The 144179-nt window shown below is 37.5% G+C and overlaps 1 protein-coding gene across 5 annotated transcripts; it reads left to right on the top strand.

Moving 5' to 3' along the window:
- Positions 1–67282: 67282 nt before the first annotated feature.
- Positions 67283–143964, top strand: SYNE3 (spectrin repeat containing nuclear envelope family member 3). Of its 5 annotated transcripts, none has more exons than XM_039356188.1 (18): positions 67283–67884; positions 85074–85231; positions 89491–89663; positions 91265–91574; positions 95116–95277; positions 98837–99181; positions 101839–101975; positions 105820–105994; positions 108046–108228; positions 108499–108642; positions 110619–110753; positions 113237–113386; positions 114412–114575; positions 116759–116840; positions 120710–120862; positions 122544–122693; positions 123903–123941; positions 137441–143964. In XM_039356188.1, exons 2-18 carry the CDS (start codon positions 85088–85090, stop codon positions 137636–137638), a joined length of 2844 nt encoding a protein of 947 aa, XP_039212122.1. In that variant the 5' UTR covers positions 67283–67884; positions 85074–85087; the 3' UTR covers positions 137639–143964. The 5 variants fall into 5 exon arrangements, 4 of the variants coding, with proteins under 4 accessions (XP_039212122.1, XP_039212120.1, XP_039212123.1 ...); XM_039356186.1 differs by lacking the exon at positions 67283–67884 and adding an exon at positions 67934–68429; XM_039356189.1 differs by lacking the exon at positions 67283–67884 and adding an exon at positions 69184–69457.
- Positions 143965–144179: the final 215 nt, after the last annotated feature.

The following is a 144179-nucleotide window of genomic DNA, read 5'->3' as shown; positions in this document are numbered from 1 at the left end:
GCAGGCTGTGCAGTATATCAGTTCTTCTTAGTTAGCCACATCTTTTGCACCTTTGTTTTTAGGAAAAAGAGCCAGGAAAAGGCATTAACAGAATAATCAGATTGAAAGAGCAATCTTTTCTGTAATTAATAGCATAGGTGGAGGAATCTTCACAGGTAGTGGAACAACACCTTCCAAAAATCTTCTGTCCTGTCCACTTAATAAACATTTGGGAAACCTTTATATCTGGTCATCAAAATTATAAACAATAACAATAATTGTAAATTACTATATCCCATAACAGATATAATTATGAGTAGTTGATTTCAGTTTGTTCCTCAGAAACATTGTCTGAGTTCTAAATTGTGGGGAAACTGGGTGCCTGGGCTACCACAACAGCACGAGAACATCATCTATTTCAATTAATTTCCCAGGTTAAATAGGCCATTTATAGCAAAAGCTCTTCAAGTAGCATACAATAATATCCTGCTTAAATTTACTTCCAAAAACCTGGTAAAGCAATCATTTAAAGCTATCAATTAAGGCAACTGCTCAAACATCAAGGATAACATTAATCAAAAGATAACCTGTAGCACAAGGGAAATAAATAAATAAAGTAGGTACAACCTGTTTCTTTCTGGAGAGGTATCCCAAAGTTTAAGGGTAGCAATTGAGCACCCCAAAAGCCTCTTAGAGATGATCTTATAATTTGGATATCCACAGACAGGAAGACACAATAGGCAGAAGCAATTGGAAGAGTATGTGAACTTTTCTATACACACATGAACTGTCATCTGTCTCTGTTGAACATTGGATAAAAAGGAAAGACATATTCAAGGTCAGATATATGTGCCCCCCCCCTTAAAATGCAATTCAGCTCTGGAAAGATATATGAGAAAAAGAAGACAAGTCTGCAGTGCAAATAAATAATTGCTGGGTAAGCATATGCATCCAGCAGTGCCAAGAAATTGCCTTTATACTAGGCAGAGGAAGTTCACACATTACGTTAATCACAAGGGTAATTGCAAGTAATTGCTTGAGTATGTGAAATTCCTTGCCTAAATTACTACACAGTGAATCATCACAGATTATCACTTCTTATTACATTTGGCAAATACCTTATTACCCCATTCACACAATCACTTAAACTCAGGAATAGTTCAAAACATCCTGTGTTTTGTGTTTTTCAGTAGTCTCAGTTGTTGAACATTTTTGCTGAACAAACACTGGCCCCATGCAAGTGGCACTGGCACAAAGTTTAACTTTTACCTGTTTCATTCCCCCAAACTAATTTCCAGTCCAAGGTCCTGCAGTTTGCATGCAATAGGTATATGCAGACCATACATTTTGTTGGTACATCTGAAAAATTTGCTTTATTTTGGAGCAATGCAGAAGAAAGTTCATTCAACTCAATTTTCCAAATTCCAATGTTAAAAATTTGAATATTCATATCTAGTATATCAAATCTAGACTGTAGAAATCCAAAGGATCACTAGATATCTAACATAACATTAGATAAATAGATAACATTTCTCCTTTCTCATGAACTTTAATTTATTTTGAACACATGTGATATATTTTTATCTGAATTTTTAAGTTGAGTGTTTCTTATTTCAATATGAATCAATCTGTTTTTTTTAAATAAAAAACTGATTTTTCTGATCCAAATAATTCAAGTCTTTCCTTCACCTTTTGAAAATTCTGTTTTACCTTGTCTACCATGGTTTTTATCTAAAACAACCATAATTTCTTTCTGTGCTATTTCTTTTGTGGGTCAGGAATACATTCAACTCTCAGCTGTTCTTTAGTTCTGGGAAGTCTCTTCCCTGAGGTGAGGAGAGAGGCCAGCCTAGTTTTCTTTGCCCTCTTATAAGATTCATAATTTATCCCAAACAGCAGTTTTAAAGGAAAAAAAGGCAAAAGTTTTCCCCTACCAATTAAGCAATAAAAGCATCAAAAATAAGGATAGGTTAACCTATGTTTGTGGGAAAAGAACATAAATTTATATCTCCATATCAAACAGAAAGGTCTCAACTTCAGTATAGAGAAAATAAATCTATACCAAGTACTTTCAAAATCAGTAAGATCAAAGGTTGTAAAGCATGTTTTTGAAGGACATCCGAATATTTTATTTATATACCATATACTCCACAAAAATCACAAACCAATAACAGATAGAAGGATGAAATATAAGAACAAAAATTAACAAAATAATTTGAAAATGTTATCATGCATCAGATTCAACCACTCAGAGGACCCTGCTGAGACTTTCTTTCCTAGAGTTTTTCTTCATTTCTCTATTTATAAAAGCTTAGTCCTATTCCTATTATATTTATGAGGTGCCTCTTCAGCTACGCAAGTACAACCATTTTCACAATTCAAATACCTGAAGTAGATGGCAAGATATCAAGAGGACAGGGTCAGTTTCCTAAAACCTAGTTATTTGGACACCTTTGAGGTAAAATCAAGCCATACTTTTTCCTCTTAAAACTTGACAAGCATTGATCTTCCTAAAAAAATGTGTGGAGTAGTCTGCAAAGCAACTCTATATTACCAATAAAGGAGACTATTTATAGCTCAGGGTTGAAATGAGGGACTCTTGGTGCTCTCTGATATGTGTCATTAAGAAAAGGCTGGCAACAAAAGGAGACTGTTTGAGAGGTACTTCCTCCTCCTCCTCCTCCTCCTCCTCCTCTTCCTCCTCCTCCTCCTCCTCCTCCTCCTCCTCAACCTTGCTAGATTGTTGCTGCTCATATAATTTTGAGTTGAGGGGTCCTTCGTGCCCTCTGAGCTTGGTTGTTTTCTTGCAGAAGTTTCATTGTCAAAACTGGGTAATATCATCAATGTATCATCAGCACTGTTACCTAGATGTTACCTAGTTTGGGTAATGAAACATCTGCAAGAAAATAACCAAGCTCAGAGGGTACCAAGGACTCCTCAACTCAGAATTATATGAGCAGCAACAATCTAGCAAGGCTGAGGAGGAAGAGGAAATACCTCTCAAACAATCTTCTTTTGTTGCCACCTTTTCTTAATGACAGATATCAGAACAGAAGTCTTGTCATCAGGAATTTGAATGGCAGGAGAAGCCTTTTATTTTTTTCATAGAAAGACACTATAAATAGCAGGTCAGGAAGTGACAAACGAAACTCGATGACTCAGAGGGTGGGAAAACAGGCTTTTAAATTAATGATCTCTTTTTGCTGATACCTTTTCCTTTCCTGACATCAATTCTTTTTTGACCAAGAGAATGAGGCTGATCTTGCCACCCACAATCCTCTTGCAAATGTATTCTCCCCTCTCTTCCCCCCCACCTTCCTGTTAGAATGTCAGCTTTTAGCTAAAGATTAATGACAAAGAGATGAACCTATCATTTAAAAAGTTAGGAATAATAAAGGTCCTTTCTTTCCAGCTGGTTTAGGAGTTGGCTTTGTGGCCTTGTAAGTGTTATTGGATGAGAAAACATGACAGATACAAACAGAAAATTTGATTTAAAAAAACAAATGAAAGTTAGATGGTGGGGGTAAAGTGAATTTAGATTCATCTAGTCTATCCCTATTCTGAGAATAGTAGCTGTTTCTTTCTTAATTGAAATAATAAATCAGTGGTTAAAAAGCTGTTTGCATCTGGTATCAAAGGCACCTGAACATTCTTGAGGAAAAATTAATAGAAGGTGTCTTCTCTCACATTTTCTTTTGTAAGTCCCATGGTACTTTAGACCTACTTTATACCTGTTATTTAACCTGTGTCCCAACACTCACATGAACAGCTGAAATTGCAGGAAACTACATATTTAAATCTTTCTCAAGCCCCAGGATGAGCCACATTTTCTCTCCATTTCTTATTTTCCCAATCTGAAGTTTCTTCCACCCAGTTCCCAAATCAAGCTGTGGCTTCTTTTTTAAGTCTACCACAGTTATATGACCGTTTTGTACATTTCTTTTAGAGTCCTAATATGCCCATGAAACATTACTTACCATAAGCATTTTTGCAAACAAGGTTTTCATGTTCACTATAAATAAATATACATCACTTAAATTTTGTCTTCTCTAAGGACGGGAAGAAATATAATCTAAGTCAAAGGATATTTTTTCCCATGTGCTATAAAAGTGGGTTAACCATGCCATAGATAGGCCCTGGCAGTATCTTTTTTCTATTTTTGCCTGACTTGCTCTTAACCACAGCCCATGAATAGTCTTTAATTGTGTTATTGTTTTTCTCCTTATTTCAATACTTAAGTCTATAGATTGTGTTGGACTTTGTCCCTTTGGAAGGCCTTAGCTGACTGCTGTGATTGGGAACAGAGAAAATGAGACAGAGAGAAAGTATAGCAAATTTCAGGTTGATATATATTTTGGGCAACATGAGGATGAGAGATAGTAAGTCAATTCAGCTGAGGGGAAAAATCCAAAGCTGTTTTCAAATGGAAAGAATTCCTTCTGGCAAATTTGTGCAGACAAACCAGGAAATACAAAGAGATAAATCTAATACTAACAGAAAGCAATTCAGGTACAACATCTAACTTAAACTTGTAAAAAGTTGTAGTGTAACAAGAAGAAACATTCTCTATGGGAGGGAGGGAGGGAGGGAGGGAGGGAGGGAGGGAGGGAGGGAGGGAGGGAGGGAGGAAGGGAGAGAGAGGGGGGGGGCAGAAAAGATATAATTATTTTGCAGCACACTTCTAGTTGCACCAAACTGCTGATATTCCTTGTTAAATAAGGAGACAATATAATTTAATTCCTGTGCCAAAGTCATTATCACCTATAGATAGGTAGGCAGAGAGTCATGAGGGAATAGTGGCAGTAAAAGATACTCCTTTTCTGTACACATGTAAGCTCCACTCATCACCAGACCCCTGAGGTGACCCCTCCAGCCCCCAGTACATACGAACTGTTTAAAGTGGCCTTGTAAGAAAACATTCACAGCAAGATGAATTGACCCTAAGTAACAATTACTTAGTTACTCTAGTTTTATAGAGTAAATTGTGTGTGTGCGCGCACACACACACACACACACACACACACACACACACATACACACACAAGGGATTTGGAACATTTATGTAATATTTTTAATCAAACTTCCCCAAACTTGCCTCTTCCATATGTACTTTACAATTCATAGAATTCTTACCTAACATAGTTAATAATTATAGTTTTGTGACTGTATTCATCGTGTATCAGAAAAGTTTATAGGAGCTTCTCAGTAATAGTAACATGGTATGTAGTCTAAAGCATTTGATAGCGGGATTAAGTGTATGCCATCTTTGCCCTTTCATACTGATGGATGTACTCTTGTTATCCAGGTGAGATTTTCTTAAATACTTGATCCAGCACTGAGGTATCATAAAACAGAGACATACTGGGAAATGAGACACCAAGTGTCTCATTTTTCATTCCCCACTTTGGCAAGCAAGCACCAGACATATTGTGAATTTAACAATCCTACCTGTCACTAAACAAAGCTTAGGTGATAGGGGGTGGAAGCTTGAGGAAGAGGACAAAAGCCAAAACTCAGCTGTTGAGGGAACTGCTTGTAAGGTCTCAGCAGTTGCATAAAAATTACTTGCACCATTGAGCTGAAAAAGTTCATTCCACAACAGGAAAAATCTGCTCCCAAATAAGTCATGGTCACACATATGGCTAAAATTATTCACAGGTTTAGCATGCAAATCTTCTGTTTAACTCTTGCAAATAAAATGATTCCAAATGATGGTACTATACAAAAGAGACTACTAAAAATACCTGGATGTATGATACAGGACTCCTCACTACCTTTATTTAGCTGTGTTATTTTTAACCTTTCTTATGAGTAGGGATCAAAATTACTAAGACTGAGATGGGATTTCAAGCATCCAGTTTATTTCTGTAGAGCAGAATGATCTGGGACTAAACCTCGCTCCAATCCTTTTGTTCACCTTGACTAACAATAGCTCTGAAAGAGCTGAGGCTTTTCCTACCCTGACACCTATATTCCCCCTTATTTGAAAGGGAAATGGAATGTAGGATCCCAAAAGAACATTAAAGAACTTTGCCTTCTTAAACTATCCACAGAGCTGCTATTGAGGAAAAGTGCTCTGATCTTTGCCGAAAACATAACAGAATGGGGTGAAGCTCATGAACAGAATCCATGCTTTTCAACTGGAATGTCCCAAGTTCAATCTTGAGGAACTCGAGGTAGTACTGAGAAAACTCTTGCTGAAATCCCAGGAAATACCCCAAGAGTATTTCTAGGCCACACAGCTAGTAGTAGCATCAAGCCAACTTGGCTGAGGTTGAAAAGGCTAAACAGGATTCAGCTTGGTTAATATTTGAAGAGAGCACCAGAAAATTATGGAGAAGACAGATACTCCTGCACTTATTTAATTATGAATCAGTAGTGAAAGGTGGGTATAAGTAACCCATCTCTTATTATGCAACTTATTTTCTACCTTATACTTTAATTATCTACCAAGAAAAAACATCATAAAGGAAATTCTCCCATTGAATTTTTCTTGATTGAAAAGAATAGGTAGGTAGAGAAAGTTAAGACTGATGGAATATGAATAACAGAAAACAATAAAAAAAAGCCACTGTCCTTTACCTTCAGAAGTGAAGTAAACCATTCAAGAGAATTTCAAAATAAATTCTTAAGCATTCCAGAAATAAGGCCCAAAAAGAAAAAAGAGGACTCTCGGAGAAGAAGAAAATATGAGAAATTGCAAAGCAGATTTCAGGGCATTATTGTGAAAAAGATTTTTTTTATAAAAAACCAAAATCATGTAATGTGGAAGATAATGAAAAGAACAAACTGAACCTGACTTAATGCTCTTCATTATATGATCATAGACATGGAAAAGAGAAATCTTGGTGATAAGGAAAGTTTAGCACTAAGCCAAAATATATAACCCAGATTTTAATGGGATATCTTTTATGAGTAAAGGCAATGTCCTATCCTTTCCCCTGAAAATTGTATCATTCTGCAAAATACGTCAAAATGAATGAAATATTGGGAGAATAGAGGTCTCTAAAAATATAATTTCAAAAAAAGAAATGTGTGTATGTGTGTGAGAGAGAGATAGAGAGAGAGAAATCATTTTAAAATTCTTCCTACAATTTATACTGTTCCCATCCATTGTCAGCTTGCAATAAATTCCTTCCTTCAGAACCAATATAGTCTTCAGTAAATACCAAAAATCCAGGCAGACATCAGTACACTCAATATAAAGCACAGTTTAATCATTAAACTTCGATTTACTCCCAAATCCTCTGATTTCATTTTCACTGTGACTTTTTCCATTTATATAGATTTGTATTTTACCATCATTTTACATAACAGATTTATAATGTTACTTGGAATTCAGTGCCATCATCTGAATTTTCTTTCAACTATATAAATTTTAGTTGCTCAGAATCAAGAACTAGAAACTGGAATCCCTAAGTCTGGGTCAGTAGTAAATAAAGCCAGAAAAAGTAATTCTGTATTATTTCCTAACTGTTTGATTCTATTTTTAAGAGGGAAATGCCCCTGAATTACTTTTTCAAAGAAGATTAAAATATGTGGACTTTTGATGGGTGAATTGTGTTCTACATTTACAAGGTAAAAATAAGTGTGAGTGAATGTCCTATCCTGTGGGTCAGTGTACAGATTCCTTGGCTCCTTGCCTTCAATTAAATCCTAAGAATGGCACTATGTAGTGATGGGGTGCTCAAAAATCACTGTGACCCTGCAGAAGATCACCAAAGCTCAAAGCATTTGTCACTGGGCTATTAAAATCTTACAAGTTCTTGTTGAACTTTCACAAGATACTACAACATTGAGATATTTCAAAGATTTCTTGGAGGAGGGCTTCCAGCAAATATCCTGATAGATATGGATGCCATCCCACCAACTACTAAGTTGTGATTAAAAGGAGCCCTGGCTTAATTCTGTACAGATACATACAGATACATACATGGAGGATACATACATGGAGGATGGAGCAGGAAAAGGAGGGAGAGAAAATGGACATTGTCAGATTTGTTCAGCACAAACCAGTATTGTAAAATATAACACATCTATAGAAAAATACTAACTCAAACCTTGGCTTTTCAGACTTGAATGCTGAGTCCAATCCTGTGATCCAAAAGGTTGCCTAGTCTTAGTATACATTCTGTAAAACTACACAGAACAATAGTTACTATGTATAAAGCAAATTTGAGTGATCCTAATCTCATTTTTGATTAAAATCTAATAGCATAAGAGCAGTATAAAAGAAATAAGGAGAAGCCCAGAAAGAGGAAGGAAATAGATGTGGGGAAAAATGCATGTGCAGCAAACTGCTGTGATTCCCCCCCCCCCAAACCTCATAACCTTTTGATACTCTTTGTCCTAGTGAAGCAGCCAGAAGGTCATACCCTTTTGACTTAATGCCTCACCTACCTAAACAGATAATATGCTTAGTTCCTTCTCCTATCTTTTTCTGCCTTTGTTAGTTCCTTCTCCTGCTTGATCTTTACCTGGTCTTTGATCATGTAATGTGTTACTAGAAAATAGTTGCTTACATGAAGACATTTTCCAATGAAGAAACCTTTGTTAGCATCTAATGGTTAAGCTAGTGTATGTAACAAGTATATAAAAAGCAATAAACTCAGAGCTTGTCAAGCTGTGTCCTGCAGCTTCAAACCTCTGCTCAAGACATGCCTGAGTCTTTCTCTTAGTGTCTTACATATGGCGCCTGAACAGGGACAGCCCCCCCCCCCATGGAGCAACTGGGACAGCCCTCCTTTCCAATCCCATCCCAAAAATGTTTTATCTTTTATCCAGGCTGTTGCTGAAATAATAACCTTAGGACACAATCGAGCTTGTTGTCAAAATGGGATTGACTTAATTAATATTGTTGTTCCTATCCCAAAATCTGATTTTCAATTTTATTTTCAGAATAACTTATCTCTTCAGTGATCTTTAACTGACTATATAGGCTGTATTTCATATCATCTGCCTACACTGCAGTACAATCCTCACTACAACGCTCAGAATTATCTGCTGCTATTTTAGCTTTCCACACCTTTTCTCAACAGACTTTTAACTTAATCTCTGACTCTCATTATATGTGCCAATTTATTTTTAATCTTCCAGGTGCTTACATCATGCCCAGGATCGACCCCAATCTTATGGCTTTGTTATTAATTTTACAGCAACTATTACAAGGCCAAAAGCATTTATACTTTGTTTCTCACATACGCATCGGTCCTTTAAAGACTGCCTTTACAATCAAATAAAAAAGGAGGGATTAAGGGTACCTAATTTGGCATGGATAACTCGTCAAGTTAATAAAGTCCTAATAACTTTAAATCAGCTGAATATTTCTCTTCAAAAATCTACTGCCTACCAGCATCACTTTCAGCAGAAAACTGTGCTCCTAATCCATTGGTATGTTATTGGCAATTGCCTGATAAAACCTGGTTAGGTCCAATTCCCTTACTAACTTGGGGGTGAGGCTATGCTGCTGTGCTTGCTCCTACAGGCCCTCTCTGGATTCCAGCCCGGTGTGTGCGACCAGCCAAAGATATCATGGCATCAAATCCAGAAGCCAATACCGGAAATGAAGCAGGTGACTCTTCACACAGCACAACCTCCCTTTCGCTCTCATCATCACAATCGACCAACGACCTGGGGAAATGTGAAGAACCTAACATCCAAAGTGCAGGAGGTTCTGTGGCAGCAGGGAAAAGAACCTACACCAGAGAATTTACGCGCTGCCATTTTTGCGGTTTTGACTGCAAATTCCTTAGTCATTCTTTGCCTCTCTTTCCTTCTTAATTGCTGTATGGAGGCTCAAGCTCTTCCACCTCATCCTTTAAAATCACGGATGAAATATAATATTTGGGTGCAATTAGCTAATGTCACACAAGTGACAGAATTTTGTCTTTCTGAATCATGATATGGAAAATCTACTCTCTACCTGTCTTATACCTGTGTGTGTTCCAGCTTCAGTTTTAAAAAAATTATACTGGTTTAAGCAATTTTCTATCAGACAATGAATTTCATTATGCAACTATGTCAAACTGTGGTCCTGCTTCTTACATGTTACCCCTTGATGCTATTGTTTTACATACACCAATTGTAGCTATTCCTACAAATCTTACTTGTGCAAAAATTGTCAATTGTACTCTACTTCACCTAAAAAATCTCATTGTATACATGTCAGTCAAGGAATTTTAAATTGTACCTCCTTTCAAGAGGTATCCTTTAATTATGCACATATATGGCTTTTTTTCCTCTACTTTCAATTCTCCATACTAAACTACCATTAACTTACCTCAGGAACAAGTTATGTTTTGTATAAACAAATGCAAAGTTATATGTACCCTGACTAAGACCCACTAACTACTCCAGCTTAGGATAATGTCCTCACTAATAAAATAGAGAAGAGTGAGATGTGGGGAAAAATGCACGCGCAGCAAACTGCCATGGTTTCCCTCCCCCCCCCCCACAAACCTCATAACCTTTTGATACTCTTTGTCCCAGTGAAGCAGCCAGAAGGTCATACCCTTTTGACTTAATGCCTCACCTACCTAAACAGATAATATGCTTAGTTCCTTCTCCTATCTTTTCCTGCCTTTGTTAGTTCCTTCTCCTGTTTGCTCTTTACCTGGTCTTTGATCATGTAATGTGTTACTAGGAAATAGTTGCTTACATGAAGACATTTTCCAATGAAGAAACCTTTGTCAGCATCTAATGGTTAAGCTAGTGTATGTAACAAGTATATAAAAGCAATAAACTCAGAGTTTGTCAAACTGTGTCCTGCAACTTCAAACCTCTGCTCAAGACATGCCTGAGTCTTTTTCTTAGCGTCTTACAAATAGACAAAAATTATCTTGAACAGCAAGTTGCCTTAGAAACATGAGAAACGCTTTCACAAATAATTACACAGATATTTTGTCCAAGCTACAGTGTTCTTTTTAATATTTTGACTGAATCTTTAAGAGTGTGGTATCTAAAACAAATCTATCTTGGAGCTTATCAAATTGCTTCCATTTTGGTGTCAAAACATCCCAAGAGAAAACTAAACTTGGAATAAGCATTGGTCAATTTATTAAATTATCTATCTCATGTATTAATTAATTTATCTACTTATATTTAATAGGATTTCCAAGGGCTTACTAAACTTAAGTTATAATTGTAATGTATTGTAATCTTAACAAATTAGATAAGTGAAGTGACTTTAAAAAAATAACACAGAAGGATTTAATGAAAATTGGAGGTATGTATATCCAAACCATTGACAGAACATGAGAAAGCCATGTGCAAAGTATTAATGTCTGCACCATCAGAGACAATATTAGTTTCAGAAACTGAAATCTGAAATTAAAAGGATCCCAAAAACACATAATTTACTAAAAGACAGTAAAAGGAGAAGAATACAGAAGGAATATGGTTTCTAAAACATGTTATTTTCTTTACTGATGTCTCTCATCATCCATTTTGCAAGATTTTTTCTATATATTTTACACTGGGATTTACAGTGGGTTGCTGAAATATTTATAACCCTGAGTAGTATGAGACAGATTAGTATTTTTATGAGAAAGTGCTACAATTTGCAGATTTTAATGAAAACATTCAAAAATTCATCTTTTCTCTCATAAAGACAGAAAGACCTTGACATTTTAAACAAGTGGAAATAAAAAAAATAAAATGACCCCCATTTTGCAGAGGAGTGTGAAACTTTAGCATACTGGGGATCAAGACTGCATTTATTTAGGAGTATATCTGAGGTGCTGAACATGGTCCATTCATCTCTTTTTTCTTCCAGCTCTTCTCTTCCTGACAGGCCTTTACATGGATACTGTATAGGGCAAGCACGTAAGATATCGTTTGTTTAATGTTCAGGATTTCATCCAGTGAATCATTTTATTTTGATTTATATTTATTGTACCAACATTCAGGAACTTATTCACACAAAGTCCAAAATTAAATTATAATTCTTTTAAAATGTGGAAAAAAGTGAACCAACAGATCTGTAACAGTAAAGATTTAGCACAAGATATGATGGTAGTCATTTAGATCTGATGGGTTTACAGCAGGATTCATCGGTATCATAGTGAATAGCTCTGTAGATGGAGTTAATGACCATTAGTTGGCCATAGCTGAAGGGAATTCTGGCAGTTATAGGCCAATATATTTGGATAGTGTCAGACTGGAATATGCTGCCAAAAATCAGCACTTCCAAGGAAAAATGAGAACTGAAGGTGCTTCTGCTGAGGGCAGAATGGACAAGCACAGTGGAATGAAGTGCCATTGAGCAGACTGCTTTTTCATACTTTCTCTCTGGACAAGGAGAAAATCAAGATTCACCCACAAGTGCTCCTGTTCAGGAGACTTCAATACAATGATCTCCAGTGGATTTAGAGCTCTGGGAGATAAGGGAAAAACCATATTTGCCAAACCACCATTGACACCATTATGGGCACATACTTCCTTCACTAACCCCTTTTGGAAATGCTTATAATTGCTTTTACAGGTATTAGGAACCTTTGGAATGACAAGTTTTGCAGAGTCTCCTTCAATCCTTTGCGAAAGAAATTTTAAATACAGGTTTAAGGCCTTTAAAGCTTTCTTTATTTGGAATAAACAGCAAAAGGGTGATTAGAATACTGATTTTGGGAAGTTACAAATGGTCCAGATGGATTTGAAATAAGATTTTGAAATTGGTGATAAGAATCTTTAAGAATCTTTCTTGTTAGAAAAAGCTGCTGTTTTGAATTCAATCATGAACTGAAAATAAGACAGATGACATTTAGAAGGTTGGATACTAGAGGAAACCAGAAGGAACTAAACTAAAGATTATAGTTAAATGAGAAGAACACTTATAGTTGACTTACTAATACAAATGGAGCAAACTACTTTGGGGTATATGTGAACAATGTACACAGAAATTAATTTTAAGAGTGTTTGCTATTAGGGACAGTGTACAAGAAAAAAGATGTTATGTGTGTGTGCTTGTATTTGTGTGAATGAATGAATGAATGAATGAAACGAAACTGCAGATATCTAAATAATTAAGAGGGGTATACAACTAACAAGCCAAAAGAGTGAACTGGACAACTTTTTATATTGGATTTACAAAAAGACTTGTTAAATTTTTGAAGAATTGTGTAAGAAAGAATATGTAGAAAAAATGAAAAGAAATCAAGCTGAAAGGATTAAAGAACAAGAGAGTGAAAAATAAAAAGGGGAAAAAGTTGGTTTATTTCAGGGGTTCCCAACCGGGGTGCTTGCACCCCCTAGAGGTGCGAGATGATATTCCAGGGGGTGCAAAAACTTGGATTTTCAAAATTATAGTGTATATGCATAATTTGTTGCCATTATTTTGAACTTTTGTAAGGGGTGCAAGAATATATCGGAAGCGTTCTAGGGGTGCAGGGTATAGAAAAGGTTGGGAGCCACTGTTTTATTTGATCAAGGTTAAAATAGATATATTATTTCTTGTAATCCTTGATGGACTTTTACTGACTAGGACTGAACAACAAGGTTTTATGGATTTGTTTATAGGTAAGAGATGAGATATGGGAAGAAGAAATCATTCATTATATTTTAATAAAAGGTGATAAGTTACCAAAAATGTTTATATTTATTAGGATGAAGAGGAAAGTATTTCTTTATATATTTATTTTTGTTTTTTAATATATCATTTCCTTTCTTTTCTATTTTTCCTTTTCTATTTTACACTTCTTTATTCTTTTATTTTTCTTTGATTGTATTAGTTTTATCTTTTTAAATTTAAAGTTTAATAAAATTACAATTAAAAAAGAATGCTGCTGAGAATCTTGCCATGCCACTTGGTGGATATATTATGATGATGTTAATAAACACATTTTTAAAATATTTGGAGGCTGTAAGAGAGCCACAAATATTCTCTATTTCCCTTTTCTGCCCACACATAGCCTGTATTAGTATACTAAACAACATGCAACATTGATGAACGCCAGCAGCAGCCTTGAGGTTTGTGGAGGATCATTTGCTTAGGTGCTTTCCTCTGTGTCTGTGTTTACAGCTGGTGCATTTTTTAAAAGGTCAGCCTGTGTTTGGGAGATCCCACTGGGACTCTGTTGTAATTACACGGAACATCAAGAATCCACACAGAGATAGCATGTACTGAATTCCAAGTGAAAGGTGATAATAAAAAACAAACTCTTATGGGATTAAATTGACTTGTAGCTGGCCGATATATCAAGGTAGCAGCGCCATCAGGAATAGACTATTAGGTGTAAATATGCACCTCCATAACACAAAAGCCATAGCACCAACACGCCTTTGTTTCTTTTCTTTTTTTAAGAAAAATATGAAGATTCAGATGTCCCCTTTTCTTTTCTTCTACTTTCTGCCCTAGACAAACTCTGGGGAAATTAAAAAACAAATAAAGGTGCCAAAAAAAAAAAGCAGAGACAAAAGTGATGGTGACACATCACACAGAGCAGACCAGCCTAAATCAGCCATGTTTCAAAGAAGGCAGTTTGAGTAGAGCAATGTGAGAACTGATTTAAGAGAGAGAGGGAAAAAAGCAAGCACCCACGAGGAAGCATTGAAATGTTTCACTTGGGGCAGATAGGGATGAAAATAACAGGGATAGTAAACTGTTTAAACATGGTTAAATCTGCCATGTTTCATTTGGATACACTGAAGGGTTTCCATACAAATAGCATTTGCAGTACGCGTTCTGTACCACTTTTAAGGCAGAAGCAGCAGGAATGGGAAACAGGGTATGGTAGTCCTTCAGGTTTAAAGCAGACACTGTTGTGTAGTTCATCTGTGATAAACTTCTGAAGTATGAAATAAAAGTGGGATATAAATATAACAGCAAATAATAATCATAATAATCTGCAAGAAATATCATTTGCCTGCAAGCAAGAATTGGTGAGACCATAAAATAGAGAAAGTCATAGAAAATGAAGATGTTAAATTGCTCTGGGACTTTATGCCACAAAATACCCGAGATGTAACAATTGTCGATAAGAAAGACAAAAAAGGCTGGATTGTGGACATGCCAGTACATGGAGACAGCAGAATGGAAGAAAGAGAACTGGTGAAAATCACAAAATACAAAAAAATGAAAATAGAAGTAGAACAAGTGTGGCAAAAGAAAGCAAAAATTATACCAATAATGATAGGCACCTTGGGGGCAATCCCAATTCCTGAATTCCATCAGCATTGACAAAATCACCGTCAATTGCAAAAGGCAGCTTTACTTAGAACAGCTTAAATCCTGAAATAATACCATCAAATAACATCTGCCTATCATAGATCCTTAGGAATAAAAGGTGAATAAAAATGCCAAATTCAGTCTAAACATCTGGCTGTCTATGCAATGAACCATATTAATAATAAAAAGGTTCTTGGAAGAACTTGATGCATATGAAGATCAACACCAGCTAAAGAACTAGCAGTTGTGATTTTACATTGTTGTGTATATAACTATGACTACTACTTTACTACCTGTTTCCCTGAAATTAAGACCTACCTCAAAAATAAGCCCCAGCTTAAATTTTAGGGGTTGGCCTAATATAAGCTCTACCCCGAAAATAAGCCCTAGTTTTGGGGTAAGGCGCACATCTAAAAATTAAGCTAGGGTGCAGGTAGGGGGATGGAGTTGCCCCACGCAACCTTCACCTGCTTACCTTACAGGTAGGACAGCATAACCAGGCTCCTAGGGCCCAACACTTGTGCTACATGGCTCATCACGCTGTTACTGCTCCTCATGGCAGGAGGCCACATGGTGCCGCCGGTCACAGAAGGATGCCACGTGGCACTTTGGGCCATTGCTGTTCCTTGTGGCAGGAGGGCACATGGTGCTTCAAGCCATTGCTACTGGTCTCAGCAGGACACCACTAGTTTTGGGTGAGGCGCATGTCTAAAAATTAATCTAGGGTGGGGGTAGGGGTGGAGCTGCCCCATACACCCCACACCTGCTTACCTTACAGGTAGAACTGCTGCAAGCAGGCCTCCTATGGCCCGACACTTGTTGTGCTGCATGACTCATCACGCCATTGCCGCTCTTTGTAATAGTAATAATAGTAAAGTTGGAAGGAACCTTGGAGGTCATCTAGTCCAACCCCCTGCTCAGGCAGAAAACCCTACACCATTTCAGACAAATGGCTGTCCAGTCTCTTCTTAAAAACTTCCAGTGTTGGAGCATTTACTGCTTCTAGAGACAGGCTGTTCCACTGATTAATTGTTCTCACTGTCAGGAAGTTTCTCCTTAGCTCTAGGTTGCTTCTCTCCTTGTGGTAGGAGGCCGCATGATGCTTTGGGCCGCTGCCATTGGCCACAGCAGAAGGCTGCGTGGCAATTCGGGCCATTTGCAGGAGTCCTCATGGTGCTTCATGCTGGTGCCTCAGGCTGTGGCAGGATGCTGTGTGACACTTTGGGCCATTGCTACCAGTCACAGCAAGATACCATCTGTGTTTTGGGCCATTGCCACCAAAGCACCATGCAGCCTCTTGCAAACGGCCCAAAGTGCCACACAGCATTCTGCTGCAACCAGTGGCAATGGCCTGAAGGACTATGTGACATCCTGCAAACAGCCCGAAGCACCATGTAGCGCCTTGCTGCAATTGCAGCAATGGCCTGTGGCATTCTGCTATGGCCAGCAGCAACAGCCTGAAGCACCATGCGACCTCCTGCAAATGGCCCAAAGTGCCACGTGGTGTCCTGCCGCAAATGGCAGCACCAATGTGAAGCACCATGTGGCATCCTGCTGTGACCAGAGGCACTGGCACAATGCAACATGTGGCATCCACAATGCATCATGTGGCCACTGAAGAAATAAAGCAGCAACACGACAGGTGTCGGAGTGTGGAAGGCCTGGCTGCAGCGATCCTAAGGTAAGACATTCCCCCCAAAATAAGACCTAGTGCCTCTTTTTGAGGCAAAAATAAATATAAGACCGGGTCTTATTTTGTGGGAAACACAGGTCCTACTACTTACTTGTCTACTTGTTTTTCTGCAATGCCATTTTCTTATTGTTAAGAAAATTGAGCATTCCATAATCATTCAGAAATTCAACATTTGACTTAAGAGTGTTATTGGATTGGTCAGCCTAAGACCCACAAATAAAGATTTGACCTGTATTATCAAAATAGCACAGAAATATAGCATACTTTTAGCACAAGGGGAAACAAAATTAAAACTTATGACTGATCACATTTCAGAAGCCAAGAGCTGAAAAAAACAAATGAAGCCCAAAATAATGTTAGACTTGTCAACCAAAAGAGTTTTGACAGACCTGGTGTTGAATGAGATGATCAGACTCATTGGCCAATTATTCATATCAACATCAGCAAGCTTGTCACATTCCTCTGTCAGGGTTTTCTAGGTATGGAAGTGAAGTTGCAACATTGTACATTGTCTACAACAATCTCAGAAGCAAAGAAAAGCCACTGAGTCACAAAATGCTACAAAAGAGATCCATATTCAAAGCCACTGACTTTTCAGCATTTCATGATCTCCAGCACTTCATGGGAAGTAGGTTGTAAATAGAGGACGATTTAGTCTCTGTTCCTTCTTTGTCTATCACTCTGCCTGCTCTGTTCAATAATTTTGCTATTATTATACCACTTCCTTCATACTTTTTCTTCTACGTATGCTTTATGGGTTCTTTGACTCTTTAATTCTACCAGATGGTGGACTTTGCCTACCTTTTTAATGAATTTCTTGTAACTAAATCTCCCTTCTCTTAGTTGCAAGAGAACTAACCTTTGTTCAGGATAAGTTCTTGCTCTCAGAAATGTTCACATGCACACACAGAACACTTCCAGATCCAGCAAAAGACTATGAATTACTTTGAAATCCCGTGATTTAATTAGCTGCCATGAGGAAACAATTGGTGGATCTGCTTTGATGGTGTTATTCAGTCAAAGCTCCATTGGAAAAGCAACTAAATTCAATGTGTAGGAAAGAATGGTTTTAGAGAGGATGAAGCAAAACAAATCTTAAAAGCAAAAAGAAATGGATGCAGAAAGAATATAAGACAAACAGAAATAAATTATAAGGTTTATATAAGTAGTATGCACCAGCTTTCTTTGAGCAGAAAAACAAAAGCTACCATGGAATTCTTTGTATAGAAAATACTCTAATATGCTTAAGCAAATGGTGCTTAAGCAGATGGTAGCAATGAACAGATTCTGCAGTCATTTGTTGTTGTTTGCTTGAAACATTTGTAAAACAACATTTATTTGGGAAATTTCCATAGAAGAATGAGCCTATACTTGGATACATGATTTGGATAAAATTACTTCCCTGAACTATACACGCGAGGACCAGCTGCATTTAAATTTTACAAATATTAAGAAATGTTGAGTAGAATATAGTTATAAATTTAAATTATTTCTATTGCTAGTTGTGTAATTGTGGTTGTACAGCCAAAGGAAAAACTAAATATAATACTCATCCAGGATTAATTCTGGGAGGCAGGACCAAAACAACAGGTACCAAGCAGACCATATAACCCTTTACCATGTGACCTTTTATTTAGGCCAGAAGGAGTAGCTAGTCACAAGGCAGCCAACACCAGCAAGTTCTTACCTGCAGTAGCCCATGGGCACAGTATTGCATCTTATGTTCTACCCTTTTTATTTTAATCACTAGTCCCACACTTTCATTTCTGATGTATTGTTCTGTAACCATTGTAAAGCAACTGTTTGCACTTTCAAAATCCATTTCTTCCAATGGTTCATCATTTTATATTTCAATCATCATTTCAATAAGTAATCAAATCCTGCCTAAACATGAGACCAGAAGATAGACTTTGATTCTCAGGCTGTGCATTGTTGCCCACCTGACTTCAAATCTCACTGCAAATTATCTATCCACATCCCTAGCAAAAGTTATTTGTCCTCACTCCAGCAGTTTGCTGATGAGGAGCAAATGAGAGTGAGAAAAGATCTAAGAGTAAAAAAAAAGAAAGGTGTAAAAAAAAAGAAATGATATTTAGGCTTTGGTTCTGCCCGTTTTTGATTCTGGTTCACCAACTGCCTAAAATGGCCTAACAATATGATCCCTAAGAAAAATAGCCTCAAAAAGAACAGATTTTCTTATCCCTAGTTTATATAATCCTGACACCACCTTTATTTTTCATCTACAGTGGAAAGGAAAAGCACCTAACAATTCAGTTATATTTATTTAAACTATAGGGATATTAAATCCCCATTTTACAAATTCACATTTGGTTGTTACTTCTGTTGACACCAGTTGGTAGTCTGTTCAGTGGCTTTGGAGATAATAAAATGTATCTATGTACTGTAGATAGACTTAATGCAGTCAGACATGCATGAAATCTTCAAGAAGTAGTTTCAAAACTCCTCAAAACAAAAGAAATTCAGGCATATCATCTTGATTCATCCATTTGTTCTTCTATAGCAAAAAAACAGTCCCCAACCTTTATAAACCCATTATTACTGCAAAGAAAATCTTCATGACATAATTTGCAACACTTTATTTATTCATTTATTTAAGAATTAGGTTATACAATATGAACAACTACAGAAGTTATTGTAGTTAAAATGAAACAGTATTATTTTCAGACAGTCCTGGCCTTAGATCAACTGAATACAAAATCACTTCCCAATTCCATAAAATGCTTAAGCTTTTAGATTTCAGGCTAATATGTGAATCAAAAATATCCACACTTTTAAAATGTTCCTCCACAGTTCTTGACTTTAACTATTTTTAGAGGAAAAACTAGACAACCCATTCATCACTGGTTTCAGACATATTTCCTTAGCTAAACAGAGAAATGACCAATAACAGAAATAATATGGTGGTTGACTACCCATGCATCATCAAAACAGATTTGCAGTACACTAATAAACAATTATGTTCCAAAATAAAGCACCATTATTTTCAATGGGACTTTTTGAACGTAGACCTAATTATTTACAAACACTTTATCTTCACTATACTTGTTTGGTAATTTATCTCTTAAGGAAGAATGACAAGTCTGGGATTAACAGCTGTTTACAATTCTGCAAATCTCCCAGAAGATCTGTAACAGGTGTGTGAAGAACATGGAAATGAACCGATAGGTGGGAAGATATTGGTTTGCAGGATTCAGTAACGGAGATAGGAAAAGAAGAGCTGAACTAAACAGAAACCATCTTGCTGATTGCAGCAGAGATGGGAAAACAGCTTTCACAAAAGCTTAAGGTTGCCTTGCAAATTAATCCCTTGAAACCACTCTTCTCCTTCTGATAAAGGAAACCCAACATGAATTTGTCCTTCTGTGCATTTGGCAAAGCTAAAGCTTTGCACAAGCAGCACACATCTTACAATAGGCTTTTTTCAGTCTGGCCCTGTCAATCAATAAAAACCTTGTTGCTTAATAAATTTCTTAGGGAAATCGGAATCTTGATTTGATCTGTATTATTTTAAAATAATAAGCATGCAAACATCCACTTCCCTCCTCAAACTCCAGACAAATCTGGCACCCAGAATGTATAAGTGTGATGTTCCCTGAAGGGGTGGAAAACCTGAGGTCCAACAGTAACTCTCCACTCTATCTGTCCTTGCACTCTATCCATTTATATGAATTACGATTGCAACTGAAATATCCACAATAGAGGGATGGTTGGTGAGGATGACAGAATTAGTAGAGATGGCAAACTGACTTTTTAATGAGAGAATGGTCAATAACTATATTTATTAGTGAATAGAATACTCTTATGGACTTTTTGCTGAAAAAATGAAAAAAAATGAAAGTGATTTATGGTTTTGATAATTAGAAAAAATAGACTATAGAAAGAAAGAAATTATGTTGTAACCTTAAAGAGAGAGACGTCTATGAAGATTTTCAATTAACCAGGTCGTGGTTGTCCCAAAGATGCTTTTTCGAAAGGCAACTGGACTTTCTTGGGTTTTTTTTTTTCTTGAAAACCAATTGCCTCCTGAAAGAGAGAAAATAAATATAGATATATTTGTAATTTCTGTTAAGAAGACTGGCAGATGCTTCCTATGGTTGCTAAAGGTAAAAATAGAAGTATCCTCTTACATTTCCCCAACCACTGCCAGAGCTGCTTCAGGCACCAACTTATGAAGTGCCAAAATTAAAAAGACTTGCAAAATACGCAATATGAGTATAAAATCTGGTAATCCTTCCTTGTTGCTTTAGAGTTTTGGAAGATATTCATCCACAAAGTTGGTTGAATTCTAATTAACAGCCCACCACTAAACATTACATATAACAAAGAATAAATAATTTAAGAATTAGCAATTTGGTTTAATAAAGGAAAGCAGGAATTCAGATAGTGGCAATAACGAAGGTTATCCAAAGGTTCACAGTGTTTAGCTATAAGGCTGGAAGTGAAACAGTCTTTTGCTATAATAAAGAAAGGAAGACTTTTGGAGGCCTCCCACCAAAGCAAGACAGAAATTTATTAGATGTTCTCTTTGGGAATAATATGATATGGGAAGGAGGGAAGGAAGGAAGGAAGGAAGGAAGGAAGGAAGGAAGGAAGGAAGGAAGGAAGGAAGGAAGGAAGGAAGGAAGGAAGGAAGGAAGGAAGGAAGGAAGGATGGTTCGGCCAGGTAATTGTGCTAGATAATAACTTTTATCCTGGGCTGAACAAAAATGTTGCCCAAAATTGATTATTCTGAAAAGATTTTCCAGAGTCCTTTTAATTAATAACAGAGGTTCCAAGGAAGAGAAATGAGTCACTGAAAAACATATGCCTCATGCGATAACCGGATAGAAAAGAAGTATGATATTGATGTGATTATTATTGGTAGAAATTTCAGAAAAATGTTTATGTTTAATTGTTACATATCAAATTAATAAGAATTGTATTAATTTAAGGTTGCAAAGAGAATATTATTGGAAGAAGAGAAAATCAAGCAAAGCTATTATGTGGACTTTGGAATACAGAAACTGACTGTTAGTGATTACTTTGCTGCTCGAAGCACGAAGCTGAAAACACCAGCCTGAAGATGACGAATGGGACTTCGTCGAAACGTCGCCAAGACACTTCCAATTTTACGCGGGAGAAAACCCGAACAACCAAAGACCTCCATATATATATATATATATATATATATATATATATATATATATATATATATATATATTAGATTGCTAACGAAGAATAAAGAGAGAACTGGAATAGCTATATATAAGAGCTGGCTTGGCAGAATCCTTCTATGGTGATATGACCATGAGGATCAGCTGTTTTTTCGTTTTATTCCTTGACAAGGAGTCTTCGAAGTTGTTAATATGGCTGGATGAAAACGATATTGATCCCACATTTGGATAATCACCCAGGCTGCAAACTGATTGTTGCCAGAGGATCTTACATAGCTTGCTGGCTACATAATGTATCTGCAAAATGCTGCAGAAATCTGAGGTTCAGAGATAGTTGTTTTGGAGATAACCCCTAGTGTTTCTAATGCATTTTGTGGCATCTGCAATACACATCTCTTGAAGTGTGAGATAATCTAACATGGCACACTGAGTTATAAATAGAATGATGAACTCTTGTAAAACCCTGCCTGAAAGGCAAGAGTTCTGTCTCTTTCTCTCTCTCTCTCTCTCTCTCTCTCTCTCTCTCTCTCTCTCTCTCTCTCCCTCTCTCTCAGCCTTTATGACTGAATTCCTCAAGCCTGATTTTGGGGTCCTTGGAAACCCATGTTTCACATTTGTGAACATAAATCCAGACAACACGCTGTTTACCAAATATCAAGGTGTTTATATTAAAATAATCAATAAAATATATTTTTAAAAAAAGAAAAACATATGCCTCATGTTCTGACTAACAATGGAACAGCCCAGGAAGAATTCATTTTCCTAACTACATTACCTTGCGCAGATACCCTTTTTGCTACATGTGTCAATGTTTACCAAGATCCAGCAATCAATGTTCAAATGGAAGAGATGAGGGCTGATGTCTGCACAATCTTACTTTGCAAAATTCACTCTTAGGTCCTTTTTAGTATCATTTTTATTCCCCAGAACTACTGTAGACAGGGTCATGGAAAAGGTTGTGGAAAGTACCTGGCATTCTTCAAACTGAAGTTTTTTCCTGAGACAGAAAAGCTAGCCAGGTCCTTCGTAGTGCATAAGGATACCAGTTTTAACATATAAAGGAGCTGTTCCCTGCAATCAGCACTTACGAATCTTTTCTTGAATAAACCCTGAAATAAATGGGGGGAGGGAGGAGTTGCAATTTAGGTGTCACTTAAAAACTTTTATATTTTTAATAACACCATAGTTTGTGTCTGGAAAGCAAACATTTGGAATGAAGTGAGAGCAAAGATACAAAGGACCTTTTTTAGCTAAGCTAAAAAAAAGGGGGGAAATAAAAGAATTCATGTACCAGCTTCTTGATAAAAATAATAACATGTAACAGAAAAAGTAGACCTACTGAACTCCCTTATTGGCTCAATCTACTCTAATAACAACAGCAAAACAAGTTCCATCAGGGAATTATGAAAATCAGGATGAAGGATGAGGCTTGAGGTTGAAAATTTTGACTCAAGTTTACCCAATCTGGTAACTTCCATATATGTTTTGACATGATAACTGAGAATTGTGGAATTTGGCAACTCCTACTGGATCACATGTTGGGAATTCTGCTCTGCCATTTCCCAATAACTATGAAGTGTTATTTTGTAAACTTATAGTTTGCAAGAGTTTTCTAATTTCCCCCCCCGTCAATTCTTGAGAGTTTCCTCTTTTTTTCACTTACAGTCCCCCCTAATGGTGTGCAGCTGTTCTCAGTTCTGAGGCTTAAATCCTAAATACAAAGAAAAAAACTTTTCTTACTGGGCATTTTCAGATGGGGAAGGATGGGCAACCAGGGATACTTCAAATTGATAGAAAAATACATAATGAAGAAACACAGTAACATCCTACACTATCTCCAACAGTAAAGTGAGTTCAAAAACACCACTAGAGAAATTCAAAAGACATTCTAAAGCATCCCAAGAATGACATTTTAAAAAATGGCAAACCCAGATATTAGCACAGAATTCCCCCCCCCAACACTAAAGATAAGCTCAAGTACTTCCTTGCTCAGTAGAATGCCTGAGGCAGTGAGATCCATTTTCAGAACAAACAATTTTCTGTTTGCCACACAAAGCAACCCTTCATGTGTTTTCATGACTCGACCTCCTGTATCTCATAAACCCATCCAAATAATGAACATCACTGAATGCACTGAAAATTGCCATTCTAATAATAAATATAATGCTTCTGAACTTAAAAAGAAAATAGAACGGTATGTTTACTAACCACTAACATCAGGAAACTCGTCTGGGATAGTCTTTTGCAAAGCAAATATGTGATAAGTGGTATAAAAATAAAGAAATCTCCAAAGGACACAAGAGAAGTTTTCTTTTCATCTATGAAATATTGGAGGAGATGTGGCAGGGAGAGCTAACATGAGAAAATTATATAATTTCTTTCTCCTTCCTTCATTTGTGTTTTTATGGCATTTTTCTTCGCTCCTGGTTACAATGCATAATATATAACTTCTTTTAGGTTTCTATGAATTCTCAATGATTGCAGAGTATTTAAACTGCACAAATTTCCCATAATAGTCTGCTTGGAAAATTTAATGCCTGAAGCATTGTAATAACAACATTTTAAAATAGGAACTCCTGAAAAATTAATCAGACTGTTGATTATTCTTTCACACAGCCACTGTTTATTTTTTTCCCCCTTTTGCCTTCAAATGTTCTTAACTTCAACTGTCTATGCATGGGTAGCTTCAACTATCCATCCATTCACAGAACAATTCATACTTCAGTGAAACCTCTGAGGTTTTGGCTCAGTTTTATTCTTCAGAAATAACTTTCTTATTATCATTTGTGGGCATTTTGGTTCATTTTGTTTTATTGTTTCCTTCCTCCAAAACACATGTTTTATTTGTTATTCTCAAGAGTGCCTTGCAAGGTAAGTAGCTAGGCAAGACTACTAAAGAATTTTCTAGTTAATTAGATACTTAAAGTTCATTTCCCTGGTCCAGGTCTAGTGCTCTGCCCAATCTATGCAGCTTCAATTTTAGCAAGAACCTTAGATTTGTTTTTTTGGATGATTTTGGCTGCTGTTCAAAATGATGTTACTTGATTAAATTTCTGACAAGGAGAATTAAAGCTCAGAAAGGATTGAGGTTGATGAAGGCTGCTAAGAAGTCTTCATTGGCAATTTTTTATTTGTTGCAGTTTTCTCCAGCATTGGGGGCAGATGTTCCATCAGATAAGGGAAGAATGGTGGGGAAGAATGGAAGCTTGAGAATGATAAAAACATGGTGGTCAATACCTTTTTATTTTGAATGAATCCAAATCTCCAGGACCAGATGGATTACATTCCCTAGGTTACTGAAGGTATTTCAAAGGAATTAGACTGATCTTTTAAATATTATTTTTGAAAACTCCTGGAGACAGAAATTGTCTGGGAAAATTCTATGGCAGAATATCAAACACCTTGAAAAAGTTGTAATGATTGCCAAGATCTTTCAAGTACAAATGCTGCAATATGAATCTTATTTCATTTTTACTGAGTAATGTATTTATGTTTTTAAGACATTGGTATATAAATGTCTTATAAATGTCTTAAAAATATACCATTTTTAAGATTGTGGGAATCTAGTAAATATATTTTGAGTTCAGCAAAATATTTGACATATTACTCCGTGACATAGTACTTAGGCAGCTAGTTAATTGTAGGCTAGATGATAACTGGATGTAGGCACATATAGCTTTAAAATTTAACTGAAAAAGGAAATTAGGAAATATGGTTTTTGCATCATGGAAAGGAATCATTCCATGTCATTCTGTCTTGGTGTGATTCCCTCCTTGACCCCAGCTCTGAGCACCATACTGGAATATGTTCTAGTAGTGGTGTAACTCCTGATTTAACACAGAAGGGTTTAAGAAGTTGGCTCCTCTAAGGCTCCCTGTGTGTCCTCTCTATCTTATTTGCAATTTTACTTTAAAAAAAAAAAGCTGGTGCCAAGTTTCTAACCAGCAAGAGGGGCAATTTCACTCCTCCCTCCAAAACATCCAATAAACTCTATCACACCTTTACTTGTGTATAGAGGGGAAAAAAGCTTTACTACTTGCAACAAAGAAACAGTAGCCTTATACAAATGTTACATGCCTGCAAAAACAGCTTTAAACATTAAGGTATTGAATTCCTCTTGCCTTGCAAAGAACCTTGCTGAGAGTTAGCAATTCTTCCATTCTCTCTTCCTCTTGCCAGCCAAGTATATTTCAAAGGCACAGTGCTTATTTAAACAAGTGGATTCTTTTCCCCCAGTTTGCAAACCCCCAAAGCAAGATAGTGATGCACTGTCTCTTCTCCACCTGCTCCTGAATTCACTGTCTTCCACACCCATCCTTCTGGATGTGTTTCTTTCCTTGCTGCTACAAAAAACTTGGTCCTTCTCCAATCAATCAATCCATTCCATAATCTCCTCACTGCTGATATTACCAGTTTCTCTCTCCTCCACTGGCCAAGTATTGCCAACTCAAACTTGGTATTCCTTTGCAGACATGTCACTTGCTGTCTTTTCTCCTGTTAGCTGAAGGGCAAAACCTCAGAAGGGTAGACTGCTGCAGGGAACAAAAGCTCCAATGTTTCCTTCTTTTGATGTCTTGCTTACTCTTTCTTGCTGGTTCTTTGGTAGTTTTAGAAAAGCAACCCTGCTTAATTCACTTTGTTTATCTCTCAGGATGCTGATTTCTTTTACACTTCCCCTTTTTCATTTTTCTTGGTAAGACATCATACCAAACTCTGCTTCCCTCCTTCCCCTAACCCCACCACATCTCCCTCTTGCTTCTGATTCTATAGCTCATGTTTATATCTCTCCTAAAAAGAGCTTTCTGCTGTTCTATTTTTTGAGCCAAGCTCTTTTTTTTACTGGCTCCGAGTTGTTGAACAGCATACACCTTATCTTCCCCTTAAACTTCCCCTCTCTTTGCTCTTTTTCAGAGACTCCTATTCCCCCACCCCGCTATTTTGAATTCTTGATTACCAAATCAGTTCCTTGACAATCAGGTTTTAACTCCCTTTCCTCTCTTGGCAAACTTCTTTCAGTTTATATCAAATTTTCACTCTAATGTAATCATCCTAGACAGCACTTGGTTAGGACTGATTTCATCTGGATTTGTGGATTGGGCAGACAGTTGGGATCAGCAGCTTGCGCAGTCTTTTTTTAATTCTATGATTCCTTATCTGTTGATAAAACTGCTTTCGCGACTGTTTTTTAATTGAATAGTGATATAATGGTGTGGTGTAGGCTACAAAATGTTTTTTCCTTTTCTCATCTTGTACAGGAGATTTAGTTACCAGGAGGTAGTATTTATTTTATCTTCTAGAGCCTTTAAACAACACCGTTTTTTACCAGTTTCTGAATAATCCCAACAATTTTTTTTATTACCATCCCATGGATTATTTTTCAGAATACAATAAATTCAGTAAGTGGCAGCCATGATCTTCAGTCAAACTTTATGAGGTTTAATTTCTGACCCGCTTTCTAATGGATGTAAGCAAGGCAAACCACCCAACTCCAGAAGAATAATGTTTCTGTGTTAAATGTTAATATATACCTCTGTTTTCTCTTCTGGACACAACCATTTGTACTGATCCCACTCATTAGTCCTGGGGTATCTATCTATAGAATACTTTAAAATTACAATGGGTAACTTAATTAATGTAGAAAAACAAAATCATCATCAGTGCTAGAAGGTTATACACTTTGAAGATTTACTTGAATAGATTTGTACAGAGAATGCCGAGGTATTAGCAAGCATCATGCTGTACTAAAATCTCAGCCATGGAAAATGTAACACCATCCAGAGTGTCAAAATCAATAGCAGCATTGTAACTGAAGAGGTCAAAAAGGACTTGTCATTGTGAACAGCTCACCAGGTTGAGGAACAGCTTTCCAAAAACATGTTGATCTGACCAACAATCTTAAATAATTCTGAAAAATACCTGAAGGAACTCTGTAACCTGGTGCAACATTTTCTGTCAGGTGGGCAATTCAATTTGTTAGTCATGACTGGTTATTTTCTGAACATGTCACTTTGGATGACAACTGTTTGAGAAAATAGGTTATAGTCCACTTTAGATGCCATAGTATATGTGTTAGTTTTTTAAGGTGCCATGTTCTCTACTTGACACAGAATGCACTGTAAAGAAATAACCTTAAGTATTTTGAATAAAGGGTAACTGTCAGCCCTTCCAGCTGAACCAAAAAGAAAACATGACTAGATGAACTAATTCTACATTATGTGTAAGACTATATTAACAGAATCTGAAAGTATTAACTTCCCGCTGCCAGATTTAATTGTTTGATCCATTACGGTGAAACCTTCCTAAGTTTCTTTCTCTGACCTTTAAGCTACTGGGGCACCTGTCTCTCTTGTCTGTTTGCTTCATAAACAGCATCTCTTCCTCACATTCCTCAAATTCCCTAATACATTCCATTACAGTAATCCATTTTACTCAGTGTTTATACTGTAAAGCAGACATGTCAAACTCACGATGTCACATGATGTCACGCAACGTATCAGGCCAGTTTTGCCATTGCCGGCAATGGGGTGGGCGTGGCTTCCATATGATGCGTCTGGCTCATGGTCTGGCAGTTTGACACCCCTGCTGTAAAGCAATGAGTTTCAAGCTGTCTCACCTCATAAAAGGACTTGATGACATAGTGATTAGAATGCAGTACTGCAGGCTAATTTTGCTGACTGCTGAACTGATTCTCACCAGCTCAAGGTTGACTCAACCTTCCATCCTTCCAATGTTGGTAAAATGAGGACCTAGATTGTTGGGGGCAATATGCTGACTCTGTAGACCACTTAGAGAGGACTGTAAAGCACTGTGAAGTAGTTTATAAGTCTAAGTGCTATTGCTATTCATATTGCTATTGAGACACGTGTGTGTGTGTGTGTGTGTGTGTGTATCTATAATTTCATTCATTCTCTTTTACTGAAGATAAAGTGCCATGTTTCAGGATGTTCTAGCTTTAGATTACATTCAACAGGTGGTATTTTTTTAGGCTCCATCCTCCTCAAAATATATTTTCAGTTCCTCGTCCACTTAACTGGAACTATATTTTGAACACATTATTTTTAAAGAGCTCTGTTTTCTAAAACATTTCATTTACTCACTCCTCTGTCATAAAGTAATTTAACCAGAATTTATGAAGACCAAGGGGCTTTGTATCATCATCAGATCACAGGTACAAGGTGATCTCATCTTCAGATTTTAGATATCCCGTTGTTGACCTCTCTTTTTATCCATTTTTCCTTGTTATTTGATCTGAGAACAAACTAGAAAACAAAATAAAAAGTTATATGAAAATTTGATTAGCCACATTCAAATTTTCAATTGCAAGTGAACTGAAAAGTGTTTTAAACAGATATGATAAATGGTCATGCCAGGGCACAACTCAATCTGCTGACATTCTTTAGACCTGAAAGTGCCATCTGGTGAAGCTGTCATATCACTAGAAGGAATGTGTTTGAATTTTTGGCACTTCTGTCCATCTTTCTCCTTCTCATCCTTTTTAAATTTTTTGGATTGAGGGGGAGAGGCTATAATGGAAGGAATGGGAGGCCTCCCAGAAACAAGCCATTCCCCTTTTCATGCTTAAAATCTCCCAAAGTAATAACTCCATCTGTTAAAAATCACACTGCCAACATTTAACCATTTTGCCTGTAAATTTTGGCAGCATGAGCTGCCAAATAGAAAGGCTTTATCTTCCTATTTATCTACTGTACTGTGGTTTCATCATAGTTGTTGTTACCGTTTTACATTCATATTTTCATTACGATATAGAAGAAAATGGAGAAATAGAGGTAGAGACAGAAGGAATTATACAGATTTATGGGTAGGGGATGGGAGAGAAAGAAGATTGAATTGTTCGTTTCATAGTTCTGGACACAGGCAATCCAGTTCAGTTTTTTTTTTCCTATTTCAGTCAGCAATTACCTAAGACTTTATCTCATTTATATGGTAATGTCTTATCTCATGTCATCTCAGGAAAGAGCTAGCAAGCTAAGCAAAGTTGCCTTCTCTGACAACCCTCTTGAATATTTTGGCTGGCTGAAACCCTATGCTATTCTTTGATGTAAAGTCTAGATAGGTTGACACTCTTCCCAAAGCACCCATTAGACTTGCCAATGAGACATGCTCAGTGATACTGTGAGACACATAATAAGCTCCGGAATCTATTACTTCTTTGAATTTGACTTAACTCTATGTAACTTTCTGCTTTCTGAACTCAAAAACTTAATTTGAAAGAATAATTGCCCAGATCCTGCCTGGTGCTGTGATAATGTGCTTTTTTTGAAACCTTCACAATCTTTACCTAGCAATTGTGTAATTTATATTTGGATTTCTTAAACACTTTTATCAAAATCTTTCATTTGACATCTAGAATAAATTAAGTTTGCTTCTTCCTCATCCGATCCATCACTGTCTCCAAGCAGACATCAGAATTTCAATAATCTCAGTAGAATGAAAATAAATGGAAATAGGTATTAATAGCAAACTGAAGAAATGCTATCAATGTCCTTGAAAGATTTCTCCTATCATTTTTCATGTCATTATTTAATATAATAATGGGATATTATTTCATGAGGATTAAGAATACACTAATTTCTAAACTTAGTTACTTATACAAGTAAATTCCACAACTGTTTATGGGCAAGGGTCACATTTGTTCTTTGAATTAATTAATTAAAACATTTCCTATAATGCTGTCATGTATTTAATAGTTGTCTGTGTCTGTCATATTAAAGGAATAAAGAGCATATCACCTCTATTCTAAACAATATAGATGTGAAGAGTTGAGAGGTTTTCAGAGTCAATCCTTCCCACTACCGTATTCTGGTAAGACCATCCAAAAGCACACCATGGTCAAGATTATAAAAAGTTGCAGAGAAGACTAGTAGAAGCAAAAGATTCGTATTCATTTCTCAACATGGATAGCCGGATTATGCAACCAAAATGTCTCTGTCCCACCATGAGGCCTAAAAGCAGATTCAAATAAGCAGTTAAATCCTTTCCTCCAGTAAAACATGGAGTTTATTTATTTGTTTTTAAAATTTATTGGCCGCCCATCTTACCACAGGGTAATTTTGGGTGGAGTTCCTATTTCATGTTTAAATATCTTCTCAAATATAAACTATGGACAACTGGCTACCTAAACAGTGAGAGAGATATGATAAAAATTGCTGCAGATAATCCATTTCATCCAGGATCTGAAGACGCCATCCAGCTATCTTTTTTTAGAAAGGGAAGGTGAGAAATTGAACAAAAATTGTCCCAGTAGGGGATATCTAGGGATGGTTTTCAAAGAAGGGAGTGGACCAGCACCTCTTTAAAAGATCCTACAAATGTCCCCCACACACCACTGATAAATTTATCATTGCCTGAATGCATCTGGTGATCACCATCCTGTAGGCTTATACCAGCCAGAAGGGAAAGAGATTTAATGGAAGAGAGCTGCACTGATAGCATTGAGAACCCTGTCCACTTTATAAAATCCAAGAGGATTAACTCTTCCTAAATAACTGAGTAAGATGGCCCCCAGGCATCTCCTGGACCTGCAGCAATTGTTTGAAAAGGAGAAAGAGGCCATAGCCTGCAGAGCTTTTGTCAAGTTTGGCTGGTGTACCATTTACAGCCTCTGTCGGTACCATCATGGCCAGTTCAGGCTCAGAACATGAAGAAGATCATCAGCTTGAGGAGAGTGAGATGCCCCTTAATACTGTACTGTAAATTCAGTTTAAAGTGATCCTGAGGAATGAAGCAGAAAACAGATAAGAAAGTATGGACTTGCATTTCAAGGAAAAGCAGGAAAAACGGATGTCATAATATTAAAAAGAATGCCTCTTTTCTGGTTTAAAAAATGTAGATGAGGGTTGATGACAAAACCAGTTCATACATGCTCAATCTTCTTTCACCTTTAATTTGCATTGCTTTCACTTCTTTCCTGTTTTTCCATGTCTTTTCTCCTTAAGATCAAACCTCAACACTACCAAAAAAGACATCTGTCTCCATTGGATCTAGGACAGCTCACCATGGCCAACTTGTTTCAGCCAACTCATTGCAGCCAACTTGCTGTGGCCAACTTGCTGCAGCACAACTTCTCATGAACAAAGAAGGTACAAAATAAAATGTAAATGACAAAAAATAAAATAATTTTTAATTATTTTAAATAATTAAATTGAATTATTGAATTGTCCTGCAGCAAGTTGGCCATGGTGAGTTGTCCCGTGGTGAGCTGACTATGTCAAGTTGGCAGCAGCAAATTGGACATGGCAAGTTGGCAGGTTGTCCCGTTTTGCTTTCAATTCAGAACTTTTAATCTTTCATTAATTCCTACAATCTTTCATTAATGTCAGATCCAAATAATCAAGGACACAAGGAATTACTTCAGAGTAGTTTCTGTATTGTTGTTCATCAATAAGATAGAAATCTTGCCAGACTAAAGCACTTATCTGCATAACTCTTAGTTGTTATACCCTGTGAACTGCTAAGGAGATCTGTATTTGCCCTCTTCCTGCATACCAAAGATTCTAAGCTACATTGTCTCTTTGCTCTCTGTGAAAAAGTCCCTCCCTCCTGTGACTCTGGACTACATTCCACACATTATGAAAAATAAAATTATTCATGCTTTCCAGTTCCTTTATTTTCCATGTGTACATATGAATAGTCTTCAGTTTAAACTAGATATTTAAAATAAATAGACTTTTTCTGAGCAAAAACTCACCAAATAGTCACACTGAGCCTTGGGTTCCAAATGGCCAAATCACTTTTACTGTTCTCTTGTCTTATTCCCATTTAATCATGTCATCTTTTTCCCCATTGGATCATATTCACTGAAAACGTTGCACATTTTGTCCCAAACCCATCTCCATTACACTGGGTTTTTTTTCTTTTTGATAGATAAATTGATTGGGAAATTATGAGAAAATTACTTTTATGGAAATATTGTTTCACAAACTGAATTTCATGAAAAGGTTAATTATAAAAGATAATCTCTCACTAAGTTTGATTTTCATTTTTGAAACAACCAACCAGAGGATCAAATTAGTTTTGAAGGATGCTCTAATTACTCATGAGCAAACATTGTTTTGGAAATGAAACCTTGCTTACTGTGTAATTGAAATAATTGATTTCTATTTGTAATCTTTTACAGATATTTATGTGTAAGGATGTTAAAGTTTTAATGCTGAAAACTGCCCAGAGTCATTTACCACAAGATGGGTGGTAAATAAACAAACAAACCATATAATTAGTTGGCATACTATGTTTTACTATCTCAAATTCTTAATTTAAAATAGAAGGAAGAAATACAGTTAGTTGAAGAATAATTAACCCTTAACTGATCCTTAGCTATTACTATCCCAAAATAAATAAACTTTTCTCCCATGTCATTATCTCAAAGTGTTTTAAAACTCCTCACTAATGAACAGATGAATGCAAACAGCAAAGGTGAGAGCACACACCAAGCTGCTTTGGACATATAGAACTAATCCCACAGTTTTGGGATCCATATTTACAAAATTAAGACGAGTTTCATATGCTAAAAATGGTTTTGATCCAACAAAATAACTTCACTGGAGTAACTTTGGCACTTTAGACTGAGGTTGTATTTTAGTTGGATCTAAAATGGCAATTTGTTCCATTGCACTCACTTAGTAACATCTCCCTCTCCCATATCCTACTGTATTGCCATCAAATTGGCATATTTATTATGAAATTATTAAGTACACAAGTAGCATCCACTTTTGTTATTTTTATTAATTTTAACTAAGTTTGAATTATACTAAATCAATGTCCTAATGCTTTGTATTATTTAAAATGTAAAATAATCTCTCAACATACTACTGAGCATTTCAAATACTGTGTATGCCTAGTACCTCAGACTGCAACAGAATAATCAGTAAATCATAAAACTACCACATTTTGTTGGAAGTGAATGACTGTTTTTGAGAGCTTGCTACATTTAAGACAAGGGCAACCTTTAATGTCTGTATTTTAAAGTAAGGTTGTCCTATTTCTGCTATATTTTTTGAGCAATTTGTATTAGATAATTGTTCCTAGGTAATGTTTTCCCCTGTCGTAACATTTTCTTGTGTATGAACAGCTTGAAAAAATATCATGCAGAAAAAGGATTCTCACACTTCTTCAGACCATTAGGCAGAATGAAGCAGCTGATCTGAGCAGTTCTTTGGAATTATTATGAAACAGAAGCAGACTATTAATTATTTAACTATTACTAAATGCTATCTGCAAGGAAGCTCAGTTAAAATCCTGCATTTTCTGCTTCAGATGTAAAACATAATAATTTAACCAGCTTTAAATGATACACATTTGCTTGTATGACACAGGCAGCAAAATATTATAGATACACCTGCAGATTCGCAGATGCTGTGGCTCCAATATTATATAGATAGAAAGAAGTTATACACTCTAAAAATGTTCTTGAGAAATACAGTTGACCCTAGTACTAAGTCTTGAAGTGATCATGAATATCACTTAAGTTATGGGGCACACACCTAATATTTTTCTTTCTTTCTACAACTACCATTAGCTTTCACCTGCTTTTATGTTCCTGAAATGTTTGAGAAAAAATAAAAACAAAAGGAGAGAAAGAGATGATATATTTTAAAAAATAAAGTGAACATTCTGTAGCAATGGACATCCTTAACTAGACAATGCTTTATTTTCAAATATGAAGAAAATGCAACTGGAAAGTAATTTTCAACTAGGATAGATCCTGATGTTTTCATGTAAATGTACTACCCTATTATTATTCTATGGAAAATGATTTAGGGCCTTAGGGCCTGGATTTCATTTCTGGGATCCAATTTTTGTTGTGCCACTGGTCCTGATCAGATTTAGATCAACCCAATTCATACACTTCTCTATATCATTTACTTCACTAGAGAGAAAGAAAAGTCACTATCTTTAGCAAAGGGAGAAGAACTTATTCTCTCCATCTCTGCTGATGAATACTTTGGCAGAAGAGCCTCTCATTGGGTACTGCTTCTGTGTTGGTGGATGTTGTGTTGTGTTCCTTGCAAGGACAGCCAGAGCCACAGTGTTTTACAGATCTTAAGCCCACAAGTCCTAGCAGACTGTTAGCATTAACTAAATAAGCCCTCAGCATGAACTGAGGTGGCATTAAGAGTAACAACTTGTCTTCCTAAGAGGAGTTGTTTACCTAACCACAATATATTCCATCCCCATTACTACTGGAGAATGCTGATGTCAAGCTGCTCAGGTGTCATACGTTAGCAGCCTGCCTTTCTTTTAGACATTAATTCCCACTTTGGGATCTGCCACTGAATACTCCAAACTGTCATTCTTGGGAGGACTTTGGTTGTGTAATTAGTCAGAGGGTATCATTAAACAGGAGACAACAGAAGTAAACTTTAAATGAGATGCTAAATGAAGAGAAGGAAAAGAATCCATCAAAGTGTCAGGGTTAATGTTTTCATAAAATCAACCAGGGCCTTAGAACTATTAAACTAAACAAAGAAACAAACTTTTAAATTGTTCGCATAAAGTTTTACCCTAGATAATCAGGAAGTAGCCTGCTGGGTTACATTCTCAAAGTCTTAGATACTCTATCAAGCGGCAGCAATCTTATATCAGGTAGTCATTTGATGTAATGCAGATTCAGAAACACAATGTGATGTGAATCTATGCCACGCTTTGCTTAATAATGTGGTATGCAATTGTCCCATAAGAAAACAAAGTAGAGAAAGCTGGAGGAAGGGAATAATCCTTTTAGTGCTGAAATGGAGATGGCCACAAAGGGACATGATATGTGAATTTTATTAAAGCATGACTTTAAAATACAGAAATTTCAAGAGTGTGTGATGCTTTCTTAAAGTTTTACTCAGAAAATGTATAGTATTCTGTATACACACAAAACTTCCCTTCTCACCTCTATGTGTCTTCCCTAATCTCAGATCCTCTACCAGAGGCCTGGGTGTTCGAGGGTTCTGCGCAGTATCTTAGCTGTATTTAGTACTCTATTCTTCTGGGCAGAAAGCTCTGATATTTTTCCTGGGATCTGTTGGAGCCATCCTCCCAGCTTAGGAGTCACAGCCCCAAGGGCTATATGATATAGCTGTATATACAGTATGAAGAAGGGTCACAGCATTAACACCACAGCTTCCTATAAGATTTCTAGAATTGACTGCAGAAAACCAAGTTACAACTCTGTCTTCTGAATACATTAATGACTCCTTCACCTCTCCTTTTTCCCATCCTCCTGGAAGGAGGAAGAAAGAAAAATGTGGCTTTTCTTCTTTCGATCTACCACACCAGGCCTGTCCAGTCCATATTTCAAAGGCATTGCTAGATAGTTGCCTGTCATCAGCTGCAACTGTCAGGCATAGAGTTGCACTCACAACTCTCTTTTTTCAGACCTTGAAGTGCTACCTCAGAGTACACCCATCACCATTGCAAATAGTTTTGTGTTTTTATGCATTTTTGTACCATTCCTATTTAATATGAAGGGCAATCACTCTTCAGTTCTTTCACAAGAGGAAAAAAAGCAGTGAAAATTAGTGAGAGTGAGCCAAGATATATACACAGTGGTGGGATTCAGATATGTGAACAACCGGTTCTCTGTGTGGATGCTGCTTCCAGAAGTCCATTTTGGGCCTGGGCAACAAAAAATTAGCTACTGGTTCTGCCAAAGTGGTGCGAACTGGCTGAATCCCACAATCCCATATTGTGTCTTTCATTATACAGTTACTTCTTTAGTAAGATGCAACATTCCCAGCTTCCCATGTTTCAGATAAACCCTGAGGGGAAAAATGAAATAATGCTTCCCATGGGTTTGTTGCATCATTAAGCCTGAATAACCACCAAACAATGATAAAGATGTATGACAGATAACAAAAACAAACTTCAGAACTCTCCTGCTATAAATTAAACTCAAAATCACTTCCAAAAGAAGTTGTAAGGAAATTCCAATTGAGAGTGAGCTGCAAAATTAGGAGCCTTATTTGTAAAAGAAGAAATTTCTGGGGATGGTAGATTTCATTGGTCTTAAACTAAACTCATAGAAATCTTCAAGCAGATTTGGGCTCACTTCTTTATCTGTCTTCAAAACTGGCTGGTATCTGTTTCTGGAGGGCAGAAATAAACATAATCTCCTCAGCCTGAAAATAGCCTCCATGCATATTTTTTGCTTTGCTTCAAAAGCACACTTTTCTTCTTTATGTCAGCTCAGATGCAGTTCCATAATAGTGTCAGTTCCATAATAGTGTAAAAAACTGTCCCTGTTTGCCAGCTCCATTAGTCAGTGAATTTTCCTTAATTCTTCTAGTTAGATTTACAATCCCTATAAGAATTGCCTGGTTTTGAGTTTTCCCTCTTATACCGTATAAGCAATAACTCACAGTATCCGGGTACTTTAATACAACCATATCTGGTATTACTGAATTGCTTTCAGTGCATTTATCAACTGATTTATATATGATCTGCTCTGAAATATTGCCAGGCATCAATGTCAAACTGAGGGGTCTTTAATTCCCTGAGGCCTTCTTATTCCTCCTTCTAAAGATAAGAACAACACCCTTCATTTTTTTCAGTCAACCAGCACTTCACCCATTTTCCATTATTCTGCAAAAGCTCAACTTCATATCCCACTTACCATGGTGTAAAGATGCTGTGATAATCATTTTTTAAAAAATGTATCATCTGAATCTTGTCTCCTGTCATTCTCATCTCATTGTGGAGGAGCCTGAAGTTGTACTTAGTTGTTCCATTGTTAAAGCCATATTTTCTCTCTTTCCCACAATTCTTGACATATGAACAATCTACAGTGCTTTGATAACAAAGGTTATGATGCAGTCAGGGTTAGGGATCTGTCCAGGTCCTCTTGGCCAACCCATTCATTAGCTAGGATTATTTTTCTCTTTTGGACTGCAAGAAAGATTGGACACTCAATTTGATCAGTCTTTTTGTTATTGATGTCATGGGAATGACAAACTCCTGGGAGACTGACATTTTCTGAGATGTATTAAATCTGTAAGAGGTGTACAACTTTCCTGCCTTCCTAGCCACAGAGGCAGCATGAATTGAATCAACATACTTTTCGGCCAACTTTAGGATAGGGGGAATGTTTTGTGGTCATAAGGAAGCATCCTTTGTACAATGCATAAAGTTTCAACATGACACTGACAATTCCTAAAGTTGCCTAGGATGAAAGTCACATGAGCCTGCTGACCTAAACTCATTCAGTTTAAATAAGAGACACATAACCTCTTTTTGGAGAAGAGTGGGACATCTACCGTAGGAGTCAAGCTGCTCTGCTTTTCTTTTTCATTTGTTTGCATATTTAGGGATTAAGGCAGGGGTCTTCAAACTTGGCCCTTTTATGACTTGTGGACTTCAACTCCCAGAATTCCTCAGCCAGCATGCCTGGCTGAGGAATTCTGGGAGTTGAAATCCACAAGTCATAAAAGGGCCAAGTTTGAAGACCCCTGGATTAAGGATTGTGAAAAGCTTGATGCTAGCATAGTTTTTATATATAGTTTATTCTCAGCTGCTGGCTTTTTAAATGCTTTCTTTAGATTCCATTTGCTCCTTAATGGATATCTTCACTGCATAACATTCCACAAGCTCATCCTAGTGGACGTTCCTCGATCAGCATAAAATCACTGAAAAATAAATAAATCTCTAAAAAACTCTGGATGGCTTTTGCCTCCAATTGTATTCAGAACCACCCTGATTTAACTAAGTCGTGTGAAATACAGAAGGGGACAAGATAAAGATATCCTTGGTCCCATTTGCTTTTTATTTTAGAGTCTGAAAATACAAAAAGAGACTTATAAATTGAGGGGTTTTGGTGATGACCTAGTTTTGATTTTTCAAGAGCCAAATAATGGCATTGAATACTTAAAAAGAAACTGAAGAACTTTGGTGCATTAGCCAGTTTTAAAATTCATAAACAAAAAGACAAAGATATTGGTAGAATATGACTACAGAAGATGAAGAAGCTTTGATGAAAAAGTCTAGTTTCACAATTGAGAAGAAGGTTAAATACTGTATCTTGGGATTACACTGATAATATGAACTATATATAGTTTCAAAATGACTATGTTAAGACATAGAATGATATGTCAGGGGGAAAATCTATTATAGGCAAGAAACAACACACCAAAAACATCTCACTTTAGAATTCAGAGGTTTTATTGAAAATTTAGAACACAGAGACAATACTTACATTACTCATTGCAATGAGGACCAAGATGTACAATTCGTCACAGAGTGACGGGTTGTGACAAGATGGTCCCCAGTCTCTCCCAGTGCCATCTTTTTATACTTTAAAACCACAAACACATGACTTCTGAGATTTTAACAGTAACTGAATCAGTAACTGAATCAGACACAAATACATCTTTCCATAACACATCTCATTGTTCCACTGCAAAATCAGTTCCTCATTTCCCACAAATTCACTTCTTCAATTCCCAGGAATTTAAGTTTTGTGTTCTAGAGAGAGAGAGAGAGAGAGAGAGAGAGAGAGAGAGAGAGAGAGAGAGAGAGAGAGAGAGAGAGAGAGAGAGAGAGAGAGAGAGAGAGAGAGAGATGCAAGTTTGCAGAAACACCCATAGTTCTGATTACAAATATTGCTATTATATTATGAAAGAGGCCATAGCTCAAACTTTGGTTTAATACTTCCAACAGGCCTAGGCTTTCATTTATTCAATAAGTCTTTTAATACTGAAATCTATCAAGGAGGTATTTGAATCAGATAAAGAAATAGCGATAGATGTTTTTCCTTTCACAGATATTAAAAAGGATTTGTCAAAGTGGGATAAATTACAAATGCCATTAATAGTAGAATTTCAATGATTAAGAAGAATGTTTACCTGCGATGTGATTTTTATTTCAAATAATAAAGATATTGATATCAGATGTACCTTCTAACTGTGGCAAAAGGATATTTCTAAGTTTGTGTGACAAGAGGGAAAAAAACAAGAATCAAATATAAATTGTTGTAAGATGCCAAAGAAAGAGGAAAGTTAGCATTACCCTAAAGTTTAAAATTGTATTTTGCAACTTGCTGTTTGGCATGAACAAAAGACTGGGTGATTTGAAAAACAAGAGGTTGTTAGAGTTGGAGGAATATGATTTGAGATTTGGGTGGCATGACAAATTCTAGGTTAATAGAGATTTTCAAAATCCTTTTGTTAGGCATGACATATTGAAGGTCTGGAATGGATATAAACCAAGACTGACACCTCAAACTCCTTTATGGTTATCACCCCAAGAAAATTTTCACAGAAAAATAGCTAGACAAACTTGGTTGACTTAGGCTGATTTATCTGACCTTTTTTGAAGGAGAATTTAAATTGAAAACAAGGAAAGCACTGGAAAAGGGGTTTTTTACTTGTCAGGGGTTTACTTCTATTCAGTTGTTAGATTTAAATTGGATAAGAAGGATTTTGATTATACAAAAGAGAAAAGTGACTTTGAACTAGATTTGTGTATTAATGATAAACATGTTAATGCCAAGATGTATAGACTTTTATTGAAAATGAATATGCAACATGAATATATTAAAGATACTTAACATATTAAATATTAATGATTTAATGGGCAACACATTTTGGATCTAATATAATGCTGGATCAGTGGGAAAGTAAGTGGGGTAAGAGATTGAAATTGAACAATAATTTGAAAGAGAATATCTGCAAGATGATGTATTATTGGTATTTAACACCTGATAAACTCACAAAGATGTATAATAGTATGTCAAATATATATAGGAAATGTAATCAATCTGAAGGCACCTTGGTAGACATGTAAAAAAGCTAAGAGTTATTTTAAAATAAGTGTACAGCTGAAATCTGATGCTTTTCTTCTAGGTGTGATGAATAAGCAATTGGAGAAAAATACAGGGCTTTTTACATATGATAACAGCAATGAAACCTTCAAATGTACCCAGATGAAAAGACCCATTGATCCTTACAACAAAAGGATAGATGGAGAAATTAATGAAATTGGCTGAGATGGAAAAACATAGTATTTCAATTAAAGAAAAAACTTTGTTGCTATGTAGAAACCACTTCTGGATTTTTACTTGGGACCAAAAGAAGTGCTATACTAATTTTGGGATTTGATAATTAGACTTGTTTATGATTATAGAAATACTGTGTATTATTGAATTTCAGATCAAAAGGTAAATGTATTTTATATTTGTAACTGTATTGAAGAAAGTTGGACGTTATCTTTATCCTTTCACTTTTGCCTCCTTGTTTTTTCTATATTATTATTATTTATTATTAAATAACGAAATTTAATAAAGTATATTTTTAAAAAAAGAACCTAATAATAGCCAAGAAATGGTGGAGCAGGAATTTTATATTAGAATAGAATAGAATAGAATAGAATAGAATAGAATAGAATAGAATAGAATAGAATAGAATAGAATAGAATTCTTTATTGGCCAAGAGGGATTAGACACAAAAGGAGTTTGTCTCTGATGCATAAGCTCTCGGTGTACATACAAGCAACAAGGGATAAATCATGAGTATAATCATAAAATACATTCATCATAAATCATAAGATACAACACTCAGTAATAGTCATAGAATACTAAATAAGCAAACAACATAAATCATACCAGCATACTAAATAAAACAATTAATATAAATTGTAAGATACAAGCAGCATAGTTATAGTCATAACAAGATAAGGAAAGGTAATAGAAAAGATGAGAAGGACAATAGTAACACAGCCCTACTAGGTAGTTTGACAGTGTTGTGGGAATTAGTTGTTTAGCAGAGTGATGGCACAGTGGGAAAATGTCCTAGTGTCTGGTTGTTTTGGCGTGCAATGCTCTATAGCAGGGGTCTCCAAACTTGGCAACTTGAAGACTTGTGGACTTCAACTCCTAGAATTCCTGGCTGGCTGAGGAATTCTGGGAGTTGAAGTCCACAAGTCTTCAAGTTGCCAAGTTTGGAGACTCCTGCCCTATAGCATCATCTTGAGGGAAGAAGTTGAAACAGTTTATGTCCAGGATGTGAGGGGTCTGTAGATATTTTCACAGCCCTCTTTCTAGCTTGTGCAATATACAGGTCCTCAGTGGAAGGCAGGCTTTATGGATTTCTTATGCCAGAAATATGGTTGAACTATTATTTGCTACCATAATATTTTTTAAAATATCCAGTATTTATGAGATGACACTTTTAGAAAGTAAATAAAATATTTTCTGTCCTTACTGGGATATTATATACAAGTTCACTCACCACCAAGCTGGAATAACAGCATCACTAAGACCATGAAAGTTAATGAAAGATAAACTTTGCAGACATTGAAGACATCAACATGCTATGATAATAAGTGATGGGAGAGTGGGAGCAGCACTGATTTCACATTTGGTCTGAATGCACTCCTGCTATTATGAGCTGGAGAGCGCATGCAGTTTACACAGTAATAATGCCCTATGAGATCGAGAATGTGGCAACCTGCAAACATTGGTCTCATTAGCAAAGTTGTCTACTGACAGAGAAAGTCCACACAACTGACTTGCTTTTCTTGTTCAGCTAATTAAGTAAGTTGGAAGAAAGTCAGGTTTTGGGTTGTCAAAGTCATATCTGGAACAATGACTTTTCCAATGAATACCTTTTAGATATGGTAGATAGCAATGGGGCCTTTATACCTAGGTCAGGGGTAGGCAACCTTGGCTCTTTTATGACTCGTGGACTTCAGCTGGCTCAGGAATTCTGGGAGTTGAATTCCACAAGTTATAAAAGAGCCAAGGTTGCCTACCCCTGACCTCGGTGATTAAAAAGCTGATATTTCTGTTCTGCATATAACTTTCATCAAACACAGCCAAAGCAACTATGTTTTCTATATCAGTTTCCCTTTTAACAATTTCCCCCAAACTATGTCTTTTAGAAATATTAAAACTATTTTTATTTTTGCTGTTAGTAATATCTTCAGTATCTTCATCATATAAGGTATTATATAAAATTATAATAAACACATAGAGATTAATAAGGGCATACAGCATTTTGTTTTATCCTCTTCAGGTACAATAGTGAAGCAGATGAGTTTGTTCATAAGAGCGGATAGATAGATATTTAATTAGGTGACACAATTTTGTTTTGTTTTTTAAAACATAGCAAGTGGATCCAAGAGTGGAGGACTGATTCTTCTTTCTATGCAAAGTAACTTTTGCAAGAGGTAGGGAGAATGCAGGAAGGTAGGTATGGGAGCTGAATTTAATTGATTTTACAGTCTTTTCACACAAAATTCATTATTGGTTTCCTAAGCTCCCTTCGTTGCAACAATCAGATTTAGATAGAAGCCATTTTGTGGAGCAAAACACTTATCTGTTGTTTTAAAAGCTGAGAACGAGGAATGTTTGATAGCTCACTATATAATTCTACTTGTAGGTCCTGGAGTTTGTAATATTTTCATTTAAATATGGATTTATTGAGATTTTTAGATCATTGTTCTGTAAGATTGCCAGCGTTCAGGGAAGTGATAAAAATCCCATGAATATTTACAATTAAAAATAAATAAATAACTCTCTCAGCATAACTATTTAAAACGGCCCTGTCTGTTGACACTTGTACTTTCCTGAATGTATCTTCACCTGGTCCAAAAATGCTATGCAGTTTATACCTCGTAAGGTGCTCTGGGAAGGGCAATCCAGAAACTGGATGCCATGTCTAAAAAGGATTACTTTCTGCTTGTCACCTACCTAAATTCAGATGGTTGGAAGAACCTGGCAAGAACCTTAGTCTTTGGTCTGAGAAACTAATGTGTAGAAGAGGCATCTTTAAGTGCCTAGCTCCCATGTACAATAGCTTAAGGCATCTTCTCTTCAGAAGCTGGCAAAAGACAAAAGAATAATTTCACTAAACATAGCTTACTTAATTTCTGTGGACTTCTTGAACTAATTTACCGAACCTGGGTGAAGAAACAGTATTAGTGGGCACTTGCTTGAAAGTTAGTGATGAAGATATTCTGTATCAAATGTACTTGAACTCTTTATAAAAATGTATTAGTCATGCTTGTCTTGAACATAATGAAAAATCATATGGCAACGATCAAATAATTTCCCATTAGATTTCCTGTGAGCACGGCGATTCAGTGCTAGTCTAAGACTCAGCCTTTGGGGTATGGATGGAATGAGCCAGTTCTGCATCTGCAGGCTCCCTCCTCTTTGATTTTGGAGAGTATGTGCAACTTTCTGGTTTTCTCCAGAGCTCCAAGTGATGAACTGAACCAAAATATGGCTAAGCATACATGATGTAAGATTTACCTTGAAGCTCATTATGTATACCTTAATGCATTCAGTTACTGCTATTGCATGACAGTGAAGACAAAGAAAGCTTAGTTTGTGACTTCCGTTACATCCACAAGAAGTCCAGCACAAATTTTAAATGTAGCCAAACTGATAAAATTAATTGCTAAAATAATATTTGTGACCTGACAAAGTGAACAAGAAGCTTGCAGTTGTGCAGCCCATCACAGATTCTCTGGACCTCTGCACATTTTTGCTTATTAAAAGTAATTGAGGGGAAATAATTGTTGCATCTAGGGAGTACTGAACACATCCTTATCTGATGGAGTATTTCCATTGGTATTAATGGAGGCAATGATTTATCCACCTCTGCAGAAACCATCCCTAAATTCAGCTGATTTTGCTAATTATTACCTCATCAGAAATAGTCCTACCAAATCCTAGAGGTGATTGAGTTGCAGATATTCTTTGAGGAGATTAATTATCTCAGTTCCTTTCAAGAGTAATAGTTATCCTTTTCACAACATGGAAAAAAGATCTTTATGTGTTTTTGAACAAGATTTTAAAAAGATCTAAAGAAACATCAAACAAATAAATCCTCATTGGCGTCCTTTGCACCAATTTTGCTGCCACACAGAAATCAGAAAACATGAGATGATGAATTTCAGCACAGGAACTTTACCCAATGACACAAAGCAACTGCAAGGAGTAAGAGTGAGGGCTATAAGTAAGTATCTTCATTTGCTCCGAACAATTGTTTTAAAACAAATGTATTAGCAAACAATTGGCTCTAAAATAATAAAAATACTCTTGTATTAGTGACCTGACCAATATGTTCTTGAAAAATAAAGTTCAGTTGCTAAGTGAGAATAATACTGGTTTTTGGTTAAGGAAGGCTTTTCATTTCTGAGTTAGATTTCTGTCCATTTCTTCTTTTGTGTAAAGACTGGTTGCTTTGCTCTATATCAGTGATGGCGAACCTTTTAGAGACTGAGTGCCCAAAAACTGGCCCCGCCCCATTCCAGCCCCTGCCCCGCCCCTGCTCTGCCCCCCATGCCCTGCCCCGCCTGCCCACCACTCACCACCTCCAGAGTCCTCCGCAGATAGCCCAGGCAGCCCAGTAGTGCTATGGTGGCCACACCCTCTGCCCGCACCCTGCAGCATCAACTGTATGATGGGGTGTGAGGGCAGAGTCTTGTCTATGGTGCCTGGCTGCCATGTCCTTGGCTGCACTGCTCCATGTGGGCCATGCTCGGGGGCAACTCTCCTTCAGGGGGGCTGCTGGAGAGGAGGGGGTTGCAGGGGGAGGCAAGGCTGGGGCAACGGCATGTGTGCCAACAGAGAGGGCTCCGAGTGCCGCCTCTGCCACCCGTGCCATAGGTTCACCACCACTGCTCTATATGGAGACCAACAGGACATTGCTAATACATAGCATATCTCTGTCAGCCCCATAGTCTCATCTGATAGACTAGGAGTCCAAATATCTGCTATCTCAAAAAAACTCTGCAAGAGTTCATGCAAGGCCAACCAAATCAGTCAGGCTTCAGTGTGTTTACATAATATTTCAAAAGATTTTCAGCACGATCAGGCAAGATTTTATGAGATATTACACAAGAGCTCATAAATGTCAATATCTTGCAAGGTTTTGGAGGGTTTAGTATTTTTCAATCCAACAAAATGTTGGAACAAACCAATGTAAGGAAGTTGGGTATATCTATTCTTACTATTTATGCTGCTCCTGTCTTGTGCTCATGCTGGCTTGACTCTAAACCACTAAGCAAATCCTATCAGGACTGTAGAGACCTTCCTGTCCAGCCTATTAACTTTCAATATTCTCTCCCAGCATAGGAAGGGTTTAGGACAGGGATAGGCAACCCTGGCTTTTTTATGACTCGTGGACTTCAACTCCCAGAATTCTGGGAGTTGAAGTCCATGAGTCATAAAAGAGCCAAGGTTGCCTATCCCTGGTTTAGGACAACTTGCCACAGCCAATTCACCACTTGCTGGAGGACAATTCATCGTGGCCAACTCGCCTTAGGACAACTTGCCATGGGACAACTCAGTGCTGTATTAATTGTTTCAGTCAGTATTACTTTTATGATTGGTGACCATGTTTTTGTTGAAATTATTGTAACTCTTGTATTTCTGGATTGACTTTCTTTATTTTATTATTATTGGCCATGGTTCAATCAACATTAATTTAACTTTTGTATTTGTTGAATTGTCCTGTGGCAAGTTGTCCCATGGCAAGTTGGCTGTGGCAAGCTGACTGTGGTGAGTTTGTCTCACAGCAAGTTGACTGTGGCAAGTTTGTCTCACAGCAAGTTGACTGTGGCAAGTTGGCCATGGTGAGTTGTCCCATTCCAGCATAGAAACAACAATTCCAACAGTTGGGACTACATCCCTAAATTAGGAAAAACTCACTGAACAAGATGGAGCCAGAGTTTTACTTACTTTGAGGCTGGTTTTGCTTGTTTTCTTATGGCAGGTATCCAAACTGTTTGATGTTTGTACAGAGAGCAAGAAGGCTTTGATCTTGCATTTCTTGTAGCTAATGTCTTTTCTTCAACATAAAATAAGCTTGGTATCCTCATTAATTTAAATAACTTTTCATAACTCAGCCCCCTCTTTCCTCACTTTCTCTTCACCTGTCACAGACTTTATTCAACATGAAAGAGAAAAATCTTTTTCATCTTTCTTCAAGGAGGGAAGTCAATACCAAGAATTCTTTATTAAGGTAAGACATTGCTTTGGTGTGAAAAACAACTGGAGGTAAGATACATTGTTCCTACAAGGGTTGTATATCCCTATGTTCTCTTTAGGTCCATACTAAATGGGCAAATTGTCAGTGGTCAAAGGTATGTATAATATTTGGAGGGGATGAGTCAAAGAGTAGGTGGAGTCATATAATACATGTAGGCAAGACATTCTTCTCATTTTTTAAAAAAAAATATCCTCCCTCCCTCCTTCCCTTCCCTTCCCTTCCCTTCCCTTCCCTTCCTTCCTTCCTTCCTTCCTTCCTTCCTTCCTTCCTTCCTTCCTTCCTTCCTTCTTTCCTTCTTCAGTGATATTCCTTTTTTAGGGCTTGTGTTATAGCTTTTATGTACAGAACTTGGTGAAAAATTCCAGGAACACTTATTTAAGTTGAGTTTTCTTTAATGAGATTTTTATGTGATTGTATAGTATTTTAGTTTCTTTACAAATATGCAGATTTCTCTCTCTCTTGTCAATCTCTTCACACTTAGAAGTGCAGTATATTAGTTCTCTTGCTCCTCTTCCTAACTTGCAGGGCAAAAAGATTCATGAGCCCCTTGCAATACACTTGTAGCCATCTTGGACCAATTTTGCAATAGATTTTCACGGAATATTTGAAATCATTCAACCCAATCAACTCTTGTGTTTGTATTTTTACCTTCACAAGGAACATGCCAATGACATAATTTAGTGACTCAGCAAATCCTAATAGGGTAAAATTGACGGTTACCCTAAAAAAATTAAAATAAAGGCACAAATAAATTTTAAATAGGAAAGTGGCTGATTTTTTTTATTATTATACTTATGTGTACAATCCTCAGAAGGTGTAGTGAACTCTTTATTAATATTTCTTTCTCTGTTTTCCCCAAAATGTGGTGCAAAGTAAAGCATGTATTTCCACAACAGAGATGTTAGCTATTTCTCTGTGCTTCCTACTTTTATATATGTGAACACATGTCTGCATTGCTGGTGACCCAGTTTGAGTTATTGAACGAAGAGTAATTTCTACAGCCTGAACAACACCTCAAAGGTGCACAAAAACACTAACCTCTTTAGCAGCAAGTGTGATGCTAGATAACAGGAGAATACCAATCAGATTGAGATAAAAATGGGGAAGGAAAAAAGAAATATTATGAGAAAAGTGAAATTATTGCTTTGAGAATGAGAAACCTAATTCAAGTATTAATGGAAAGCTCAACAATGAGAAAAGACTTGTGACAATAAAGTAAAATAGTTTGCTATTAATAAAAATCTTTAGTGTTAATCACATGTGTTTAAAGATGCAGCCAAACTTATATACAATGATATACACTATTGATATGATTATGAATAGATTCCTTGTATATAAATCAATTGAGGAATTGCTAAGTAGTAGAACAAAAGTTTGTAACGGTGTGGAAGAGCAGTTAAATGTTTGATGCTTCCTTCACATTAAAGTAATCCTTGCACATTTCAATGAACATAATGATAATAATTTCATACTTTGAAGGACAACTTTAAAGGATACCTTTGTTTCTTATTGCATAGTGGTATCAGATGAAATTCAGAATGACTTTCAATATGCGCTTGCTTTAAAACAATATTCAGTATCCGACCTTTGTCATCCTGAAATACTTATACTTGCCTATTTGCATGCAAGAGACTGGTAACTCATTGTAACCATGTAGCTTTAGGATTAAATGATTTTTTGTATCAGAATAGACAAGTCACTGTTTTGAGATCTTTGCCATGTTCTCTTTTGTAAGGAAAATCCATTCTTTTGGCTTGTGGAGTCTCTGCTGCTCTCTGAGCTTACTTGTTTTCCTGCAGAGAATTCATAATCAATTAGATAACATCTAACAGCCCTGGTGGTGCAGTGGTTAGCAATTTGGCAGTTCGAATCTCACTGGCTCAAGGTTGACTCATCCTTCCATCCTTCCAGTGTTGATAAAATGAGGACCCAGATTGTTGGGTGCAATATGCTGACTCTATAAACTGCTTAGAGAGTGCTGTAAAGCACTGTGAAGCGGTATATAAATCTAAGTGCTATTGCTATTACTATCTTTAGTGCTAGAGGGGAGTGGGGTTTGCTTTCTGTTCATATACTTTGGCTTGTCCAGTCAATGTTGGTAGGGGGTGTTGTTTTGTCCTTGGTGGTTACTTGATTGGGCAGTTGTTTGCTGCTTGCATGTTTGTTTGAGTTGGTAGTTCCTTGATTAAGGTATTATTTACAATTTGTTTGTCTGGTGTTACTCCTGGTGCTAAATCCCAGTGTGATTGCTGGTCAGGAGTTTTGTTGTTCTGGTCTTCTCATTTTCTTTTTAGCTTTTTTATTGTCTCTTTTGAATGCTGTGTAAATGTGTGTAATCTCTATGTACCTGTTGATGGCTGATTTGTCTAAGTGCCAAGCTTCCAGGAATTTCCTAGCATTTTGGGATTTAGTTTGATCTAAGATGTTCACAGTTTTCCAGTTGAAACTATGGTTAAGTCTATTCATGTATTGTAAAATTAAGGAACTTTGCATTGTGTCTTCCCACTGCCATTTGGTGTTCATGGGTATGCTCTGCTTTTGCCTTCCCCACATATATGTTTTAAATGCCTTCTGTTTTTTTCTTCTGAGGGTACTGGGGCTTTTGGCTTATATAAGATCTTTGAAGAGCATCAGTTGTTGGTTTGTGTACTATAGTGATGCTGTGTGATCATAATAGTCTTGACTGTTTCTGTGTTGTTTTTGACATAAGGGAAGTGTTATCATTTCCATAACTTGTATTGGTTGTGTTGTGGTGAGTTGCACAGTCAGGCATTTTTTGATAAAGTTGTGTGGGTATCCATTTTGTTGGAAGATGTTGTTCAGGTCTGTTCTATCCCAGCCTATTGTCGTCCTTGTTAACTTCACAAGGACAAAACTCCTGCTACTACAATAGGCTGGAGACTTGCAAACAAAAACAAAAACCCCTTTTAATTCTGTTGACAAACCTGTCAAATACAGCAAACTCCAGTCCAAAAGAACACGATGAAAAGCAGGCACGAAGTTACAAGAGAAGTCACAGACCAAGATTCCAAGATGCAGTTTTCAAACAGTTGCCTTCAGCAACCAGCACCACCCACACCTCCTCCCTTTATTTAGCAGTCCTAAGGCGGTGCCTCTCCTTGCCGTTTCTTCTTACTTTGGAAGTGCCTCATTGACCTCTGTTGACTTACTCTTGCTAATTGACGCCATCTGTGTGCGTCAATTAGCAAGTCCATCTGTTGTGATTTTTCCAACTCTGACTCATGCTCCTCACACAGATGAGCTTCATCAGAAACACGACTGGAGGGCCCAGGCTCTGCATCCAACTGTGAGTCCTGTACTTCAGAGCCTCCCTCTGGCTCTGATGACCCTTCAAATGCCTCCTCCACCTCCTCTTCAGATTCCTCCGACTCAGCTGTTGGGAGCACAGGCTGGCACGGAATCACAACAAGGTCATCTGTTTTCTTTTTCTGGTGTTCTGGGTTGCTGCAGTGTGTTTGTGCACGTCTGAATAATGTTTTTACACAATTCCTCTTATGGGAGGTTGGATTACTACTTTGGTAGTGGAGCACTAGTATAGGTAATTTTTACAATATTGTGTTTCTAAGTTGAGCCATTGGTTCTGTTGATGAGAATATCCAGGAAGAGTAGTAGTTATTTAGACCTCAGAAGATCTAATCCACAGGCTTTTATTTAATGAGCCCTTCCAATTCTTTGATTCTAAAGAAGTGTCAAGGACATCAACATTGTTTCACTACATCACAGGCCAAACTTTCCCTAATCATTAGTTTATAATTCAGATTTGACTGCCAGAGTTCAGAAGCAGGACATTCTTTGTATTTGTGACTCATTGTTATTTGAAGTGTTTAGAGTGTTTTCATAGAAAGATTCCAGGCCAAACAGCCAGTGATAGATCAGTCCTGCAAACAATTGGAAATATTTTAAAGTCACAACTTTTTTTTCTTGGACTTTAGTTTAGGACTAGGTAACAGTGTATTGTGTTATGAAAATGCCAGTGTACCAGTATGATGTAAAGGTGTAAATTAACTTTCTTTTCAGCTGCATTGACCCCTAGAGTTTTTCAGCTACACTTTAATACATAAACAAATGGAGTAAATATTTAGAAATATATTAAATTTGAGCCTATAATCATTCTAAAACTACCAAAGGAATACTGACAGAAGAGTCTTAATACATAGCAGGAACAAGGGCTATTTAATCTCATGAGCCAATCTAAATGTAAGTAGAGTGGAACTTTGAGCTCTACTCTTCTAATAAGGCAAATAAATCAATTCTGAGAAACCAATTACCACATAGCTATATAACTGCAGGGATGATAATCTGAGTTCCCAGCAAGTAAACCCCTGGGATTTGATTTTAGGATGTCTAAGGAGAGGTCACTGAGCATAAATGAAACTGACTACATCAGCAAAGCTGAAAACCATCTAAATGATACCAACACCTACCAAATAATCCACAATGATCCAACAAAACAACTAGAAAACAAAATAAAAGACACCCTAAGAAAAATGGAAAAAGAAAAATAGCTAACAACACTAGAGAGAAAGCACATGCAACCACAAGTTTCCTCCACATCCAGGATCTATGGACTCCCCAAAATACACAAGAATGGGATCCCCTTATACCTAATTGTGTCTCTACCTGGAACACCTATGTACAAATTAGCAAAAAGCCTGCAGAGGAAACTCAGATGCTTGGTCAATGACTCAATCCAATTAACCTGACACAAAGCACTCAAACAATAACACACCACACAGCCAACCACCACAAAAAACTAACCCTAGCATACACAAAAGGGGCGTCGGAAATGACAGCCAGAATTCTCCAAATCTCTAGGAATACACAAACCCACAGCCACACTCTGCCAGGAATTCTCCAGAATCAAAGACAAGATACAGAAGAATGAAAGAAACAATGTAATCTACAAAATCAACTGTAACAGTTACAACTAATTCTACGTGGGACAAACATCACATCAGTTAAAACCCAGGATCCATGAATACTGGCTGGCAGTCAAATACCATGATCCCAAATACTTAATCAATGCCCACACTTACACCAAACAGCACCAGTTTGATTGGAGGAACACAAGCTAATCTTTATACTCCAGCTAATGGTGAGAAATACTGGGACCTGTAGTTGAGCAATGTCTAGATCAGAGGTGGGGAACTATGGCTCCTTTATGACTTGTGGACTTCAACTCCCAGAATTCATGAGCCAGCCATGCTGGCTCAGAAATTCTGGGAGTTGAAGTCCACAAATCATCAAAGGGCCCTAGTTCCCCACCCCTGATCTAGACAATAAAACTAGGGCATTCCTAGTTTATATAATAATATTAAGTCACTTGATGTTGACAATGATGATGACTCACCCTGCACTACAAAATACCAACACCAAAACTTTGAGTATCTTATGCAGGACAGCAGAGTCAATGAAGTGAAGGACAGCAGGGTGACCTAAGGAGAGGGGGCAGAGTGCCAGCTGGCAGGGGTGGTTGAGGGCAAGGTGTAGGTGGCAGTGGAGGGCCAAACAGAGGGCATCACAGAGATGGAAGGCAGGACAATCAAAAGGGCAGAGATGGGGAGGAGATAGATGGGAGAGGGGAACTGAGGCACACCCTGCAGTTGTAAATGTGTGCAAGCTGCCAAGCACTCAAATTTGGTCAGGTAACCGGGGAGCACTGTGATAATCATAACTTTGAAGACTGGGCATGTACCAATCGTTCAGTGCTATCATAACTAGGAATGGTCACTGAATGAATAAATGATTGTTAAATAAGAACTAACTACAATATGAAACAGAGATCTTGTGTTAACATCTCCCTTCCCTAAGAGATACTAATGGATTTGATAACCGGTATTAGCTTTCCTGGCTTTTTTCATTTACTGCTCCTTGTTCTTACTGGTGGGAATCGTTGTGTGTATGAACACAGTGCGTGGACTGAATATGGATGTAGAAGAGCAATTCAAAGCCCGATGATAATGAACTGAAAACATGGGATCCAATTTCAACCATCTTGACCACTTGCTTTAAAAATGTCGGGATTCAAGTGATGGGAAAGGGATGCAAATCTATACTCTTCTTTATTTGGAGTGAGATCTTATTGTCTGCCTTAGCTGGGATTCTCCATATCCAGTCCATGTATTTAGAAATAAATAAATCCAAATAAATTTATTTCTGGAAATAAAGCATCCTTACTGTTAAATTTTTCAACTATAAACATATTAGTTCTCCCAGCATTTTCTATTTAAATACCAAAATGCATAGAAAAATCTGAATTGATTTATTTTAAAATTAAATGCACCATATCTAATAGACAAATACAGGTAGTTCTCAACTTACAACCATTTGTTTAGTGACCGTTTGAAATTACAATGGCACTAAAAAAAGTGACTTATGATCATCTTTCACACTTAAAACTGTTGCAACGCCCCTGTGGTCACGTGATCAAAATTTGGATGCTTGAAAACTGGCATGTCACATGATCCCTTTTGCAACCCTCTGACAAGCAAAATCAATGGGGGAGCCAGATTCACTTAACAACCACATTACTAACTTAACAAGTGCACTGCGGCAAGAAAGGTCATAAAATGGGGCAAAGCTTACTTAACGACTGTCTTGCTTGGCAATAGGAATTTGGGGCTCAGTTGTGGTTGTAAGTTGAAGACTACCTGTATGCATGTTTACTAGCTCCGCTTGAGAAAATCCTTCAACTTGTATACAGCAAGTTTTGTGCCAGTTAAAACTAATCTTGTTTCTAGCTCAGCCCTGGTGCATTTGAAAACAATGATAAAGCTTACAACAGCAGCTCTGTGCTGCTTACAAGCAATCTGTTTTTCCATCTTATCTACTAGCATTTCAAGTTTTTCATGGGGAGGGAAGTATGATGTCCATTTATTTTCAGTCAAAAGAGTACTGTGACCATTTTGAGGATGCAGTGGTGCAGAGGCTTAATGATGCTGGATGTACTGAGCAATTGCCGGCACTCTGGTGGTTTGAGTCCAGCTCCATGGAGCAGGGCGAGCTCCCATCTCTTGTCCCTAGCTCCTGCTCACCTAGCAACTCGAAAGCATTGTTTGCGAGTAGATAGATAGGTACTGCCATGTCAGTGATGGGAAACTGCTGACTGCATTCTGCACGGGAAGGTGGAATCGGTGCTGGATCTGGCCTGGATGCGATTGGCAGAGAAGCAGTGAAGGAAAGTCCCAGGTGACCAACTTCCTCTGAGAACGCTGCAGGCCAGACAGGGTGAAACTAGAGCAACAAACAGACTAGCGACTGTCAGCTGCCAGGACTTCTACTGTGGGCATAACATTGTAGCCTCCCTGGCCTTGTATGCCATATAATAAACAAGGAAACAAACAAATAAATAAATAAGAAAGATCTGTTTGCATACATACATATTATATTTGTGCTATTATATAGGGATCAGACTGAGGCAGTATACAGTTTAATAAATGAATATGAAGACCTAATTGGGGTCCAGTAGACCTCTATATGAGTATGTATACTTTACTTTTCATCACATAATGTCTGGCAACAGCTGAGGCTAGGAAATGCTAGCAGGCACCTGGCTCAACAACAGTGACTGTGAGGCCAATCTAGGTGTCCTTGTGGATCACTGCTTAAGTATGGGCCAGCAGCGAGCTGCAGCTGCCAAAAAAGCCAACACAGGGGATAGCATCAAGATCACGGGAAGTGATAGTATTGCTCTATACTGCACTAGCGAGTTCACATTTGGAATATTGCATCCTGTTCTGGTCACCAAAGATGCTGAGGCCCTAGAAAGAGTGCAGAGAAGAGCAACAAAGATGATAAGGGGTCTAGAGGCTAAATCATATAATGAACAGTTAAGGGAACTAAATATGTTTAGTCTAATGGAGACATGAATGCAGTCTTTCAATATTGAAGGGCTGTTACAGGAAAAGGGTGTCAGTTTATTCTCCTAGCACTTGAAGTTCATCAGTGGGAGGTTCAATCCGGAAATAAGGAGGAATTATGACAGTGAGAACAATTAATCAATGGAACAGCTTGACTCCCAGAGTTGTTGGTGCTGCATTGCTGTAGATTTTCAAGAAAAGATTGGATGATCATTTGTCAGGAGAGTATAAGGACTCCTGTCTTGGGCTGGGAGTTGGACTAAAAGACCTCCAAGGTCTTTGCCAGCCCTATAATTCTATGATTCTTTGCTGCCGTTTAAGGATCTCCAGCCTTTTCAGCCCAGATATACAGTAGTAGTCCTAATCATATTATTGTAGATAAATATTGGAGTACAACAGCTTGAATCCTTCAGGTCCTTCACTCTGATCAGCCTTTAGCAGAACAGAAAATGGACACAAGCCTGCTAACAATATCTAGAGAAAGTCCAAAAGAACAAATAAAGCCTACTAAGGAAAGTATCAGCTCTAACACAAAGCTGCCTCTCAGCGATTTCTCTCCTCATGATAGGGTAAAGAAGATGAAAGATACCACTTTATCCTTCTAATAAGAAGACAAGTGAAGGGGAAATCTAAAAAATATCAGTTTTCTAATGAAGGAAAGAAGAAAAACAAAATTCCTGGCTTGTATCTCTATTCTTGTGGTTCCTACTGGATAAAAGATGGAAAGAGTTGATGTTTCTTGAGCTGCAGTTCCAACGATGTTAGTTTTCTGGGGGAGGGGGGGGAGGGCTTAGGAAGAGAACACAGTGGTTTTTCTTAACAGTTGTGCAAGGCAGACTTAAGGTTTATTTTGGAGAAAATGCCTATGGAGTTTTTCTTCATTGAGATATTTTTTCGTTTTCTGGGTTGCCATTGAAACTTGTTTTTGCAGAAGATAAAGGAATTGGCTTCTGCATAGATTTGGCATTGCTTTGGCTAGTAGAGTGCTAAAAATAGTTCGGAGGAAAACACACTGTTCCCTATTCAAATGCACACAACACAGCTTCTCCAGGGCATTCATTTTTCAGCTTAATAGCACCATCTACTGTTGGTCACCAGGTATTACGATTTTAAAAAAATTAAGATTACTGTACAATGAAAAACAGAAACATTTGAATGTGTGTGTTCCATTGTACAAAGATACAAACACTATAATCCTGCTTTGTAATATGGAAGTGAAATATGTGCATGTCAGGGAAAATATAAACGTAATAATGGCTTTGGACAAGATTGAGCGGGTATGGAATAGAACTGAATAGAAATATGAGTGGCCTGTAGGAAAGAAGTGTTCAGAAGGAATTGAATGAAGACTCATGCAACAAATAGATGAAGGAAGAGTGAAAGAGGGCACAGGAAGAAGAAAACCAAAAAATACATTTTTGGATGGAGTTCACATGACCCTCAAAAGAGTCAACTGAGAAGCTTAATTACAGAGGGCAGTGTCTGAATTTCAGTCTGGATCTGGTATAAGCAAATATTATTTGCAAGGATAGAAAAGCATGGAAAGGTATATGTGAATGGTGTGATCTAATTAGACTTCCTTTTATTTTATCTCCAGTCTTTTATATGCTACTTCCTATTCTTTTTCAGCACTGCCATACTGTTGCTTATTCCAAAATAAATTAGCCTGTTAGGGGTGGATATGTATCTACAATATGTATCCATGTAGCACTAGCACTTAGACTTATATACTGCTTCAGAGTGTTTTACAACCCTCTCTAAGCGGTTTACAGAGTCAGCATATTGCCCCCAGCAATCTGGGTCCTCATTTTATCAACCTTGGAAGGATGGAAGGCTGAGTCAACCTTGAACCGGTGAGATTTGAACTGCCGAACAGCAGTCAGCAGAATTAGCCTACGATGCTGCATTCTAATCACTGTGCTGCCACAGCTTAATTTTAGAGGGCTAGTTAATAGCACAGGATTAATTCATACATTGTTGGGAACAAAACATTCCTTTTTCAGTTTAGAAATAAGAATCTTAAGTAGAGATGTTTCTGAAAGGCTGCCTGTCCTCATGGCAGGAAACTTGGAAACCTCACCACAACCTTGAGAGAACATCTAAACTAGTGTGTCTGTCATCTCAGTACATGCCTATTCCTAAGAAGCAACATCACATAAGCAATGAGTATGTGATTAAATTTGTAGAACAATTATGTTTAACTTCATATCACAATGCGGTTGTTGCAATTCCCATTCATTTTGGAATGAATTGAAATATAATGTCAAGATTCCGACTAATGAACGTGCCGATGAAACGATCCAATCTCTTTATGCAAAACTTTATTGAGTACATCATTTTGGCATGATTAAAAGCAAAACCAGCTCTGCCCAAACTGCTATAATTAAAACATACAATTCTCCCTCCCCCTATTAGTGCATATCACCTTTTCCAATCAAGTGTCAAACGTTTGTTATGAGAAAGTGTCTCTGTGGGTTGGTAAACACCTGTTGAAATGTCCTTGGTTCACATTGTTGGATTTCTTGTTTGCATTCCATTTTCCCCCTCCCTTCCCCCTGGGGCGTTGGAAAGCTAAGAAGCAAGGGTGGAAACATGTGCAGGCACTTCAAACTTGACACATACAGTTTCACCAGGAGTCCTTAAACTTTTGCATTCAGTTGTATAATGCCTTCTGTGCATTCCTCTTCACTTGGTGATAATCAGCTAATTTGTACATACACGGTTTTGCAGCCATTGTTATTTTCTTCTAGACAATAAGAATATGTTTGAAGACAAATACTGTAGAATGCATTTGCTCTTCCCTTAAATCAAGTTCTATCATAAATCTACAATAAAACATAAATTCAGAGGGATTGGTTAATATATTATATAGGGTGGATTCCTTCAAAACACTAATCCATAAACAGTGATTTATAAAGCACCATGTCTGGATTTGCATTATATGCTATGCTTTTCTTTAATAGCAAATTGCTACACTCTGCTGGCACCCTGTTCACAAGAATAAAATAAGTTGTGATAGTGATGGCAGTAAATCAAATTCTTTTCTGGCTCTCTTGAAAAGTCATGTTTAGAGCTGATACTTTACATTATTACAATGACAAGATTGATCTGGTTATTGACTAAAATAAACTGACAGTTACAAAAAAGAATAAATAGTTATCAAAAGCAAATAAGAAGCAAAACTGAAAATAATCGATTTCTGCAATTACCTTAGTTCTAAAATTTTATTATTTTAATATGAAAAAACCAAGTTGTACAAACTGGTAAATGGATTAATAGGTTATGCAACATTAAAATTATAAGAGAAAAGGAACATAAATAACCGTTTTCATAAATCCTAGCACAGGGGTGAGATTTTTCTGAATCCAGCCAATTATGTTTTATTCAAAAAATGATAACTAGGCAAACTTTATTTTACTGTAACAAATGAACCAGATTGCTGCCAAGGTACCTCATGTAAACTATCAGAGTAATGATATATGATATGAACAAATGAATTAATAGCAGTCTTCCAGTATTTGGGGATGTGTCACAGAGAAGAGGGCATCAACTTATTCTCCAAAGCATCTAAGGGCAGGACAAGAAGTAACCGGTGGAAGATCATTAAAGAGAGGTCCAACCTAAAACTGGGAGAAGAAATTTCCTGACAGTGGGAACTATTAATCAGGGAAACGACCTGCCTCCAGGAGTTGTAAGTGCTTTGTCACTGGAGGTTTTGAAGAGGAGACTGGACAGCCACTTGTCTGGAATAGTATAGGATTTCCTGCCATGGGCAGGAAGTTGGACTCGAAGACCTCCAAGGTCCCTTCCAGCCCTATTATTCTATGTTTTATGATGGAGAAAGGGAAGAACACAATGCTAAATAGATAACTTGATGTTGTTGGTGTAGCCGCCAGGGGGTGCTGCAATCCAGGACAATTAGAACATCCATAAGACAGCAATTCTTCGAGTCCTGTCTTCTTAATGGAGAGAGGAACAGAATGAAGAAATTGTTTGGCTGTTGAATTCTAGGAATTAGAAGCTTTGGGAAAGCCTCTGTAAAGCTATTTGCTTTTTTATGTTTTTGTTTACAGTATCCAACACCACTTGATAGCAACTCCTCTGCATAATATACAGACAAAACAAAGAATCATAAAATGTAAACAGATACAATGAAATATAAACCTAAAAGCATAGGAAAACAGCATCAGAATTAAAACAACAAAAAACAATGTTGAGGGTCTAAAGTATGCTAAGACACATTTTATAAAATTATTATAATGTTTATGGTTTTTTCCACCATTGTCAAGCCTTGAACATCTAAAATCTAAATCTTAGAATTTTAGAATTCATTCTTGCAATGTATTTGCACAGATCCTGCTTTCCTTTGTGAATAAGAGTTTCACCAGATTAACAATATGTCTTGGTTTTACTTTAAGTTTAATTATAGTAGTACATAGCGTTTGAATGCCTCAACATCCTACATGCAAATCCCACATTAATTTTTAAATTTTAGTTTATCTTGGCTGATCTTTCCAAGATTTATTTTCTTTCTTTCTTCCTTCCTTCCTTCCTTCCTTCCTTCCTTCCTTCCTTCCTTCCTTCCTTCAATTATTAACTAAAAGAAACATAGTTATTAACAAAATAATATAATCAAAATAACAAGAATCTCTGAAAAAAGAAGACACAAAAAATAAAAGGGTTGGAAAAATATTTCAAAAACAAATATGCCTAGGAATTTTTACCAGTTTTCTCCAAAGGTCCTCTTGCTTGTTCCTGTACTGTAAAATACTAATTCAGATACTGACAAGCCACACAGCCTCATCATTTCCATCCAATCCAGCATCTGAAAATAGGATGCTGTACTTCTGGCAGCTGTTGCTTCATAAATATCTGTTACAAGCAATTATGACATCTTGACATTATCATAGAAATGAAGTTACTTCAATAAATAATAGGCATTTTGGTTACCAGTCTCATTCTGGGACTAGGTTCATTACAATAGTTAATAAAAATATTAACTTCAACTCCTATTAATTCCTTGTGTGCGAGTGCCTATGAATATATTACCTTAACCTTTATCATTACTAGTGAATTTTCCTCATCATTTTCAGTTTTAGATTTGAAGTTGTAGGCTGAACTCCCAGCTATTGTGCAGAAGGGAGAGTGTGTGAGTAAAAGAGAACAAGAGGAAGGAAGAGTGAAGAATGAAGGGAGTGAAGAAGGGACAGAATGTCTTGTTGGTGTAAAGTCTTGTTAACTTATAAAAGTTATATCTGAAGATAGATTAAAAACATAATAAAAAGTGTCTGTTTTAAAGACTACTGTCCTGCTTCTAAATATTACATTGTACCCAAACAACTCCTACATTTGTCTGCCAGCTATTGTTCAGTCATTTTTACCACTCTCTTGGGTGTCTTATCACAGGAAATGCATGAAATTGTTCCAGAGAAGCTGCCAGTGGAAGATGAGAACACGTCCACCAGCAGGTCCACAAAGATATAACAAAGAATGCAAAATATACTGCAGTTTTTCATTCTTCCCTTAATTGTAAACCTAAGGCATGAAATCTGGTGAGGCTCTAAATAATTGGTTAAGTTCTGTCTCATGTACCATTTCACTTATAAGTTGGTCAGTAGATTGATTACTCAGTTGAATAATGAAACCTATTAAAATTAAATCTGATGTGCAGATTTATTTGTTTATTTAATTAACTAATTTCTAGCCCACACAGCTCTAAAGCAAGACTGGACAGCTTCGTTAAAATAAAAGAATAAGACTGCATATAAATAGCAATATACATAAAACAACAACCCCTCTGAGGGAACAGAGCCATCCTTCAACATCTCCCTCCAACTTAAAGAGGCCCACCCAACCATCCTGACCAAAGACCCAGCCTTTGCTTTTTCCTATAAGAATGCTTAAAGGCAGGCCTAGTATGGGGGAGGAGGGGTGACCTCCAGGGGATTCTGTTCCAAGGGTAGGTGCAGTGATCAAGAGGACCCATTGCCTGGATCCTGTTATGTGACATTAATTGATGGGATCTAAAGCAACTTCTTCTTGTTGGAGTATACAGGATGGGCAGGCAGGCAGAGAGATAGAGCAGTCCTCCAAATAGCTGTGTCCTATGCTGTACATGGCGGTATAGGTGACAAATGCACCTGAAACTATCCCCAAAAGACAGTCAGTTCAGCTCACATAGCAGGAGTGTTATGTAGATATAGCAAGGCTTACCCAACACTCTTCATACTGCTGTGTTCTGGACCAGCTGTAACTTCTTAATAGTTTCAGGAACAGTCCCATACAGTATGTGTTGTAATAGTCCACATGGAGGGGAATGAAACATAAAAGATCATAGAAAGGGCCTTGAGCCAGGAATAGATGCAACTGGTGCATAAACTAAAACTGTCTGGTAAATCCTGAGTCTAAACTGACATATGATACCTCCCCCTCACCCCTGAAGTGTCATGTAGATAAGCAGGACAGAAGAGATTGTCCAGTCCTGATGTGCTTCAGAGATCAGGAGTTCCAGGTGTGACCTCTCTCTTCCACCAAGGTCAACTAGAACCAGCTACAGAGAAAGCAGAACCATATAACATTGTGCCCGACTCCCACTTCCTACAGCTAGTCCAGAAAGATACCATAGTCAATAGTATCAAAAGCTATTGAAAAATCAAGGAAAACCAGGTTAGTAGTATCATCTCTATTCCAGGTCCATCATAGATCATTAATTGCCATGATTAATGCCCTATTCATACTATTTCCATACTTGAAATCTGACTGGAAAGGGTGTGACTGCAACCTGACCATCTTCTCATCAAACATGCCTATAAAGAGATCACTGAAAACTGGGTGAAAATTGTGCAGGATGGTTGTGCTCCATGATGGCCTTTTGAGGACAGGATGTATCATTGCCTCCTTCAAGTTTGGCAGAACCACCCCATCTCTCAGAAAGGCCAGCCCTACCCATCCACGTACCAATTCCTGAGTTGCAATGAAGGATAACCATCTAACAAACCGGAAATGAAATTAACGGTTCCAAGTATTCTCCACACTTCCTCCTAAAATTTATTTTGAATTCCAGTGCCAGCTTAATTTACCCATCTCTTGTTGGAAAAAAAGAGAAGCAGAAATCATCCATCTGATTTTATTGGATAAATTTTCGAATTGCCTTACATTTAATTGATACATTAATTTCATGAGGCTAATTAAAGTTCCATTGATTTCAGTGAATTCATTTATATAAGACGCATAAGGAAGCATTTACCAGATTGTGTTTGTGCTGCCTTGAGTACATAAGGATTGGAGCAGAGGTGAGGATTTGAGATATATGAGGATTAGCACACAGATCAGAACAAGGAAATAAAGAAATAAACAGTGAAAAAAATGAAAGTTGAAAGGACATCATTGAATGGGACAGATAAAATTTTGTGGCTGGGAAATGCACAATCATATAAAAGATATCCAGAAGCTGCTGAAGGAGTAGTCAGTGACAGAATAATATCAGAAAAGGGGCAAGGCTTGTTTTTTTTCTTTTTTCTTTTCTTTTCTTTCTTTCTTTCTTTCTTTCTTTCTTTTTTTTTCTTTCTTTCTTTCTTTCTTTCTTTTTCTTTGTTTCTTCCTTTCCTTTCCTTTTCTTTCTCATTCATATGACATAAATAACATAAAAACATAAAAGTTATTCTGGCAGCATGCTAACATTAAAAAAACAACTACAACCAATATCCAATTATCTCAAAGGTAAAAATAATAAACCCCAATCATGAAAACTACAACAATAGCAGGGTTGGCTTAACTTCCTGTCCCAGACACCTGTGGAAATAGATAGCCAAGTCTTCAAAGCCTTTTTATCTTCCTTGTTGTCACTAAGGCTTTAGGCAGCTAGAGAAATGTCATGATTTATATAGAGATCTAGATGGCTCTCACCCCAATGACATCCAAGAAGATATTAAAGACCTGGCTTTTAAGGTTATCTGTTGTTTTTGAGCTCCTTTTTTGTTTTCTGTACTTTTTTTTTTTAAAAAAAATATTTTTTAATTGTAAGCTGTCCAGAATCATTGGAGTAATGCAATGTACAAATTGTATGTAAGGCAAAGGTTTATCTTTTCCAGTAGTGTCTGACTCTAGGGGAGATTGCTCATCTCCATTTCTTAGTCAAGGAGGCTGACATTGTTGAGGACACTTCTGTGGTCATGTGGCCAGTGTGACTATACCCTGAGGCATACGAAATGCTGTTACCTTCCCACTGACGCAGTACTATTTATCTACTTGCATTTGCATGCTTTTGAATTCTAAGTGGGTAGGAGCTTAGGCAAGTTCACCCCATTGCACAGTGCTCAGGTCTCAAACCTGGGCTGTCAGCTTTCTAGCTGACAAGCTCAGAGTCTTAAGCCACTGAGCCATCGTGCCCCATACAAATTGTATGTATAAACATACATACATACATACATACATACATACATACATAAATACATACACACACACACATATATATATTGAAGGCAAGGCTATAAAATGGCCAGTCTCTGAATTTCAGGAACCTCCTTAGATGACTAGCTCACAGTCTCTCAGCATACCTTGCAACCCTACGGTTAAATTAAAATTAGCTTGGGACACTTGAAACACACAGCAGGATCAAACTGTTTGCTTCTTTAAAAGATATGGGTTATGGAATTATGTGTTGAAAAGCAATGGAGTATTTTATTTATGTGTAACTATCAAACTATTTAAGGGGCAGGCAGCTGCTACACGGGATTAAAATTGGCTGATAGTAGACAAAGGGGAGTCCTATGGAACGTCTGACAGTATGTGTCCTGTAATGCAGTGGTTCTTAACCTTTTTGAACGAATCGCCCCCCTTGAGCCAATGAGGAAGTTGTCATCGCCCCCTCCCCCAACATAACCTCTCAATCACAACATAGGAAATAATTCTTCAATTTATGCAAACACTTGCTTTGTTTTCTTTAAAATTATCATCAGGACATATCAATGCAAATAATTTATTTCCAGTCTTTTCCCCATATCTCAACTGTGTGAAAAATTTTGGTGCCACCGGTCACTTTATTCCCAAACTTCATGATACATGTATTTCATTATTATCTTATCTATTCAAGACACTTAAATGTAATGACCACTGAAAACAAAATTCAATTGCAAGAAAGTGAAATGCCCGAAAAGAAAAACAGTAATATTTAATGATTGAATTACAAGTGAAATTTAAAACGCAAAAAGAAATATAAAAAGGGTAGAGGCTGCTGTGCAACACGCATGAAGATAAGCAATGCACATTCACATATGTATGGTGTTCTGTACTGAAGCTAGCTGGAGGAACATTTAGCGAGCGATCTGATGTTTTGGTACGACAGATATACAGCGATTCACTGTACGAAAAAGTCTCAAAAGTATCTCCAAAACTTCTCGCTCCATCGCTCCTATATCGCCCCCTCTTCATTCCTTTGCCCCCACGTCGCCCCTTTTTGTTCCATAGCCCCCCTGAAAAAATGAAATCGCCCCCTGGGGGGCGATATCGCCCAGGTTAAGAACCACTGCTGTAATGCTTGTGACACATTTCCCTTGGACAGTGTTTCTCCGTTTTGGCAACTTTAAAATGCATGGACTTCAACTCCCAGAACTGAAGTGGCTGAGGAATTCTGGGAGTTGAAGTCCATATATCTTAAAGTTGCCAAGGTTGGGAAACACAGCCCTAGAGCAGGGGTCCCCAACCGTGGCAACTTTAAGATTTGTGGACTTCAACTCCCAGCTATGCTGGCTGGGGAATTCTGGGAGTTGAAGTCCACAGGTCTTAAAATTGCCATGGTTGGGGACCCCTAGCCTAGGGTCTGCATCTTGTGTTTATCTCCCATTGGGCAAATTAGATGCTATTTTACTCCCTCTCGTTGAAAGAAATGGGACTTACAGTGCCAAAACTTCCTTTTAACAATTTCCTTCCTTGAGCTGTCTCCTTTTACAAATTCCATGGAACTGCTTCATCCAAACTTCTTTATCATATAATGGTAGAAACAGCAGAGGGAAAAGCAATAGAGATGATTTGCTTATATCCCAGACAGTGTGCATTTTCTTTCGACTGTTGATGAGGCAAAAACCTAAATACCAAATTCATTTTTCAAAATGATCATGAAGAGCTTAAACACAACAAAAGCATGGGGTACCTCAATGTTGAGAAGCCTACTGAAGCATTATTTGAAAACTTTAATGTGGGCTAGGATGCATATAATAACTGGGGTTTTACATCAACAGTCACACCCATTAAAAACTAACTGTATTACTTTAATTGTATAGAATGTTGTGAATATATAACTTTAGTTGCTCTTCTCCTAAGATTCTGGAAAAGTGGGGGCTTATTAAATTCACTGAATTAAATTCATTGTTTCCTTAATCACACCTTCAATCAGACTGAAGCTAGATGAAAAAACCCAAAAAGAATCTCTTCACAAATATCCTTTCTTCTTGTTCACCCCATAATGAGAGAAAGAATAAACATGAATCATGAAAACACTGAAAATTTAATTTGAATTATTGATTTGACAGTACAGTGTTTGCTACATGAGGGAACCAAGGTACAGTCTTATATTTTGTATACCTGTGCATTTCAGCCAGATAGTATTTTGATTCAGAGATGAGAATCCAAAATACCCTCAGAAAAAAATGCTTTGGTGCATGAGTGCATCTGCAACTGTCAGCAACTCTTGAACCAAACGCATCTTTTCCAGGAATTGCACTGCAGCTGCAGAGAGCGGTTGTACAATCCTAGACATAAATGCAGCTGTTTTAAGTAGCTGTCAGTAGGTGTCAGCTAGACAAAACACCCCATATAGTCTGAAACACTTTTAAATTCAGACCATCATTCTTTCATACTTTTTAACAGACATGAATAGAATTGCAGTCAATTCTATAAATGTACCCTAATTTTCTTCCCTTGTAATTACTATCCGCTGCCTTAGGAAGGAATTGTACTTCCATAAGGTTGTTGAGAATTGTGAAAACACTCTTAAACAGTTTAGCACATAAGCTAAGTTATCCAGAACTGCAGAGACCATTTACTACTCACTAGTGAATCCTGTATAATAAACATGAACCTTTTTTAAAAAATGATTTTATTACTTGTTACAATAAAAAAGAAACTATACACAAAATTATAAAACAAGAAAACAAAATAAAACTCGGAAAAAAGAAACAATAGCCGAGGTGGTGCAGCAGTTAGAGTGCAGTACTGCAGGCCACTTTAGCTGACTGTGTTCAGGTCAGCGGTTCAAATCTCACCGGCTCAAGGTTGACTCAGCCTTCCATTCTTCCGGGGTAGGTAAAATGAGGACCCAGATTGTTGGGGGCAATGTAAATATATATATACATTGCTTACTGGTGTACACCGCTTAGAGAGTGCTTGTACTTAAAGCGGTATATAAGTCTCATAAATAAATACACAGGGCACATGAATTTATGTTCATAAATGGTGGTGACATCTCATTGTAAAATCCATAGCTTAACTATGTTAACAAGAAATTCATTTCTGTGCTGTTAATGATATCAATACTGTAAAGCATTGAGTAGTTTAGGGCCATATGCTTAATCTTCAACCAATGCCAATGAAGTATTTTTGCTAAAAGCAGAGAACAGAGAATCTATTTTCTTTCAGCAGATGACAATATCCACATGACAGAGATATCATTTAAAATGATATGGATCTCTGAGAATATTACATCTTTCAGCTGATACTATATAGAAACAGAAAATTTATGGCAAAAAAGACCTAGTGATCCACTGAGTCTCTCCTTTGAGTTGATTTCTTTTTTTTTCTTTTTAATTTATATATTCTTTTTAATTATTCTTTTTATGTTTTATTTTTATTTAACTTTAATTTATTGTCGGATGATGGACATATGTTTATCCCAAGCATGTTTAAACTCAGTTACTAATGATTGACCAACTACCTCTGCTGGAAGTTGGTTCCAAGCTTCTACTATTCTTTCTATGAATATAAATACATCTGGAATTTTAGTAACACCTATTAGGTATAAGTCACATAGTGCTACTTTTGCCATACTTTTATAAAGTTTAATTTCTTTTGATGAAACTGTACTAACGGTTTGCAAATGTTATTCTTATGAAAAGTGATAAAAATGTTATTGACTTATAAAAAAGTTATTGACACATAAAAACTTCTAAGAAAGTCAAAGGTTCTGTCACTATTCCTTAGATATGGCTTTGTGCTTTTATTATTTGAATATGAAATCAGTAAATATTTCATAGTATCGTTTTGGGAGGGGGCGGGTGCCTTCCGGTCAGCACTGACTCCTGGTGACTGGACAATTCCATGCAGTTTTCTTAGCAAGATTTGGGAACCCTGGCCTTTTTCCAAGGCCTGCGGGGGGGGGGGGAGAGAGGGATGTGCCCAAGGTCATCCGTTTGGCTTTCATCGGACTAGTCTCCCGGTTTCTATCTTGGTGCCTTAGTTACTACTTCCACGATACTAATTAGCCTTTAACTGGATTCCTGCAAATATGGCAAAGTTTGAATCTTTCTCACATTTCTTGCAAAGAATTGCCCTCTTAGAGCAGCAGCAACCACACCAAACTGATTCCCCCCAGGCGTTTGGAGAGTCAAGACTGGATCTTGAACGCCACGCTTTCTGCCACCATTCCGAGTGGCCGTCTCCCTTTTCATCACACAAAGTTCTTTATGTGGTCATCGCGTGCCTGGGCACCTTCGGCCCACTGGCCGCAATAGGTTTCCAAGAGCGCGGGGAGACGGGAGCGGCGAGTCCTCCCCTACAAGCCCTTCAGCCGGCGTCGTCAGGCCAAGTGGAAAAACGCACTGACGTGACCCAAAAGCCGACAAGTCCGCACCTCCTCCTCCCCGGGGTCCCTTTGCTCCGGCAAACTCAATCTCGCCCAGAGCAACGGACCGGAGCGGGAGTCGGAAACGACGTCGCTGCCTCGGCGGAGACGGAGAGCCCGCGGCCGCGAGGAAATGCCGGAAGGCGTCCGAGACCCGCTCAGATGACAGTAAACAAATCTTAATTGGGGAAAGAGGCTGGGACGAATTTTGCACGGCTGCGCCCGCCGCGGCCTCTAAAAGCTTGGCCGTTGCCCAAGCTGAGTTCGGTCGCTAAACGGTCCCCGAGTCGGTTACATAAGCACGCCGCTTGCAAGCGCTGTTTCTCGCCTGCCCGGCCGCGGGGAGGGGGGGGGGAAGGGTGTCAACGAGAGAGGGGAGGAAGCCCGCTCGCCTCCGAGAACCGCAACTAACGGATCTCAGCCAGGGGCGCGCAAAGCGGCGACTGCGGTCCATCCTCTCCCTTCTCGGGTGCCGCCCCGCCCTTCCCCTCCCCGGGATCGTTTCTGCGCAGCGCTCTGCGGCGAAAAGATGAGCCAAGCGGCTCTTCGCCAGCAGCAGCAGGAAGAGGGCGAGAGACTGGGAAGGCCGAGAGGGAGGAGTCGCTGCCAGCGCCATTGATTCAAACGCGCCGCAGCTCCGGGTCCTGGAGCCCTCCAGCTGCAAGGGCGGGCGGTCGCGGCAGCAGACGGGCTCTTTGGAGGCGATTGGGGAGGTGAGCGGAACTCCAGCCCCCGGAGGGCTTGGGCTTGGGGGGGGGGTCGAGGATGAGGTGGGAGGGGGCCGGCGGGGCAGCCGGCTTGCCTCAGTCCCGAGTCGCCGGCTTGTTGGTCACTTTCGTTTTGGGTGTCACTTGCAGCTGCCAATCTGTTAATCTCTCCCCCCCACCACCCGGGCTCCGGTGAGGGATGGGCTGCTTTCATTGGCGGAGAGAAGCAAAGTTTGCTTCCTTTCGCAGAGTCGGTCACCAGCGGGGAGAGGAATGTCGCCCGGGAAAGCGCAAGTGGGGTCCGGGGCGCGCGCGGCGCCGGCCTGAAATGTCAGGGGAAGGCAAGGGACTCCGGAGTGCCCCCTTCCCAGCCTTCTACTTTTCAAACTGTCCAGTTCCAGCAATACCTCGTATTCCTGTTTGGTAGTCTGGAAAAGTTATTTTCTGCAAAAGTAATTTTATGGATACATACTGCTATCGTTGTAATGTAGTTGTCTTGTCTTTGCCGCTTTCATTTTTCTCTTATTTGCTGACATAATTACTATGTCCTCAAAACGCCTCGCGTGCCGTGATGTCGGTAGGCTGTTAAGTTCTCCCTGAAATAAACACCAGGGTGCGTTTGAACTGGCTCAGTTCTTTGATAGAGGAAGAGCTGGCCTGGGGGGCTATTCACGACACACACACACACACACACACACACACACACCCTTCCAAGATAAGGGTTGTACTAGAATAATTAAAATTCGTCAATATGCATGTCTGACAATCGCTGTGTTGTCGTGCGACTGCGCAGCAGAGTTAGACTGAAGAATTGTCAGGCGATGTTGGCGGTCCGTGGTGAAAAGGCACGTGGAGGAAGATGGAGAGAGGTTTGAAGAACCAGATGTGTAGTTGCCCGCCAGTGTTGGCTTCACAAAATGGGTGTGCCTAAAATAAGAAAAGGAGAACTTGGCTTTACTACGTGGGTGTGCCGACAATAAGGGAAAACACCTTCTGCGGGATAGGAGGAGTGCTAGTGCAAAACAGAAGTGGAGGTGGGTTGTGCAACTGAGTACTTGTGCTATTTATATTGTAACTTTGTTGACTTAATTGATAGAGGCCTAGCTGATACTGTATCTTTTACTGAATATATATCTAAGAGCTGGGCTGGCATTTTGGAAAAAAAAACATTTTTGGTCAAACTTTTGAGAAGGTTTTATCTCAGCCTATAAAATGTTTTTTTCTCATTTAGGCCAGGACATTTCAGGAGCATCCTTGGATTCAGATATAACCTTATAACTTTGCTTACTTTTTTTTAAAACAAAGCTTTTATCTATTTTATTTTTCCTGGTGTAGCTACACAGTAATGTAATTCAGTCTTAATTCACATCAGAAGAGAACTTTGGAAGAATCCCTCTTGTTACCAAAGATGCAGAATAGAGCTCTCAATGTTCCCAAAAACAATGTTTGGGAACATTTTTCCTTCCAATTCACTTTTTACAATAAGGTGGGATGTTTTGAGCCTGTCATCAGTCCTTGGCATGTTCTGTAAAAAAACAAGATCAGATGCTGTAAGTTGTAAACATGACATCCTTTAAGTGTATTTATGTCTCCGAAACTTTCTTCAGTGTTGGGCACACATGATAGGTGAACACATTTGTATTGGGATGTTGCCTCCTGCATGGTTTATTATATTACTAATATGTGGTATAGTAGAGTGGTAAACTCTAGTTCAAGACCCAAGTTCAAGACCCCCTTGATTATGGAGATTTACTGGGTAATTTGGGACCAGTTAATTTTTCAATTTAATCCCATACACACTGTCTTATGTACCATAAAGAAAAGGTAGGTAATGTATAAATAAACAAATAGGATGAGGGCTTTTGCTCCTTTTAAGGCTAACCTTCAGTGGAACATAGTATGTGTCAAGTCACCATCCAGGTTGGTTTTAGGTTAGTTGTCATAAGAATTACATTTTTTACAGCTGCAAAATACTGTGTGGGGTAGATATGAATTTTATGTATTTATACATTTATTTGCAAAGCTGATATGCCACTATAATCTGCTGACTGAGAAACAACTAAAACATTCATAATAATAAAAAGCAACCCATTCTCCAAACCAGTTTTGAGACAACTGCAATAAACCAGTCTTCCTGGCTTGATGGAAGAACAAGTTTTTCACCAGCTTCCAGAAGGCAAAAACAGGAAAGGTGTTTTTATGTGGTCCCCAAAGGCAACAGTCTCTGAGGAGACATCTAGTGAGCCTGCCTTGTTACATGTTATCAGGCAGACAGATATTACATTGAAAAGGTAATTTCATAACTGCTAATTGTTCTGAACCATGAAGGGCTTTAAAGGTGACAACCAACGCCTTGAATTCCACCCCAAAGCAACTGGCATCCAGTGCAGTTCTCCAAATAAAAGTGTTACATGGGTGCATCAAAGGGTACCCATCATTTCCTGATCTGAGGCATTCTGGACCAGATTTCTAATGGCCAAACCCCAGAATTTGCAGGTGGTCCTGCATCTAAGTACTAACCTTGGACAGCCCTACTTCTGAGATCACCCAAGCTAAACTGGGTATTGTCCTACTGGGGCAAATACGTAATTAATAGTAATGTGACAGAGAGCCAGCTTGTGGTGTAGTTAAGGCATCAGGCTAAAAACCGTGATATCGTGAACTTTATTCCTGCTTTAGGAGCCTTGGTGGCACAGTGGTTAGAATACAATATTGCAGGGAAACTCTACCCACAGACTGGAGTTCAATTCTGATGGGACTAGAGATTGACTCATCCTTCATCCTTCTGAGGTTGGTAAAATGAGGGCCAAGACTGTTGGGGATAATATGCTGACATTGTAAACCACTCAGAGAATGCTGTAAAAGCACTATGGAGCGGTATATACTGTAAGTCTGAAGGCTATTGCTGTTGCTGTTCAGGCACGAAGCCAACTTGGTGATCTGGGGCAAGTTACTTTTTCTCAGCCCTAGGAAGGATGCAATGGCAAACCACTTCTGAAATCTTGCCAAGAAAATTGCAAGGACTTGTTCATAGTATCTGAGAATCTGACACGACTGAATGGAAGGAAAGAAAAAAAGTAATATGATGTACTAATCCCTGCAGCCAAAAGAAAAACACTGAAAAAGCAACAATAAGTTTCTGCAGGTCATCAGAAATCAGAAACATTGGCCCAGCACTGTTTTTTCACCTGAGTTGCAGCTTAAGAAGTTAAACCTGTTCTGTGTTCTAATAATCAAGGTGATAAAGGGTTTCAAGATGAGAGATTTATTAGAAATATTAACTCTATTATGCATCATTTTTTAAACAGCAACTCTTATTGTATTCAGCGGCACTTATTTCCAGCTGACAGTGCATAAGATTGTAGCCCAGGGGTGTCAAACTACCGGCCTGTGGGCTGGATGCATCATGCTGAAACCCCCCCCTCCCCCATTGCCGGCAATGGGAAAAAAAGTTGCGATACATGGCGACATGTCACATGACGTTGAGAGTTTGACACCTCTGTTGTAGCCTAATATTACTCTGCACAAGATAAAATTATTTAACACCCAATTTTAAGAACCTTAAACTTCTTAAATTTAGTTCTTTGCTCTTTTACATTGGTTTTGCCTCCCTCTCTATCCCCTGTTGACCCGACTCCTTTGTAAATATTATTGCAACATTTTTGGTACTTTGAAATGCAGTATTACATTTCATTGGAATTTACAATAGAACTAGAAGTTTACTGAAACATATACTTTGTTGGTTTGTCTTCTTTTATTAAGGGATTAATAAATATCTCTAAGGGGAAAGAGATATAGCATGCATCTATCACATTAGTATAACTTTCTGGCTTTGTCTTCACATGCATTGATTATTAATCCATCAGGACTCTGGATTGGTCTTGATTTTGGTTCAAAAGAGTGAACTTGCAAAAGAGCTTCTCTCTTGGGTATAATTAAAGCTGGGCACAAAATGCTTTTCACATTGTAGACATGTGTTGTTGGCACAGTTTTGCAGGGAATCCTGCCCACGTGATTTAACTGACTGTTGTTGGTATTCTCTGTATGCCAGGGGTAAACATTTGTTATTTTCAGAAAGGGAAAAGCTTCTGTGAGAAAGGCTGGGAACAAGATTGTATTTGATTGCCTAAAGGAATAAGAGCGGGTGGAACAAACTGTTTGTCACTGGCAAACTCCAAACCATGTATGCCAAATCTTCTTTGTTCTTTCTTTGCTTTCATGCCATGTGAAAACAAACAGCCTTTTTATAGCCATTAATTATGAGAACAGATGCCCTTCATTTTTCACAAACTTCTTGGTAACCTGAATTTATTTATGTAATTAAAGAAAGAAGATATGTATAAACCGAGGGACCAGGGCTACATTTTCTCCTGAAAAACTTTGGTTGTAGTCAAGAATTCCTTCAAATAGGCTACAGGGCGATCTGCAAGTGTTACAAAATGGAACAATTAATAAATACCAAACAAAGCATCATATTATGCATAGTTAAGTAATTTAATTCTTATTGAACTAAATCAGATTTAATTTTGGCTTTACCCATTTCCTTGTTATAGCCCCACTCAACTTTTGTTTAATTCGAAACTAAGTTGTGGGTTGGATTCCAGGGCCATATGTTGCTAAATGTTGGTAGCATTAAGAAGGAAAATTGCAACCTTCAAAAATAGTTCAGAAGAAGTATTTAAGATCTTGTACAAACAAACCCCCTCCTTTGCTCCCCATTAAAACAGCCTCACTTTTTCTGTGCAAGGCTAAAATAATGTTGCCATTACTTTAAGAGTCAGATTAATAAGTCAGTTTCTTAAAGCAGCTGCAGCTTTTTTTTTCAAGATCTCCTGGAAACTTAAAAAAGGCTGAGCATTTTAATGAATAATAATGAGGCGCTATGCAGCTTTTTACTGGCAAAAAGAAGGAACGGCAAAATTTAATATCGGACAACTTCCAGTGTTTCTACAGAAAGAAGATAAGAACGGGGTCAAAATGCAGTCTGTGAAGTTCAAGACAAGATTCACATATCGGGTTCTCTGGTAGAGATTCCAGCTAAAGGTTGGAGGGAGGAAGTTCCTAATAGAGCAGTTGAACAGTAGAACAAATTATCAAAAGTGGTGGGCTATCTCATTCATTGGATGTGTGTAAGCAAAAATTAGACAGCCAGCTATAGGCTTTGATTTGGATTCCTTCACTGAGCAGGCAGGGGGTTGGACTGGATAGTTTAAAAGTTTCTTTCCAGTTTTATGACTCTATGATTTTGTGCTCAGATAGCCAATGATGTTTGCTGCTAACAAAGAACTATCTCAAGAATACTGGAAAGCCCCTGATGATAATTCTTTGCAAAATTTACTTGCACATCTAGAAAATGTAACTTTTCTTAAGAAAAGAGTTAAGTAAAAACATATCAGTTACTTTTTATTGTAATTTTCAAAGGTGCTTTCACTATATGTTTATCAGGCCATGTGGCTCCGGTCCTATCAGATGCTCCCTCTAGGTTCTGTCATCTGAATATTGCATCCTCCTCTATTGCCACCCATCTCCTCCCAATATTTCTTATACCTATTTGCTTGTTCGTCTTCTTGAATTGATACCAGCTCTCTGTGAGAGAAGAGACAAAATGCGTGCATATTACTGATCCTTCTCCTCTTGCTGCAGATTAACTTAGAAGTGACAGAAGCATGAAGAAAAGGAGAGCAGCAGAAAGCTCTAAGGGTTGGTTTAGCATTTTTTTTAATTAGTTTTATTCAAGGGTTGGTTTAGAACAGGGGTCTTCAAACTTGGCCCTTTTATGACTTGTGGACTTCAACTCCCAGAATTCCTCAGCCAGGCGCGCTTGAAGAGCTAATCTAATCTCATTGGTGCTCAAAGAACTATTTCACTCCTCCCTGAACCAAATTTCAATAGGAAACTTCCTTTTCTTTTCATTGTCATTAGAAATTTCTTTAACTTACTCATCAAGACAAACTGTTCATAGAAAACTAATTCTCAAAACAAAATATAACAGCCCCTCCCTGTTCTGACCTGGCAAGATAGTTACTGTGGAGAAAAATAGGAAGAAGTATTATGTGTGCCACTTTGGATTTCTAAAAGTGAAAAATGAATTATAAATAAACCTAGGCTTCTTTTCATTGGTCAATGAACCATTGATATTCATGCACGGAGATACAATTCTACACATAACTTTCTGAGATCTCTTATGGTTTGTCCTTTTTCATATCTCTTAAGTGTTATTAAAAAGGCATGAGCTGAAAACAGAAGGAGCGCCACTAAATCCAAAAATTGGAACCACAAAGCATGAAATATGGCTAGCTAAACACTTGATGGTGCACAATTTTATCAGTGCAACATTAACAATTTGGAGAGCTTAATGCTAATTAGTGAACAAGTCTCTAATGCAGGAGATAGGCTTCAGATTATTACTGGTGATAGGAACAGCAATTAAGAATATTAATTTTATGTATTTTATCTGTATTTGTATTTATAAACCACCCATCTCCCTCAAAGAGGGTTCTGAGCAGTTGCTTGTCTAAAAGCAGTAGTGGTAGTAATCTCCCTAAAGTTTTCTGCTCACAATCATATATTTGAGATGGGTGGCTTACAAATTGAATGAATGAATGAATGAATGAATTGATCTTTGTCTACTTATGCATAGGTAGTACACAGATTTGAAGTACATTGAGTTACTTATCCGTGATTGTAAATATTTTTTGTAGGTGGCTCCACCCACCCAAGTAGGATGAGTGTATCATATTTCAGCAAGTTGTGCTGGGGTTAATATAAAAAAGAGCAATATATTTTTAATGATGATGAATCAACATATCAAAAAGTAATTAGTAATTAGTAATAGTAGTAAAGTTGGAAGGGACCTTGGAGGTCATCTAGTCCAACCCCCTGCTCAGGCAGGAAACCCTACACAATTTCGGACAAATGGCTGTCTGTCCATGAGATCTTTGAGATTCTTTAGAATCCTAATCTCTGCAGGACTATTAAAATTGTAGAAAGTATGAAAAGATAAAAAGTTAGATATTAGAGACCCAAAAAAGCAATGTTTAGTACTTGGAGAATAAGAAGTATTAGGAGACCAAATTCCAACAAAAACTGCAGAAATTAAGGAATACAAAATGGCCTGTTAATAGGCTATTAAACAACAGCCTAATCAGGGAAAAACAAAACCCCAGGAGAACACACACACACACACACACACACACAAACACACACAAACACACACAGCAAAACTGACAGGGCAAGCTATTGTATACAAACAGATAGCAAACCTCATTGTCTTCTAGCACTAAAGATGTTACCTAGCCAGGTAATGAAATGTCTGCAAGAAAACAAACAAACTCAGAAAGCTTCAAGGGCACCACTAGCCCATCATTTTTTAACATATAAATTCACTTTACACATAAAGTATAGATCAAAATACATTTGTTCTAAATCCTTAAATAAAATAGACATATTTTCTGTTAGTAATACAAAAAATGCAAAGAAATATGGGAGATTTTCAACATAGTAAAGACATTCTTTACTACTTGCCCAAAATTAGGCACTGGGAAATATTCCAAATAGATTTTGGGACAAGAATTCAACTCCACTCTTCAGCACTGGACATAACAATTCTAGATCTTTGACTATCCAATACCTTCCAGACTTATTGGAATAGAGTTACCATCATCTTATATTGAATGGAACTGATAAGAATTGCAGTTTTAAGACTTCTGGAAAGCTATAGACTGGAGAAGTCTGACAGGTCAGCCTACATAATTTCATTTAATTTAGATTAGATAGTTTTCAATAAAATCTTTGTAGGTATAACGCTATTGAGACATTAAGTTTCAGGTTGTGCTTTGAGAAATGAGCTTTAAGGATAAATCTGATCTCTTCAATGTTCTTTGAAACCCATATTGAGACCAAAAAATTAAACTGCATTTTCCAAGGATGCCATCAGCCTGCATAAAAATGAAGGTAGTGACTTGGGGGAAAATGAGCTATTATCTAATAAATAGCCTAGCCCCATTTTATGATGGGCACTGCTGGCTTATTTTACATAATGGGAAAGTGTTTTTTTCATTAGTGAATTTTGTAATACCGTACTGATGTTTATGCCTACAGCAAACGTGGTCTTTGATCATTTCGCTTCACCCACATTCTGAAGAATGTTTAGGTTTTAATTGCTTTCCATGGAAAAGATGATGTTTTCTACAGTACATGCAAACTTTGATCCTATTTCCCCCCTCCCTTAAGGAAATGAAGCAGCTTTAATAAAGTACAATTGAATTGGAATTAAGGGGTATAGGATCTCCTGCTTGAGTAGGGGTTTGGATGGAAGACCTCCAAGATCCCTTCCAGCCCTATTCTGATTGATTGATGGATGGATGGATTAAATTCTTTCCAAACTAGGGTGAAGGGCAGTTCTCTCATATTCCCAAAATGCTATGGATAGATGTATGGATTTGAGCATCTGACATTTGAAATTTTCTTTCTGGAAATGGGTGGTTCTTTAGGTTTGAGTTCTCTCTTATCTTCTGGTTGTCTTGGAAGGGAACTAAAGCAAGCTGTTTGTGCTCCGATCACCTGGAGTTGGGAGCTTGTTAGGACTTCATGCAACTCAAACTTTAAAACAGTTCCTTACTGTTGAACCTTAAGGATGTTACTATAGATAAAGGAGCAGGTCATATAAGATCTTGCAGTATTGAACAGGGCATACAATTAAATAACAAGGCAAAGAATATGGGGTGGTTTGGAATTAAGAAGCAATAGGATATGCATCTGCTTGTATCAGTAATAGTAATAGTAGTAAAGTTGGAAGGGACCTTGGAGGTCATCTAGTCCAACCCCCTGCTCAGGCAGGAAACCCTACACCATTTCGGACAAATGGCTGTCCAGTCTCTTCTTAAAACCTTCCAGTGTTGGAGCATTTACTGCTTCTGGAGGCAGGCTGTTCCACTGATTAATTGTTCTCACTGTCAGGAAGTTTCTCCTTAGTTCTAGGTTGCTTCTCTCCTTGATTAGTTTCCACCCGTTGCTTCTTGTCCTGCCTTCAGGTGCTTTGGAAAATAGCTTAATTCCCTCTTCTTTATGGCAGCCCCTGAGATATTGGAATACTGCTATCATGTCCCCCCTTGTCCTTCTCTTCGTTAAACTAGACATACCCAATTCTAGCAACCGTTCCTTATATGTTTTAGCCTCCAGTCCCCTAATCATCTTTGTTGCTCTTCTCTGTACTCTTTCTAGAGTCTCAACATCTTTTTTACATCGTGGTGACCAAAACTGGATGCAGTATTCCAAGTGTGGCCTTACCAAGGCATTGAAGAGTGGTATTAATACTTCACGTGATCTTGATTCTATCCCTCTGTTAATGCAGCCTAGCACTGTGTTGGCCTTTTTGGCAGCTGCAGCACACTGCTGGCTCATATTTAGGTGATTGTCTACTAGGACTCCGAGGTCCCTCTCACAGTTACTACTAAGTAACTCTCTTTCATTTAGCATCGTACCCTTCCACAAGGGTTCAGTGACATAATGTTTTGTCTTCTCTCTTTATATTTCATGGAAGTTTCTTTTAATCTTTTGCAAGCCTCCAGGGAGATTAAAATATACATATCTATTTTTTTAATTTAATTTTATTTAGGAAAGCATAATTGTCTTATAACAATTTGTTAGCAATTCAAACTAGTAACTCTCACCAGCTGCAGCAATAAAAGGTAACACTAACTTCTCCATGGAGATTTAGAAGTCATCTGCAGATGTCTTCATGCATGTAGATTAGGATAAAATGGATCTGCAAGTCATCATATTCCATGTGATAAGAAAAAAGAAAGTGGAGTTGGGAGCAAAATATGTTTGGTGGTAGAAATTTCTAGATCTGTGTATGGTTGCTAGGGGCAACCAGAGAGGCAGTTACAAAAAGGAAAAGTAGCAGTCACGTAATCAAAGCCACATCCCTTTTTAATGGGTGTTGATGCCTGCCCACCTTGGTGAATTGTTGACCATTTTGATAAATTTGTTCTCTTGCAAAGATCTGCAAAACTTCATAGGCTTCCTATGAAGGAGCAAAAGAGCCAAGACATTTTCAGGGACAGTGTCTTCCCTGCAGTAGGGACCCTAGCTAAGAAATTCTACTTTCTAACCCATGGGGCAGAATCTTAAGGAGGGCAGACTCCCTATGTATAATCTGAAATGAATAAATGTCTACATGGAGCTTGAAGTCAGCTAAAGTAATACAATGGTATGTGGAAGTGACCTTGAGGAATGAGGGGAAGAGATGCTGTCTAGGAAACGATCAGACAAGAGAAGGAGGAGCCCTCAGTGAGTGTCAGAGGAAGAAACTTAGAAAGGACAAGTCCCAATTGATTGAAAAGTTAGAAGAGGTGGCAGGAGATCTGTGCCTTCAGATTTTCAAGATTCTGTTAATGTTGCTTTATAATAAAGTGGAATTAGCACATCTGGCTGAATTTTCGGTCTAGTTTATCTGGGAGGACTGACAAGCAGTGAACAGGTTTATGAGGATTCTTTTTTAATTAGCTCAGAGTAATTGCAAGGAACACTTTTTCATAGACTTTGGGGAGAAACTAAGACTGATATTCCTATAAGACCTGCAGTTTGGAAAGTATTTATGAGGATATTTAGTTGGAAAACCTTGAACATATGTGTAGATTTAATTTCATCTGTGTCTTACATGTGTGTGCAATTACTGCTCAAAACTGACTAAAGTTATTTTATTCTGTTTTTCTGTTTCAGTATTTGCAGTGTCTAACAGCATAAAACTTAGCTGATGAAAACAAAGCCAGACAAAGGGAAATATATACTTTATGCACTGATTCCATAATTTGATTATCCCCATTAATCATCTAAAGCTTAGTATAATTTACTGGCTAAATCAATTAAAAGTTACATCTTCTTTACTATCATTAATTTTATCTACTGAATTAATGAATAAATTTCAAAGGCAGTTAGTAATATGTTATAAATATAGTCCCCATAAGGTTGAAGTAAACTATTGCATGGAATTTAATAAAAAGATTTGAGACCTCTGGATGAGTGGAACCAAATAAAGTCAGCATGGAAGAAAAGGTGGCAGGTTAATTAGAGCAGATATGTATTATGTGCTCTGCTATAACAAGTTTTTGTTGTTATAGGTTGCCAGAAATGCTGCAAACCTTAAGAAGTGACTGCATAGATTTTATACAGTGGGGTACTTGATTTCTGAACTTGGCTGATTTCTTACAGACATTTCATTACCCAACATGGTAATATCATCAGTGCTAGAAGCGATTGGGGGCTGCTCTCGGTTAGGCTTAGGGTTATGAACCAGTGGACAGTATCACAAAGGAGAGGAAAATAATATGTGTCTCAGAATCAATATCCATAAAAAGGAACCATTGGATAAAATTCATCCAACACATTTAGCTTGTCTATTATAATTACCTGAATGAACCTATTTCCTGGGTTTGTACAATATATTCAATCAAAAACTAATCAAATGAGTCACATACAGCAAAAACAACATCAATGTGATTAGAAAACCAGCTAAGAATACTATGCAACTGTATCTATTGGCTCTTTAAATGAATTGCAAAAGTGTATGGTGGGAATACAACCATAGCAGGACAACTAGACTTCATATTCTCTCTTCTCTGACTTACTACTAAAGATTAGCATAATTGGACAGATGTGAAAATCAAGCCTATAGAGTAGACAGTGACACATCTGAGCGAGAGTTGGGTCAGTTTTTACTTACATTAGGGCTACAAAATCTGCTTTGCAAAAACGCAGGTGACTATAGCAATGTTTAAATTTTCTCTACCTATTTTCTGTGATCTAACAGTCATCCAGATTTTTGCAGTCTCATGCCAGTATCCCTATTTCTACCTTATGTGGGCTACTGTATTAGATTTCCCAAATAATTTTCCTCAGTGAGGAAGAGTGATTACATCATCAACAACAACAACAACCTGGTTTGATATCAGTACAAGACCTTGTATTGGAGGTAATGTAAGGTTGCAGGCTGCTGTTTCCTCTATGGCAGACACTCATCCTCATCACTACTCCATACGTTTTTTCATCCAACAGCAGCTAAATCAGCATTTAGTTCTGCTCTGAGAACTCCCTTGAAGGATAGGCTCCACCTGTTTCCAGGATCAGAAGCGGCAGGCTTCCAATAAATGCCACTTCCTAAGAAACAACAAGGAGAGAAGGCTCTTACATATTTTGCATGTGGCTTCCCATAAGTTAGACTTCTGAACCCTAGCATGACTTGCTAAAATAAAGAATAAATATTCACCCATGAATAAAACTGATTTCAATGGCATTTAGACAGGGCAAAATATAAATATATCACTTTTATTTATCCTATTTTAATACCGATATGACAAGGGTTGTCAGACTTGATGGAACTGCAGTTGTCTGTTATACAGTAGGCTTGCACAGGCAAAGCACGGAGTAAAACTTTGCTTCTGCTTCGCTTGGGCAAGTCTACAGCTGGTTTATTCAGACTAAGTCAGGAACAAGCCCAGTTTTGAGATTCTCAAAAGTGAGTTTTGAGATTCTCTGCAAACCTCTTAAAGTTTAAGAAGATATGTGACTCCATCTAAGTAAAACTTTCAGAATGACATAAATGCTCATATTTGCAATGGAGGTTTCTGGATTTCTGTTCAGTTGCTTTTACATGTAATGACAACATAGCTGATTCTTCTGTTAGTGCTCACTATTGGCTTCTAGTTGTAAGCTACGTATGAGTGCCATGGCAAGAGACTTAGAATCATTGAGTTTGAAGAGACCTTGGAAGTCTTCTAGTCCAAGCAGTGCTGGCAGCAATGGGTCAATATAATCAGACTGCAAAAGGACAGAATGTGGAGATGCCCTCTTAGCCAAACTGAGTGTGCTCACTAGATGACAAAGGAACCACTTCTGGGATTGAAAACATATGTTTGTAATCCAGCACATTCCTGGGCACACACACACACACACTTATGCACAGACATAGTCGGAGTACTTTATGGAAAATAACGGAAGTGCAGGCAAAAGTGAGTCATAAGGAAATAGCCTATTTTACTTTGTTCCCCAAAATACAGTATATGCCATAGCTCTAAATAGATCTGCAATATGAAAGTTGTTGATTTTGTTTCTGAAGAAGCCACACAGAGATGAAGTTGTCAGTAGCTGCCTTATCTACTCGGTCAGGCAAGTTTTTGTACTACTGGTGTTTGTTTTTGTCAGTGCTATTTTGCAGCATAACCCACTTGGGGCCCCGACTGCATGAAAAGGCATGGGGTGGCTGGGTTGTCTAGAAGTGTGTAGTTTTGGGATTATTGCAAAATAATGTTCAGAACAATTTTGGTCAGAGAATAATGAACCTTGTCCCATAACAAAATAGCAAGGATTGTTCTCTTTGAGCCAATTCCTATTGCTTCCAACTTTAATATGGTAGTTTTGCATGTGAACTTCACTTTTCATGACAAGCATCCATTTTATAGGGCTGATTATTAATATTCAAGTCTAAACACAGTTGAGCTTTACTATAGAATTCTTTATTTCTAATCTAAATGAGGTTTAGTTTAAGAATTGAAAAATAAGTACGTAAGCAACACTTTCTGCTTTTAGAAAAATTAAATCATGGGATGGGGTACAGTAAATGAGTGAAGGATGAACATAGCCATAGAATAATTAAATACAATACAGAATTTTTCTTGTAAGGATAAATGAGTGATTTTAAGCAAATTGTAATTCATATCTCCAAGATTAATAATAGTTTGGAACACCATTCTATTTTGAATTATATCCTTTTCCACTAGAAAATTTTTTTAAAAAAATCTTGGTATTTGGGAAAATTGCATACAAAATTACACATATTTCAGCTAGATGATTTACAAATGTATGCTGTATTTGTAAGTAAATAAACATAAAGTCACATACACACAGCTTGTAAATCATGTGTTTCTAACAAATAGAAACAAAACTGTCCATCCATCCATCCATCCTTAATACATTCAATCTACTTTATTCTCCTAATGTACTCAAGTGACATAATTAAGTGAGCGGAAACATTCTTTTGCACATGTGTTTTTGCATGAAATATTCATTCTTCACAATAAACTTCATCCAGTTCATGCTTTTCGGCTATCATCAGCATATCTTAAAATATCATTGTAAATTGAAAACTTCAGCAACATTGGCAACATTTTCTCAGTCAACTCTTGGGGTTTTGTGAGATTTAATTCATCATCTTTATCTAGCCCTATGCCTGAGCCCTATTCTAATCCAATTATTATGATAAATATATCTACAGTAGATGGAGCTTTAGAGTTTATCTAGATAATTTTACTTTGTATCTTTTAAGTAACTGAACAATATACTATTATTATATACTATTGATTTTTTAATCAGAAATATATAAAAATCACTTGCAATTTTATTTGAAAATAATTTTAACCAAAACACCAATGACAGCAAATATGAATGAAAAGTCATATATATAATAAAATAACTATGATCAGGGCAATTAGAATTATAGCTTACAGCATTCTGAATTTTCAACTATTTCCACTGTTTCCATCCCTGTTCCTCATGGCCTTCAAAATGAAACATTTTATTACATTTTTAAACAGTATCTAGAGATAAAGACCTAGACAATCAGAAACATATTATAATAAGAGAAGCCCTTCTCCTTTCAACAGTCCAGAGTTTTCCCTCTCTCCAGATAAAGCCCATCACCTCTAGCCAGTTTAGAATTATGAGAGTTATTCTTCAGCAAATCGAGGGTAGGGAGAGGCTGAACATAGTATTTTAAATATGTACAAAATATTTTACAATTTCCTTGCAAGAGTTTTGCAATAGAGTTTACATTATTTCTGATTTAACTCCAAAAAGGCCCTTAATTTACAACTCTTTAAAGCAGATGCATCTTTTCCAAGGCACCTGCCAGAGGAGCCTAAGAAAAATGATGATGCATTCAGACTCTTCTGTACTTTGAAGCACCTTTTCACAAGGAAGTCTGAAGCACTTCAAAGTCCACATGAACCAACAGCTTCCATCCATGCTGCTTTTGGGGTGTGTATGTGTGTGTGTGTGTAGAGTCTTCATTCATGCATGCTATATTGTCACCACAAAATATTATCTTTTTTCTTCATTGTGAAGAAACACATCCATTCCCTAAATGAACTCTGCTGTCTGTAAAGGAAGCTTCATCTTTGCACCATTCCAATTTATTACATGCCCGAGGACATTTGTGCTATGAGATTGTTAAACAAGAATGAGGAGTGGCAATAAAAACAAAATAATGACTTTCAAACTCCATGTGTAACTTAGTTATGATAACCTTGATTGAAATGACACAACCCTATTTTATCTCAGCACAAAGCATTTATGATCTCATAAGACAACAGTTATCACCCATTCTTCTTCCCTCTTGGAGCAGACCCAGCACTTCACTTACTGAGGTTTATGGGACTTTCTGACAGTGTAACAATGTTTTTTTTATGTAAGTGGCAGGTGAGAATCTGGGATTTCTCACCTTCCATAAATAGAAGCACTTTTTACTAGCACAAAAACTTAATCTATTACAGTACGCCTAGAGGATATACCATGCAAGAAAGTAGGGAAGAACTTAATTGCATCTCAAAGAAGAATAGAACCAAGAACTTATTATTAGATACTGTAATGGGAATGACCTTGAGAGAGGGAGAAGACCTGCAGGCAGGGGAACAGTCAGATAAGTGGCAGCTTAGTCTGCAAAAGGAATGTGGACATGGCGCAAACATCTCAGAAAGGATTCTCCCTAGTTTCTTGTAAAGGTATGTTACATTAGTATTACATAACATGTAGAGGAGCTACATGCCATTCATGAAATCCATGCATACAGTGGAATCATTTAGTCAAATAGGTTATTGACAAAGAGGATATGCTTTCAGTCTGCAAGCAGAAGTTTGAAACAAAAGTTCAGTTCTTCAAATTCTGGGTGTAAGCGAATACAATCAGATTCCTTTTAATATGGTGACAAAAGAGGTAATGGTGGTGGTGGTGCTGATGATGGTACCTACATATAATGAAATAGTATGCAGGGTGAGAAAGCTTGCTTTCTGATATGCTAATTTCACAGTTGATTTGGATGTGAAGACGATCTGGCTACGACATTTGTCACCCCATTGATTGCCAGGATTGATTCAGCTGATCTGGCTGACTCCTAGGTGTCTCCTTCCTCCCTTACTATTCCATATGGTCCTTCCCGAAGCTGCACATTGGTGGAAGAGGATGACATCTCAGATAGAAGGAGTGTACCGATCTTCAGTCAAGAGTATAAGATAGCTACGCTCCCCTACTAGAATTTCCAAACAAGTTCATAGTCGATTTGTTGCAATGATTGGTTGGTTGATAATTAGGAGATATATTTGGTCATGCACTTGATCATGTAAATCTATATCTACAATGTGGCCCCATTTTGAAAATCGATCTAAAGTTTGAAATCTGTATCAATTTAACTGAGCTTAGTGGGACTTAATTTATTGATAAACATTATTACTTACATTGTTCGCACTTTGAATAATGTAAGTGATCATGTCAGTGGCTTTGATCTCTCCACCTAACATACCAAACTTGCTCTGAATGAGAGAATATTGCACCCTATCTCTACTGTTTAAAATGCTTTTATGTTCATTTCTCTCTGCCCAGTCTCTTCTAATGCAATGATCCAGCAGTCACAGAATGAATTTGACAGCAGTGTGGAGAAAGCGGAAGATTGGATGAAGACCATCCAGGAGAGACTGCGGATCAATGACGATACTAAAGGGCCTCGATCTGCCTTGGAGGCCAGACTCAGGGACACAGAGGTAAAAAGAACCATGTTTGCAGAAACAATTCTTTTTTTTAACTGTGATTATTGAATGTTCCGAAATCTTGCTTCAGTTACCCCTCCTGACTCAGATGAACAATGGTGACACCAAAACAATGACCCCAATGTGTACAGTGTGATACACATAGTGTGAAAAGAAACCAATGTCCTTCCCATGCAATTTGTCTCTAGTTTTTTTCTATTCAAAAGTACAGATGACCACAACTGAGCCCCACTTATGACCACAACTGAGCCCCAATTTTTTGTTGCTAAGTGAGACATTTGTTAAGTGAATTTTGCCCATTTTACAACCTTTCTTGCCATACTTGTTAAGTGAATCACTATAGCTGTTAAGTTAGTAGCATGGTTGTTAAGTGAATCTGGCTTCCCCATTGACTTTGTTTGTCAGAAGGTCGCAAAAGGGGATCACATGATCCTGGGACACTGCAATTTGTCATAAATAGGAGTCAGTTGCTAAGCATCCAAATTTTGATCACATGACCATTGGGATGCTACAATGGTTGTAAGTGTGAAGCATAGTCATAAATCACTTTTTCCAGTGCCATTGTAACTTCAAACGGTCACTAAATGAACTGTTGTAAGTCAAGGACTATCTTGTACTATTTAAGTCTATGGAGATTGCATTTAGCTGTCATAATTCATTGACAGGCATGAATCTTTTAATCAGATTATTGCCATTATAGCATTCAGTGCTCTAATGTGGTCACAAAGGCCCTGCTGTGAGAACTTCTAGTGCAATGATGGCAAACCTTTTAGAGACCGAGTGCCCGAACTGCAATCCAAAACCAGGTGGGCGTGGTCTACTGGGTGGGCATGGCTGTGGTCATGGCAGATTGGGTGGGAGTGGCCAAAGTGGGCATGATCACCTCGATGTTGGTCATGGGGAAGGACGCCTGTGGGGGCTGGGCAGGGTTGGGGGACATCCAGGGGGTCTCTGGCAGGTGGGGCGGTGGGCAGGAGGCTCGTCCTGTGGGGTGAGGTGAGGCAAGGCGAGGCAGGGTGGGGGTGCCATTGTCACAGGGCAAGGTGAGGCAGGGGCCGGGGAGGCTGCTGCATGACACCATCGGCCCCCGCACACAGAGGCCAGCGAGCGCATGGATGCTGGGATGCATCCAGCCATGTGGGACCTCGGTGAGTTAGTGGGCAGCTGGTTCAAGAGAGACTGTTGCCATCTCCAGGGCATGACGTGCGTGCTCACAGAGAGGGCTCTGAGTGCTGCCTCTGACACGCATACCATAGGTTCACCACCACTGTTCTAGTGTAACCCAGGACTATAAGGGTATGAGGACCATGTTCTATATTTTTCTGTGATTAACTTAAAATTATTAAACATTTAATGCTAATTTGCAACTATTGCTGTAATTAAATTATTCTGGCTAATGTTACCTGTTTTTTGCTATTGCCTATTAAAAACAATGTTTTTGTTTTTTTAAAAAAACATTCTTTCTAAGCTGGATTTTTAATAGAGTCGCTTGTGAGATGAGTGGGTATATAAATATGATGAAAAATAAAATATATTCAAGCTTGTCTCTTCCCATAGTTGTTCTCCTTGACTTAGTCTTAAAGGTAGTGAGGAAACTTCCTGACTTAAATCCATTATCATGAATTGACAGAGGAGATATAAGAGAGGGACAAATAATGCCATGCCTATGCTTACATCATTGTGCAAATGATGTAGCTATTTCCAAAGCCTCTTCTTACACTGAATTTTGGATAAAAATTAAGCTCACAAGTTGCACTGCACTGTAGGCATTACTGGGTGTGGATTTTTTCCACATGCATCAGGATTTGTGAATCAGCATGCAAAAACATGGCGTATCTACCAAGCCATCAATTATAAGTTGATACATTTTAGGCAATCATAAATGATGCTTATTATGTAGTGGAGTCATGCTATTCCTAAAATTATGCCCTCTGGTCATCTAGATGGGGAATTATGAGAGTAGAACTACTGTCAACGCTGCAAATATTGTACCATAACAACTATATTCAGCACTCTTTTCACAGATATAATTGAAAGAAGGAAAGTTTTAAAATTTATTGTATTTATTAATGCTCACTAGTATTTCTCCAAATGTTGCTAATTACATTTTCCTAATATTTGTCCTCTGTGATTATCCCTGTTTGGGCTGCTAGGAATTATAATTCATTAATAGGTGAAGGGCCATATGTCCCACCTCATCTTTCAACTAAAGAGCTGTGCTCCACAGAGCATTTATAAGAAATGTCAAAAACATCAAGATGGCAGCCATGACTAGGCAGTTAGGTCCTGTGTTGTGCATGTGATCTATTTAAAAATGGACATGATTTTGATCACATGGTTGTGGCCACCATCATTTTGAACTTCTCTGGATGTTCTCAGTGCCCTCCACTGGGTGCTGCTCCAGAGCCATTGCAGGAAAGTGGATAAACCTGTTGGCCCGAAAGATTGAATGAGATATTATTTTTATTGATGGGACCTTAATTTAATCCACTGTTCTTCATTTTTTCACTCAAGTAGCTGGCTATGGTGTTTGTTTGGTTACATAATCCCTCTTTCAAATAGCCCATAATACATTAAAAAAGAATAAGATATATTGGAGATAAATAGAATTTGGCAAATGTCTCCTATATACTAACAGAAATTCAATCTTCAAGGGTGGTTTCGCCTGGATTTTCCTCCTCATCCATACAGAAGAGGATGGTGGCCATAAACTCAGGGAAACCTCATGTATGCATATCCGTTGTTCTACTATACCTTGCAATTAGCAATAGAAAAGTGCAGAAAAGAATGTAGGAAAAGAGTGAAGGTAGATGTTTTATATTGGGAAATTAGTTATATAGAAGCAAATGTTTTATGCTTTAGGTATAGGTGATTGCTTATATGAAAAGAGCAAGGTAAGGGGGGGAGGAGTTACGGATGAAGCCTGGGTTGCTGTGTATGAGTCATCATCTAGGAATTATTTTTTTGTGCCATCTTATGCCTAGTACCAAGATCAGATCTTTTTGTTCTGGAAAGGTATAAAAGATGGAAGACCTCTTTTCTGTTGCCTTCATCTCTCTACCAGCCATGAAGAGAGATGGGGTCACCCAATTCTATTTTGATCAAAATAAAAGTTGTTTGCTTGCTGAAACCTTGGCTCAGGAGTTTCTTTGGCTCTTTTAAATTCCTGAGTAATGCTGGGGCAATTGTGAGGCTAAGTGGAAAACCTTACAGGAGTAAGAAAGTAAAAGTCAAAAGTTTAAGGCAGGATATAAGAAAAAGAAAATCCTACTAAAATTAGTTGACAGCAACACTATCCACCATATCTCTCCAAATCTTACTACATTGTCAATCAACCCTTGAAAGGGAATTCCCAGAGTGTCAACAAAATAATAATTAAAAAAAGATCTTTAGCAGATAAAATATTCAGATAAAGGCAATGGCAGCATTCGCCTGTCAACCACCAAAGTCCTATGGAAATCAGCTGAATGGCTTTAGAATGATAATTGATTGTTGGGGTATTACAGAAATGCTGCAGATAAGGTTGCATCTGTTTTCAAGATCACAAAAGCAGTTTCAAAGGGGGGGAGGGGGAGAAAAGAAAAAACTCCCTGTTTCAAGATAAATAATCTCAGCAGTATCATCTAATCTGAACAGACTTCACACACACCACACACACACTTGCTTTCTTTGACATACATGCATGCATCTATCCTAGCAGCAATTTGTCCCCTATCCAGTATTTTTCAGAGCAAAATGCACAAAATTGCACTATAAATGTGGAAGTCTCATTCTGCTTATAAATCCTTCTTGCTAGAAGATTAATTTGCAGTTAATTGATGATTAAATCAATTGATGTGACTGTGAGTTAAAATGTGCCCCTAATACCATAGCATAATCCTAGCCCAGCTTTATTCACTGGGAAAATGATGACACATAATACAGACAGACACAATTTATATTAAATAAAGTCAGTTAAAATATCCCTGCGCATAAATTATTTTAAAGCCCAGGAAGAGAAGATTGAATTAACCCTATTATAAGAAACCCTCCTTTACCCCAGGTTTCTTCCTTTCCATATACTCACTCATTGCATTTCCTTTTGTTTACTTTGAATAAAGCAATCAATATTATATAGTCTGTAATGTTCCAGTGTTAAAAAGAGTATAGATCTAGTTTTCTTTTTTCTTTTTAAGTATGTTTCTGCAAAAAAAAAAAATCCCATTAAAGAATATATTCATGTTTTCATTTTCATGTATAATTCTTCCTAATAGAAAATCTGTGCATTGGAACCTGAAGGCCGGTTGAAAATGGATCTGGTCCTAATGAAGGCTGATGCTCTACTTCAGTGTATCAGTGAGGAACAAAAGCATGAAATATTATCCAGGCTAAAGGATGTTAAAGCCATGTGGGAAGAAACAGCCATATACATTACTCATTGTCACAGGTGAGACTCCCAAGTGCCCCCAACTAGGTCTCCCACCAATGACTTTTAAGAGTTTTCTGAGCAGAAAACTCTTAAGCCAGACTGAAAATGAAAACTTTGTCCACCTTTGTCACCATTTTCTGAAGATTCTGGTTGGTTTTCTAGTTTGCCCATGAAAAGCGTATCTGCTGTAACTAGGTGAAGCTGGATGGGTAGCAAGTAATCATGGCAAATGAAATGTAATCCTTAGAGATTTATCCAGAGATAGTATCAAAGCATAATAAATCAGTTTGGTTCATTTCAAGTGGTTCAAATACCTGTTTTTAAACACCCAAATCATGGGCCAAGATTCCCTTGAAAAAGAGGAAAAAATACGACATAAAATGAGCATTTAAGGCCATGGCATCCTCCTGGGCTTCATTTAGCAAATGAGGATGCCCGCCCAGTTTTTTTTATACCATTCTGTATGATGGAAAAAAATCAATCAATAAATCAATCAATTCTGATATTGCAGTGGGAATCAATATATGAGAGGAATACAAAGAACCATTGGTGCATTAGCCCTACCAGTATTTATAAAATTGGGGAAAAAAAGTAGCAGGCATTTGGTAATTAGGGATGTGATAATTACATACAAACATAGCAAATAAAGTGGTTTGCTCACCTGGGGGAGGATGTTTTGGGATTCCATACTGTACAAGGCACATGCAAAAAGAGGAAAAGGTCAAAGAACGTGAGGCAGACATAGCAGAAGATGGAGAGAGAACATCAATGATGCACTGTAACAATGTCAAGTAATCATGGTTGAGGCTGCCAGAAGAACAAGAGCCAGAACTTTGTATATCCGTCAACACCGAGAGGAGAAGGAGGAGGGGGGGTGGAGGAGGAATGTGATAATAAGATGTCTGGGAAGTATATCACAGTATTATTTATTATGATTTTATGAAAATTTGAATAAATATTTGTGATTTTATAGACTATTTTGGAATATGTTATATCTTTTATTATTAACCCCAGTTTTGTAGGAATTTTAGGTAGTACATTTCCCAACACTCCTGAGATACAAAGAAATGTTCCAAGGCTCTTCTTGCAAAACATGTGATCTCTTAGTTTGCTATGAATGCCTTTAACTTTGATATGCAGAGAAATAACAAGTCATATTTTCCCAATTCCAAAATTATAGCTCATCAGAAAGGAAAAGAAGTAGACTGTAGCAAAGGAAGAAGAGGCCCAAGAATTCTTCAAGGCTTTTTTGTACAGCATTAGATCATGGATTAATGTGATAACTAAAGCTAAGCTTGTTCAGAACCTCTTTACAAAGTTGAAAGAATAGTAATATGAGGGGAAAGTACATGGGCTGGTACTGGAAAGCAACCATGGTGGCAGCATTTACCTGGAACAGGTTGGGGGTCTTAGACAAATGCTATATTTTGATGTTGGAATTCATTGGCAAGTACCATTTATATTTTGTAGACTATCTAGTTTAGCGCCCTCTGGATACAAACGATCACCTATTACTGGTCATACAATCTGGAGATGATGTAAATTACATCCAGGAGCACTCTCTTTAACGCTGGAGAAGACAGAATTAATGTGTCTAGTTGTCTTTTTTGTTTCAACAGCCGCATTGAATGGGTGTGGTTGCATTGGAGTGAATACTTGAAGGCCCAAGATGAATTTTACACCTGGCTTCATAATACGAAGGTGACCTTGGAACCTGACATAGAGTTGCAGCTTGGCTTAAAGGAGAAGCAGTGGCAGCTTAGCCATGCTGAGGTCCTACTGAAAGATGTTCAGAATCGGTCATCTTTGTTGGATCGGCTGCTAGAGGAAGCCCTATCTCTGTATAATCGGATTGGAGATGCAAGTGTTGATGAAGATGCCAGGGAAAAGATGAAGGAGGAATATGAAGATATCAAGAACAAAGCAGAGGTGAGAAAAATTCAGAGTGAAGACCAAACAAAAGAACAAAGTAGATGTTGTAGTAGGTGTCCTCTTCTCCTCTTCCCTATATTTAATTTGCCTCACAGCTATACAGATCAGCAAATTCCCTTCTGTTTTGGTCAGGAATTGCAGATGTTGGCAGAGATCATATATTACCATGCTTCTCTTTGGCCCTGAGATTTGAATAAGCCACAGTGCCCAGGTTCACACATAATTTACAAATCACAAAGATTAGATTTGCTCATTAAACTGAGCCACATAAATCAGTCAGTGGGTTGAGGACTGAGGCAGGCAAATTTGAAAGGATAGACGTGGCCTCTTTTCTATGTGTCCTTTTTTCATGCTTATGAAGTATTTTATACCTCTTGTAAATAATGGCTTTTCCTCTCTTACCTGAGCAGTTTTAATGCTTCCATTGAATACCAGCTAGGAATAACATGGATTCTTCCATCCTACTAATAAAGGGTATTTTCACTGTTCTGCCTCCCTTCTTCTCAGCTTTGACAATTATACTACTGAAATATTTCCATATCTTTGTTCCAACTGTGTTCTCATTACGTCTTCCACTATGCATAGCCCAAAATCTTGGGTGACCATTTATTACAATAAAACTGCATAAATAATTACTGAAGACAGCCTCTCATTCTACCTTGAGTTAGAATATCAATGATATTTCAGTATTTAAATGCAGTGTAAATTAGTAGAAAACCTTTGCCCTAAGACTTTCATTTGGAACCAGATCCAAATGAAAGGCTTAGGGCAAAGGTTTTCTACTAATTTAGAAATATTTCATAGTATAGTATAGTTGACAAAACTGAGAAGAACAGAGGCAGAACAGTAAAAATACTCTTTATTTGTAGAGTGGAAGAAACCCTTTTTTATTGACCACTTAATGAATGGGTAAAATTATTCATAGGCATGGTGAGTAGAAAATCTTATCCCAATGTTTCTCAAAGTTTAGGAACATTCTGCAATATCTGAATACATGATGTCATACTACTCTGAATTTCATTATTGGTTTATCTCATCTGTTTATTTTCACATTTCAGACTGAACCTACACAGGAATAATTTATATACTGTTCAGCCTCTTGCTCATCCTTCCAAACAACTTCTGAAGCTTCCAAATCAAATTGGGTACCACATCTGTCTTGGGTTTAATTTTAAACCTTCTTCCAATCATATAATCCCCTAAATCTTTGAGTCATAGAGACATTTATATGAAATGTCTTTTCATATTTTATATAATGGCCATAATAAAGTTACCACAAAAACTCTGGCCCAAATATGAAAGCAAATAAAGAGAAGAACTATTATAATCTGCATGTTTTGAAATGTGTGCAGTTAAGAGGAGGTAACCATGACTGAAAAGAAAATATTCATTTGCTAACAAATTTATTTGTTGCCCAATTGTTGCATTGGTTACAATTGAAGAACAGTTACAGAACTTTGTTCTTTGGTTTTTCAAGGCTCTTATTGTACATTGTATTCCAAAGAAGGTTGTGTTCCTGATGCACAAGGCACAAATAATTCTTTGTGATACATTAATTCAAATTTATAATAACCTTTTCTATAGAGCACTCTTTAGGGTGGTTCCTGTGAAAAATGTCATAGTCCCTATTCTTCTGACCAATGATTAATTGCATTTCTAAAACACTCCATTTTCAATAATGATAATTGCTGGTGAAAGACACTAAAATATAGTTTCTTGGCTTTAAATTAACCTTGCTAACATTTTATTTGTGTACTTTATTTTTATTCTGATTTTAGAAAGGTAAGTAAATTATCCTTATAAACAAAGAAATACCCTAGAAAGAAAGGGGAGGAAGGAGAAAAATGTTTGAAACAAACCAACAGAAAAAGAGCAAATCACAAGCATTTATTTTTCTGTTAAAATTCATTGACACATCATAGCTTTTTTTTTTTAACCAAACAGCCCTTTCTGTCTACTTGTAACAGTTCAGTGGAATCTCATTCCTCATAAATGAAGCAAATGTACACCAAGTTACAGCTTAGGAGTACCCTAAAATATTTTTTTTTCTTAACTGTAGTTGTAAAGAAAACCTTTATAGTATTGTAAATAATCATATACCCTTCTTCCTTTGGCAAATAATTCCTCTTTATGCTTTTCAACTCTGCTAATGGATGGTTACTCTGCCAATTGCAGGGATATAGCATTGCATGATGGTGTGTGTGTGTGTGTGTGTGTGTGTGTGTGTGTGTGTGTGTGTGTGAACAGTGTGAATTCAGTAGCCATGTCTGAAAGTCAAAGATGACATAACTCTCTTTTCATTTTAGCAGTGCAAAACTTTAAACAGCCATTGCTATTTGTTTGTTTGTTTGTTTGTTTGAATTTATAGGCCACCCCAAACTCCAAAGGACTCTGTGAAATCCCTTCTCCAGGATTAGGACCCTTGTTGTGAGATGGAGAAGTTCTTAGCTGCTTTTTTGCCTGTCAGTTGCAATGAAAATGCCCCCCCCCCCATTGGTACTGGCCTGAGGTGGGAAGGGGAGAGCCTATGGAAGGCTCTCTCTCCAGAAACTAATTTTGGAGCATTTTTATCTAACAAATGGCAGAACAAAAGTTTTATTCCTTTTTTGTTCCAATTGCAATCATAAGCAATTGGGGCATTCACAGGAGAATATCAAAAAATTCAAAATGGTGGCTCCACTCATCCGATTGTAGCAGTCATCTTGATTTTTTTTTTTTTACACTCCCCATGAATCCCCCTATCTGCAGTTATCTTGAGCAGACAGTGGTGGCAGCTACTGTTTGTAATACTATTATAAAGAGAGGCGAGTAATTCAGAAAAAAAAATTAAATCCACCTCTGCTTGTATTCTTGTTAATATGGAGGTCTGAATGGAACTTCCATAGTCCAAGGCAGTATAGCTGGAAAACAGTGGAGGAGAGTTATTGCCTTATTGTCAGTAAGTTGCCACTAAAGAAAACAGGCTGCTGGATATTTGATAGGTCCTTGATCTCATCCTTTAGCAGAAAATTATCCAGTTGATCAGGAGTGTTAGCTAACCCCGGAACTATACTGATTTACATATTTGCACAGATGCCCTGAAGGAACTGCCTGTACAGTTTTCTTTATATTTTCCCACAAAAAGGGGGGCAGGGGGGAGAAATTAAGAAATTTGAATAACCCACACAGGCCCCCTAGTGGAAACATGACATGAGATAATGCATATTGAACTGTGCATTTTTGCTTAATGTTTTCTGTGATATTTCCTAAAAGTATTTTTATTTTCAATATAATATTTAAAATGCTGTCATTAATGAGAAGTTGGCTTACTAAAAATTTCTTCCAGCACCGTCTTTCCTTCCTTGAAACAAAATGAAAGCCTTTAAAATATTGTATTTACTTAATTAAATGCTAATAATTACAGTTCACTTGGACCTGGGATATGTTAATTGTTTCAAATTCCTGAAAACAACCAAATGAAATATGAGAAGAAGAGTTCTTTGTGCTCTGAGTTTATCAAAAAATAATCTTTCCCTTTGGGATATTTCTCTTATTTCAGAGAAGAGTGATGTTACTTGAAAAGATAACAACAGAGCATAAGCGATATAAGACCAATGTGGACCAGTTTCAGTTATGGCTGACTCAGCTAACAGAAAGATTAAACTGCTGCCTCAATCAAGAATCAAAGCTGCCAGCAGAAAATAGAATTAAAGCATTACAGGTATTTGATTGCTGTAGTTATTTCTATGAAGGCATTTGACAAAGTAGACCACAACCTACTACTTGATAAGATAGAAAAATGCGGGTTAGACAGCATCACCACCAGATCGATCCGTAGCTGGTTGACCGGCTGTACTCAGCGTGTGGTCCTCAATGGAACCACATCTACATGGAGGGAAATGTGTAGTGGGGTGCCCCAGGGCTCTGTTCTGGGCCCAGTGCTCTTCAACATCTTCATCAATGATCTGGGCGAGAGGATAGATGGGGAACTCATCAAATTTGCAGACGACACCAAGCTGGCAGGAATAGCCAATACTCCAGAAGACAGGCTTAGGATACAGGAGGATCTGGACAGACTTGAACACTGGGCGCTATCTAACAAAATGAAATTCAATGGTGAAAAAGTAAGGTTCTACATTTAGGCAAGAAAAACCAAATGTACAGATATAGTATAGGGGGTACCTTGCTCAATAGTAGTAACTGTGAGAGGGATCTCGGAGTCCTAATGGACAATCATTTAAATATGAGCCAGCAGTGTGCTGCAACTGCCAAAAAAGCCAACACAGTGCTAGGCTGCATTAACAGAGGGATAGAATCAAGATCACGTGAAGTATTAATACCACTTTACAATGCCTTGGTAAGGCCACACTTGGAATACTGCATCCAGTTTTGGTCACCACGATGTAAAAAAGATGTTGAGACTCTAGAAAGAGTACAGAGAAGAGCAACAAAGATGATTAGGGGACTGGAGGCTAAAACATATAAGGAACGGTTGCTGGAATTGGGTATGTCTAGTTTAACGAAGAGAAGGACAAGGGGGGACATGATAGCAGTGTTCCAATATCTCAGGGGCTGCCACAAAGAAGAGGGAGTCAGGCTATTTTCCAAAGCACCTGAAGGCAGGACAAGAAGCAACAGGTGGAAACTAACCAAAGAGAGAAGCAATCTAGACCTAAAGAGAAATTTCCTGACAGTTAGAACAATTAATCTGTGGAACAACCTGCCTCCAGAAGCGGTGAATGCTCCAACACTGGAAGTTTTTAATAAGAAACTGGACAGCCATTTGTCCGAAATGGTATAGGGTTACCTGCCTGAGCAGGGGGTTGGACTTGATGACCTCCAAGGTCCCTTCCAACTTATTATTATTATATTATCGATCATCGCACAGTCAGCCAGATGTTCAGACTGGATTTGGCATTTTGTCTACCTATCGAGTCCTTACCCAGGACCTGGGATAGGCAGATGTGGATGTTTGATGGTATTACAGATATCGTCGCAGGATGGAAGCAGTTCCTAATAAGGCCGCCTTTTGCAATTGACTAATAGCGAATTTGTCAATGCCAATGGTGTTCAAGTGGTGCTCCAGTTGTTTTGGGATTGCACCCAAGGAGCCTATGACTATTGGTACTACCCTTGCTTGCTTTTGCCACAGTCTTTCTATTTCTATTTGTAGGTCTTTGTATTTTGTTATCTTCTCCAGTTCTTTCTCTTCTATTCTGCTATCTCCAGGCACTGCCACGTCCACTATCCAGACTTTTTTGTCTTTCTTATTGACAATTGTTAAGTCTGGGGTGTTATGTTGCAGGTGCTTGTTGTTGTTGTTGTTGTTGTTGTTGTTGTTGTTATTATTATTATTATTATTATTATTATTATTATTATTATTATTATGTTTTGCCAAGAAGTTGGAGTTCTGTTTTTTAAGCTTTCAGGAACCTCTGTGGAGGAACCTTTTTTTTAAAAAAAAATAAAAAAAAATAAAATCAAGATAACTTCATTTGTGCAGTTGTAACCAACATCTTGACTTCTTTAATTTCCCTGAAAAATGCCCATTATTTTCCCATAGGCAGGGACCTATACCTTACTGAAATCCTGCTCCTTGCACTATTTATTAATGGCATCGGTCATAAAAAAAAACCAGTTTTTCCCCCCCATGGAATGAAAAATCATTTGCAGAAAATGATTTCTAAATATTGATTTCTCCAGAGTTACTTTTATTTTTAAAGAATTGTGCTGTTTTTTGCACACTGTTATCAGTAGCTTTTTAAGCATTATTATTTACAGTTTTCTGAGCAGAAGTTTAAAGCTCCTAGAGCTCCAGCAAAATCCAAAGAATAATATTCATGCTGATTATTACTGGAAATGCATTGCAAAATATCTTTATATCCATATTCAAGAAGGCTAAATCTTCAACATGACATATACAATCAAATTTGAATTGATTTTACATTTGTTGTATTTTTAAATTGTCAAGATTTACTGCAACCATGAAATCTAGTTTACTAAAATTTGGAAGTTTGCCCTGCTTTCAGAGGCTGAAGCTCTGTTATCATAAGATCAAAATATAGACCATTCTTGAAAATATTTCTGGAATCTTTTTTTTCACTGTATCTGCAGTAAATGCCTACTATCTCAATCTTGTAAGAATTTTTGGAACTAGTCAAAAGCACACTTAGAACAGAGTAAGCAACATTGTGAGCCATAAGTTATTGGACAAAATGCTTTTTAAGAACAGAGTGTGGTGTCAAAGCAGTTAAACCAGTCTTTGAGATACATAAATTTGCTTCTTTATATGATATTTAATACAGAGTTCCTTGAACAAATGCAAAGAAAAGGAGAAAACCAAACCATATATTAGGGACATTAATCCAGAGAAGTCAATATGGCTGGTGGGATCTGCAAGCTCAATACACATATATGTATTTTCTGTGCACTGCTGACAAACTCATGTGTAAAGCCATGTTTGGTAATCAGTGCAGTTCATGTGTTATATGTATTGAGTGGGATCATTGTATATGTATGGAAAGTCTACCCAAACTACCATAAATGCCGGCGTATAAGGCGACTTCCGCGAGCGCTGATATCGGCGCCAAAGACGGGGGTCGTCTTATACGCCGAGTCGTCTTATACGCCGGAAATACTGGTAGTTTCCGGCGTATAAGATGACGTTCTAGGAATGCTGCCCGGCTATAAAGACGGGGGTCTTATACGCCGGGTCGCCTTGTACGCCGGCATTTACGGTATGTTTGATCCTATTTATTATGTTACCTTGGGAAAGTAGCCATTTCTGCCAGCAGGATATTGTAAAGATTCAAAAGTAAAGAATTTGTGTTGCCAAGTCCTAAGTCCTGCTGAATTGCTAGCAGTCAGGGATTTTATGTGACCTCTAGGTATTTTTACCTTAAGTTATATTTTGTTTTAATGAATGGATCAAGCATTTAGAGGTGCTCCATTTTTTGAAGATGATAGTGTAATAATATCAGGAGTGCAGGCACACTGAATTGGTAAGGGGAGAAGATGCACACCATTGTTCCCCAACAGAGATGGTACATAAATCCAAGAGCCACTGTTGCCTGATCCAGCCTGGGTTTGGTGGATTCATGGTTATGACATTCCTGGCATGATGGCCATTCAAAAGAATTTGGGCGCCTAGGCACAAGGCATGCTGGTCTTTTCTTGTATCCATAGGCAGTAATGCATAGTGGATTTACGATGCCTCAATACCAGTATTTTCTACATATGAGATTGGAAATCACTTACTTTGCAGCTCTTTTCTCCTGCAGGACATTACAAATGATGTAAGGAGTGGAGAAAAGAAATTCAAACATCTGGAAGCACAGTCTGTAGATGTGATGCAAAACACCTCTCCCCTGGGGGCAGAAAAGATGAAGGCTGAGCTTGAGGAGCTAAAAAAACTCCTGGAGAATATAAAGCTAGTGAGTGTGGAGGAAGAGGAGAAACTGCTGAAGATCCTTCAGTCTGAAAACACCTACCACAGCCAGGCCAGGCTGCTAGAAGCTGATGTTCAAGAATTCCGTAAAAGGCTGCAAAGACTAGGAAACCACTTTGAAAAGGATGATGTTGTAAGAAGCGATGAAGATTTAATTTCTTTATGGAGAGAGTACATGGTTAGTATTTATTGCTCAGTAACCAACTGGGAACAAAAGCAAATGGACATACAGTATAATGAAATTACAATGACAATAAAGCTTGCCTGTCTATGCAGATGCAATTACACGGAAATAAAAATTGAGACATCTACATGGCAACATTTTAATGGATCCCAATGAACTGTGCCCTTATCCAGGATGTTCCACTTCATTAGAACACGTGTCCTTTGTTTTATTCTCACTGATGTTATCATGAGGCTATCTTAGGTCTTTTTTCTTGTTTCCTAACTTTTGTATAAATGTTGGAAGAAATAAGTCACTTTTACCTGTAGTTAATTTATGAAATAATTAAAGACACCATTGTTTGTTTCCTCTTAAACTTTCATCACAAAAAGTATAAATAAAACTTAATAATGAAGACCTTGTCACTTCCAGGTTACAAACAAATATCTCTTTCTTCCATACCCATCCCTTACCTATATGCAAGTCCATAAATTATCAGCTTTTCAGTCCTAGTGTCAGAAAAAAAGTTACTGGAGCTTTGTAGAAATATATCTTATTTTAATCGTGGTCAAACAAACCAACTCTATAGTTCTTCTTTTCACTTCTGACCATCTTGATCATTAATTCTTTCAGATATCACCATAGGATTTAGTCCGTCTATAATTTTTCTTTTTTTCCATCCCAACGATTTCTTCAAGGCTTTAGCAGGCCTCTTTTGTAAATCCAGTAAAAAGTCATTATCCGGATTATTCTCTTGTTTGATCATTTCTATTTCCACTTTGATTTTCAAAGTTTTAACTGCACTTCTTTTGTTTATCCAATAGAAAGTCCTTATTTGGGTCACTCTCTTGGCTTGTCATTTGTGTTTCCACTTTAGCCGCCTCTCTGTTTATAATCCACACAGTGTTTCTAGTTCTAATATTTCTGCATTCAGGCAAAATTTGTTTCACATCAATTATTCCTTCATTAACATATTATTGGACATAATCTATCCATAGGAGCAGACATCATTGTTGACTTTACTGACATTATAGCTACTAATTTCTTGCCCCATTCTTGAGGTTTTCCTGGAATATTTCAAATTTTAGAAATATATGCCATTTTGTAAAGCCCCATACTAACCAAAAACCAAAAGCAAGTTTACATTTTTTTTTCCTGCCTGGAGCCATAAGTCATCTCAAGTGTCCAATAAAAGCGGTTGTTCTTTTTTCTTTGATTAGAGAAGTCATTTTAGGCATCTCAGCAAGTTCCATCATTTTCACCAATTATTTCTCCATGGTGGGCAGTACAGAATCTTTCCATCTTTATGCAATTATCATGTAAAGAAAATAAAGTTCCACAATGTTTTTCCAATTGTTTGTCTATCAGTCCCAAAAGAAAAAAAACTTTGATCTGAATTATGCATCAATGTTTAAAATTCTCTAAAGCAATATATTTGTTTAAATCCAGAATTTTCTAGCTTTTCTGCACATTCACCAAATATGATAAAATGTCCCTTTTTCTTGTTCACAATTCCAACATAAATTTGAAGTGCCTTTATACATTCTGGACAATTTCTTTGGTAACATATAAGAGTGATAGAACATTTTCACAAAAAAATGTAAGATTATAATATAGTATAAATTTTAATCTTTTCAATTACATATTGTTTCATCTGTGTATTATAACCAAAATTTTAGCCTGCTTGTTCTTCTGTTTCAAATTTCAATAAATATTTGTATATTTTAGCAATTACATGTTCATCATTTGTACACAGCTCTATTTCAAACTCAGTCTTACAATGTTCAAAACCATAAATTATTTTCTCTACTTTAAATCTTTCTAATAATTGTAAATAAGATAACATTGAAAATTATATCCCTCTGCCCCCAGTTCTTTTGATTTGATTTTATGTTCCCCTTCATAGAATTCTACTATCTCAGGATAAATTACCTATTTCTGTTCACCTATTATTTCTCATCTATAAAATGCTTCTTGTGCTGAGAATCACAGAGGTGTTTTGGAGTAAAACCTAGGTTTGTACATATTCCATATTCTTTATTATTCTTAATCATTTAATATAATGATTGTATCTTATTGAACTTTATATTTAATTCATGACTTTTATTCCCTTGCCACACAAACTTAGATATATCCTTTTGCCATTGTTTAAATAAACATTTTTCAAAAGTGATTAGAAAGTGAGGTTAGTGAATTTAATATCCTTCAAAAAGCTCTATCATAGTTATTGAGCATAATGGGAGAGTGCTCTCCTGTAGTCTCCTCATAAACATGTCTGGAGCAAATATGAGTAATCTCTTATCCTCTCCTTGTCCAGAGTGGTTTTGAAGAACTGATCTACTCTTCAGTCTTTTGCACGGTTGTTTCCACTCGTTTAGACACATGCTTTGTTCACCCTGCCTCCGTCAGAAGTGCCAGGAGCTTCTTAGAATTGTTTTACTCAGAGTTTTCTTCAGTTGAGATTTCAGGATGTTTTCAGTATTCTGTGATTTTTATGAGGCTTTGAGATGGGAGAGGTTGCCACTGTAAGTTTGCTTTTATTGTGAAATGTATATTTATGCTATATTGTGGCTATGTTTTTATTTTTATAAACTATTTGGAAATTGAATTTAATTATTACGCTGCTATATACAGGTATATCAACATTTCTTGGCAATAATTTTGTTTTTAAGGCAACAAAAGCAAACCTTACAACAGAAGAACCAAAGGCTGAGAAACTGAAGATTCAACTGAAGGAGTTGTTCAAATTTTCACAGGACTTGCAGCCTCTTTCTGAGAGTGTGATCCATGCCATACGAGAACATCAAAGGTATTTTGCTGTAGTGAGTGGCACAATTCAGAATAAATGATGCCAGGGGATTAGCTCCAGAAGTACATTTCAATGAAGAACTGATAGAGACAGTTTGTTTCAAAATTAAGAAATATAAAACTGAAAGGAGACAATAGCAAATTACATCTCTTGACTTCCACTGGTCTTGACACTCAATTGAAACAAGATTTGTCTTTTTTTCCCCCTTCTCAAAGCTCTAGGTGCCTTTTATATATTTCTCTCACTTCTTACAATAATTAGTCTCATAATAATACTGTGGAGACAGGCTGAAAGATAATAACTGGCTCAAGTTCACTCATGGTTGAATGGGGATTTAAACCTGGATTCTTCAGTCCCAATATATGAAATACCATTGTGGAACTCTGGCTCAAATGGTTGCCATCCAGATAGGGATTTTTTTTTCCCACATCACAGGAAAGAGAGATTTGTAGAGGCATGTTGAAGACCTCCCAGCCCTGGTGATAGTTGCTCATTTTAACTGGCTCTCAGTTTTCAGATGGAATGTTATGAAATAACACCCATGTAATAGGTAGAATATAGGTACCAAAATATGTGTAGGAATGGAAAATAATGGGGTATTTTTCAGTTTAATCACTCCATAGTAATCCTGTCAGGAAGGGAATTTGTGCAGATGAAATTTAGGGAAACCTGCATCTGCTTTCAAATGTCCATCTCATTTGGCTGTTCAAATAAATCTCTTTTTCACATCCTCCTAAAAATTAAATCTGAAACCATTATATTGCAGCTCTTTAAAAAAGAAACCCTTTAACACTAAAAATATTCTAACTTTTTGGAAAGATGCATATAATGTGGTTTATGCTTTCATGTCATCTAGATACATTTGCTATCCACATTTCTAGGATGTGCTTTCTGACTATGACCTGTGAACATATAAAAATGCCTTTTATTGACTCAGTTCTTTGGTCATCTGGTTCTGTATCCTCTACTGATTGGCAGTAACTCACCAGAATTTCAGCCTAAATTTTTCTCACTTCTACCTGTAGAGACCAGGAATTAAATCCAACTTATCTGCATCAGAAGCTGCACTGTAGCATTATGACTTTTTCCTGAAATGGTGGCAGGTCCCATCCATGATTTGATATAGATAGAATGTTGATTTATTTCAGCTTTGAGATCTTACTCATGGGATGATTTTGTACCTTTTTCTTACAGTTGCTTTTGATTAGAAAAAGCTACAGTTGTACAACTATTAGTTTCCAAAATGAAACTCTGCCCAACTAGTCATAAAACTAGAAAACTAGTTAGTATTGACAGTACTGAGTCATCTTGAGTAATCATCTGAAAAAAATTAAGAAATGCTATAGTATATCTGCTTTTTGCACTGCTATCTTGTTATGGATGATACAAGGGGCAATGAAGAGAGAGGAAAGGGAAAGGGAGTGGAATAATCCTTCTAGTTAACTTTGCATCTTACTTTCCCTCCTGCTTTTTGGAAGTCTGGATATGGGAGGATTCTTTGGAAGTGGAACAAAATAATTGAATCACTGGCTCATGCTGTATAAGTCATTAACTTACTGCGTGTTGCATTGCACTTGTCTACATATATTCATATTAGCAGAGATATTATGATACTTTCATAGAGCCAAATGTTATGCAGGTAGTAACACTAGTGATAAGAGGGCTTTTTCTTATGTGTTTGCTGATTTTTTCCCATGCATATTTTTGTGGATCAACATATTCACACTCGCACACACACACATAACACAAAATATTTCTTCTAGCTTTAGTAAAATATTTTTGCTTCCATGTTGAGTGTAGTCAGGAAATTATCTGCATAATCTTTTTTCAGATGTGGAAAAAGGGTTGTCAACAGCTGGTTAAGGCACAGACAAATTTTTGTTTGTATCTAAAAACTGGCTTTCTTGTGACAAGCATTAACTGTTTTGGCAAGCTAAAAAGGCTTTCTGCTAATGAAATTAGTTACTGCAGGAGAAACATTAATTCAGATTTAAGGAAGTAAGTCTGGGATTCTTGCCAATGAGGAAAAGTATGAATGGAAAGCTTGAACATTTGCCACAGTAGAGATGACAGATTGTTGGTATCATCTTCCAAAGAGGCATTGCTTCATTTGTAGGAAATAATAATCTCACTAATGATTATGAACAGACAGAAGAAATGACGGTGAAGGGAATGATCAAAAGACTTGTGCTCTTCCAAAATTATGTTAAACATAAGCTGTCCTTACAGAATAACTACTATCACAAGAGCATTATGACATGCCAAGTGGATAATCTATTGTTTTGTTTAACTGAAAACAAAATATGTTTCCCAAGGAAAGCGTCGTGTTTGTTTTCTAAAAACCTATGTATTGGCCATTACTGCCTGCCAGGTCCCTTCAAGCTGGAGAATGAAATTAGAAATAAGCTGTGCCTCGGGTTGTGAGCCAGAGACACAAGCTGGCTGGAATTTTCAGCAAGTAAAAACGGGTTTTTTTTCAGTCAGTGGATTGAAGGAGCCAGACACCTGCAGAGAGGATGAAATTAATTTTGTTCTGATTTAAACATAAACCAGTATTTTTTGAACTAGTACACAAACAGAATTCAACATGCCGTCTGTACCAGATACGCTCAGAGGCAAACTGTAAATAACTTCTTAAATCAAAATCACTAAAGAATTTTTTAAATAGTAGCCAAAATATGCTTTTCAGAATTTAACTCTTTGCATAACTACATTTTCTAAGTATTCTGCACCACACAGGTTCAGGTATGGCTAGTTCATTCTAAAGAGAGCATTTTGACAGTTTGTTAGTACTAAAATTAGCAGGAGGAAAAGCCAAAAAACACACCTGTTGACTCTGACAAATCAGAGTAAACTTTTGGCTTCATGGCTGCCCCTTTTAAAGAGTAGAATGGGGAAATAAAAAGATCTATCATCCCAACCTCATATTTTAAGTCTAATATTTTGTACATGCAAACAATATAATCTATAGAAAGGGGATATTCTAGATAAACACACTTAACCTTGTGATTGCACTTGCTCCAGTTGCTAAGCTTTAACCTTGATCACATGCCTTATTGTGCAAACCCACCCCATTGGTGAGTTTATGATTCAATATATTTCAGCAGCCCACTAAATAAGTTAGTTCAAATGCAGACAGGATGATGTACTGTAACAGGCTAGCTAACTAGGGGATTCCAGAATGGAGAATACTGCTAAATTGGACTCCCTTGATACTTAGTGTGCATATTTTTTTGCTAATTGTTATTTGTAAATAAATTAGACAATGTTTATGCTAATATATGGTTTAGTTTAACGCTAGATTTCAGTGGTGTATGTCTTGAATTATAAATACTTTAGGCCATTTCTGTAATTAAGATGATACAAAGTCACACGAATAAATATCACCAAAAGCACTATGATTTTCATTATTACAGGGAAAACTCTCTTTTGGGTTGTTGTTTTTTCTCTTTATTGTCTCTGTTGTCTTTCTGCTCTAGTCCTGTAATAGATGGTGGCCATGTGGATCTTAAAACTGATCCTTAAGAGGCTATTGGGGAGTCCAAGCTGCACAGCTAGCTTCTTGTAATTCCCTGCAGCAGGTGCAAAGAAAATGCATCTGGGCATCTAAAAGTGGTTTTGTGGATTATCTGATTGGCAAAGGCAGCTGTGGAAAGAAGAAGCCAGGAAAATATAGGAAGCAAAAACAGAGCTGCTTTGTGTTAAGAAAGCAATTTACATGGGCAGGTTTTTTGTCCCTTTCAATCCAACTTGGAATTCACTTCTCCCTTCTGCAAAGAAAGAAATTAATCCTTCTTCATAATTCATAATAAAACTTCATAATTTTGTTAATTTATTTTTATAGTCTGAAGGGGAAAATGTTTAAATTGAGCACAGAGATTGAAACAGAGTTGAGGCAACGCTTCCAAAATCCACTGAGGGAGTTTCAGCTGTGGAAACCATCAGCTCAGCGACTCCTGGACACCACAGCCCATGTTTCTGATCCTGCACTGACAGATGCATTCTTGCGTCAGATTGAGGTGATGACTTTATAACATTTGGAATTTTAAAATAAATGTGTTCACAGACCAATACATAAAACAACACAGTAAATCTTGTAACAATTTCAGACTATTCTGTATTACTATGCAGAACATTTTTAGCCTATACAGCTGCCATCATAATGGCAGCATTGTTCTTTGGAATAAACAGTTGAAGAAAAAGTTAAAGACATACTAGTAATGCAAGGTCCTGGAAATATCATTTATTTATTTAAATGTTATATCATTTATTTATTAATCTCACTAGAGACTGAATGATGGTATGTTGGAAAGCTTCAAAAATATAGTATAAACTCTACCCTGGATCCGAACATACTAGAATAGTGCATAGTGGAAAAGGTTCAACATGCATTCACCCTAAATCCCCCTTTACTGCTTAAAAGCTTAAAAAGTTAACTCTCACCTATTAACAGTTGGTGCAAGCCAATTTCTCTAATTTGTCCTCCTGCCCACTTTGGATTTTCTTTTTTATTTCTCCCTAGGTTGAAATGTCAATGTCCTGGAACATCCTGGAACTCTGCAGAGCCTCACAAGCTCACCAGGAAACCAGGATTTCCTTAGGATGTGGTTGGAAAACAGTTGTAGGAGATTATTTGAAGCCTTACATAGCTAAGATCAGTCTCTGAAATATTACTTGCTCACATATAAAGCTCTGAATTCTGAGTCCAAGGCTCTGTTGTCTGGTTCATCTGAAAAAAGACAAGGCTTTTTTTAATAGCAGAACTATAGTTGTAAAATGCTCTCTCCAGTTAAATCTACTGATCTTCCCCTTTTCCCGTTTTACATGAGCGTTAGGAACTCTCCCCAATGCCATCTGTGTAGTTTTGTGCAGTTTTATATGCCCGTATATTTCTTTAATTTTATGTTGAGATTGATTGCCATCAGATTGGTGCCAGCTCTTTCAGACCCCGTAGACTTTCTTTTTCTGCTTTTTTTTACTTTTAAATATTTTTTATTCATCTCCAAATTTAAAATACAGAATAAAAAGAAAAAGATGTCAACTACATGTAAAACAACCAAAGATCAATAATAAAAATGAGGGTAAAACAACTCACAAATATACCATTAATATTAATAATCAACATAAAATGTCCACCTTTTGATTAAAAGCTGAAACATGTATCTCAAATATCTGATACATTTCCCTCACCCTTGCATAACAGGTCTACAACTATTTCCCCATCTATAGTTTCTTACTAAAAATACTATGTTACATAAAAACATGTCACCAATGTGGAAGTCTGTTATCCATCTATCAAGTCGACCCACCACCTATTCACCTAAAAGAGAAAGTTAATAGGTAACCACCAAAAGCAAAAGTAGTTTTCAAATCTCTTTGTTAACCATCTGTTATTGTACTTTACATTCAGAAAGACCACAAACGACTTCCAATCTCTTATAAACTTGTCTCATCCATTGTCTCTAAATCAGTGTGGTTAATATAGATACCACTTTCTAAATAGATTTTTTCCACTATGATCTGTTCTAAACCTCTTCTCCAGATCTTCAAATGGGATACTCCCGGACAGTGTAAAAAATGTAACATATCTTCCTTCCACATTCCCAGCATGAGAGTCTTCTCCAGAGAACCTTCTCCATAGAAATAGTCTTTTCATTAATACAGTACGTTCAAAGGAGAATAATATGAGTCTGGTCATTTGTGTTCAAGTGAAAATTCTAGGTTGATCCAGTTATTCATTTACTTGTTTCCTTGGATTTCCGTAGTATTCTCCATAGCAATGTTCAAAAGCATCAGTGCTCTTTCTGATCTGCTTATTCATAATCCAACTTTCAGTTTCCATCTAGTGTTGCAGGGAATACTTTTGCTGCACTATTTTGATATTTGTAGCTGAAGATATATTATACTGCTACATTTATATGTTGTTATAAATTACATGCTGATAAACCTATTTAATAGTATTTCTGAGTTATAATTAGGTTTTTTAAAATTATTATTCTAATTATTCCTATTTAGGGAAAATAAAAACAATTGACATAAATGCATAACAATCAGATATTTTCCTTTGTAGATCTTTCTGGTTGAAAGCTCCCATCTTAAGGAACAACTCCTGAAAGTCCAGATGAAAAATGATTTCCTGGGTAATATTTTCAAAGAGGAGAGAGCAAAGTTACTCTTGGAGGAGGTTGGTGATGCTACAAAGGAATTAGAAAACCTGCACAAAGGGCTACTCCAGAGGAAAAGCAGGTTACAGGTAAGCTTCTTTTAAAAAGTCAGCTGGTAAGAAGAATAATTGTGATTTAACAGTGCAGTAATTGATACATCATCAACTACAATGATTAATATACCATTCAGTTTTTACTTCAGACAGATTGTTATTTTAATGCTGATGTATTCACAGGTCTGTGTTGTGAGTTGGCAGAAAGCATTATTATTATTATTATTATTATTATTATTATTATTATTATTATTATTATTCATGCTCTCAGGACTGGCATGAAATCAGCTTTTTCTCTCTGGCTAGGCTTTGGTATCACAGCATAAAGACTTTGATGCATCCTTCAAGCTTCTGCAAACACAGTTATCTGCTCTCAGAGTCAAGCTAAGTGCAGAAAAAGAACTGCTGCCAGATCTTGTGGGCAAAGAAGCCCGGTTGCAGAGGCTAGAGGTAAGTGGTATCAAAAACCATCCAAAAGAATACCTTTCCAAAATGCGTACTCAACAGGCACAGCCAGCTATGGATGTGATGCATGTCATACAAAACAAAAGCCCCCAAGCTGTCATTTTTGGAGCATAGTCTTAAAGCAGGAAGACTCGTACCTCCTTTCTGGCTCACGTGGCAGCCATTCAGTTTCAAGAATACATGTTAAATTCTTGAAACTGAATGGCTACAGTGTGGGGCAGGAAAAAGTGTGGTTCCTGTAAGGAGGCGTCGACTGGTACAAGAAGCATGTCCATTTCTCTGCTGCAGCACTTTTGCCATTTTGGAACTAAACAGATGTACATCCCTAAATTCCCAGTGACAGAGCTTACTTGGATGTTCTTGAAACAATCAGCTATTCTGTTTAATCTGTCTCAGAAGGTTATGAGTTTGTTGTGAAGCTTAAAGAAAAGAGGAACAGTGTAATTGGCAATGGTGGGATGAAAAAGTAAGATGTACATTAAAGGAATAAACATTTCCTCCAAAATGAGTTTCATTTGCTAGTTCTCACTTGTGTTGCCACCTGTCTGGACATTACAGTTCATGTTTCTGATCCTATCTTGACAAGGGAAGAACCAAGACCCTATAAAATGTGGTATCTTAAAATAAGTGTGTTAAACCAAACCAAACAAGCATAAAATACCCAAACCAATATAGGAAGAGCATGACATAATTAAGATATAATCTCCCCCCCCCCATTGCAAGGTTCTACATTAGGCAAGAAAAACCAAATGTATAGTAGCAACTGTGAGAGGAATCTCGGAGTCCTAGTGGACAATCATTTAAATATGAGCCAGCAGTGTGCTGCAGCTACCAAAAAAGCCAACACAGTGCTAGGCTGCATTAACAGAGGGATAGAATCAAAATCACATGAAGTGTTAATACCACTTTACAATGCTTGGTAAGGCCTCACTTGGAATACTGCATCCAGTTTTGGTCACCACGATGTAAAAAAGATGTTGAGACTCTAGAAAGAGTACAGAGAAGAGCAACAAAGATGATTAGGGGACTGGAGGCTAAAACATATAAGGAATGGTTGCTGGAATTGGGTATGTCTGGTTTAATGAACAGAAGGACGAGGGGGGACATGATAGCCGTGTTCCAATATCTCAGGGACTGCTACAAAGAAGAGAGAATCAAGCTACCGTATATTCCGGCGTACAGTATAAGGCGACCCGGCGTATAAGACGACCCCCGTCTTCGGCGCCGAGTCGCATGCCTAGAAAGTCGTCTTATATGCTGGAAACTACCGTAATTTTTGGCATATAAGACAATTTGACGTATAAGACGACCCCCAACTTCGGCGCCGATTTTACCACTTGCGAAAGTCATCTTATATGCCGGAAAGTACGGTATTCTCCAAGGCGGCTGAGGGTAGGACAAGAAGCAACGGATGGAAACTAACCAAAGAGAGCAGCAACCTAGAACTAAGGAGAAACTTCCTAACAGTTAGAACAATTAACCAGTGGAACAACCTGCCTCCAGAAGTGGTGAATGCTCCAACACTGGAAGTTTTTAAGGAGAAACTGGACAGCCATTTGTCTGAAATGGTATAGGGTTACCTGCCTGAGCAGGGGGTTGGACTTGATGACCTCCAAGGTCCCTTCCAACTTTACTACTACTACTACTACTACTACTACTACTACTACTACTACTATTACTATTATTATTATTATTCCAGTGGTTTATGTTGCAGAGTATATGCTTTGAGTGTAGGTGGTAGATGATTCATTTTTCTGCAGCTCCAGTTAAGAATATAGATTATCAGGATTAGAACTAACTGTTTCTTGTAGATTATCCTGCTGACCCTATCCCTTTGAGATACAACAATGTGCATTTTCAAGCAGGTTCTTGTATTCTTTTAAGATGTTTTCAAGTATGCAATGGTTCCTTGAACAGCATTCTGCATGGCAACTTATTCAAAATGTAATTTTCTTCTACAGAGCGTCCAAGGACACCTGGATGAATGTGCAGTCCAAATGGAAGAAATAGAGAAACTTGTTCAGTCAGACCCAGCACAGATGCATAAAATAAAACAGTGTTTTTCTGACTATCACATACTTAAGAGATCATTGGAGGTAACTCATTTTGGCGAAGGAGTCTCAAAAGATGGCAGCACTCAGCTAATCTTTTCTGGGCTCAGAAGCTAAGCAGAGTCAGGCCTTGTTAGTACTCAAAAGGGAGACATTAAGGGAGCCCCAGAGATACCAAGGAAGACAGTGAGAAATCACTTACTGTTGCTAAGATGACTACATAAATGGGTCCAAGAAGCCACCAGGAACTGAATTTAACTTGGAGGAGTTTTTTCCTATTTTTTTCTTAAACTGCATGATTTTGCCCTGGTGCATGTCTCATTCTCAGACATCCAGGTCATGGTTGTCTCAAAGGTGCTTTTTCAAAAAGCAACTGGACTTTCTTTGTTTTTCCTTGAAGATGTTTCGCTTTCCATCCAATGCAGCAGTTGTTGCACTGGTGCAGCAAGTACTTCTCATGCTTCTTAGATGAGAGCCAAGCAGAAAAACATGTTCATCAGCCCATACAACCTGCATCTTTTCTTATGGCTGATAATGGACCCTTATGACAGGGTTTCTACTCCTCTTGGGATTCCAAACAAGCAGAAGAAAATGTGGGGTAACATCCCAAAATTCATGATAATAATAACAGTTCTGTTCTTTGGTAAACACAAGTAAGTAAAATGGTCCATCTCTACAGGCCCTTGCCTTTCCACCAATCATCATGGAGATGTCACCTTTATGGAGATGTTGCCTCTAGGTCTTCTTTTAGTGATTTTTCAGACATGTTCCAAATAGAGATGAATCATGGGGCCTAGTCCAGGACCCCATTATCCAAGAGATCAGATTGTTGGTGTAAATAATGGGGGAAATAATATTGATTTGATTGATTGATTTAATGTATTAAATTGTATGCCACCCATGACACAATATAGTGAATCTGGGCAGCTGGTTTAATAATACTAATGATGCATCTTGTATTGGCGTTTTTCCATTATAATGCAGAAGGGAACAATGCAATGTTGGGAAGAAATAGGAGCCTATTTTGTACATTTATGTTTATTACATGTTATGTAATATTTGCTATGTGAAGTGATTGCTCTTTTGAATGATAGAGCAATGCTTGCAGTATGTAATTTTATCAATATCAGTCCATTTCCAGAAAGTTATTAAGTGATGGAAGTTTAGTGATAGAAGCTGATGCTATGTGATCTAAGAGTTTCAAATGATGAGTAAATCAAGCTGCTTTTACCAAGGCAAGTTGCCTTTTGATAAAAGTGTAAAGCAAAGAATGACAACTAGAGTTATTTGGTTCTGAGTAATTAAAACAATGAATGTAGAAACACAATAAAAATTAAATAATAATATTATTAGAAGTACAGTATTTCCTTGGCTGCCTAATACATTAGAAAGGGATGCCTAAGGCATTTTTACTTGTGGAGCAAGCACCACTATGTGGCCATATTCAGATCTGCAACTCTAGATGTTTTTGCTAGTGAAGGTAAAATTATGTTAAATAGTCATTCACTTTACTTCAGGGTTTTTTTATTTTTGAGAAATTATTTTTCTTGATAAGAAAACAATTAATAAAATGAAGATAGAGTATGAATCTAGAAGTCATAAAATGTGCAGTATGCTTTCATGCATGCCTGCTTTGGTGGAAGTTGTATTAAGTTCAATAGAATTTGCTTCTAAGGAAACACTGCAGCCTTCAATTAGAGATTGCCCTCACTTACTGCCCTCAAATGGAACTAGCACTCTTGCTAAGTGATATGGTTGGTAAAGTGAAAAATTACATATCAGTGCTTGACTTATGACAGTAGTTCCAGCTGTGATCATTAGCAAATCACCCACAGTTGTTAAATGTGATGTCACATGACCACAACTTGCACCTTCCAGCTGGCTTCATTAACACTGCTGATTAGAAACTAGCTGCGATGGTAATAAATAACAACCATACGACCCTGGGCCCTGTAACCATTGTAAATTCACCCTGATTGCCAAGTGCCCAAAATAATAATCACATGACAGTGATGCTGCAATGGCCACAGTTTCAGCCACCAAACATACCACAAGTCTTTTTCTTCAGTGCCATCACAATTTTGAATGATCGCTGAATAAGTGATGAGTAAACAAGGACTACCTGTATTTTGCTTTTGATAACTTATAACAGGGGTGTCAAACTGCCTCATGGGCCAGATGCGTCATGCCAAAATCGTGCCCATTCCATTACCAGCAATGGAAAAAAAGTTGTGATACGTCGTGATGTTGCGATTTTGACACCCCTGACTTATAGCATCCTCTAGAGTTGTTGTGATGATAAAACAAAAAGTCCTCATTAATATCAACACAACTCTGGCTGAATGATTGTGGAAGATGCTGTAAGACTGGTAAGATCCTGTCTTCATATTGCTATGTTCATTTTAGGGACACATAAGGTGTATTTTGGAAACTGCAAGAAAAGGTTCTACATAATTTTTTGATTCAAAGAAAGAAATCCAATGAGTTCCCTTATAAATGATGATGGGTCTTCCTGTGGTTCTTTGCAGATCATGATTGCACAAAATAAGCAACATATTCAGAAACACTGGGCTTTTAATGACAAATTATCAGATCTCCAACAGTGGCTTACCATGACCAAACAGAAACTGGAATATTACTGTGATGCTACAACTCACAATGCAATTTTGGACTTGGAGGTAAAGAACCTTTCTTCTCTTGTGAGGTTATTAGACTAACTTTCCAATGGGTAGAAATATGAGGATTCAACTGAGGTTTACATTTCACCTACGATTTAGGAATCAGCAAAATATTTGCAAGGTGCCATGTATTATTTTTAGAAAGTACTGTTTTGAACTACACTGTTTTTAAAGGCCATATGAACACTAAAAACAAGAGAAATTGATATGTGTCTGTATTATGGAACTTGAATATGTAGTTCACACAACAGTATAAAAATGGAATCTCCAGATTTAGAGACAATATGCTCCTGAATATCATTGCTAAGAAGCCATATTGTTTGAAGTACATTACCTTTGATTTCTTGCTGGTTGATTCTTGACAGCACATCCGATATCACCAAAGGAAACAAAATGTTAAATTGTTTATCTATGAAGGATATGATGATCTGTATATTGTATATTCTAGCAGGCTGCCAAGATACAAACAAATTACTCTTATTAGAAGCATGAAGTGATACTTCCAAGATTTTTTGGAACTTAGGCAATGACTTAAAGTTGGTCATTCCCCATTGCTAGTTTAAAGGAGATATTGGTCTGATTAAGAAGAGTACTTCTGCTATTCTTAGATATTTTAGATATTCATTTATAATAATGTCGATACATAAGATTCCATTAATAATATTTGACAGCTTTTCATAGTAAATGACAAAGATCCTACTCTGGATATGTACTTTGTCTTTCATTTATATTAATGAAACAAACATTATAAATGTTAACAAAATTTAAATTGACTCAGAGCTAAATATGCAAATATAACGATGATCTTAAGCATTCATTCTCATGTATCATGTACATTGATGTGAATTTCATGGTGCTCTCTGAGCTTGGTGGTTTTCTTGCAGATGTATCATTACCAAGCTAATCATTACCTAGTTTGGTAAAGAAACACCTGCGTTTGAAAGCCACCAAGCTCAGTTCAATTGTGAACTGCAAATATTCTCTTCCATTGGTACATTGATGTGTTTGTATCTTGTGCCTTTTAGAGATTGCAAACTGAGTTTCCAGGTAGAGAGATCCAGTTACATCTCATTGAAGCCCATGGGCATTTGGTTATAAAAGACACTTCTGCAGAGGGAGCTGTGACTATCCAGGCTGAAGTAAAGAAGTTGAAGGACTCATTCAAGTTTCTTGAAAACCTGATGTCACAGTAAGAGGTTTTTGCACTTTTCTTTCAGGGTTTTTTTGTGCTGAAAGATAGCTGGCTGGTGAAAAGAAAAAGTAGGGGGATGGGGGATTTCCATCAAGAATAGCAATGACTATAATGTCATTTTCTTCTTGTTTAATATTTAAAAGGTACGTGCAATTGTTTTCCAGATTGTGGCTGTACTAAATACAGTCTACAATTTAGAAGGTTGTTTATTATTTATTTATTACATTTCTATCCTGCTGCACTCCCACTAGACTCTTGAGCAGTGTTAAGAGTACAAACATTAAAATATCAGAATTACTAAAATCCATGAACAGAAAACACATCAAACAAAAATCAAAAAGTTCAAAACCTCCAAACCAGTAGAAATGAAGAGGATCAAGCTCCAAATACCGTATTCTCCAAAGAACTTTGTTTTCAACTGCTTAGGGAAGGCAGGGCTAATCTAATATGCCGAGGGAGCCCATTCCAGAGGACTGGCATTGCTACCAAAAAGGAGCTCCTTTGTGGCTCATTCCCCCACACCTCCCAACATGGGGTATCATCAGTTGCTTTTCCCAGTAAGAACCAATACATTAGACCAGTTTTAGTGGGTAATACCATCCTGAAAATAACTTGGTTCCAAGCCATAAACAACTTTATAAATTAGAACACCAGTATATTAAATTGCACCTGGACATCTACAGAGAGTCAGTGCAGGCCCATACAATGGGTATAATATGCTTTGCCCGATGAATATCAGATAATGCACAGGCCATTGCAACTGTGATTAACTGAAACTTCCAGATGGTGACTAAATAATGGTATTTAGAGTTACTGCAATAGTCTTAACTGGGGACGAGGACAGGAGTCACTACTAGCCAGATTTTCTCATACTTGGTATGGTCACAACCAGCATACCAGATGAAGCTAAAGAAAGCACCCACTTCTGATCTAATGTTACTAAGAAGGTTGCCCAAGTCATGGGTCTGTTCCTTCAGAATTAGTACTTTTCCATCAAGAGTCACCACTGGAACCATCTGAGCATCCTGATGAACAAACTCTGTCTTGCTAGGATTCAGTTTAAGGTTGTTCTGTCCCATCCAGAACTTCAGAATCTCCAGACCACAGGACAGTACAGACTAGAGATGAATATCATCACTTGAATGGATAGATAACCTCACCCAGTGATTTCTTGGAGATACTGAACAATAGTGTGGAGACGACCGATCTCAGTGGCTCCCCACAAGGGAACAGCCACCCAGAATCACTGTAAAAAAGTGTCCCCAGTCCCCAACCCTTGAAGATGCTCCAGAAAGATACCACAATTGATGGTACTGAAAGCTGCAGAAATATTTGATAGGCTCAAAGCACATGCATTAACCCTATTCAGATCCCAGTAGGGCTCATCTCTTACCGTGCCTTGGCTTAAGTAATAACCAATATCTTCAAGTAAGCCAGAAACAATGCAACTCACAGAGCACAGTGTTACATAAACCTACCAAAGCATGTCCATCATTGCCTATGCTTCTGCTTTCTGGATCAGCTGAAACTTCAGATGATCTTTGAGGGCAGTCCTGTGTGGAATGTATTGTAGTAATCAGACCATGAGCTGATCAGGGCATGAGTGACTTATCTGAAAGGCAGATACATATAAGCATATTATGCTATACACTTAAGTTGTGAAATCTTTTGATTTGTGTTCTCATGTTGTTGAAATACAATCTGATCATAATTTTTTGTTAATGGTTTGTTTCTTTTTTGGCTTAGCCTAAATCAGATGTGTCCAACCCGCAGCCCACATGGGCCACATGTGTTCCTAGACAGCTTGTAATGCGGCCCTATAAGTTATAATAAAAAATATTAAAAATAAAGGAAGTTTGTTATTTTAAATCCATGAACTAAATTATATATTTTATATGTGGCACAAGACAATTCCTCTTCATTCCTCTTCATTCATTGTGGCCCAGGCAAGTCAAAAGGTTGGATAGCCATGTCTTAAATGATCCCTCCCTTTATAGCTTACTGTTTTGTGAGACCACTCTGAATTGTTCAGTAAACTATAGTTAAAAACCCTGGCTTAGTGATATACGTGAAGCAAAGCACAGAGTCAGTATATTTACAAATGTTGTCCGTACTACATTAGGAATCCTCCCCTCTTTGGTTGCTCTGTTGCTAATTTTAGTCTCTTTCATTCCAAATAGGACAGCAGTTGATGTGAGTAAGAAGATAGCTTGTATAGACAGCAGGCGAATGGAAAAGGTGGCTGTTTCTGAGCACTTACGGGTGAGAAAACCAGATAGGCTAATTAATGAAATACAGGTAGTCCTTAACTTACAGCAGTTCATTTAATGACCGTTCAAAGTTACAATGGCACTGGAAAAAGTGATTTATGACTGTTTTTCACACCATTGCAGCATCGCCATGGTCACAGAGTCTTGGACTTCAAGAGAGCTAATTTCAATAAACTTAGAGGGAGCTTGGGAAGGATTCCATGGATGAGAATCCTCAAGGGGAAAACAACTCAAGAAGCTTGGGAAACTTTAAAAAATGAGATAATAAAAGCACAGTCTAGCACAATACCAACAAAGAGGAAAAACAACAGCTCTCAAAAGAAACCAGCATGGCTGCATAAAGAACTCTCTGACAAATTGAAAAAGGACAAGTATAGAAAGTGGAAAGAGGGGAACATATCTAAGTCAGAATATTAGCAAATAGCCCGAGCCTGCAAAGATGAAGTGAAGAAAGCCAAGGCTCAAAATGAACTAAGGCTTGCGACCAAAGTCAAAAATAACAAAAAAAGCTTCTTTCAACATGTAAAAAACAAGAAAAAAGTGAAGGAAATGATTGGTCCATTAGTGGGTGGAAGTGGCAAGAAGGTGACAAGCAACAGGGAGAAAGCAGAACTATTTAACTTGTTTTTTGCATCTGTCTTTACACAAAGGGAAAAAACAGACCAACCTATCAAAAATAGTGCCATAAAAAACAAAATAGAAATACAAGTTAAGATAGGCAAGAAAATGGTAAGTGAGCACCTGTCCAGCCTAGATGAGTTCAAATCGCCAGGACCAGATGGATTACATCCCAGAGTTCTCAAGGAACTGGCAGATGTGATATCGGAGCCACTGAACTATATTTTTCAAAGATCCTGGAACACAGGGGAACTACCAGAGGACTGGAAAAGAGCTGATGTAGTTCCCATCCTCAAAAAAGGAAAAAAAATGGATCCAGGAAATTACAGACCTATCAGCCTGACCTCAATACCTGGGAAGATCCTGGAAAAGATAATCAAACAACGAATCAACGAACACCTAGAGGCAAACAAAGTCATTACTAAAAGCCAACATGGGTTTGTCAAAAATAGATCATGCCAGACAAATCTTATTGCATTCTTTGACCAAGTGACAAAATTAGTGGATCAGAGGAATGCTGTGGACATAATTTACTTGGACTTCAGTAAGGCATTTGATAAAGTAGATCACAACCTACTACTTGATAAGATAGAAAAATGTGGGGTAGACAGAATCACCACCAGATGGATCCGTAGCTGGCTGACCGGCAGTACTCAGCGAGTGGTCCTCAATGAAACTGCATCTATATGGAGGGAAGTGTGTAGTGGGGTGCCCCAGGGCTCTGTTCTGGGCCCAGTACTCTTCAACATCTTCATCAACAATTTGGATGAAGGGATATATGGGGAACTCATCAAATTTGCAGATGACACCAAGCTGGCAGGAATAGCCAACACTCCAGAAGACAGGCTTAAGATACAGAAGGATCTGGACAGACTTGAGCACTGGGCACTAACTAACAAAATGAAATTCAATGGTGAAAAAAGCAAGGTTCTACATTTAGGCAAGAAAAACCAAATGCACAAGTACAGCATAGGTGGCACCATGCTCAATAGTAGTAACTGTGAGAGGGACCTCGGAGTCCTAGTAGACAATCACCTAAATATGAGCCAGCAGTGTGCTGCAGCAGCCAAAAAGGCCAACACAATGCTAGGCTGCATTAACAGAGGGATAGAATCAAGATCATGTGAAGTATTAATACCACTCTTCGATGCCTTGGTAAGGCCACACTTGGAATACTGCATCCAGTTTTGTAAAAAAGATATTGAGACTCTAGAAAGAGTACAGAGAAGAGCAACAAAGATGATTAGGGGACTGGAGACTAAAACATATAAGGAACGATTGCTGGAATTGGGTATGTCTAGTTTAACGAAGAGAAGGACAAGGGGGGACATGATAGCAGTGTTCCAATATCTCAGGGGCTGCCATAAAGAAGAGGGAATCAAGCTATTTTCCAAAGCACCTGAAGGCAGGACAAGAAGCAACGGGTGGAAACTAATCAAGGAGAGAAGCAACCTAGAACTAAGGAGAAACTTCCTGACAGTGAGAACAATTAATCAGTGGAACAGCCTGCCTCCAGAAGCAGTAAATGCTCCAACACTGGAAGTTTTTAAGAAGAGACTGGACAGCCATTTGTCCGAAATGGTGTAGGGTTTCCTGCCTGAGCAGGGGGTTGGACTAGATGACCTCCAAGGTCCCTTCCAACTTTACTACTATTACTATTACCTGGCGGATGCCTGGCAACTGATTCATATTTATAACGGTTGCAATGTCCCGGGGTCATGTGATCGCCTATTGCGACCTTTTGACAAGCAAAGTCAATGGGGAAACCAGATTCACTTAACAACCATTTTACTAATTTAACAACTGCAGTGATTCATTTAACAACTGCAGCAAGAAAGGTCTTAAAATGGGGCAAAATTCACTTGACAAATGTCTTGCTTAGCAACAGAAATTTTGGGCTCAATTGTGGTCGTAAGTGGAGGACTACCTGCATCTTTATTATATAAAGTTTTAATTGGAATGACCTTCTCATATTGGTAATGAGAGCTATTTAAGGTGTTAGTGTATCCTAGTTGAACTGGTTAATGCCTTGTTTGAATAGAACAATTTCTTTCCTTTATCCACATATCTACCACACATTCAGTAATAAAAGCACATGGCCTAAAAAATAAATATTTTGTACTACTAATATAATTATTTCTAACCATCACAGAAAAACTACAAAACTGCAGCAGTTTTTTTAATTGGTAGCAGTGGTGGGATTCAAATTTGTGAACAACCTGTTCTCTGTGTGGATGCTGCTTCTGGAAGTCCATTCTGGGCCTGGGCAACAAAAAATTAGCTACCGGTTCTGGCGAAGTGGTGCAAACCGGATGAATCCCACCACTGATTGGTAGTATTTCCAAAGGTCATATGAAATACATTTTGCCAATTTCCTGAATAGTAACAGGAGTGGATGAGTTCTTTGTCAAAATATCCTGAGAAGGCGGTACTTTGAGATTTATTTATCAAAGTATTATCAAAGTATAATCTGTCTTATCATTACAAAACTGGTAGGGTTTTTTTTTCAGATAGCCTCTTCTCATTGGACTTGATTTGTAATAACACATTGTTAGTTCTTTGTTTTCAGTCTTTGCATATTTGCAATGGATAAACAGCTTTTCTTCCAGTAGTTCTGCAGCTGCTGGTCCTGATTGCTCAGTCAGCAATCCTGAGTACTATAACCCATTTGTCATCAGACATGCAGGAACTCTAATAGTCCTTGTTGACCCAGGTGACAAGCTATCCAGTATGGGCTTCTGTAAATTACATCTCAGCAGATTGTTTATGGGAGAAACAGTCTTTATCCAGCTCATGTGATGAGACCTGTCCAATATAAGTTGAATCTCTGACATAACTTTCATCTTCCTCAGAGCACAAAAGTCCCACAACCAAATCAAAGTAGCCCCACAACCTCTTCACAGTAGTGCCTAACTATTATTATTACATCTTGCATGCCACCGGGTCCTTACCCCTGGTTTACGTTTTGCAGTCTCAAATGTAACTATAGCAAATTATTTAATAAGAGTTATTTAGCAATGCAAGTTTGTATATATCCTAGGATGGTACTTTAAATCTTTCAGAAAAATCTGTCATTTCTCCTTCCCCTAATTCAATCTAACAATCAGTGTGAAATAATTCCTGTCTCTTGTGCACTCTAACAAAACCATTTACTTTCAGAAACTTTATGTATATATGAAAGAGATGTTTTATTTTCTTGTTTGCACTGACATTATGTCTTTTTCTTTGTTTTCTACAATTCAGAGGAAAATGGCTAAGGGGGAAGATACCAATGAACTCCAACTTATTAAGAACTTTGAACAATGGTTGCAAAGAGAAAACAACAAACTATCCAAAATTCTTGCCTTGAATCCATCAAACAGTGAAGAGGTCAAGGCAAGATATAGCAAGCTAAAGGTTTGTTCAACTCTAGCATTCCAGATTAACCTTGCATTTTGGTACCATGTTGTTAAATATGTTTATGAATTCAGTTTTGACTATTGGACTAGTTAGAAGTATATTTTCACAGTTCTGTACAGGAGTTTTTTCTATTTCTTCTTAAAGATGCCAAAACTGAACTTAGGCTCTTCTGCAAGCAAATTTCAGTAGCCTCCTTAGAAACTCTGATTAGTGAAACTTCCAAACCTCAGTGTAGGTTGGGGGTGGGGAGGAGATCTTGAAGCCAATTGCTCCTGAGCTTTAACTTCCAGTCATATAAGTAGAGTTGCTAAAGTATAGTTTAGTGACAATCAGAAAAACAAGTTCCCCATCTCTGATTTAAGACTTTAAAGATCAAAACAATATTTTCAAATTTCCTAGAAACAATTGGAGACAATAAGGTAATTCCAAGAATTGTGTGAAATGGTCTATTTGTTGGAGTTTTTTGTTGCTGTCTGAGCTCGGCTGTTTGCTTGCAGATGTTTCATTATCAACTGGTTATCATCATCAGTGTGAGTGAGTGTTGGGTTTGCTCTCTGTTTATATCGCCTTGTTCTGCTTGCGTTGGTGGGAGTGTGATTTTCTCCTTGGTTGTTGCTTGATTAGAATTATTTTCTGCTTCATTGTTTGTCTGGGATTAATCCTTGTTTATCTGGGTGTTGGCTGCTAATGATGATGTGTTCTGGTCTTTTTTTTCATTCTTAGATTTTTATTGGATCCTTTGAATAGTTGTAAATTTTGTTTATATGTATCTATTGATGGGTGAATTGATGGCAATAAAATGCATTGTTGGGGAGAAAAACAAATTGTGGCTATAGGCAAGCACATAATTATAATCCAAATAGACCAATGAATCTGTGATCCGAATTTTCCTTTGTCAAAATGGCATAACTTGTGAACAACATAAAGCGGACATGACTCATTCATAGATCTCATCCCCTGATCAACACAGATCCAAGAGTACCTCAAAGTCTATATTTTAAAGTAATTGAAAGTCTGATAAATACTAAACATGAAGTACCAAGCCAGGGAATGACATTGTATTATATGTTTATGCTTTAACATATTTGTGAAATTGATAATCCTGTTACAAATTTTTCTGTTTGAAAATACTTCGGAAATTCCTCCAATATGTGCTGCTACTGGAAGCTATCTGTCAGCTGCCACTTTATGTTTGCTTACACTTCACTGATATGCAGTGAGGGTCTGCCATGAACTATGGAGAAGGCGGACAAAGGGGGGGCATGCTTGGGAAATTGAAAGTAGATGCTATACCATGGAGAAGCTGCTTCAAGGTCACCCAGATGGAAGAAGGAGGGAGTGGCATACCAGAGCACAACTGAACTATTAAGAAAACAGCTTGCAAGAATTTAATTGGTACCCTTGATGTAGGAAATGAAAGTTAAGGAGGGGAAAGTATAACACAGCTATTTTGGCACACAAATCTCAGTTCTGGCTATGTGTTACTGCAATATGCTTGATCTCTAATAAAAATATACCTTTCTCAGCAAATAGAGCCAAGAATTATTTTCTAATTAGAAGTTTAAGTTTGTGGCACATCTGACACTATCCATAAGTACGTATATCATTTTTAAAGTTGGCAGAGCTCTATTCATTCCCTCTATCAAGCTTTTCAAGTTGATACCTCTTTTCCCTCTAGGAGCTTCAGCTTAGAGTCCCTGAAGGTCAATATCATTTTGAAGAACTTCTTCATCTTCAACCAGCTGGCCAGAACTGGGATGAACTAGAGGAGTTGCGTTACCAATGGATGCTCTACAAGTCCAAACTGAAGGACTCCAATAACACATTGGTAAGTCTTAACATCTGGGGGCAGTTAGAAGCAGTGTGATTATGAATTTCTTCAGATTATTCTGTACATTCTTAAATTTTATTTTAAAATTATTCTATACCCTGCCTCCTGCCCAACTATGTTTAATATAAATCTGGTCAGTCCAGCCAAAAATTGTCTAGGATCAAATATTACAGAAAATACAAAACAGTTCATCTCATAGTGATTATGGAAAATCCTTAGCAGCTTTAAAATAGCGAAACAGCAAATAGCTTTTTTATGAAAAAAATCTACCATGTTTCTTCCCCCCAAAAATTTACTCTTATTTTGATTGTTTAATGTTATGAATACACATTAGATAGCTGCCATTAAAGACAGTAGTATCTATACTTTCCAGTGGAAGGGTGGAAAATTCATGTCCCTCCAATAGTTGTTAATACTGTAGCACTCAGTGGTTCCAGCCGGCATGGGCAGTTGTGAAAAATATTAATTTGCAACACCTGGAGGGACACATGATTGAATATGATTTGTGTAACATTTCTACGTTAGTATACTAAATTTATTTCATTGGCTTTTCCTTGTAAAACTAGAGAAATTCTGGCATGTTACTATGTCTTGTTATTTTATACATGTCATTTGGAAAGAGAGGAAAAAGAGATGCCGAGTATATATTCTATGGGACTTTTATTTAGTGTTCTCAGACTCAGCACCATTCAGCTTTTCGGAATTCTAAACTTGGATTTCTCAGCCAGTTTTGCCTTTGGCTAGTCTGGTTCTAATCTTTGCTTTCTGATATTTAGAAAGTAGAACTTATTTTATTAGATGCAGAGTATTTTGTTCTTCTCAATACCCACATGTTTGAATTAAACGTATTTTAAAAATGGAAAAAATGTGCCTAATAAGATAATACCAAGAAAAGTTAATGTGTTTAATGTTTTATGGGTGTATATTTTTTTATCCATCTATCCTCCTGCAAAGTAAGATCATATCAGTAGGGGTCAGTAATAGCTAAGTTTTTTCTGCCTTAAGCTGATATCTGATTTAAATTGTTAAGAAACTAAACGATTTAGAATTTAAATGGTATGTACTATAAAACTCATTAGATAAAAATTGCCTGCTCTTCTAAGTTGTCCGAATGAAGACAGTTTTTCAAACAGTATTCAACGCTGTGTTGCACTTTAAATAGGAACATTCTTTATTAATGCTTTAAAATTGTATCTTTTTAAACAGATGACAAGCTATTTCAAAGAACCAAACCTATTCAGAAAGGTAAGGCTGTTTTTGTCCACAAGAAAAAAGTAGGAGGGATGTGTATGTGTATATACATACATACATATACATATCCTTTAGTGACTCGTGAAGTAAAATTATTGTGTTATGGAGAATATAATTGTGGAATTATTTCTTTAAAACCATCAGTTAGATGGCCATTATCTTTTGGTTTAGGTAATTACAGGTAATACAAATATTTCTTGATCAATGTTTCCAAAGTTGAAAAAGAGAGATGTTCTTGATAAAGACAGAATAATAAGAGCTATGGGAGATGTTGGGGGTTTTTTTTGTTTTTTGTTTTTTGTTTTTTTGGTGTTTAAGTACATATAAACTGTAGTGCAAGTTTGGCTTTTCTTAGACAATAAGCCTTTATCTCTTTGTTCCCAAAAGTTTATGCTGTGGATAGAAGAGGAACTAAATTAGACTTCAACAGGCAGCTTGTCTGAAGAATTTCCAGATAAGCAGTCAATAACTACTAGTTCTCAGTAGACCAGCCATGTAATTCTAATACTTTAACCTTCATAATCTCCATCTTGGCTTGGATTCATTATCTCAATAACTTTATGTCCTGCTTCATCCTCTGTAATTTTGTGACCATGTGTAACCTGCTTTGTGGTAAATCATGTTATTTAGTAGTACCTAATCATTTGAAGAGTTTACAAACTGTCGGGTTAAGTAGGGAATTGACTGATGGGATAGTCGGTCCATGGGACCTTGCAGACTAGGCATTCCCAAGATGGTACTGTACTGTAGTTATAAAATTGAAGAGATCTGGAAGACATCACATTGAGAAAATTATTCAGACTGCTGCAATCTCTGATTAGTTAAGCCAGAGGCAGTCAAATTTGGGTCTGGTATTCATATTTGAAAGCATATTCTGGGTCTCTTACAAGTTAGTTATTACATGGGAAATGTTGTCTGAAATATTGCTAAAGTGGATGTGAATAGCTAACAATGCTGATGTAAGATATCCAAGGGCACATTGGTGCCCTTTTTCACTACACTGCCTATCTGTGTTGATTCAGACAGAGGTTCCTGTCTTTACTTTCACATAGTGTATCATGCTTTCATACTTTTGACTTTACACATAGGAACAGCAACATTGATCTTAATTATCCAGTCATAAGCTCTGGTCAAATATCACAGTGTCCAATTATATGCATTACATAACAAATTTTCCATATGGCAAAATCAAGTAGCTTCAGGTCATCTAAATCTACATTGTTAAGCATTGCAAAATATCCATGTGGAACTTTTCCTCTTCCTTTTACCACATTGCTTGTTTACCTTTAAATTTATACAACTATTCATATAGAGTACTCCCTTGAAATCCAAGGTAGTTTTTTTCTATTACCCTTCTTGATTTAGATATTTGGGGGGAAGGGATTCCTGATATAATTCTAGATGATAAAATTTCAAAGCCTTTTTAAAAGTTCTTCTTAGCTTCAGATAATTTCTGGGAGCAACTAAGGCAAGATAATTATGAGGGTGGTTTACAGAGCCCAAGATTCTAATTCAGCCATAGAAATCTACAAGGTGAATTTGGATTCCCTCTGAGTCCAACTACCCAAAGGGTTGTTTGATGCAGGGAAAATACAAGGAAGCAAATCCATATGTGGAATATGAATCTTTAAGTGTTGTGGAAAAAAATACAAGAAAGAAATGCAATAAATCTAGCAAGACATAAAAGGATTAGAGAGTATACATTCCCAGAATACATTGTTTTTGCAGGATTGCTGGCAACATTCCCAACATTCCCATTCAAGGATGATTTCTTTCACATTTGTGTTTAGAATCATAAAACGGATACATATAAGCCAAGGGGTTTTAGATGCTTTGCCCTTCAAATAACCTTTTACAAATTGACTTGCCATCTACTGAGAAATCATTAAGTATCTGCTGCAAAACCTCTATGTACTGTATCACAAAGGAACCAGGAAATATATATAGTCTAATTTTACTCATATTAAGATGAATGATCTAATCCTAATATTTCTGTTACCTTGTTCATTTGTTTGCGGGTAAGAGATCTTCCTGAGATTGAAAGTGACCCAAAAGTTATATGAAATCTGAAAAATGGAGAACATGAGTTGCAAAACCTGCAGTTTTGTATATATTATTGGTCATTTTTAGAAGTGAGTCCTAGAATTCCGCATGGCTTTTTCCTCAGTAAAGAGGCATCAGATTTCATTCTTAATCAAGGTACAAGGACTCAAGAAGGAATTATTTATTTCAACGTTTTAAACAAGCCATAGGTAATGTCAGGCCTTACATTCCTAGGGTGGATAAAAGCTTGCTTTATTTTATCCTGATTGGAAATATTGCCAGATATTGAGAGAAATATTTTTATGAAAAATGTACCAAAATAGAGGTTCAAGGAACACATCAAGGCAATATTTCATTATTGGTTGTAGGAAATATGCATTTTATTTGGATGTGTGGTTCTGACTGAGAAGCAATAGTTGAATCTGCCTATAATAACCAAGATTTTTTTAAAAAAATTAGAGATGGCCATATGCAATGCAGTCCTGTGCATGTTTAGTTAAAAATAATTTCCACTGAGCAAAGTTGTGTGTATAGACTGAAATCCTAAGAGAGGTTTGTACAATGCACCCATGTAAAATATAGTTGGGTAGTTTGTAAATCATTGGGTTGTGGCAATACAGCAATCCGAATGAGGATACATGGTTCAGATTAAAAATATACACTAATGTAATTTTGTCATAAACAAAAGTTTAAAAGATTAAAATGATAAATTGAAGATCCTGAATCCTGTGGCTTTTCCTTAATTTGACAAAGAGCAATAGTTCATTGGCTCCTTGCATTCTTCAGATCATTGTAAAAACAAATATAAAAATAATGAAGATAAATGTTTATTTCCTTGTTGTGGAAAATATTGCCAAAGTGTACTTAGCATCAATAAAAAAAATAAAAGATTGGGATTTATTGGGGTTCAAAAACTTGATTTGCTTTTCTTTGTACAGTGCACAATCTTACTGAAGTTCTTTGCTATACAAATAATTAAAATCTATTAAATTCACATTACCTAACTGGCTTTCTCTGAGATGCTACAGGATGTCATCTCACAGCATAAATTGAAAGGAAGGATATGCAATTTAATCTTATTTAGATGTTGTGTTATTACTGAAATTAGTCCAGCTGTCCAGGAGTAATATTAGCACAGCCCTTTTTATCCGACAGGCATTGAGTTCAGGTGTCCATTTTAAAAAACCCAGAAGTTATATGCAGAATGGCAAGAAATATAGTAGACATTGTCATACATTGAGAAAAGTTCCTAGAACCTGCTGCATTCAAAACAGAGACTTTGTCACTTAGCTGCAGGGTTTTGTTTTTTTTTTTCTCTTCTTGAAAATAAGAAATTCAGCAATGATGGGAAATCTGTGATCCCTCAAATATGTCTGAATAAAATTCTCTGCACCTTGTATCATTGGTCATGTTGGCTGGGATTGCAGGAATTGTAGTTTGGCAAAAGTAACAGAAGGTAGCACAGGGTACCTGTAGAACCACAACTGTAGCATTAGCATTTTTTTGCTACCTAAGGGACTGTATTAATTTCATAGGGGAATCAGTTAGCATATGTAGCTATTATACCACTTCATTATACAGTATGTCTTGTTGTATTAAATCTCACTGCATACTTAGTAACCCTCTGAGAGCAATTAACTGAGAAGCTCCTTTTCTTGGCATTTCAGTGAGCTTCATGCCAGTTTTGAAAGATGTTCTTTAACCACAAGAATTGTGTTGTGATATATATAGAGACACGAATTAAGGAAGGTTAATGAAAACCAGTCTTCCCCAGTCATTTTCCTTTGGAAGTACTGAATCTGTGATTTTTAGAATACACAGCTGGAATAGCTAGAAGATGGTAGCTGAATATTGTGAGAGTCGGTGTTCCCAGTGCTTCTGAAGAATGCTGGATGGAAGAGGCTGATGTAGACGACTCTAATGTAGGCAAATTAAAGGAATAACTAGGCATAAAGCAGCTTGTTGTAAACTTGAAAGTCCTTGTTATGCATGTAGTCCTCAACTCACAACTGTAATGGAGCGTGCAAATTGTGACATTCAAGCAAGGCACCGATGTGATTGCCTCACCTAATAACCCCAGTTCTTGTCTAGGGAGTTTGTGAATTCCAGATTGATTATAAAGTACAAAAGCAACATAGCGCTGTTCGAGAAGCAGGTGCCATTTCAGAGCAGCCAGAATTCATTGCAGACAGTCCCAAAATGGTTCTACTTCTGGGACAGTGCCACATAGTCTCAATGTAGGGAGACCACATGCCAAATTGGCTGCTTCCAAAGGAGATCTATGGAAAAGGTAAGTGACTGAGCCATAATGAGGGTGGCTCAGGCAGGAAACCCTATATCATTTCGGACAAATGGGTGTCCAGTCTCTTCTTAAAAACTTCCAGTGTTGGAGCATTTACTGCTTCTGGAGGCAGGTTGTTCCACTGATTAATTGTTCTAACTGTCAGTTAATTTCTCCTTAGTTCTAGGTTGCTTCTCTATTTTATTAGTTTCCACCCATTGCTTCTTGTCCTGCCTTCAGGCGCTTTGGAAAATAGCTTGACTCCCTCTTCTTTGTGGCAACCTCTGAGATATTGGAACACTGCTATCATGTCCCCCCTCATCCTTCTCTTCATTAAACTAGACATACTGTACCCAATTCCAGCAACCGTTCTTTATATGTTTTAGCCTCCAGTACCCTAATCATCTTTGTGGCTCTTCTCTGTATTCTTTCTAGAGTGTCAACATCTTATTTACATCATGGTGACCAAAACTGGATGCAGTATTCCAAGTGTGCCTTACCAAGGCATTATAAAGTGGTATTAACACTTCATGTGATCTTGATTCTATCCCTCTATTAATGCAACCTAGCACTGTGTTGGCTTTTTTGGCAGCTGCAGCACACGGCTGGCTCCTATTTAAGGGATTGCCCACTAGGATTCTGAGATTCCTCTCACAGTTGCTACTATTGAGCAATGTGACACCTATACTGTACTTGTGCATTTGGTTTTTACCTATGCATTTGGATGGGAGGATGTTAGGTGGGGGGCACTTCAGCATCCCTGTGGTTGGTCATTAGGACATGCAGATTGCCAAGCACCCAAATTTTGTTCACATTATTGCAGGGGTGCAACAGCAGCCGTAACTTTGGGCGGGGGTTGTAAATTTCTTTGTTCAGTGCCATCGCAATTTTCAAGAGTCGCTGAATAAACAATCATAAGTTAAGGACTACCTGTATTGTATCTATCCTTCCTCTGGTCATTCCCCCCTTTGCATTTAAACTTTCTGTCTTCACAGGCATTCAGAAGAAGGCCTTGGCTTCAGATAGTGCAGTTCCCTGCTCACATTGCTAAACTAAGAAAGTAGCATTTTGACAGAGTTTCAATTTGTAATAAGCATGTATGCTTCCTACTCCTAGATCTTGCAAAGACATCACAATGCTGAAGTTGTGTCAGCCTGGGATTTCCATGGTAACTGGCTGAGTTATTAACACAAGATAACAGGCTCTGCTGGTGATCTGGCAAAAACCAAGGGAGAGAGTGGGTGGCCAACTATTGCAAGAATTCTAAATTTGTAAAGACTTTTTTTTTCTGTGGGTCTAACTTCCGGGTAGCAGAGATGGGTTAGAAAGTTACATCCTGAGGGCAAGATGCAAGTAGAAAGAACATTTATGTTTATATCCTACCTTTCTATGCAACTCAGTAGATGCATGGAGATATATGGATTTCATGATGGGCATGTTTTGGAATAAGACTGAAAATCAATCAGAGCTCACAAACTATTAAAAATCAGTCACAGATTAGATTCATATTACATTTAATTCTATGCAGGTTGATCATGAAAAAAGATTGTAGGTATAGAAAATCTGTTTTTGTAGATTTTTTCCCCACCCAATTTGAAAAAAACGAGAGAGATATAAATTGAATTAGCATTTCCATTATTTATGTCTGATCTGGCTCAAAGTCAGTGCTTTCCCTACAATGTGAAAAGTCCCAATCTCTAACCTTGAAACTTCAGTAAGATGAGCTGGCCTCTTTGCTAAGATTCAGAATAACTTGTAATGGGAAGCACTAATACAGAAATACCTTAAATAATAACTCACCCTCTTTGGTAATAACTTCCTTCCTGATGTATTCGAGGACATTAGTAATAGTAATAGTAGTAAAGTTGGAAGGGACCTTGGAGGTCATCTAGTCCAACCTCCTGCTCAGGCAGGAAACCCTACACTATTTCGGACAAATGGCTGTCCAGTCTCTTCTTAAAAACTTCCAGTGTTGGAGCATTTACTGCTTCTGGAGGCAGGCTGTTCCACTGATTAATTGTTCTCACTGTCAGGAAGTTTCTCCTTAGTTCTAGGTTGCTTCTCTCCTTGATTAGTTTCCACCCGTTGCTTCTTGTCCTGCCTTCAGGTGCTTTGGAAAATAGCTTTATTCCCTCTTCTTTATGGCAGCCCCTGAGATATTGGAATACTGCTATCATGTCCCCCCTTGTCCTTTTCTTCGTTAAACTAGACATACCCAATTCTAGCAACCGTTCCTTATATGTTTTAGCCTCCAGTCCCCTAATCATCTTTGTTGCTCTTCTCTGTACTCTTTCTAGAGTCTCAACATCTTTTTTACATCGTGGTGACCAAAACTGGATGCAGTATTCCAAGTGTGGCCTTACCAAGGCATTGAACAGTGGTATTAATACTTCACGTGATCTTGATTCTATCCCTCTGTTAGTGCAGCCTAGCACTGTGTTGGCCTTTTTGGCTGCTGCAGCACACTGCTGGCTCATATTTAGGTGATTGTCTACTAGGACTCCGAGGTCCCTCTCACAGTTACTACTGTTGAGCATGGTGCCACCTATGCTGTACTTGTGCATTTGGTTTTTCTTGCCTAAATGTAGAACCTTGCTTTTTTCACCATTGAATTTCATTTTGTTAGTTAGTACCCAGTGCTCAAGTCTGCCCAGATCCTCCTGTATCTTAAGTCTGTCTTCTGGAGTGTTGGCTATTCCTGCCAGCTTGGTGTCGTCTGCAGATTTGATTCTCTTTTTCACATTTTTCTTTTGTGCTCACATTACTATCCAGAGGAAATGTAACCTGTAATATTTCCTGTAAGCCATCTTGAGTCGCCATGAGCAACTAGGCAGCAATATAGATTTTCCAAATAAATAAATAGCCACAGGAAATTATGTTTACTGATTATTAAATATATTTACTACTTGTTTGTTAAATTTATTTACTGCTTATCTCACCATGGAATTACTCTGGGCAGCTTACAACAGTAAAAGGGAGAACAAAATAGTAAAAAATGTAAACAAATAAAAGCAAAGGAATGGAAACAATAAAAATAAACCTTACCTTTTAGCTTATCTGAGGATGCAAAGGAAATTACAACAATAAACCAAAGTATAAAACATATGACAAAGTTTTAAAGAATATAAAACACCACCATAAAATCCATTAAAGTCAGAATCTTAAAATTAAGTTTAATATTAAAAATGGAACCAGGAAATAGCTTTCCCCATCGCAATGCTAAAGAAAAGGAAGAAAAGGAAAAGGAGAGCATGAACTGGCAACTTGGATGTTATGGGTAGTCTCCGACTTACAATGGTTCATTTAGTGACTGTTTGAAGTTACAACAGCCCTGAAAAAAGTCACTTATGACTGTTTTTTACACTTATGACTTTATTGCATCCCCATGGTCACATGATCAACATTCAGACACTTGGCAACTGACTCAAATTTATGACAATTGCAGGGATTGTGTGATCATCTTTTGCGAAGCTGTATTCACTTAACAACAGTGTTACTAACAACAATAGTGATTAATAACTGCAATGATTCACTTAACAACTGTGACAAGAAAGGTTGTAAAATGGAGCAAGGAAAATCAGTTGAAGATGTTTTACAGATGGCATCTTCCACCAGCAAAGCTTGCCAAGATGTTCCAGAACAATTTGCCAACATGTTGGAAATGTAAAAAAAGTACATGGAACATATTATCATTTATGGTGGACATGCCCAGTTGCGAAAAAATACTGGATTAAAATAAGAAGATGGATCGAAGAAATAATAGACCAACCCGTAGACTGGAAACCAGAGATCTTTTTGCTGGGTATTTTAAACAGAAAATATAGTAAAGAAATACAGTACTTAATTCTACATATAACAACGGCAGCAAGAATAGCATATGCACAGTTCTGGAAAAATGAGAATATACCATCAGAGGAAGAAGTGATAAGAAAAATCCTGGACTGTGCTGAGATGGACAAATTAACAAAAGAGATAAAAGAAAAGGAAGACACAGAGTACTATCTAATATGGAACAAGTGGTATGACTGGTTGGAGACTAGAAATAATAGAGGAGAATAAATGTGGAAAGGTCAAAAGTGGAAAATGTGTGTATAATAATGTATAGTAATAATAATATGTGTTATTCTTAGTATGAACTATAGTATCAAGGAAGAAAAATGCAAATAAGAAACAATGGGGCAACAAGGACAAATATTCTAAAGAAGAATGGGGGGGAAATGTAAATATTAGAAGATTACCATTACGAAATAGCTGTTTAAAAAAAGGGAGGAGTATATACTGTGTGTGTATGTGTGTCATGTTTTGTTTTGTTTTGTTGGTTTAAAAAATATTTTAAAAAATGGAGCAAAACTCACATAATTGTCTCACTTAGCAACAGAAATTTTGGGCTCAATTATGGCCGTAAGCCGAGGACTACCAGTATGTGCCAGCCTGAGAGGACAGCTGACAGTCCTGGAATTTCTATGGTAGCTCTTGCCACTTAAACCATTAATCAATTAATTCAGATTACTAAAGAAAGCACTTTTTCAAGAAGTTCTGTCTTCTGTTCCAGTTCCAAATTTGCTGGATTTCATATTCCATAACTTTCCCTCTATCTTCTAATCAAATTTGTCTCGCAATAGGAATATATTGATGATATGAACTCAGATCCTTAAGTCATATGCTTTGTTTTCTGATTTTGCCTCTTGCCTCCTCCTCCTCCTCATTTGCATTTAGTATAGCCACCTCCCCCCAAAGACTTAGAGGTCAAGGATGTTTGATAAAATTCTACCACTAACAGCTTAACCATTGGATATTTTCTTCTTGGGTCCCAAGAGTCAAATGAAACCAACTGCCTAATTTATTCACTTAAGGCTAGGAAAATTCATGTCCAGTTGTCAAGGACATAAAGAACATTACTTTTTTAAAAAACCACAGTAAGATTCAGGATTGATGTTGCAAAGAAAATATAAAAAAATATTACCAGCACATCAAGAATCCATGTTCAAGCGATAGGTCATTCTATGAACGTCTGCCTCTTATGCTTCAAGATTAAGACACAACTTTGATTCAGATGCTTTGCATGCTTATTGAGGTTTCCCAGGCTCTGTTTGAATTTAAGACTCACTCACTCTGAAAATCCATCAAAAGTAAAAGAAACATAGGAAGGGCAATAGACCCAAAATAGCAGTAACCTTTAAAGCATGGGAATGTTTCATTTCTCTGCTGAAACTTTACCTAAGAAAAAGCATTATAACTCTTTTGATCTTAGAATCTCCCTCCCTCCCCCCGTTGCATCCTTTTCCCGGCATTGTCTAAACAAAACTGCTAACTTGAAATGGATGAATATTTTAATTTCTATTTCTTCAACATTTTATGAACCAACATTCTTCATCCTAATGCTTGTCAGATGTTTGGGACCATAGCTTTTAGAATCCCAAAAGCCATGTAAATGTGCTCTCAACATGTAAGGAGAACACCAGGTCATGAGAAGCTGCTATATGCTTTGGAAATATTCCTTGTCTTAGAGAAGAGGTCCCCAACATTTTGGGCACCAGGGACCGGTTATGTGGAGAGAGTTTTTTCCATGGACTAGAGGGGGTGTGGTTTTGTGTGCTGCCCGAATCCTGTGGATAAGGCTTTCCTTGTTTGTGCAGACCAGTTGCTGGCAGGCCATGGCCCCGTACTGGTCTACGGACTAGGGGTTGGGGACCCCCTGTCTTAGAGCATAGCCATCCCATAGAACCCATTTTATTTTGGGTATTCATCTTTCCTTATTTCAGCCATAAAGTCTATTATAAAAATATATTTTAGAAACAGTTGCTATAATTATTTTTCAATGAATTTGGAAGATGTTATTTATAGCTACGGCCCAAGAGATTGGTAGGGCAACTCCTGAAACTTGTTTATCCATTTATAGAATTAATGCAGCCTGCTTTGAATAGTAGGGGAACTCGATTCATTCCTAAACTGTTCAGTAAGGTTTTCAAGCAAAATAAGAAATTATAATCAATAGAAACCAGGTGAGTTTGCAAAAGGAATGAATGCACTAGCCCAGGGGTCTTCAAACTTGGCCCTTTTATAACTTGTGGACTTCAACTCCCAGAATTCCTCAGCCAGGCATTAGCCTAATGAGCCATGTAACCTCATTCAAGGTATGTCCCCTTGATACTATCCTGTGACCAGCAAGCTGTCAGGAAGTTTCTCCTTAGTTCTAGGTTACTTCTCTCTCCATTGCTTCTTGTCTTGCCTTCAGGTGCTTTGGAGAATAGCTTGAAATAGATAGAAACAACATTATATGTCCAGAAGAAATGATCATAATTTGTGATGAACACCCGATGGAATAGTATGGTTAACAATCTTATGGAATATGAGAAGCGAAGGGTCCAACATACCTCTTGAGAAAGAATATTCTAGGGCAGAGGTGTCAAATTGGCGGCCCATGGGCCTGATGCATCATGTACAGGCCATGCCCACCACAGCTCCACAGAGACAAAAAACAATGATACATCACGATACGTCATGTGACATGACCAAGTTTGACACCCATGTTCTAGGGAGTGCATGCTCTGCTGGAGAAGGTTAGCCAACTAGACCAACCACCATGCACTTCTGATGGGTAAAGAATTGTTTGCAGAACCCCTCTTGATGTTCAAATTTTATTCCATACAGTATTAACCTTGTGAACTCTAAAGCTTCCTCCTTCCGTTATGTATTAAAGATGGACAGTGATTAATATTTATATGTTACTTATATGTAAGGGTGTAGGTCTATACATATGTTGAATATAGTATGTTTTAAATGTGTGTTATGTATGTGTACACTTCAAGAGCAAGCAACTAAATTTCATTTTTAATGTGTGCCATGTACCACAGTAAAAAATGACAATAAAGATTACCTATCTGTCTGTCAGATCAGAGTGGCAGATTCAATTCAGGTAAAGCTGTGCCTGATATAACCCAGAACTACACCATAGTGAATTTTAAAGGTGATGACTAGCACTTTGAATTGGACTCAGATGTTCACTTGGAGCCTATGCAGCAATCTCAGAATTTGTGCTATTTTGCAGAGATGGGCTTGGCCCTCCAGCATTCTGGTTACTCCATTCTGCACAGCTGCAGATGCTAAGTCATTGTCAAGAGCACACTAACATACATTACTTACTTTAGCCCAGTTGAAGGCAGGAATCACTGTACCTAAGGTATCATGGACTAGGGGAAATCATAATTGGTGCATCAACTGGACAAAGATTTTCCTGGCACAGCTTTGACCTGCTGCTCTTGAACCTGAGTTCAAGAGGACCACCAAGTCATGAACTAACTTCTTAAGGGAGAACACTATTCATCCAAAGTAACTTCTAGGAATGGTGTTACAACATGCCCTAATGTTGGCCAAACAACTTTGTCCTGGAAGGTTGTAATTTGAGCTTGTTTCATCTCATCCAGGTCTTGACATCTTCAACTTCAACAGCAGTTACGGCACACCGTGGGATGACAATTCACCCCAAACCACTACATACTTACTAGTGATTTCATATAAGCAGCAGAGGATACTGAGCCCCAAATAACTTTAAACGGGAATAAGCAAGTGCTAGAGTTCTTCTTAATAATAATAATTACCAACTGGAATCACCCAATTAGTTGGGAACAAAATTACCTTAAAGGGTATCCCAACTTTCAATTCTTGCAGGTGATATGAAAGGTACAATAATCAATAACATGCTGTTAATGCTGCTAAACAGCAAATGCTGCCAAGTAGACTAGCAGAACCAAAACACTTGCCCACCTATGTTCTAACCAAAATTATCAACCATAGTGCTCTATGTTGTTTTTATCCCAAATGAGACTGCACCAAATGCTAAATAGCAGGAATACAGATATAAGAACCTCTATAGTGAACTCATCACCACATTCTCAGTGACTTTCCACAAAAAAAGAGGTAGGGAAGAAGTTGTCAATGTTGGCTAAATCAAGGAAGGACCCTTTCAAGATATCAAGATTAGTGTTAGGTACCATCTTCTTCAAAATCTATTTTTTTTAAAAGAATCCTTTATTCTCCTTTGCTATGAAAAAATGTACTTCATTTGAAGGGTTGTTTCAAATTTCCATTTCTAAAGTTTTCTAAATTTATTTTGTTCAACAGATTTCAGGGTCACATTCTAGTGACTTTTCTGATTATTCATGCTGATGGATTTTGGGATTTGGGGATCTATTTCCTGACATATGATACATCTTTTAAGTTAGAACTATTATTGTAGTTTTGAGTGATCCCATAAGTGTTCTAGAGAAATTTGATTTTCTTGATTTACCCTCTCAGTTTTCCATTTTAAGTAAGAATTAACTTAAGACACAATTATGACTGTGTTAGACTGCCGTAACCAAAGTTCTTCTAACATGTAACGTAAATTTGATGCTGCTGCTGTTATCAAAATTCACAGCTCAATTTAAAATCAAAACTTTGGAGCAACTGCAGAACTATTTCCCCTAAATCCCTTAAGGGAAGACATAGCAACTTTTTCAGATCTGCAACTCCCGGTTAAGGCAGTTTAACACAGTAATAATTGTGTCTTAAGTTAATTAAAATGAAAAGCTGAGAGGGTATGTTCATATTAGTAAAGTTGGAAGGGACCTTGGAGGTCATCTAGTCCAACCCCCTGCTCGGGCAGGAAACCCTACACCATTTCGGACAAGTGGCTGTCCAGTCTCTTCTTAAAAACTTTCTCTAGAACACTTGTGGGATCACTTAAAACTACAATAATAGTTCTAACTTAAAACAAAAAACAACTCAAACCCAAACAAATCTCACTAGATGTCAGTAAATGAAATTTCATGGGAGACTCCTGAAATTTCACAAGACTAATATAAGAGGTCACAAGATGCTCACAGAACATGCTCGTAGAACATCTTTGGGATTATTTCAGATTTTAATTTTTAAATAGTAATATTAGGAATAGTGATGATTATGTTTAATGGATTGTGGATGTTATGGCATTTGGAAACATGGTTACAGTATTTATCACTCGTGTCTGAATACCCTGCCGTGCAGTGCATGCTCAGCAAAGCCAGCCAAAAGGCTGGCCTTGCCCCTGGAGAACTCTTACTATTTTATGCTTCCATTGCCTGGGAAATACCTGATTCAGTTCAGATTCATGTATTAGCTTTCATTAATGCCTATGGCTTCTGTCTTTCAGGGTCAACCGGCAAGTGCATGTTCCTTCCTACGTCGTGTGTGCTGTGCAGCTTTACCCCTCCAGTTGCTGCTGTTGCTTCTGCTACTCCTTGCCTTTCTGCTCCCTCTAGCAGAGGAGACCCACAGCTGCAAGCTTACCAACAACTTTGCACACTCCTTCAACTTAATGCTGAGACATGATCGCCCACCGCCAATTTAAGTTCTCCTCACCTGCAGTGCAGCTAAGTTGACAGATTGCATTTTCCCACTGGTTTTCCCCTGCAGATCTTTATCTTGTATAACTCCTTCCAGAATCATGGCAACTGTTAAGGAGTCCATTTAAACTGGAAATTTGGTTAAATGACCGCCATTATCCAATTATGCTCAGGCTGGAGAAATGAAGTATTCATATTTAGAGCTAAAACATGTTTTTTAAAATATATGGCTATATTTATATTGTATATATGAAAAATATCCTGACAACAGTATTTTCAACAAATCCTGCTCTTTATTTGAGTATGTCTTTGTTGAAAAATAGTCTGTGCTAAGCACAAAAATAAAAAGAATAATATAAGAAGGTATGAAAAATAGCTTACCACCCAAAGGTAGCAGCAGCCATGTATCGTTCTCCTTCCTGTGTTTTTACATACATCATGCTTTGTTTACCGATTGAAAAAAGGTAATTGATTAATTTAGCCAGTTAATTCCTTATTGAATCTATATAATATGCATAATCCAGATGTGGATTTTCTACCCAACTCTTCCCATTGATCACCAAGGCTATTGCTAATAGGATATTCATCTGACAAAATACAGATGTATTCGAAGCCCTGTATGCAAAGATGCATGCATAAGCTGGAAAAGGCCTTAACTTATATCCTGGGAAGGGAATGAGGGATGCCTCTTTTAATATGCCACTTGCCCTCTGCAGATTTTATGTGTGCCTGTATGAGAAACAGTATATTTTTTTAAATTCTCCTGTCCAGATAATTGTAATTGATTATTGTTAAAGGGAAGGCCATAACTCAGTGAGAAATAACATTTTGTGTGCAAAGGATTCCAGTTGCTATCTATAGCATTGAAGTTTGGGTTTGTTTGAATCTCTGGAGATTTGCTACAGAAAACATTGCACTAAATGGTCCAGTGGTCTGAATAAATATGTTGCTGCTTCCTATTTCCCCATATTCATTGGTTAATGTCACCCCACTGACCATGTGTCTTTCATTGTGGCAGTTGCCAATATCCTCATCTCACATCTTTTTATGTGTACACCTTACTAGCAGAAAGGGGAAACCACCATGGAGTTGCCCTTTGGATCCCAACCATGATGGATTTTTTAATCACATCTCATTATACTTAATGCTGAAATAGAGTGAAAACAACAAAATTAACAAGGCATTCCTTGTTAAATTCCCTTGTTAATTTTATATGATAACAAAAATGCAGAAGCAAATGGCATGCAGTCATAAAAATAAAAATAAATTTTAAAAATCAGGCTGGTTCTTTGGACCAGCCATTCTCTCTCAGCCCAACCAACCCTGGTCATATTCCCCAAGAACAAGTATTAGATGACATAAAACCTCTGATCTTCAGGGTGGCATATAGTCAGCATAATTAGTAGTTATGAAAATCTTAATTTGTCCCATCAGTTTATCTGATCCCTTTTCTACAAGCTGTAAGTGATGAGACTTAGATTCATGTCAGTGAAACAGTTTACACTGCAGAGGCAATATGATTAATTCCACCAAAGCTGAAGTGAATCATGACCCGGATTGCCTCAACAAAACCATTTGGGTGGCCTCCTACCACATAGGCCAGTTTGCAGGAGAAGATTCTTCCCAATTTTTTTCTCAACAGGACAGTTCCCAAGATAGGCAGTTCTGGGATTACCCACATTGTACCTCAGAGCTTCCTGGCTTAGAAGACCTCAATGTTGGGGTTTTGGAAAATAGTTTGCATAAGACAAGCACCATGTTCTCAGGATCATTTGTCTTTTCCTTTGGGAAATGTTGCAGAGGAGATCATCAGTTACCTCCTTGAAACTACATGCACGAAATATCTGGCCAACTATCAAATGATCACACTTGAATGGGCTCCAGATTGACTGCTTTGGATGCACACTACAATCAATCACAGCATTCATTGAAACTGCCATACTAAGAAGCCCTTGAGCAGTATGATGGGAGAAAGCTCCTTTCAGTCTTCCTCTGTAGCACTATCACAAGGAACTCCTCTCAGCCTTCTACCACAGATAAAACTCTGTAGGAGATCGCTGAAAGGTGGTACACAGTATGGTGAGATGAACCAACATGGTTGCTTCACTCTTAGAACCATTAGGGCCATATTGCTTTCCAAAGGTACTTTATGAAAATCTCTATTAAAGTTACATAGCTCTACTTTCTCCATTTTGTGGAAAGAAATGCCAACATAACTACACACTGCATGAAAAAGGATTTATTTTTGTTTATTCTCAATTTCATACTATTCAGCTAGATTGGATGACTTGGAATTCTCCTAAATAGTAAACAGGCATTGAGAATATATATCTGATTGTTCCCCACAGCATAGTTAAATCAGAGATGGCAAACTGTAGTTTGGATAGAATCATATAATGTGTTTTTAAATATTCTGTGTGTGTACTTTAGCTGGGTTCACACATCATGCTAAATCATAGTGTGGTTTTCTTTGGTTTTTAGTTTACCATGTAAATCATGGTTTGTGGCTTAGCACAATTTGGTTTCTTCAGACAGCATTGTTAAAAAATGAAATAGCTGTGATTCACTGCACTGTATAAACCCGGTCAGTTTCTATAAATAAAATCAGCCTTCTATTCCAAGTAAATAACCCAGTAGAAGACCTATTCACTGCCTTCTTAAATCTTACAAAATATTAAATATGTTTGAACATAGTATGGATAGCACAGCTGGAACCCTGAGCCATATTCTGAATCTGCAAAGACACTCCAATGTATCCAGGAGATACAGGAAGACATGAAAAGGAGAGCAAGTGGACAGAATAGAGAAGAGGAACAATGTGGAAGGCAAATTGGCCAGCACAAAATAAAAGTATAGTCCTGAGATGCTCTCATAAAATAATTCTGTTAGTTCAAAACAGGGCTGCTGGCTTTCCAACAATTCAGTGGACCTCTCCCTTCCCCAGTAACATGACAGACATGTAGAGGTTATTTTTTTATCTCAAATACATGAAAAGCTTCATCTGCAATTTCTACACTTCAGGTAGAGGAGTACAAGAGAAGGTAGGGCTGATTTTATTTATTTATGTCCCATTTTTATTTTTATAAATAACCCAAGTTGAACATTCTTCCTCTTCCTTCTTCCTTCTTCCTCCTATTTTCCCCCACAACAACCACCCTGTGAGGTGAGTTGGGGTAAGAGAATGTGACTGGCACGATGTCAACCAGTTGGCTTTCATGCCTAAGGTGAGACTAAAACAAATGGCTTTCTGGTTTCTAGTCTGATGCTTTAATCACTGCCATTTTTTTTCAGTTGTAGGCAAGACTCTGTTTTCAGGGTCATTATAGGGTAGGTTGTATCAGTCTACAGATTGATGTATTTGGCAGGATGCAGAATTACACCTGCAAAACAATGTTAGTAGCAGATTAGCTTTCTAATGGAATCCTCCAAGAAAAAAATCCTTTTGCAGCTTGAGTTGGTCCCCCAAGCCCCCCCCCAGCATGAAAAAATGCCTTGTGTACAATTGTACAACAGATCCAAAGTCTCCATCTTGTCTCTGTAAGTCTCCTAGAGTCCAGAAAGCAATAATATGACTTCCCCCTCAACTACAGCTAACAGGCAGATCACATGAGATATTGTTCTAAGGAAGCAGCTGATAAAATGTAGGAGAATTTTGTTCAGCTGACTTCAACCCTAATTCAAGGAAGAAGATAATTTACCTTTCAGTAATTCCCTAGATAACACTTAGCTATTGCAATGAATGTTTTGCTTAATGTATTATGTGGTTTACAAACCATGCTTTCTGGTTTAGTATGTTGGCCAAAGCTATTTATGTTTTATTCAGTATACCACAACTGTAGCTTAGTACAACGGTCCCCAACCCCTGGTCCGTGGTCCGGTATGGGGCCACGGCATGCCAGCAACTGATCTGTAGAAACAAGCAAAGCCCCATCTGTGGGATGCAGGCAATACACAAAACCAAGCACCCTCCAGTCCATGGAAAGACCTCTCTCCACGGAACCGGTCCCTGGTGCTGAAAAAGGTTGAGGACCTCTGGCTTAGTATATGTGAGAACCCAACTGAAGTTCCACACACATCTATTGGTAAGGTTTTCTGCAAAGGAAAGTCCCTTATATTCCTATTAGAAGGATGTATGGTCTTCTATGAAAAATAATGATTGCATTCTGTGAATATGTGCCATCAAAAGCCATCTAGGGAGGGGGGGGAAAGTCTTATGTGACTCTCCCTCCAGTCTGTACAAAGCTTGTGTTTTCAAGAAAACTCACTGTATGCATTGTTAACAAGAACAACAAACAAGACCAGCTGCAGCACATTCAGTCTGAAGGCTTAGAGTCTAAAGCAAAAGGGGTATTACTAGTTCAATGGCAATTCCAATCTTTTACCTTAAATACAGAAATAAGTATTGAAATTAAGAGTTAGCTGAAAAACAGGAATTGGCCACTCTTCAGTGCACACTAATTTATAATATGTCTTAGAGCCTGTTATTCTTTGGATTGATTATTATTATTAGAGGTAAACCTGAACTGAGACATCATTCAGATGAGTTCACGTATTTTTCTCTCCAACTTTGCATGGAGATGTATTTCTCTTTTGTAATTCAAAATATTTATGGAGATAAAATTGCATTTCCTGAAGTTCCAGGGAATGCAAATATATGAAAAGCAACATTTATATCTGATTTGTTATTACCTTTTAAACCATGTTTTGAATGCTAAATCATTTGCCAGGATGCCTGCTAGTTGAATAAGCAAACTGCATGAACAGCCCAATATAAAAACTGATTCCAGTCTTGGGAATAACAAAAGAGAAAAATGTCATTCTGCTTCATATCCACGTATGGTTCTAGTCAGCTATTCTGACTTTATTAAATATTAGTGAGACCGAAACCTACAGTGAATAAATTGTGCTTTCCCCTGTGAAAAACACTCTGAAACAACATAGCTTGGTTTCCGTGTTCAGGAAGGTTGGCAATCGGTTGTCCTCTTAACATTTTTATTAACCATTCCCTCTCATGGACCACATAGATTGGGATTGGCAATTGTTGATCCACCAGGGGGTGCCAGGCTGTCTCTCTGGCAGAAGATTCCTCTCTGCTTCTCCACCTTTTGTATTCCTGTGTAGCCCTTCATTTTGACATAGAAGCAAGTTAGTTACGGACTGCATGAATGCTTCAATTTTCTATTTCTATATAATGTCTGGCTTAGTATTTATCTGACTTTGGCTGACCTTGAAAAGACATGTTGTGTTTGATTTAATTAGTAGTTGGATGGGAGACTACCTGGGTTGTGAACTAGACTGTGAAGTCAGAAACATTCTGGGTGAAAGCAATTGCAAACCACTTCCATATTGTTACAAAGAAGGATGCATTCATAACGTCATCAGGAGTTGAACTTAAAGGGGGCTTTGTATACTTACATCCCTCAAGCAAACCAGCCCAGAGTATAAGAGAACCTAAAGGCTAATTCAGCTGTTATGAGACAAGGGTTTGGGCAGTAACATTATTTTTCTGTGAAAATGTTATTTGCCCTTTTCATATATTTCATTAAGTCTCAATTTATGATCTCTGGTCAGATTTGCATAAGATTCCCTGTGCACCTGCTAAAGTGGAAGATGTTATACTTATCATTGTTTATAGCAGTGAGACCAGCACTAGAGATTAAACTTGCCCTTTTAAGTTATTAAAATAAACTTTTTTCAGTGCCACAAGTTTTAGAATGCATGTGTTGAAATGAATCTGACCTGCACAAATGTACAGATGGCCCTTGTTAACTCATGGTTTCATTATCTGTGGTTTCATGTATCTGTAGCTGTTAAAAAGAGAGCAGACTTCAGTGGTAGCAGTTTTCACATATCTGTGGTTTGGGGCCATTTTCTCAAACTCTGCATATAACATGAAAGATGATGGGCAAATTTTTGTATGCAGAAAGTATATTTTTTCAAGGTCTCATTACCTATAGTATCATTATCCACAGTTGCTAAACTGGATTGGAATCTTGCAAATTTCCCAGTAGAGAGAGGGAATCCCATTATTTCCTCCAGCTGTGCCTGAAGCACATCACCCCCAAATCAGTTGCTTTTCTCACTTTAATTTCCACACTAAACTGGTGCCACAGCTTTTTAAAATTCTGGTCCTCCCCCCCCCATCCAATTGTTTCAAAGAAAATTCAGATGTCTTTACTTGGTTTTGGACTTTTTACACCAAACTTGGCCCTCTGAATATTTGGGAACAGAGATGCTGTTCCATTATTACAGAGGCCAATTAGATCAGGGGTCCTCAACTTTGGCAACTTTAAGACTTGTGGACTTCAACTCCCAGAATTCCTCCAAAGCTGGCTGAGGAATTTTGGGAGTTGAAGTCCACAAGTCATAAAAGGGCCAAGTTTGAAGACCCCTGTTTTACACTGTGGATTAAGAGCAGCAGCTGTTCTGCACATAAGCTGCTTCAAATGATTTAAGCAGAGGAGTGAAATCCAGAGCTCTGAAGCTGCTAAAGTGCATGTCACTTTATTCAGTGGTGGGATTCAAATATGTGAACAACCGGTTCTC

Source organism: Crotalus tigris, unplaced genomic scaffold, assembly GCF_016545835.1.
Source record: "Crotalus tigris isolate CLP2741 ecotype Arizona unplaced genomic scaffold, ASM1654583v1 scf7180000018806.1695572, whole genome shotgun sequence".
NCBI lineage: Eukaryota > Metazoa > Chordata > Lepidosauria > Squamata > Viperidae > Crotalus > Crotalus tigris.
The sequence above is the reverse complement of the archived record's forward strand: the minus strand, read 5'-3'. Positions and strand labels throughout refer to the sequence as shown.

Coding starts and splice junctions, on each gene's coding strand:
- SYNE3 (XM_039356188.1), top strand. CDS start 85,088: ATGATCCAGCAGTCACAGAATGAATTTGACAGCAGTGTGGAGAAAGCG. Junction 95,278..98,836: donor ATAGAATTAAAGCATTACAG/GTATTTGATTGC, acceptor TTTCTCCTGCAG/GACATTACAAATGATGTAAG. Junction 116,841..120,709: donor CTGTTTCTGAGCACTTACGG/GTGAGAAAACCA, acceptor TCTACAATTCAG/AGGAAAATGGCTAAGGGGGA.